The sequence below is a fragment of the Nilaparvata lugens genome, chromosome 11 (genome assembly GCF_014356525.2).
Source record: "Nilaparvata lugens isolate BPH chromosome 11, ASM1435652v1, whole genome shotgun sequence".
In the NCBI taxonomy this organism is placed as follows: domain Eukaryota; kingdom Metazoa; phylum Arthropoda; class Insecta; order Hemiptera; family Delphacidae; genus Nilaparvata; species Nilaparvata lugens.
Genome location: NC_052514.1, coordinates 24838341 through 24949395, shown reverse-complemented (window position 1 = coordinate 24949395; position 111055 = coordinate 24838341). Strand labels below are relative to the sequence as shown.

Below are 111055 nucleotides of genomic sequence, written 5' to 3'. Positions count from 1 at the left end.
AAATCAAATGTTTTTATAAATTATTATCTTTATTATTTTAATAATTCATGAATCTTAAGACAAGATACTACTTACTTACTCTAGTTCTAGCTCTAAAGGTTGGATTCTATATTTGTAGCTTAAAACATAATTCTTGACTTGAATTGTAGAATTCAATCGAGAACAAGTTCTATTTTTTTAACTAAGCTATGTAATTCACTCATAAAAGATGTACGTTCACATTAGAGTTTAATGCTTGGGATTAAGGGAGAAGGGGGCTGGAGAAAGGTAGTACGATTTTGGAAGAGGGGCCCGGATTTTTTTTTGCGGGGGGGCCCGGTTTGGAAACGTTACGCCACTGATTCTCAGCCTCAGCAGCTATAAATAGTAATAAATTTGAATATTCCAAGCACATTAATTTATGGTTTGGAAAGTTATTTCAATTAGTGAGTAATCATTAGAATCTAAGTATAACTATTATGATTTTATTATACTAATACTACACTACCATGAAGTCCACTACTACAATACTAAGTAAATATTTTACTAAGTAATAATCAGTGGCGGCGTGTCCATGAGAGCACAAGAGCACGTGAACCCCCTATGAAATTGCTACAATAAATTAAAGTTCAAATCAATAGAAAATTGATTGAAGTAATAGTAATACTCAAATTTCTTGTAATATTAAAACAATAAGGAGCGCACCAAGCAAGGTACACGCATTGAAATAACCTTTTGAATTACGCGCTACAGCAAGCAGGATCACTGCTCCAAGCGTTAGTATGGGCTCAAATGGTAGCTGGGCGAGTTCAATTCCCTCCCCGTGGGGGGTGGGAGACTATTTACATTAGCTTTACGGTGAGCTGCCTTTTAAGCAGCTCATAGCTGTGATAGTGTGACTTTGCATTGGCGCCATTGCCTTCTAGAGCCGTTTCCACTTATGAACTGTTCTAGCTGGCACTGGCTACTATTTGTGTTTGTTTGCAGTTTCGCGTTCGCGCTACATGTGTTGTCGATTTGAGGTTAATTCTTGTTTCTTCTTTCTTGTGTTTTGAAAAGTGAGAATGGAGGGTTCAAGAAGGTTTCAGTTAGCTATTTAAAAGAGATAGTGTTCCATTTATCAATCGAGGAAAAAATATATCGATTAAGGAAAGTGGTAGGCCTACACCGACAATTGATATACATCAGACTTCTACATCGAAATCCAGGACATACAAGAGAGATTTCAAAGACCAACAATATGAAAAGACATCTTGGCTGTGTGGTTGTGAAGAAACTAACAAACTTTATTGTTTTCTGTGCTTGTTGTTGCTCGCGAAAAAGGCGATCCAGCATGGATTAAGAACGGTGTGTGTGATTTAGCTCATTTGACTCAAAAAATTAAAAAGCATGGTGATCGATGTTTTCGCAGCAAGGAAGGAGAGGAGGATGGATTTTATTTTCAAAAAATGCTCTGTAAATGCCAACTAGAAGGAGGGTGAGTGTTAACAAAGTCTCTAAAAGCATGTTAATCCTTATTTCTTTGATTGGAAATTATCTTACATCGAGGAAAAATTATTGCTGTTTTCTGTATAATTTATGATTTGTACATGAATATTCAATGGGAGTATGGGAGTACATCTTCTAGGTTGAGAATCCTGAGTATATCTAAATACTTATTATTATTAAACGAAAATCCAATTATTATTATAGGTACTTAATATAATACAACCCATTAGAATATTTTGTTACCTACGTAATAATATGATAGGCCTAGTACTCTTCTAGGAATAAAAATTACATTCTACTACGTGAAACGAACAAAATTCACTTGAAACATGGGGTTTAACAAATTATTACAGAAAGCCAGTTGCATTGTCAATTAAACTGGATAATTAGCTATGCTATTGCACATGCGCACTTGCTTTTAATGCTAACTGACGACCTACCACACGCAATATGGTTGAGTAGAATTGACATTAATTTGGAGAGGAAAAATTGCTGAATACTGTTTACTTGTATCTTTATAGTCCCACTTTCATAGGCCAGTAGGTTGTTTATAATTGTAGCTTGTACTCACATTTCGTATCTGTTGATTAATTCTTAGTGTTTATTATCACTGCATGTTCTTTAAACAGTGATTGATCACTTTTGAGATTGGTGGAAATGAATAGTAGGTACTTCAAATAATTGTAAGTAGGGCCATGAGTTGGGCCATTTATAGTAGATATCTCTCTCCAATTTATAAGACTCCTGGCTGACATTTGGATTTTAAGCTGAGTTGGATTTTAAGCTGAAGAACCTCTATTTAATTGGCTGTAACTCATTATTGAAAATTTCTGATTTTTCTTCGGGTAGCTAGTGAATGGTTGAATTTTCATTTGCAAGACTCCTATTGAATGACATTCATGACTAAAAGTTTCAGTTTTCTCATTGGCTAGCTAGCCATTGGTCGAGCTATCTCTTTTTTACGGACTCTGATTGGTCAGCATCAATACCAAGAATTTTTCAACTCATCATTAACTTTCAGTTTGAAAACGCAATATGTTGTAGTATTATATACTTGAACGATTTTATGTTTTGTGTTAACACAAAATTATTGTGTTCTTATTTCATCACGGAAAAATTCTAAAAGAAAATCTGAATAGAGTTCAATTTTGAAGTTTACAAGAAATACAAAAGTTGATAGGAATAATAATTAGATTTTACGGGAATTTCTCTATATATAACATAATTTAGCTATAAATAATCTGTTATAGATATTCGCATATGCAGGAGTCTTCAAAATAAACGTTAGATCTGATATTATATCAATTTAAACTTCTAAGAAATTTTATTTTAAATTTAGCTGGCAGCCTGTATCACATTTGAATACTGAGATCTCACACGAAACAACTATTTCATGCAATTCAAGTAATATAGAAAATTCAAAAATATCAACCAGTACCGAGCTACCAAAATTTAGATGTATGAAATAGTGGGAGTACTATCGTCTTTCGAGCTTTTAGAAAATACTACTGTAGTATCCTCTTTTCCTATCCTTTCTTCTTTCTCTTTCCGCCCATTACCACCTACTCACTATTCTTTTTCATGGTTTTTTTTGCAGATCAAGCCTCAAAAACTTTAATTGATAGATCGAACACCCCTAAGATGTTTATTTGCTCTCAATAATAACTATTTCATCAGTCATTTTTGCAATGAGTCAACTATTTTTGTCATATCTCAACTCTGTTTTTCAATTGTTGACTACCCTCAATAGACACGTTCTTCCCCAAATCTGGCAGTCTACCAAGAATTCTCTACTACTATTCTACTGTCATCTTGTTTACTGTCGGTGAAATGTTACCTACAACCTTCCTCTTACATCCTCTCTTTCTTTATCTCATACTATCTCACTCACTCTATCTTTCTCATTCCTTTCTCTTCCATTGGTCCTATCACGTTCTTCAAACTAAATAGCGCAAAGAATTTCAACTATGTCTCTGAACCGTGTTACTAATAAATTTTGTAACTCAATTATTTATTTCAAATGAACGCTTTCAATGTATTAATGTGTGGGTAGGGCGAGAAAAAATAACATTTAACAATTTGTTGTAGCATCACTAAACGATTCGTGTAATTGTAGGTTTCCGCCTAGATTACTCGGTGGCAATTACTATTTTCAGTTTAATAAAGCAATGCCATGATGGACAAAAATGGAGTTATTCAAAGAGATAACGTTGGAAGAAAAACGAAAAGATAACAATGATGGAAATAATGAGAATTAGAAAGAAAATATGACGGAATAAATTTACTAGTAGAAAATTTTGAATTGAGATTCATATTTCTGATACATATTTATGGCTCCATGTACAGTTCAGAAAAAAAACGTATTGTTCTTGTACACTTTGCTGTTGGATATTCATTAGGAAAAAAATTCAAGTTAGCTGTTGAGTGATTTATTAGATTTATGCGACATGTAATATTGGGATGTTTCACAGAGACAAGTTCTCACAGAGACAAGTAGTGATTTTGAACGATATTAGTGTCACAGAGACAAGTTTCACAGGAGCAAGTATTTCTATAAATGGCAGTCTCACAGGAACAAGTTCCCACAGAGACAAGCAGTTTCATAGAGACAAGGTCTCCGTCCAAAGTAGTAGCGCTATAAATGGCAGTCTCACAGAAGCAAGTTCCCACTGGAACAAGGTGTTTCACAGAAGCAATGTCAGTGTCATAGAGACAAGGTAGCGAATGTAGGAAGAAGTTAGGCGTGTTGCCTACATCTGAACTTGAAGGCACTCCATTATTTGTTCTAGTAAATTGAATGTCTGCTGTTTTTTAATCATGCAGGTATATGATTATGATTGAAGGTTTATCATATAAGATAGGGATGGGTTGGTAACCTATTAGAATCAGATAGAAGATAACTTAAATAAATAAATAAATTGAGTTCTATGCAAATGTAATATATTTCTACCAAACTCCAAGATAACTATTCCAATATATCTAATACGTATACATATAACCTTCAACCCGAAAGAATAATCAATATGAATATGAAATGGAATATATAAAAGCCAAATAGCCTACCACTGACCTATTCATCACCGCTTCTTAAAAACCACATGGCCAAAATGGTTTTTCATTATAATTCCTTCTTTCGTAATAAATTGTTTATGCTTTTGTACTCCTGAGCGAAGCTCGGTCCCCAATATTATGAGCTAATCATCTCTTCTTTTTCCGAGCTGCGGTCTCGAATTGTAAATTCAAATTGATATAATATTAACTCCAGACAGTCACAGAGTAAAGCTGCGTCAGCACCAATAGATTCTATAGATTCTATTAGATTGAAAATAACTTATCATACACATGATTAACATATGTGTTTTTCATGTGCCGTTCAATCTATAATAATCTGTGAGGATTAAGTTATTAACATTTCGTTAATAACTTTGGTGTAAACGCAGCTTTAGATGCCAAGATTTATCATGGCGTTCCGAGTTACGGATGATAATGTCAATGAAAAACTTCATTTTCCTCATAAAATCTTTCCCATAAAAAATTTAACAGATTGTTGTTCTACAAGCGTCTCTACATGTTACAAAATGAAAATCCCAGTGAAAAACAAAAGTGCCACTTGATAATTCCCAAATCATCTTTTTAATCGTAGCTCTGATTCAACTGAGCAATAACTTTCTGAACTTACTGAGTTAATAAAGTAACATTTAAAATTATCATAAGCGCAATGGGACTTGGGATTCCATCAATTCAGAATAAGTATTATACCGGTATTCATTTTTACAGGATTGAAGTAGTGCAACATTTAGATTAGCACACCAATAGATTTTATTTGTAGCGGAGTGAGTTCATTACTTTCATATCAAAGTTCTACTTTTTCCATTATGATATAGTACGACTACTGCAAAACAATGTCTGGTAGCCCTGGTAATGTAATGTAATGTAATGTAATGTATGGTTGATTGGAAGTCTCCAACCAGCCTGATCAGATTTCTTAGTGGGGCCATTGGCAAACATTTTATAAAAGCGCTGATATTATTACAATGACTTTATTCCTAGTAGATAGCATTTCTAGTAGATGGCTGAATATTCTCGTTACCACATTGCAAAGGATGTTCAGTGAGGTCTACTGTTATCTGGACTACTAGAGTATTGTAACTCCTAATGTCAGATTGAGTAAGAGCTTGAAATTTATTCCTATCTAGTGTACTCCATGTTCAATAATCTGCCTTTATCTTATATTAGAAGAAACTTGCCTCTGAATAAATTAAAAAACGCACTAAATGTAATTCTGAATGAAAATGCTTATTGTTCCGTAAATTAATTTTCAAATTGTTGAAAATATGATATTCAGTGCTGTGAGTTTATAAATAGTTTATGTCTTTTTTCAATGTATGACTTAATTTATTCAATTGTACTGGGTGATGATAATTATGACTTGATAAGACTGATTTGATGAATGATAACACTATTCATAAGATGACTACTAGATGTTATGAATTGAATTGCTCATTTATTGTATAACAGACTATAAGATGAATCCTTTAGACAAGGCCAATTCGCCTAATCTACATCCAAATTGTTTGTATTTATCGGTCAATATATTTCTTATTCCTAGACGCCAGCTAAGAAAGGGGTTTCAATTTTCGTAGAATAAGCACGTAATTCAAAACTGTATGTTTTTCAAAAATTGTTGTGATTTCAAATTCAAATTTCGTTTATCACACACATAGGCTATACGAGAATTAAGAATTAATGAGAAAGTGTCCCGGAATAAGGTTTATGATTTTTGTTCTTCTGTATTTATACTAAGTGACATATTTATCAGTGATGGCTCTTAAACTGTAGGTTTATTATTAAATAACGAGTTTGGAGCACCAGAAAAATGGGATTATATTTTATTATAATAAATATTCAAAATTACGTTTCCAACCCACAATTATTGTCTTATTGTCATGTCCTTAAAGTTACTGTAAACCATATCGGTTGGGACTAATCAAGGTTTATTTAGGGTGGTTTTAATTATTAGTTTATGTGTTACAAATAGTTCACCTAGATTTAGATGGCAATTGAAACATTATTGATCTAACTAAAGCATGATATTAGTGTCAAAGACAGAAATCTGCGTTTTAATTCATTATCATGTGAGAGAGAGAGAGAGAGAGAGAGAGAGAGAGAGAGAGTGAGAGAGAGTGAGCCCGAAGGAAAGGGTATGTGTAAGAGAGTGATGTGGTTGAGTGGGAGTGACAGAGTTCGATATATTAGATGCTATATGGTGGGTGAGGAATAATAGTGTGTCCCTTACGCTACACTCACATATATATATATATATATATATATATATCTATATATATATATCTGTGAGTATATATATATATATATATATATATATATATATATAGTACATAAACCATATCCATAGATTTTGGAAGCGGCATGCTATCTTTTCAATCTTTTGAAACAGCATTTATTGTCTAAGGTTGGTGAAAGAAGTTTTCTGCATTCCATAACAACAATCTGCAGACTGACGTCTCGGGTATTAGAACCAAAAGTCTTGCTTTATAGAACTATAAATACTCATTCAGTATTACAATGCCTTGCTTCCATGAAACAAAGCAAATGTTTCCCGTTAGGTACTTCTGGAAAGCCCGGTCAATTTGTCATCGGTGGTGTCCAGGTAGAACTACCCTGCTCATAGACTATGTTCACTGAAGCGTAAAACCAAAGTTAACCAAATGCTTCTATTTCTAAAAATTCTATTGCCAGGTATAAAGTACTGCACTTTGGCGGCAGGAAGAAGATGAACAATAATAAGGAGAAAAAATATAGATAGGAGAAGATTATAACCGTTGAGTACACTATTTTATCTATAACCACTCTTTTGACGAATTGAAAACTTATAAATTACTGGTGGTACTCCCATACAGTAACAGTCAGGGGTGTATTCAAATACCGTTGGATAACATCTTTCCAATATTGTTACATTCATCTAGAAGTATATAATCTGTTCTTTCTTACATTGATATCACTTATGTATAAGTTACTGCAGAATCAAAATTATTTTATATTGACTGAACAATTAAAAGTCACATTGAAATAGTTATTTTGGAGTTTGGTGGAAATAATACATTTACATGGAACTCAATTTATTCATTAAAGGCAATCTACATAATTCTAATAGGTTCTGGTAACACATAATGATAAAATAGGTGTTCAATGAATTAATGAAGCCTAACAACTTTAAATATATTTCAAATTATTTAAAATTAAATTGATTCTACCTCGGTGCAAGTCAGCTTCACATTTGTACATGTATCATTGTATCGAATTATTAAATATTTGATGATTTTGGTAAAACAACATTTTAATCCTGGACTAGTAGTTCTATGAACAGTAGACCTCGCGCAGTTATAAAACACAGCCTCGTCTCATACTGTCCATAAGAGTAAATCCTGTTTGTATGTTGTGTCGGCAAGATGTCGGTGTGAAAACGGCTAATGGCTGTTGGGGTTAGTGTATCAAAAATATGCTAACATCAAAATCTAATCTCCTTCAACAGGTCAGACCGAGTTGAAAGCAGATAAAGGTCGAGAGAAAATACTATGTTTTCTTTCCGTTATTAATTGCATGCGTCATTGCATGCAATGAATAGTCAACACGACAGCTGATTTTTTACTAAGTTACATTGATATATTAATTGCATGCGTTATTGCATGCAATTAAAAATCCACTCAACAGCTGAATTATTATGGATGATTCTATTCTGATTTTTACTGTAATATTGGCGTTCGAAGGAGACTTTACCTATTGTATTAACCTTAAAATGCAAAATTTTCAAAAAACCTTGTATATACGTCGAGGCACAATTTAAAAAGAAATATACCTGTCAAATTTCATGGTAATCTATTGCTGCGTTTCGCCGTAATTGCGGAACATATAAACATAAAGAGAAATGCAAAGCCGTCGACTTGAATCTTAGAACTCATTTCGCTCGGTCAATAAATCGAAATTTTAAGAAACCACAAATATCCTGGATGAAAAGGGGAATCAATTGTTATGTATAGATTTGAATCTGAATGTCTAGGATCCACTAAAAAGTCTACTAAATTCATCATTTTTTCTCCACAGGAGAAACGTTTAAAGCTGGCTTCAAATGATGTCACCACATTATTAACATATGTAAATTATATATTTATATATGTATGTCACGTGGATTGAAGGAGCGTTGTTTGTGACGTTGTTTGTTGTTTGAAGGAAGATTCTATTTTACTATTTAAATAAATCATAATGTAATATTTACTTATCCACTTCGAGATTTACATAGTGATAATAAGTAGGAAATGAAATGTATAGCAAACACTTCAGTTGCTATGTAGGCCTACTGTATTGTATTCTGTAGTGTCTTATTTTTTACTAAAGTGATGAAGTATCAGAAAATACTATCATTCAGAATTGTTATGTATTATTTTCAATGTCATTTTTTTCTCTTTCTTTTCAATAATTTAAAATTTGTTATTATTTTAAATAAGTAGATAACTTAACTATTGTTTGTTTTTAATCATATTATTTGTATTTATTTTTTTCGTATTGTTATAATACTTGATAGAGAGTTGAGTGTAAGAGAGGGTCGACTGCGCCCTAACTTCGCTTTCTAAGAAAAATAAAGGCAGTCATTCTATTCTATTCATGTCACCATAATATATATGTATATATATTAAAAAACAGATGACATCCCATTTATTAGAGCAAATGGAATACCTTCATCTTCATGTGTAGGCAACACACCACACCAACCTTGTTCCTGTGAGACTGACCTTGTCTCTGTGACACTACACTTGTTCGAATGGGACTCTACCCCTCTTCTTGTTCCACTGACACTACTTGTTCCAGTGAAACAGACCTTGTCTCTGTGAGACTCACCTTGTCTCTGTGAGACTCACCTTGTCTCTGTGAGACTCAACTTGTCTCTGTGGGAACTTGTTCCTGTGAGACTGCCATTTATAAAACTACTTGTTCCTATGAAACTTGTCTCTGTGACACTAATATCGTTCAAAAACACTACTTGTCTCTGTGAGAACTTGTCTCTGTGATACGGACCCGTAATATTGTGAGTTTTTTAATCAAAGATGAAACAGAACGGGTGATATATTTCTTCTTACAAACAAGGATTGGGCTATCGGTGTCACCAATGATTCACTACCGTAGAGGAGCGATCATTACCTTATAAAATTTCATAATTATGTTTGTTCTAGCTTTTGAAACGTCCTACTGATATTTCCACATATCATTTAGAACTTTCCTATTTTCTTCTCAAAATCTAATTCATCTTTGTAACTAATATCACTCCCTTGATATGTATATTGAGATACTTGTTCCATCACAGTATCCTATACTATTGAGCGAGCAATTTCTATTTATCCTGTACTATTACAATTTTTCATTTCATTTCATTTATTGTATAAAATACTATAATCATAATACAATTATGACATTGGAGGAAAAACTAGGCTGAGCCTGTACTATTTCTCTCCAAAAAATTTTGATAAAATGTTAATGTTGTCCAAAAGATAAGGTTATGTTATCACCCACTGCTTCGTTACTTGATTTTCGGTCCAGGAATGATGATTTAAAATTTTGAATTTTGAAGGTTGATTTTATACTCTAAATTAATCACAGAATGTATTACAATAAATTAAAAACTTTAGGAATATTGCACTCATTTAACAAATTTTAATACAAAATCAAAAACCTACTCACTTTTTGTTATTCACAGCTGAAAAACAAACGAGCTACTTCTGTTTATATGTTTATATGGTCATACGTTTATATGTTTATATGTCTATATGTCTATATGTTTATATGCTTATACGTTTATATATTTATATGTTTATATGTTGTGAAGTTGTGCTCCTTGGAGGGTTATCTCTTATGATAGAGTCCCACGTTATGAAGCTATTATGTAAAGTGGTAAACTTTTGCCAATCCTTTACAGATGATACGATGTTATTGGTATTTATAAGAGCAGTCGCTAAATTCCCTCTTTTGCGAATAAATTCACAAAAAATTAAGGCCGTCCGGCTCGCAAAATTACTAGGTTCAAACCTCAGCTCTAGCTCAGTGGTAGATACATGAATTTTACAAATACAAGTAATCACCATAAGGTTCAATGACCGGTGATTAGTAATTCTTACCGCTGCTTCTATGAAGTTCTTGAAGAATACCAGTGAGGAAATTAAAAGAATATTTGATGACTGATTAACAGTAACCATGCACCCACTAGAGAATAATAAAGACCAACTATAGTTGTTTCTAGTTGATTCTTAAAACGCTCGTCGCGAATACAGGTATTCACCAATTTATCCTTCCAAAATTCCTTAGAACTTACAACGCCAGTTCTTGAAGCTCTCTGGATCCTTATATGATATAACTGGAACCTTATTAATATAATTTTTCAATATACTTGTTCTGGCAGACTAAAATGATTATCATCAAAGGATGATAAATACTGAGTGCTCTTAATAAGATCAATATTATTTGATTCAATAATTTTATATGCTGCTGAATATTTGTTGGTATTAAAACAACCCAAACTGTATATCACGAGATGAACTAGGATAAAATAAATTTCTACGATTTGTATGCTGACATAAAACACAAAATATATTCCCATAAAAATGTGTATATAAAATATTCTATATCTATAATTTTTCTTAAATAAATTCTTTCTTAAATTTGTTCAATTAACAAAATTAATAATTAATAAATTATTATTCAAACATGAGATCTCAGGGATTTATATGAATTCGGGCCGTGCGTGGAAGTAAGCCTCCTACATATATCAAATAAATTTATAAAATGTTCTTATGAACTATGTGATATTATTCAACACGTGGTGACTTTTTATTTAATTTAAGTCAATTTGAATAGCGCTTTTAATTAATTTCCCCACTATTTTTAGAAAGGCCTTGTAACGAGCTCGTTTGACTTATCACTCACATAAATGAAGTTCTTGACGGTCTCGTGGGTTGAATTAATTATTTTCAATAATTAATTAGGTAGGCTCCTTTCGTCTCTGCTGGGCTAGCGCGTGATCCAGATTCTTATAAGTTTCTTTCCGAATTAAATATATTTTTATAGGGAATAGTTACAAATTATGAACTCTTTGACAGCACTGAGTTCACAGATAATTTAACATTTAATACAAATATTTCACATTTAAAAAAGGGTTTGGCTTAATAGTTTTAAAATTTTAACAAGGAAGAAAGAACCCTAAACTCCATGTGCATCCTCTCAGGTCGAGATCTTGAGCCAGAAGAAGGAGGTTTTCAGAAAAATTTGTCTCTTCCAAGAATAATTCTGTAAGCTACTCTCTGATTGGCCTTCAATTTAATAAACTCAATACAATTGGTCGCCTTGGGAATCAGGGCTTCCTCGACTTTATAATAGAAAAAATTAAATAAAAAAAGTTTTTATACAAATATATGGAGTGTTTATCTTGAATTGATTTCATAAATAAATCTTAACATACGATTTTAATAGATAATACATTTAGTTTTTTATATGAGTTTTGTATACTCTTGATTTTTCGTGCTTTTTTAGATTATAATAAATATTTATACAGAAATAATAGTTGTTCGTATTTCTACACATCAACTCCCTTTAGTATACATAATATATCCTTTGTGAGTAAATTTTATATAGTTCAACCTGTTATACTGGCTGACCGAATGATCAGCTGATTCGCTCAGCATTGATTCTAATAATTATCGATTTATTCAAGATCGACTAATTCTTTTCAAAATGTAAACAAATAATTCTAACCTCAATGTTCATGCACACTTTTATTTTTTATAATCCGCCAATAATAAGTAAGCCGCTTTATAATTTTTTGATCTTGCCAATGGGTTCTCATAGTTATTGAATCATAATTATACATGTTTTCTTATCGTTTTAGATAATACTATTACTCCTAATCGCTAATAATATTCGATTTAAGTTGATTGATCCTTTGACTAGGTCTAACCTTCTTTCCATTTTATAATTCTATTAAAATTCATTGGTTCATTTTAAAATATTTGATGGCACTAAAGTACCACGTGACAATGTTTATATGTTTATATGTTTATATGTTTATATGTTTATATGTTTATATGTTTATATGTTTAGATGTTTAGATGTTTAGATGTTTAGATGTTTAGATGTTTAGATGTTTAGATGTTTAGATGTTAAGATGTTTAGATGTTTGGATGTTTGAATATTTAGATATTTACATGTTCAGATGTTTATATGTTTGTATTTCACCTGATCTCGAAAACGGCTCTAACGATTCTCACGAAATTCAGAACATAGTAGGTTCGATTGCACTAGGTCTCATCCCTGGGAAAACTCTCTGAAGGACATTAAAAGGATAATTATTATCCATCCTTGGAAAAACAGCTGATAATAATCATTTCGTCGTCTGTTGGTGATGGAAGTGAGTGAGCGAGTTCATGACTGTGGGACTGTGTCAAAATTATGACTCAGATGTTGAAGTTTTGTAATCATTTAATCAGGTACTTAGTGCCGGTTGCAAAAAAGCCGGGTTATTTTCAATCCTGATTAATTCCAGTAGATCCATCTTTTTGAAATGGTCTTCTCTGATTTGGTTCACATGAAATCAATCAGGATAAAAATTTAACCGGCTTTTGTGCAATCGGGCCTTTGTGAGGGAAATTTTTGCATTCCTCTGGGAATTAATCTCAATTTACTGTGATTAGATAGAACATTTCTGTATGAACTATGAATGTTACTATAATTTCTTCTTTCGTAATAAGTTTTTTATGCTTTTGTACTCCAGTGCGAAGCTCGGTCCCCGATATTTGTTATTAACAATTCTCGATCTGACCGGATATTACTGATATCTGATATACTATACTAATATATTATTTGTATTTTTTTAGTGGAATTTCAAATGCATGTGAAAATGGGAAAGGTATAGAAATTGATAAAAAGATGGAATTACAGAGGCATATTCAGATTGATGATTGAGGCAATTGGTGAAGATGATTAATCCAGAATTGATTAATTTCTGTTGAGAACTGCACAATCAAGTAAGTGATAGTACTGTAATTTCATATTCAGTGTATCGAACACGGTAATTGTCATGATTATTCAGTTGTTATAGTAATTTGCATATAAAGTGTTTTAGATGAATTGATAATAAAATATTTTAATTTGACAATGTCTTTTCCAAAAAAAATTAACATAACGAATTTCTCAAATCACTTCCACAGAATTATGATTCCCAGTGTTAAAACTTTGAATTGTTGTATCGAGTGATTGTAATACGACTCATCCTTCAAATTGTCAGTTGTGGTTGGACTGATGGAATCCTCTGATGAATAATGCAAAAATCAAACAGGATTGGAGAACACCACATTCTACAATGTTTTCCTGTCAGCTGCCAACTTGGCTCAAAAGCGAGATCTGGATACCAACTCATGTCTTATTGAAGAGGAATACACTTCAAATTGACAAAATCGCGTTCAAATTCGAGTGAATTGATACTTTTAAATTATTTATAAGGAATTCTGACTGTTTAAAGTGAATCTCACTAGAAGGATGGAGGCTGTATCTAAATCAACAGAGTCTTTACGTTCTCATTATAATATTAATTTGTTGCTTGGAGTCAATTATTTTCGAATCTGTAAGAAAGCAATTTATTTAGAACACATTAAGAATGAATAGATAAAAATACTATTTTCAATAAAACTAGAAGAGAGTTGTCTGTTATAATAGAGAAAAGATACCAGTGATAATGGGATAGGCTACTATCTTGCTCTATTCGTTTCTGCTGAAATTATATCGTTGTTAGTCTACCATGTTATTTCTGTTGATTATGAACAATTTTTTTTTAAGAATAATATTGCGTTTTGACGTATGTTGAGGATTCTGCTGATTCCGCTGTCGACGCTTACAAGATTTTCAGACACGGTTGACCGTTCAAAAGTCCAGACAAACTTGCAAGTACAGGTAATTTATTCTTTACAGTACTATCTATAATCCGGTCGTGTGTTGATGGAAAGGATATTACTTTATATTCTTTTCAGAGGGTCAACAAAATTATCTATTGGAACACGGCCGATTAATGTAGTTACATCACCATATTATAATATTATAGCTATTAAAATGTCATCCAATCTTCATTCTAATTACCTACTTATTCTTACTTTTTAAAATTCTTTGAATAATTAGCTATATTGTAATTTATTTTATGAATTAATGTATGAGCCATATTATATTGTAAATTACATGAACATAGAACTCAAGATAGAACTCTTATCTAATCTAATAAATGTCTATTGATTTTCTTGATTCTTGACGCCTGTAAGTACTCCTTTTCTATGCTCTCTATCTTGGAGTAAACTATGAAAGACTTTCTTGAGGCATCTGAGGACTCTGTGGACGTTTTTTCAAGTTTTGAAGATGTAGAGTCTTACACCTTTGAAGTTCTCTTCAGCACAGTCAACCCACATTATCTTTATTAATACAACATTTTCACCCTCTCATTCCAAGTGCAAGTAGGCTTGAAGGGCTCAACCTGATATTGCTTGAATATTATCGAATTCATATGAGATGATTGGGTATTTTTATGAACTTTGCATCAGACAATAGGCAGCTTTAAACCTTTGTTATTAGTGTTTGTTGAAATTTCTATAGCAAGATTTGTGTTTGATTTCATCATTAATTCGACATGTGTCAAGAGAATCTTTCAAATCGAAAGCTATGAAACAAAACCTCAACGCTCTAACATTTTATCTAACTCTATCTAACATTTCATCTAACATATCTATCATCTAACTTTATCTAACATTTTACCAACTCTAATATTATAAAGAAGTATTATTAGTTATGACTTGAACATTTTTGAAGAGTAAAACTACTTTATCAGTGATTTAAGAGATTGAAACTACACTTCCTATAGTTTGATACATCCTATGACATAGTACTCTGTAGGTCTAGAATGCTTCACTTTGATTGGTCGGCTGCTGACACCCATTTTTAACACGGCTAGGAACCGACCAATAGCATTTCATTGTGGGAGAGGCTCATGAATGTGGATTCAAAATCTATATAAACGGAATCGGTGTGAAAATCGCTAATAGATGTGATTCTTACATGATTGATATTCCACGTCACTGAGACTAATTAATGGAGGCTAAAATATTACTCAAAATTATCAGTGGGCTACAGTAGCTCCCTCCAACTCGTTATGATTTTAAGCTTAATATAGGAAAGATTGCTTTAGGATTGGAGCATTGGATTGACTATTGAGTACTACTTTTAACATCCGTACTAGGTGAAAAACTTCGAGCAATTCGTGTTTGAAATTAAACCAGAAATATGGAGGTCATCAACATATTAACATATTTTTAGAACCAATGAAAAGCTTGAAATAAAATCAGTAAACAATGAGCCAGAACTATCCTATCTGTCAACATAACATTTGAGACTTATTTTCATAATGTTATTACATTTAATACGACCAATAGGAAATGACAGCTGAGATGTAGAATACTCCAGTTTTATCTGAAATGAACAATTGAAATACAGTTCAATTATTTATTCATTGAATTACCAATAAAATATAATAGTAGGATGGTACCGGTACACGTACAGTGAGCTATGAAATCAATTGTTGAAGCCTTTTTTCGGTAATTCTTGAGTACCAAATTACTTAATTATTGTTCACAATTGGTTAATCAATTAATACAGTCCTAGATTGAATTGAATGTTGCAATGTTGGCAAGCTTTCTTTCTCTAAGCGTCTAAGCAACTAAGATCCTATTTAACTTTCAACTCCAATATCTTATTCTGACTTCTCACTTAGATAACCCCAAGCTTACAAATGGGGACACACCACCCCCAGACCTCTTAGAAACAACCCCAAGCCCCTCCAACGATCCAAATGCAATTAAAATAATTGTCAACTGCCTTTAGTGTGAACCCTCCAACCCACTCAACAGAACCGCTTTGCGATTCCGCTTACTTATCGTCTTTTTCCTTCGTCGCTCATTCGTCACAACTTCTGATCCAATTCAATATAATCTACCCATGAATTCTCACCATGACCTCAATCTTTCTTCTCACATTTTATCTCACAATTCAAATTTCGACTTCTCTCAATGTTGTATCCTCCCTCAATTTCCAGTCTTTGTTTCTCGGTCCCATTTCCAATTCAAACTTTCCCTAGTTCCTCTTCTCCCCCTTTTACTAATGAATTGCACCTCCCTCCTCATCTTTGCTTCTAATTTGAACTTCTTGGGTGCTTCATTAAGTTTCTCTGTGTTTGTTCCATCTTAATTAATTCGGCTTCATGTGGTTTCGACTTTGCGAGTTTCATGATTTGTGAACTACTGTATTCACTAATTTCTTCATATATAATATGAATTCATTAATTATCGTCATTGATGAAGTGTAAAACTCAATTTCTCTTCAAAATCATTATTTGTGAGAGAATCAGTGTATTTATTTGAATTGTTTTCGATACTGAGATCAACGTTTTCCAGCAATCTTTGATGGTTCACTATTGACGATTAATAAGTTCTATTCTCATAAGTAAGAGACAATCGATTGACAATAATTTAAACTTTTCTCAAATGGTGAGTTCTTCTGAGATTGAATTAAATTGATATTACAAATCACATTGAACCTTTATTAATTTGGTTAATTTCTTGCTTAGTAGCCTACCATTAAGAAAAGTTTAACTTTGAGTAATGGGATACCAATATATGGAAATGATCAATATCTGATAACTGATAATCTGATAATTCATCAGTTGGGATTGACCTCTTTTTTCATGAAAATTGCTAATGTCATATAGGAGGAGAAATCTCCAAGGAACAAGATCATCATTCCAAGAAGCAAGGTCATGATATGTGTGGGCCTACCACAGTACGTTGATAGGTTCGTTCTACATGTATATTAATTAAAGCTTATACAATTCATTAATTATATCAATCAATTCTTATGAAGCATGTAGTGAAAATAAGCTAAAAGTATACATTCTTTTGAGTTCTGATCAGGTTATTGTGAGTTTACTTCAGGATCTGTCAAGGTTGCATCAATAACCGCCTTTCTCGTAGCTAAAGAGAATAGAGACCAGAGGGTGGATGCAAAATAAATCACTTGGAACACAAGTCAAAGTAGAGTTTGAACCAACCCAATATATATAATAGTACAACATTTAAATAGGTATACTCGTGTAATAGTACAGTGGTGAGCAGAGTATGTTCCCCTACTTTGGAGTTTCTCAAAATAATAGAGAAAACCCGTGAGAAAATAGTAAATCTTTGTCATTGAACCTATGCCCCTGACCTTACCACGCTTTCCTTATTTTGTCTTTCTTTCATCCTCCTTCCTCTCATTTCTACATTCGCTATTGATTCCTTCTTCTGAAAGCTGCACGATATAGTCGATGTTTTTTCACTCTAGAAATCCTTTCTTCGATGCTCTAGTTTTCCAATTTCTCTCTATCTCATTTTCATGACTTTTTTCTTGTCAGAAAAAAAAGAGAAAGAACCTCTTCATATACTTCTCCCTTCATCTCTCTTTCCCACTTTTGATTTATTTTTTTTATCTATGCGTTCTCATTCTCTATCTACCTGTTTCGCCTTCGATGTCTCTTCTTATCTCCTCTTACCTACTCTCTTCTGTTTTCTTTTTGTTCACTGTTTCTCCAGTTACATCCATTTCTCCTTCTTTTCCAGATTTTTCTTCTTGCTTCCTCTCGCTCTCTTATTCTATCTCTCTTTTACCGCTTTACTTTCATTTTCTTTGCTCTTTTTCAATTTACCCATACCACATTCACTCCAGTTCCTTGTTCGTTCTACGATACAATTTTCTCTTGTCTTCTCTCATCAATTCCTCTTCCTACTTCCTCTTTTTCGACTCTTCTTTTTTCTCACTCACTCTCTCTTCCATGCTTTTCCTCTTTCTGTCCCACTCTCCTAAAGCTATTCCTATCTTTATGTGTTTGCGAGCATATTCGCTTGTAAGCACGGAATGCCTAACTGAGCTTCATTTCTCCCCCAGGTGACATGATATATGAGGGCTAAATTCAACCTGGGAAACGTGTAGCCCCTCACACACATGTGCCTTTTCTCCCCTCTGAGTTGTCAAAGTTTTACAATGTGTTCAGTACCCTTTTGAATTTGAAATTCTTATCGAAACGTCGTAGAGGTAGCTAGGAGGGTATTTATTATTGGAACGATTCCCAAATTGAAATATAATTTTGAAGAGAACTCAGTCAATAATTTTCAACACATATTGAAAATGAAAATGTTTCATAGAGAGTTGAATAAATTTCAAAATTCCATGGTTTAAATAATTTTTTTTTCTTTGAATATTATTCCAAATTAATGCAGGCTCAGTCCTTCTTGGAAGGCCCCGAGTTGGAGCCCCAGAGCTGGGAGATCATGTGGTCCCTAATAATTGATTGCCTCGAAATGATTCATGGATATTGCAGCGATCACCATATTGATATAATACACTGATACACAAATATGTGATTCGACTCAACTTATCAAAATGTCAGAACATTGATTCTATAGGAAAGACATCGATGTTTGAAAAGTTGTTTCTCAGTAAGCGTGTGCACTTCGTCAGTACTTTGTATTTCGGTCATTTATCTAAGTCTCTTAGTGAATTACAATCATACACTATTCTATTATGTTTTCATTTTCTCTTTACTCTTTATTCATTTTTATATAATAAGTACATTATCGAAATGATAGGGAGAGGAAAAATAAGGTAACCTTGTGCTACTCCTCTCCCAAATTTAGGTAACGTAACACATAGTCCGAAATAGGTTAATTCGTGTAGTTCTACAATACTTACTTGAAGACGTCACTGTTTTAATAGAAATTCGCGCAATGAGTGGTTATAAACACAAGTCAGTGCACAATAAAAGAAGCAAGCGATATTGAGGCTTCAATTGGCCAAACGTCTCTGAGCATGGGAAAAGTTTTGGTGTTTCTCAAAATATTAGTTATTCAAATCAACTAAATAAAGAATCAAAAAGGTAAAAAAGGAAAAGGATGATAGATATATTTACATCGAGAGTTGGAAAAGTGAAGGAAGCCTAACCTACTTTTAATTGTGTCATCACCTATAAATTTGGAAAAAACTCAAGGATTATCTTAGCAATTTATCTAACAAAGTTTCTACATCAGTGTCGTTTGTTACATAAATAAATAAGAATATAGATAAAGGCAACAATAAAGGTCTCAAAACAAAGACACAAGAGACGAGATTCAAAATAGATATTTACAATGTAATTTTGAACGAAGTAATAGCTAGTGAGATTCGAGTCATTGGATACAATATTGAAAACTTGTACTCTATTCTCTGGAAATTTAACACCAAGGAAAAGAAAGAAAATACAAACCAAAGCTTTGAATCTTGTTGAAAGATACAAAACTGATTTACAAGAAGATTTAGTCGATGAACTTACACTAAAAATTATTCACTCTTTGGAAATGAAAAATTAACCCTTAAGAGCTGTTAAATCAGCTTCATGCCACGCAACTTCCCAAAATCAAATCAATCTTTAACTATTACTACAGCTGTCATATCTCACGCCGTTCAATCTTGACAAATGGGGTGTCAATCGGTTTGAAACTAAAACAAGTTATTCTTGTAAATTTTTTGTAGAATCAACTGTTTCTTGGTTATTCGGGAAGTTCAATTTCAAACGGCCGCCATTTTGTTCCGTGAATTTGAAAAATTGTCATAATTTTCTTGTAGCTCTGTATTGTTTTCATAAATGATTGAGCACTCAGGAAGAATGCCCTAGAACCAAGAATATTGGAAGGGAGTTCGGAAACACTCTGTATACCAGATCAGACGAACGAAGGTTGGAGAGAATGATTTTTCTTCAACTACTTCTTTACATTCCCGCATAATACTATTGTACCTACCACCCACCGCGTTATTGCGTTATTTCTATCAAAATACAAAAATCATATCACTGTAACCGACCGACAAAAACAATAAAACAATTTTATTACAAAGAATAGTTACCATGGTCGTAAAAATAGTACGGAATGATAATAAATGAATAATATTAGTTTTATGATCATGCCGGACACTCCTTGCCCCACTCACTCCTTCTCCCTCACTCACACTCTCTCTTTCTCTATCTCTGTCTCTTTTCTCTCTCTCTCTCTCTCTCTCTCTCTCGTTTGGTGGCTTCCAGTGTAGGTTAGTATTCAGCTACTGAATAGTGTTCTTGAATTGAAAATGGATTTGGAGCTATGAATTATAGCAGTCTGAAACAACTTAATTAGTCAAGGCTAGCCTTCCGTGTCTGGGATTTAATAGTCACGTAATAATGGAGGTCTTAGTGTTATATTTTTGGACAATCGATGGAAATTATGCGCCGTCTGAACGGATTTGAATTGGAATCCACTTACTTTCTTCAGATCCAACAATGAGTTTTAGTAGTTCTGATGGAAGGTTGGAATGCTTCTAACCATACTCGCAAAGTAATGAAAATTTTAAGGACCAGCAGCCGAAGAAGACCTCTGAAGTGTGATTTCGTTCTAAGAAGTGTCTTCGAGATTATTGGTAGGTTGAATTTCTTTTAACTATACTAGCATTGATGAAAATTCTTCAGTTGAAAAAAAAAATATATATATATATATATATATATATATATATATATATATATATATATAAAAGCGAAATGGCACTCACTGACTGACTGACTGACTCACTCACTCACACGCAAAACTAAACATCTACCGGACCAAAAACGTTCAAATTTGGTAGGTATTCAGTTGGCCCTTCAGAGGCGCACTAAGAAATCTTTTGACAATATTTTAACTCTAAGGGTCGTTTTTAAGAGTTTAAAGTTCGTCTTTTAGCATTTCTTCTTATTTTCTTAATTATAATTGAAAATGTCCATACCATATGTTAATATAGAACTATAATCTAGAGAGAGTACCTCTTCGAAACAGTTGTTAACTGGTAACTAAATTAATAATTTTGTCAGGTTGGCATTAAGTTTGAGTTGACTTTGTTAGGTTGGCACCAAGTTGAAGATTGAAATGCATTTATAAAATTGATTGGGCACTGCTACTTCAATCACAGCTATTCCTGGGAATACTATATTACTAGCCGTCAGGCTCGCTTCGCTCGATATATCCGTTTAGCCAGACGTTTAGTCTGGACCCCCGACTGGATCGTCCTAACATATGATGAAAATGCTGATCTCATTCTTGAACGACCCAGTCGGGGGTCCAGGGGGCGGAGCCCCCTGGCTAGGCGGATATGGCGAGCGAAGCGAGCCTGACGGCTTTTATATAATATAATCTTAGGCCTGTATGCAGATGCACGGCTGAAACTGCTTCTAGCCCATCAATGGTTTAAACTCAACTTTTAACTGTGGATACGTATGCTGATTCCATCTTTAGCCAGTAAACGACGAAAAGAGACAAGACAAAATGATTCCTTAATGTATTTGAAGGCTTCATATAAGTATGAAGACCCTATATTTAAACTGTCATAGCATTCTACGTCATAAATAACATCAATGCTTCTCTTTCAATCAATGCTGACAGTTTACAATGAACGTGAAAAAAGATTTTTTTGAAATATTGATCAGGTGCATGACGTCATTCTAAGGCGGTTGAATCTTATTTAATCTTGTAATATTTATATAATCCAGTGAATCACTATTTTCATTTCGTCAATAGTACAATTAAATCAGTAATTAACATTTGCAACACAGTAGCCAACAGCCAACACAACACAACAGCCAGTCAGTAGGTTATATACAGTACATATACGATTATTGATTAACCGTTCAAGTAGGGATTGAAACCTCAGAAGAAATTTGATATTTTGTGTTGAGAAGACGCCTTATCACATTCACTATCATAATTACCGCTGGTAAACTCTCAATATTGATTCATATATTGAGAAACTTGATTGGTCTTTCTTTGATATCGTACACTTTCATTAGAACAGTCACATTGCATTGCAACGTTTTGACAATTGTTCGGTACGACCAACCATAAATTATCACATTACCACAACAAACATTACTCATTACATTCGGGGCGTCTATTGTGCCGACGCCCCTTTCTTGATACAGTGTTGCTAATTAAGGCAAGCTGCGAATTTGCGGTGGTGCCAAGTGGTGCAGCCCTTTGTTACACGAAGCACACCCAATTGCTGCTGTTCATCATTAATGCTAAGTTCCACTCAGCTAAGACCAAGTCCTACTTGAGAAGATCACCACTTCAAAGGTGGCGCAGCCATTGTATTATTCTCAAGGAAGGGAGAGGCGTCTTGGGCTGTGCAGATGATTGCACGCTTTTCGAGAGGGGTTGTAGGAGAAGGAGTGAAGAAGGAGTAATAAGAAGAGATGGAGAAGTCTTGGAGAGAGAAGAGGAGAAGAATGATGATGCAGGAGTAGATGAAAAAGGAAGAAGAGAGAAAATGGGAGAGGGAAAGATTTTTGAAGATGTAAAAAAGATAAGTTGGAAAGGGAAAATGAGAAGGAGGAGGGGGAAACAAAAAGAAAGTGTAGAAGGAGAAGAAAAACAGAGGAAACTGATTGATCAAAGTGTAAAAAATAGGGTGCGAAGAATGATGAAGCACAAATAAAAAATGGCAGAAACCGAGAACTAGAAGGAGGAAATGCAATGGGAAGAAGAGTACCGTAATAAGAGAAAAGGGAGGGATAATAGAAAGGAAAAAAGAAGAAGAAAAATAAGAACAAGTGGAGAGGAGAGAGAGAAAAAAGCGAGAAGCGGGAGAAGTGGAGGATGAGGAAGGAAAGGAAGTAGAGAAAATTATGAATATCTGAATCAGAAGAGAATGGAGAAGCAGAAGAATGAAGAGACGAAGATGATAAAAGAGATAGAGAGGTAACGGTAATGAAGAGGATGAATGAAGGAGATGGAAGGGAATGAGGAGAAGGGAGAGAAGTGGGTTGATGAGGTGGAAAGTAATGATAAGAATATGTACAAGAGAAAATAATTGGTATGTCAAAGGAAAAAGAGTAGTAGAAGAAGATTAATTGGAGAAAATCACAAGTGATAAAAGAAATAGAAAAAAATCTAGTGGGTGAAAAGAAGACAAATAATAAAGAAGAAGAAGGAGAAGTAGACGAACGAAAAGGAGGAGATGGAAGAGATGATGGCAATGGAATAGTAATGTGAGGAGAAGGGGGAGTAAAGGAGCATGAGGTGGATGAGAAGTAAGATGAGTAGAAGTCGGATGAAGGTGGAGGAAGATGAGAGAAAAGGAGAGAAGAAGATAAAGAAGAAGAAATTTATGTTAATATAGACTGTATAAATTCATATTCACTTGGTTGCGTCGCCTTTATTCCCACTTAACTTTGTCTCACACCAAAACTTCATTACCAAACTTTGAATGGAGATGTTTGAACGCGAACTTCGCTGAATAATATATTTCTCAGCTCAGTATTATATATTTAATATTATAATAGCGTAATGATAATTGTTCATTGAGATTAACTTATTAACTATCTGAATTCGGGAGAGAATTATGGATTAATTATGTTGTTTATCTCCCAATCATTGTTTTTATTTTGTACATGAGTAAATAACATAAATAAATAAATTATCATAGTAATCATAATAAATTATTAACAGTTTATTTAATCATTTCTTTACATTATTGGAGCAGCATCTGTACTCTTTCATTCACTGAATTCTCTTAGTTCTCTGGGCTCTGTATTCAAGCTTGCCATTTACTAGTTAGTGATTGATAAAGAAATCCCTCAATTTTCCAAGAAATGAGTGGGTGGAACAGACTCCTTTAATTTAAGTCTTATTCATGTCTGTGATTGGCTGGGACAATCTCAAATTATTGTTTTATTCAATATGCATGTCTACCACATCACCTTATCTTCAACACAGAAATTATTCTTAAACTGTGATTTCAGTTGTACATGACATCGCCTTTATGTTGATCTGTATTGCAAATAAATATGCAATCAGTATTATGTGTCAACTTCCTTTGAAATCGAAGGTTATAAAATGAATAGTCATACACAGAGTGAATTCGATGTTGTTTTTAATAACTGGATAGATATAAGTGTTTTTACAAGTACACAATATTGTCTTTTTTCTATAGAAACATCTTTGTGATCAAGAGATCCATGAAGCAATGCATTAGAATGAAAAATATACAGTTTCTGCGTTCTTTTGTTGATTTGAGGTTTGAAGTTTTATTTCCTTGCTTTGGTGATAATACTGAATTATATCGATCTAGGTTTCCAGGTTTTTTCATTATTTAGTAGCTTGAGTTATATACAATTTTCCCATGATTAAAATGTAGTCATCACTAGTTGATAGCATACTAATGCATTACTTTATGGATGAGGTGAACATTTTGTCTTTTCAAGAGAATGTCATCTAACTGAAGCGTGAGTGTCCTTCATACAATTTACAATAGTGTTTTTGATACTTGTTCAGCTATTCACAAGACAGCTAAATTTTCTAATTGAACACAATAATTTGAATATTTATGACTAATTAAATTCATTGAACGAGTTGAGAACACGTATTCTTGAAAGAATCATGAAAATGTGTTTGTTAATTCATCACAAACGCTTTCTGATTCTGTTAACATATTATATAGGTGTATTATAATAATATATACTATATATACGTTTCTCATTATTTGAAGTCACAGAAATTTAATGTTAATAACTATAAAATAGAATAATAATAACTAATACGGATGATTCTCCAATAACGGAATTTTAGTCAATACTGTAGTCAATTTATTTGAGGAATTGGACCGAGAGAACAAAAATATATTTCTTACAATTTATTCAATATGCTTGATCTATTTTTCAATGCACAGTAATCGTTTATTTACTCGATAATACTACTTTTCACGAAGCTTTAGAATTTTGTTAAAAGTATTACAAACTTTATAAATACTAATCCATGTTACAGCGTGAAATTTCAATCGTATATTATACATTAATTTACATTAACAATAGAAAGCGTCTTCGAGTCTTTTTACATACATTTACATACAGGATAATACAGACTTTTTACACTAAACACTAGAACATACAATTGCAACATTCCGGTTAATTGCTATCAAAACTGCAATATTATAGGTAAGCTTAATCTAATCAACACTAGCGAATCACAATAGCTCACACAAGTATTATTTTACACTATACTAAATTTGTCATATTTAATTAGAAGGGATGTGTGATGATAAACTTAATGAGACGGGTATTTTGCAACATTCTGTCAAACTGCATGCTATAAATATGATGTTTATCAAGAAGCAAACAATAGTTTGCAGTATTAGTGTTACTTTTTTCTTGTAAATGGAAAAGTACGCAATCCAGGTAGAGTAAATTAAATGGTAAAAGATTTACTGAATTTGATAAGATCAAATTCAATAAAAGGTGGCGTATACTGAATAATTGATAAGAAAATATGGTAGAGGAACTCTACTATGAGTACCGGTACTGTGATCAAGAAATACTTTTTTTCCATGTTACAACTTTGAGTTCAAGTTAATTTCTTATAAATCGATTTCTTTAGCTTTCCCACCTGAGAAGTAATTTCTCATCTAAGGAACTTCATTATATGAGGAGGATGTATTTAAAGATTATTTGAAATGCTGATTTACATCAACTAAAAATTATTTGAGACCGAACAACTAGTGAAGATTGTAATAAAGCAATCTATACTTAGAAGATTCAATTTATTTGAATATTTTGCTACATTATGCAGTAAAAAAATTCATGAAGATACAGGATAACCTGAAAACCAGAAGTGTTGATTTCTTGATAATGGGTTTCGCTCTTTCGTTTTTAAGGATATATTCTGCAATGTTTTCATACTTTACAATAATTAGTTATCTATAATCTGTAATAGGAATTCGGCTCTATTCACATTTTTTCACTCTAAATTATAAATTAATATTAAGTGACTGGTTTATTTAAGTCCACAGTTTTCTACTAAACTTTTAGTTCGTCTTCATTTCATGGAGTAGGTTTCTCACATTTGTAGCAAAGCTCATAAATCATATCACTCAATCACCGTGATTGTTCATTACTAAATTTTGTAGAATTTGTACACCAAATTTTCGTATTTTTTTCACAAGTTTAGCGTATTTTCTCGTGTTTGTCGTGGCGATTTGTAATCGAATACCGCGACTTTGGCCGCTTTTCAAAACCAGTATAGATCTTTTGAGTCAGCCTGCACCTGGGCTTCCAAACCTGGAACATTGAATGAAGACAAATTCATTAAAATTTCTGTAAATCATTAATTCAAGTATCAAATGAAAAAATAGAATGTTTCCAATGCGCGTGAACCAACAAAACATGAAACATGTCCTTGAAATGAAAACTATAAGCCTAATATAAATGAATGGTTGACAACTTTTGGACTTTTACTTTTCACATTTTCGTGATTTCCAAAGTTCCTATCAAAGAGACGCCTCAGATGTCATTCAAATCTGCTACTAATGACAGAGATATTTGAGATAGATCATGAGATGGGATTAAATTGTCAAGCTATCATTAGTTATTTATGACTGAGTTATCGAAAATGTTTAAATATGAATAATCATTTAAATATAAACTATATTATCATTATCGGAAAGACGCGATCAATCTTGTCCAAAGCCTACACCGAAAAATGTTCTAATAAGAAAATGAAGAGATAGTATGGATTAAAATGGTCGAAAACATAACATCATGCTTGTTATGTTACAACTTTTGAGTGGAATTTCTAAGAGTGAAGAAATAGATTATAAATCGTGCTTGAACAGAAAATTAAAGGGGAAGATTGACATAAGAATGAAGGCACTCGTAAATTTAGTCGCAAATTTGAGTGGAAAATTGAATTTTCAGTGATAAGAGAACCACCTTCAAACAACGGATAAGAGCAATATTGATGAACGCAATAAATTCCCTCTAAAAAAATGGGCCAAACTTTGAATCTGTCCATGATAATAACATAAGAAATGAGATTAATCAGGATTTGATCTTGGTCAGGATCACTCAGCTTGCGTCTCCTTGTCAAAGTAATTGTTTTTTGATAAGATTAAACTGAAAAAATGTCACGAAGTCTACCCAAATTAGCATCCGGCGAATTAATTGATTGAGACGTCTGGGAACCTTACAGCTGTTTTCTGGGTTTTTGAATGTCCTCCCAAAAACAAGAGAATTAAAACAAGATCTGAAGCTAGATATATTTGAGGAAACTAATTTGAATATCCGAGCACCTGTGTGAACGACAATACTTGAAAGGATTTCGTGGGCATGCGTCATTAATTCAAACTTGTATCTGCTTACAACAATAATTGATTGGCTGATAAAAATGAGCGATTTTATCGGTGAAGATTGATTTGATGATGGAGTATCCTTTGATATACAAGTGAAAACACCTTTTCAGCTGGATTGACCTGAATTGTTACAGATACTATAGATTTATTGAAATACAGTGTAGTATTTAGATATTATGCAAATTGACAAATAGTATTCATTCCATAAGACTGTATTGTATGATTCCCAAATCATCATGAAAAGATTACTATATTATTTGAGATTTCACAGATCTTTGAAAATCAATTTATGGTCGTCAAGATTCAACTGGAAAAGAGATTGATGGCATAATGATAACAATGTAACAATTAATGATGTGTAATTTCACCAATATGAGATTGATGGCATGGTATTATAATCAATAATTGGTGTAATTTTTCCAATATGAGAGAGCCATATCGAATAATTAAATTCACACTAGTTGAAATGATGACTCCTTGAGGGAGTTTCACTAACTAACTAAGGGAGTTAAGTAACTAATATCATTATGAGCTTTAAGATCACTTCAAAATCGTTTGAAAGCCTGTAGTTCCACTCATCTGTAATGATTATTCCTGTATCTAGGCACAGAATGTAGCCAAATAAAAAGCAGTCTCTTTAAGGCTCATATGAAGTACATTTTTCTCAGAAAAATATAATACAGTACAGAAGTTTAATATTGAACGAGTATATAAGCTCTCTTCAGAACATTATTACTAATTCAAATTACTTTTTGCGATATTAGTTCTATCTTTCTCTATTTCATGCTACAATCATGATCCGCTGCTTATTTTCTCATTTGCTCCTTGAACACATGCCTTTCTCCCAGGCTTTCTTTTCAGTGCGTCATTCTCTCTTCTTTGCACTTGAATTCTTGTATACTGGCACTGGCGCCACCGAAGTCATGCCGTCAGCTTCCGACCAGAACACATCAGACTGTCTTCTGATCTTCTCTTTTTTCTTCATCACCTCTCTGATGATTCTTCTTCTCCTTTTTCTTCTACTTCTCCTTTCACTTCTCGTTATTCTCCTTCTTTTTCATCTTCCTATTAATTTTCCTTGTTTCCCTCTTTTTCTTCTTCTCCTCTCAACTCGGAAGCCGACAATCACCTGTCGCCCAAGACATTCCACTCAACAAAAAAACCTCCCTGTTTCTGATTCTTGGTGACTATTCTTCCATCCTCATCGTCCTTTCTTACTCTCTCCTATCTCCGTCTCACTATCATTCTCAATAATAATTCCAAAATTTGGCCTGTGACTTACACAAAGTGTATTTACTCAAACTAATAGACAAAACCCAACAAAAACAACTCAAATCAAACCACCACATTCGAATAACTGAGCACAATACAACAACTTGAGATGATATAACGTTTTCAATAATTATTATCCTGCTTATAACATTAATTGTGTAGGAATGTATCGGACTAGAGCTAAGAAAACAAACAGAGATGCGATAATAAGATATAACCTGTCTTATCGATCTATTCCAGGAATTATTGATCAGCGCAGGCGATCTCTGCATCATGTTGTGTTGTCTAGTCTCGACTAGTTTCAGTTCTCTAGTTCACAAACCAGTTGTGGATTTTATAGCAATATTCACTTTAATCTGTCAGCATTGGCTGAATGGGGAGCGTTGGTGTTGTTTATGAGGAATGCTGACAATTCAATGTAAATTCAATAGTGATTGACTCTAGTGAGATTTGATTGAAATCTGTCAGCATTGGTTCAATGAGAAGCTTTGGTGTTGTTTATGTGGAATTCTGCCAGTTCTAAGTGAGTCTCACTATAAAAACTTTACTTGATTTCTTGACCAAAACGATTGGTTTTTTGATCTGATAATCGTTCCTGAGTTGTAATTTTTCTTACTCAGTAAATTGTGCACGTTTGTTTCTAATGGGGATAATGTATATTGAGAGGGGATCAGGCTTACCAGCTGGTTATGGGACTATGTTGAGTCATGGATACATTTAATTGGAAATATTTCGGATGTTTTATCTTCACCCAATGCTTTGCGAGCTTAATTGTTCGACCATTATTAATAATATTCATGTTTTACTCTTGTTGTTGATGAAAATTCATTCCATAATCTACATATACTGTATCATATTAAAATAATTTTATATTATTCTACAACTAATGGAAATTATGTGTCTTTGTATCGACTTTATTCAAAATAGATTTTCATAATCTACAATACATTGGATGGACAACATCTATTTTTTGCAGCAGTTCAAATCAAAGTTAGGTTTACATTTCAGTTTCATGAATATCATCGCATTCAATTGATGTCCTATCAACTGATTCTTGTTCCAATAATCAATAAGCAGGAAACATGTTTTTGTTTTTTATTGCATTAATCTCGCATTTGAAAATCTATTGGTGATAAACATGTCACGATTAGACTCATTATCGTTTCATAAAGCTCATACATGATCAGTTAATCAAGTTTCCGTGGAAATAATTCAGTTCACAAGTAAAACTGAACGTTGTTTAGGAAACTGAAAGAAAACGAGCAGCTCTGCTTTCATGGAATAGCTTTGCATCGGAACCCTCTTTGGGCTTAACTCACGCACGCTATAGACACTAACACAAAGTAAACGTATGGTGAGAGAGAGAGAGAGAAATAAAGCGGAAAAGAGAGAGCGAGTGATAAAGCACAAGAGAGAGTTAGTGAGGGTGAATGAGAGGGAATGGAAGAGCGAGTATGTGGTTGCTATGACAACCAGGCAGTAAAGCGTAGGACGTGTGTACCGAGAGTAATGTATATACATACATTATGTACAATAAACAAACATATATATATACTTGGTGCAGACCCTCACTTATTGCAGAGGGCATGGAATGCAGAGTTGTAAAGGGGTGTGGTCATGGTCAGTGGAAGACCAATCAAAGCACGTCTTATATAAACATAGAGTGAGAGAGAGGGGATGAAAGACAGGGAATGAGTTGGACAAAGATCTATGAGGAAAAGGGGAGAGTGTAGAAGAGTAAAAGAAAAAGGAGGGAGAAGGACTAGCTGGAAGAAGATGAAATACATTTGTGGACAGTGAGGAAGGAGTAAGAGTAGAAAAGAGTGAGAGGTTATGAGTGAGTAGGAGAGAGCTATGTGATTGCTGGGAGAATTGCTCTTTCTTTCCTTGCCAAAACAATAAGAGCGATCACAATGAAATTACTTGGAGAGGTAGAGTTTATCAAGAACGTACTCCAGTGGGGATGGTCTTACTCATTTCATTTTCAATTCCAAGGATTGGGCTGTAGTTCTCTCACTACACATTATTATCAGAATCATGATTTTTCTTCAATTGATCCGTCATTTGATGATACTTGTTTTAAATTTAATGCAGTAAAAAATTCTCCTATGAATAATTTGGGAAACAGCTATTATTTTCATGACCTTTTGAAAATATGCATGAACATCATAGAATTTCGAAGCTATTTCACAAGATATTTTGGGTTTTTGTTAATTCTCAATACATTTTTTTATTCATGGCAAATATCTTGGAAATAGTGTTGAATTCAAACTTAAATCTTATAAGTCTCATAATAAGAGATGTCTGTTATCTCTGACAAGCTCAGCCCAAAACAGTACATCTCCCAATGAAGATATTATTATATCCAATAAAGAAGAATATTTATGATAATAAATGATAGGCTCATTCCTATTTTTCTCAATAGGCTAGCTCATAAGCAAAAATATAATGATGAAATGTGATCCTGTTTTAAAACATTATCAAAGATATCAACTCAATTCAATGTGTGGATTAAGTTGATATCTTTCATCTTTTATCTCCCAGCAAGACGATAGAACTTCTAACACACTACATCAATAAAATTGAAATCGTTCAATCGTGATTTAGCTAGTTTTAATCCTGGATAATTAATCGTGTTGTAATTGACCCCAAACAGTAGAACAATGTATATTTTCACGTAAAATATAGCTACATATTACTGCATACATTTGAATACATGCACAATTCGAGAAGATTCCTAGGAATCTTAAAATAGGATAAAGAAAGAAATTAGAAGGAGAGAAGAACAACAACAACAAGGAGAATGAGACATCACGAAGAATTTTTTAAGAAGATAAATAAGTGAAGTCGGAAGAATAAGACATGAGTATGCAATCGACTGTAGGTACAATTAGACACAATTAGAAACAAATTAATGACCGTAATTATAATTAAATGCTTGCCTCTTGATTGATCCAGTAGTGTTTACGTACTTTTCAACAATCTTGAATCAGGTAATAAAAGAGAAATCGGCTTTAAAATTTGAAATTCCCTCGTGAATAGATTTTTTTGTGATCATAAATAGCAGATAGTGTGAATGTGAATTGTGGAGAACTAAGAAATATTTCAAAATCAGAATGTTTAAAGGAATGTGTTCCTGATTTTTAAATCTTGTGGTCATCAAAATATTCTATGGGAATAGTGATTATTGTATCATAGACAAAGTGCACAGGACTTTTCATACTTTGGACAGGGACTGTTGTGGTTGAAGTTGAGAATGCATTGACATCTGAAGAAAAATTAATCTAGCCAAGTAATTATTGCCAATCCTCAATCTTATAAATTACCATGTAATGGTGATCATAATGATAATAGTGATATCGAAAATTGAGTGTCGATACAAAGTAAGAACAATATTCAAATCAGCGTTGAAAATTTTAAATTTACATTTTACAGTGGAAATATTACAAGAGACTCGAGAGTCTGTTTTGTCATATTTAAACAATTCAATTCAAATGTATTCAGCTACTACAATTTCAGAAGATGATGTAATGATAAAAATGAGATGTTGTTCATTTGTGGGCAAGAGTTAAGCTAAAGCGGAAAATACCTCAGTGACATCTTCAAGAAACGAGAGCAATATTGTTGTTTAATAATGCGCATGTAACAATGTTTATTAAGATATTTCGCTCCCCTCATAACGAAACATCTCATCTCATTTTGTCCTCCATTTCAAACCTCTTCATCTCATCATTCCAAGTTTTCTCCTTCTTTTTCATTTCCATCTCCATCTCCTTCTCTTTCCTCTTCATTTTCTTTTTCATATTCTCTCGGTTTTTCCTCCGTATCACCCTTTCAATTCCCCTCATTATTCAATTTTATTGTCTCCTGAAATCCACTGCTTTGTCACCTGGAAGATACAAAAGTTTCCGAATTCTTTCATTTTTTTCTTGCAGTTGAACATTTTATTGAGGTAGGTAGTGAATTTGATGACTAAAGGTAGGCGCACACAGATCGTCATCGGACCATATAGGTATGCGCACTCCAATTGAAAACAATGCATCCACCGATCCGTCCGATGCGTGCTGTCCGTCTGATGACGATCTGTGTGCGCCTACCTTTATCAGTGCATTTATCTATTGGAATTCTATGCGGGAAAATAGTACCAAAACATGGAGCGTAATTTTCCAGTAGTTTGAAAACGGCTCAGAAGTTCGAATTTGTCCATATTTATATTACATTATACTAAGATATGATTCAATTCAATCATGATTTTCCTCATACAATAGAGGAACAATAACAAAGAAAATAATATCTCATAGAATAGGGTGTTTATATTCCAAACTTCACTCTTTGTCCACGTATTTTTTTGTGTAACTATGTGATTACAGAGGAATCAGCCTTTTGAATGTTGGCTATAAGACCTATTCTAAAATAATCAACTGCCGCATAAAAACAATTGCTGAAGCGATTCTGAATGAAGAACAAAATGGATTCAGAAGAGGAAGGTCATGCTCAGACAATATTTTTGCAGTGAAGAGGATAATTGAAAAAAGGCGAAAATACAATTTAGAAACCCATATGGCCTTTATTGATTTCGAAAAAGCTTTTGATAGAGTTGATCGAAATCGACTCTGGGAGATTCTGTGGAAGAGAGGTTATCCAAGACATCTGATTGATGCTGTCAAAACCTTATACCGCGAAACAAAAATCATTATAAATACAGGTAATTAAAGACTAGAAGAGATTACTATTAATCAAGGAGTAAGACAAGGGTGTAGTCTATCATCCACTTTATTTAACATTTACATTGACCACATTTTCAGAGAATGGAAATGTAAAGTAGATTTGGGAATTAAATTATATGATGACGTTTACCTCAATGCACTTTTGTTCGCGGATGACCTGTGGATAATACAGAAAAATGAAGACAGTCTACAAAAGTCAGTTCATATCCTGAATGAAATATGCAAAGCTTGTAATTTCAGAATTTCTCAGGGGAAGACAAAAATTATGGCTTACACCGGTAAATATCCGACAAGATCAAAAATAGTTGTTGACAACATAGTATTGAAGCAAGTGTCACAATATTGCTACATTAGTTGTGATATCAGTTTCAAGGACGAATTGGATATTGATAAGAAAATAAGTAAATTCCAATCAATATGTGGCAACATCAGCAGAACCCTGAACAAGACAGCGAGGTAAGAAACACTCATGAAGTTCTACAGAGTGTTGGTTGCCCCTGTTCTTCTATACGGAAGTGAATCATGGGTCACAACAAAACGTCTAGAGAGCAGGGTGCAGGCAGCAGAAATGAGATTCCGCCGGGACCACCGCCGGGACTACATAAGAAACGAGGATATACGACAAGAACTGGGTGCTTTCAACATGAACGAGAAGGTAATATCATATCGCAACCAATGGAGGAGCATGTCAACAGAATGCCAGCAGAAAGGCTTCCCTTGATGATTCTGAACTACCACCCGAAAGGGAAAAGAGATATAGGTAGACCTAGGAAAATATGGCAATAGAATACATAATACGTAATAGCTGCAAAAAATTTTCAGTTTCATTATAAATCTACTATAAAAAAAGAACAACTTTAATTTTAGATTTACTGTGTGCTGTAATAGATTCGATCTATACTGTTGTGAGTTGGAACAGGCAAGAGCCTAATCCTTGATGAAAAGGAGAAGAAGAAGACTATATGATGCTGATAGTCTCTCGTTCTGTGCAGTTCATACACTCTCAACCGGCCAAGATAGTAGAGGACGACAATAGTCGACAGTAATCGTCAATAATTGGCTTGGAAGTTGGAACATAAACGCCCTTTAGTATGATCCATTGATCAATCTTCTGATGCTATCTTTTCTCTATGCTCATATTTTTTCTATGTACCTACAAACATGCCTTTGGCTTATGTGAGCATAACCCTAGATAAAATAAATAATTGTTTGGGCATCGAACGTTTTTGGATTCCAAATTCTTGTTTTCACTCTCTGAAAACATTTAAGTCTGCTCTGTGAACCAAGCAGACAACGATTGTAAAACGATTTGATATCCATTTCCTTATACATTTAGCCGATTGATACCCAAAATTTATTCGAAAAATATAATTGGTCTTTGTGTGAATTTTCCACAACGGAAAGGTTGTGGGAAAATTAAAAAACCTTAACATTTTCTGTGATGATTTAAATCCATGAATATTTTTTAAAATCATATAAAAACCGAAATGAAGGTACTGTCTTTGGTATTCTTTTAAACAATTTCAAACTGTTTACCTGTTCAATGTAATCAAAGGTCTATAGAAAGGTCTTCCATTCGTATACTTTCCTATCGAAACCTATTTCGATATTTACTCTTTTGCATTGCTTTGGAGAATCGAAAGCTATGCCTCTTAAGAATCCTATTCCAACTGATTTATACATGAATGAATGGATAGATGATGATTTTGTACAACTAGAAATGAATAGCACATAATTAAGAATATTCGAATGAACGCTTCTATCCACATCAAAGTAAGCAAAACACTGTAAACACTTCAACAGAATATTAGTGGAACGGAAAGTGAATGGAACGCCAATAACAGTGGTGGATAATGATTATAAAGAGTGGGCGTGAATGCGCGTTGGGGAGATATATTAGGCGCCGAGACGCTCCCTCAAAAGGCGACGTCGCTGACTCAAGGAGAAAGTGGAAGAGGAAAAGAAAATGAGGTGAAGAAGAAAAAAGGGAATGAGATGTTGGTAAGGGTAGAGGAGGGAGGGAATGATAAAGTGCGTTATTAAGAAAGGCGAATGAGGGTGAAGAGTACTACTGTGATGAGCGCTATTACTTTAGTAAGAAAATGATGTAGTAGAGGAAGAAGGAAGGGACAAAAGATGAAACCAAGGAAGGAATCACGATATAAGATGAATACATTAAAAAAAGATAAAAATAATAAAAAAGGTGGTGTCGAAAAATTAGCTGAAGGTAAAGGAAAAGATAGGCTAAGTTGGTGAAGGAAACAAACTAGAGAAAAAGGAGGGGGAGATAAGATACAAAGAAGTAAGAAGATAGGGAAGGGAACATAATGATAGAATACTACTAAGAGAAGGAGGATAAACATCATTAATGAAAATACAAGAAGAACTATGATACTAGAACAATACAAGAATGAATTGAAGTCAATGCAGCAAAGAGAGAAAAAAAAGGAAAAGAAGAAAGGTGCAAAATGGAGAAGACTATTGAAAATGGAGAGCTAACAAGGAGAACAAGTACATAATCAAGAATAAAAAAATAGGAGGAAATTATGAAATAGGTGAGAAGGAATATCAACAAATAGGAGAGGAATATTAGCAGGTGAGGTAATATTTATTGAAAAAGATTATGTAGAAGAGAAGGAGCGATAAAAATGATGAAAAGGAGAGAATGAAGAGTAGGAGAAGGAGAGATGAAGAGAAGATAAGATGGATGAGGAGTAATCGACTACGGAATCAGCAGCAAAGCAAGAGATTGCTTGGTTTTCCCTCATCAGTTATCATTCATCATCCTCTCTCCCATTTATTGTCTCTTCTCTTCTTCTTCCTTCCCTTTTTCCTCTCCTCCTTTCCTGACCCGATCCGCCCTTCGCATCATAATGGCATTCCATATAAAGCACCATGAAATTACGCGTCATGCCTCTACCCTCCTATAATTTTCATTCTCGTCGCCATCAAATTGGTGGTGCGTACTCTCTCCCTCTTTTCACTTTCTCTCTCTCCCTTCATTCTCTTTATCTCTTACTCCCTCTTCTCTCTTTCACTCTCTCTCCCTCTTCTCTCATTCTCTCTTTTCCATTCATTTTCTCTCTCCCTTACCCCTCTCTCTCTCTTCTCTACCCTCTATTCCCCTCTTTTCTCTCTCAAGTGCTTCCCCAGACACGGGGTCCACAACAGTGTTTTCACGCAACCACATTGTGCTCAGAGTACAAATTTATTGGAAAATTGAATTATAGGCAGCGATAATTTTCGGGAGTTGACGTGGAATTTCACCAGCCGTTTGTCCATGATTTTGTTCTGCTGTATATTACGCCAACAGTCATATAATCAACGTCATTGTTGATTAATTCATGAACATGTGAGATACTGGTCATGTTGGAATTTCTTTGTCATGTTATTCATGTTTTTCTAATGGATTTACAGCATACAGTGAATCTAGATGTATTGTCTATGAAGAGAATGGTAGGTTATTCAACCTATTTATGAACTTCAATTTTTTATTGATATCATTGGCGGAATAAATCTGATATCAACTAATCATCCAAATATTGATGAGCCCTCAGTATGTTCAAAAGTTATTTTTAAAATTTAATTTGATTTTAATCAGATGTCATGTTCAACCTGATCCAATTGTATCACTTAGGCCCGGTTGCACAAAAGTATGTTAAATTTCAACCGTGATTTAATGTCTCTTGGAACAATCACAGAAACCTCCTTTTCAAAAATATTTGTCTGATTGGTTCTCGTGACATTTAATCATGATTAAAATCAACAGGCCATCCAGGGCATTATGATGATCACAACTCCATAGTGAGGTCCGCGTTATTATGGCAGTATTTGATTGCAATGGTGTTGCTATCCTTGCCTATTATTTGGCAAAGAAGATAGAGCAATCCTTCTCTAGCTCCGCAACTTTGCCAGATTGTTTTTCAAAAATGTAGAAATATAATTAATTAACATAAATATTTCATCTCAATTATGAAAAAGTATTATTCAATCATTAAATATTATATTTCTTCGATGAACAAAATACGATTAATTTCAACACGAATGGACATCTAATACTACATCAGATGTATCGGTATCAGCTATCATCTATATAAGGTAGTGGCAAGACAGAGAGTCGGCAACGCTTTTCTCCTATCTTTCTCAATTGTCATTATAACGTGAACCTCACTATAGCTTGACTTAATCATGGAATACGTCGTATTGTAGTGTTGCTATTGTCAATACAGGCCTTGCCCAACAAATATACGATGGCCATTTTTCCTCAACCTCCGATTGAGAAATAATTTTTCCACTACAAGTTACTTACACTTATGCTTATTCTTCAACATAATTGCCGTATAATTTGAGGCATTTGTCATACCAGTGGGCCAGTCCACCAGAATCCTCTTCATAAAATGCTGCCGCCAAATGAGATCATGTCTCGAGTTTTGCGGGAAGGTATGAGTTACTACTAATCAAGTCAAGATTGTATGGTTGGTGATCGAAATCATCCCATTTGCTTTGCTGGAGAAGCCATTTGGTTGCATCAGCACTATGAGACGAGTTGTCATGGATCACGTCGATTCCAGAAGTCACTCACGGACAAAATCATCACTCATTATGATTCCTGTATGAATTTGAATCATTCTTCGTTAGATTTATGCTTGATAATTGCATGTTGCTTGCAAGAAGGAATAACGCTACGCAACTAGCACTTAGCGGTAGGCTTAAGTGAGACGTCCATGTTTCTGGGTCCATAACTCGATAACAATATGGACGATCCAGTCACACCCATCCCCCACGGGCCATTAAAATCTACACCCCCCTACTGTTTTTCTGTGTCTTAAGATATGTGATTGGAGTTTGAAAAATAACCCTCGTATAAATGGGTATTTAAAATAAAATTTTGAATTTTAATCATGTCTTGTTGTTTAAAAATGGCATATTTAAAAAAAAGGATCAAACTTTGAGATTTTAGTAGAATTTTGATCGAATAAAATCAGATTGTCATAAAATAGTTACTGACCAGACATAGTAGGATAAGCAGGTGGATAGGAGGTTGATGCGGGGTCAAGGGCGTGTGGCTGCTGAGGCGTGCGGTGGTTGGGAGGCCACTCAGGTGGCTTAGTGGCGGCGTGGTGGTGGTAGGGCCCCGTGGCGTGCGGGTGCCCAGGGTGGCCCAAACGGGCGGGTGGCGGATGCCCCAGCAACAGGCTGCCATACTGCGCCGCCATGTTGTGGTGGTGATGGTGGTGGTGGTACTCGTGGACGGCTCTAGAAACAAAATTCAGGAAAAATTGCAAATTAAAATAGTCTGAAGAATGGTGATAAGATGCATTTTCAAAAATAGACAGTAATCTTTACACACTCATCAAAGGATACAAAATAGCAACTTGTTTAACTCATAGGAACTTTGCAGAAAAAAAATTGAAGAAAATTCAAATGTCAGTTTGATAATTGAGGATTGTGCAGATACGTTGGACGGCCTAGGGGCTTGTTCCATAAGAGTTTGAAAGAGCCTAGCCACCTCTAATACAGTATTAGCCACCTCTGTATTAGAGGTAGCTATGATGAGAGCAAACACTAGTACGACATGTATGCAACAAAAATGTGCTTGTCTTAGGTCGGGGACCCCGGCAATTAGAATTAATCAAGCACCAGATCGAATGTTTTTTCCTGAAATAGAAATGGTGACAGGCCTTCACTGCCCAATATATGTCAATAAAATAATACAGTCTTTATCGGATAGATGATTAGCCTACGTCTATTTAGTAGTTTGTTTGTCAAATAAGGCGGTATGCACACCGGAGAAACGCATTTCGTGAAGCCCTCTTTCATGAAAATTGTTTCATGCAATCCGTTTCACTCGCGCATGCATACAAAAGAAACGTTCCCTGCCTAATCTTATCAGTCGATTGCGAGCAACTTTCGTTTCACGTTTCCTGAAACTTTTTTCACGAAACGCGTTTCTCCGATGTGCATCCCGCCTGAAAGTCGGAATCAATCATTGTAATAGGCATCTGTAAAGCAATCAATTTCGTCATTCACGAGAGTAAGTAAGGAGTAAGCTTCCGATTCCTTCCAATATTTCACTTTTGACTCTTCCTCTCCAATACACATGTACTGAACTTCTTTGATAAATTTCACTTGACCTTTTCACTTTCCACAAGATGTTCTATTTCTTAGCTGTAGCTTAGTCGCTAAACTGTAGCTGTAGCTTAGTCGCTTGACTCTAGCTGTAGGTTTGTCGCTTAACTGTAGCTGCAGCTTAGTCGCTTAACTGTAGCTGTAGCTTAGTCGCTTAACTGTAGCTGCAGATTAGTCGCTTAACTGTAGCTGTAGCTTAGTCGCTTAACTGTAGCTGCAGCTTAGTCGCTTAACTGTAGCTGTAGCTTAGTCGCTTAACTGTAGCTGCAGATTAGTCGCTTAACTGTAGCTGTAGCTTAGTCGCTTAACTGTAGCTGCAGCTTAGTCGCTTAACTGTAGCTGTAGCTTAGTCGCTTAACTGTAGCTGCAGCTTAGTCGCTTAACTGTAGCTGCAGATTTGTCGCTTAACTGTAGCTGTAGCTTAGTTTGCAGCACAAAGGAGGAAGAATTCTTACTTTGTAGTCGCACGTCGCAGACATCGTTCAATCAGTGTGGTTATTACCCGTTACCAATGCACTTTCGAATAAGGACCCTGGATCCGGTGAAGCTATCGTAATATGATATTTTTTATATTTGAAACATGATGCTGGTAGGCTAATTTTGATCGTGAATTGTAACTTTTTAAGTATTTGTGTGCTGTGCCAAATATAAACAGGGTCACTTTCATAGTATACTGTACGTATTAATAGAAATATTATTGATTTTCAATAGTTAAGCTCATGTCAAGAATAAAAGTCTATCAATTAATGTATATTGTCAATTCATTACTTGAACTCATGAGAGGTGAATCGAAAATACTAGTAGTTCTATGAACAGTAGACCTCGCGCAGTTATAACCACAGTCTCCTCTAATACTGTCCATCAGAGTAAATTCTATCCTGGCGGCGAGATATCAAATCAAATCAAATCAAATTCATTTATTTCCAAGAAGAAAACAAACAATAATTTACTCATACACATACATACACGAGCAAAAATAAAAATACATTTTCATACTACAATCATACATACATGCATTTACATGAGGGAAGAAAACTAATTATAAAATTTCTAGGCATCACCAGCAAAAAAATAACTCTTTGCCCGCTGGTGAGATTTGCTTGGAAAAAATCCTTAAAATAACTAGAAAATGAAATGAAAAGGCTTTGTAACAAAAGTAGAGACACAAAATATAATTTAAATCCATATATTTTAAAAATGTGGTCCAAAGTAGAATAATTCACACCTATATTGATAATTTATAAAAGGTCAGAATTCAGAGAAATACCAAACTGAACACTGGGACACAAAAAAAAAACAAATCACAGTGCTAGGTTCAAAGTGAAGCTACTTTAAGTTATCAATTGCATGCCTCACTGCATGCAATTAACAGTCCACACAACAGCTGTTTTTTCACTAAGTTACATGGAGATATTGAATTGCATGCGTCATTGCATGCAATTTATAATCCACTCGACAGCTGATTTATGATATATAACTCTAAAGTCTGATTTTTACGGTAATATTGGCGTTCGAAGGAAACTCCTTTTCCTTTTGTATTATCCTTGAAATGCAAAATTTCAAATGCCTTATGTATATGTCGATGCGAAATTCAAAAAGGAACATATATCTGTCAAATTTCATAAAAATCTATTGCTGCGTTTCGCTGTAAATGCGGAACATAAAAACGAAAATATAAACATAAAGAGAAATGCAAACCGTCGACTTGAATCGAAGACCTCACTTCGCTCGGTCAATAAGATCGGAAATGTATTTGACATGTTTGGCATGACGACCGCCGACATATTTGCGGGGGTCCTTAGTGGTGGGGGGTTGGTTTTAATGGAACCCCTTGATAGAATCCTAAAAGCGCGTCATACACACAAGCTATTCACACACAAACTTCATAATAAAATAATTGTGTAATGTTTCATATTAAAAGGTTAGAAATTCTTACTTTTCATTCAAATTTGATCTTCCTATGCAGAATTACCAGTTAAATTCATTCGCAATCTGCAAGTGATAATTATTCATTCATTGATTCAAACCAGTTTCACACCCATCAGATTTTTTGCTCATAACTCATCATTGCTTCCAAAACCTGATACATTGAGGAAATATATGCGATTAAACAGCTTTATATTTTGACAAGAATTCACCAGGCTTTCAATACGAATGATATCAAAATTTAACGTTTGTGATTAAAAAACGTTAGAGAAATACAAAAAACCCAGGACGAGATCGATGTTAGTCTACTAAACGAAAAATCACACGAATATAATCTATATAGAGTGGCATTGGGACTTCTCCTATAGACACACCACTATAACATTATACCTGAGAATGTAATAGGGCTTATGTATATTATCAAGAATTTATAGATAGATATAGACTACGAGTACGGTGCTATTCTAACATTCAATATGAATAGATATACATTAAGGGCTGCAACAGATATACAGCAATAACTATTTAGAAATATGGAATGGAGTCGGATAGATAGCTATTCCCATAGTCGTAGGTTATAAGGACATCTATTCCTACGGATCAACACTGAAAGATACCGACTTTTAACATGTGAAAGAACTGGTCCGAGTCGCTTCCTTATAAGCTTTTTTCTCTCAAAAATCTAAAAAAACCGAGGCGGCACGTCGACTTGTGCTTATAATTCTTCTTTCTCCTTCTACTTAAGTTGACAAAAAACTAATATTGGTCTCTCGCTTCGATAGGGAACTGGTTACTGATGAGCGGTTGGTTTTATTTTTCTTTCAAATTAAAATTTGGACGAATGCTTGCGTTTACATGGTCTTTAGTCGTCAATAGCGGTTGACAAATCAAAATATTTTCACCTCTTAGCACATTCTTGTGTTTGATATCGGTTATCCAGCACATTCTTGTGTTTGATATCGGTTATTTAATTAATTTTCATCCCATTGGGTTGAGGTTGGGGTGGCGTTAACATTTTTCAGAGGATTATTTCAAGTTGACAATTTCATTCAGTCTAGTGATTTCGGATATTTTAGGATTAAATTCACTAGAAGAGTATTACTTGCAAGCAGAAGAAGATGCTGAGATAGTCAAAAACACGTACGTTTGTCATATTATTGAAATCAATTGTGATTAACCGCTGATTCAAGACGTCTTTCGTCATATTAATGAGTTATCCCGCCATTATCTACTGTCATTTGTTATTCAAAGCCATTGAATTCAATTTCAATACTGTATTTCATCCTTAAAGGTTTTTTATGAATTTTTCTTGTTTATCCGATAGTTTTTGACAAAACCTTTGAAATCTAAAATACTCAACTACTTTGCACTGATTGTTGTGTCAGCTTTTCTGTTTAATAGCTCACCTGTGATGTGAATACTGGTAATGAGGATGATGCCAGGGGTCAGTGCTAGCTCCGGCCACATTATGGTACACGGAATCACCATAGAGGTCGCTAGCTGAGCTCTGATTGGTGCTCTGGTAGTTGCTGTTCCAAAACGACGGCGGGAAGTTACGTGACGTCATCGGTGATGATTCTGCAACAAAAATTGAAAACAAACTATTCACACACAAACTTCATAATAAAATAATTGTGTAATGTTTCATATTAAAAGGTTAGAAATTCTTACTTTTCATTCAAATTTGATCTTCCTATGCAGAATTACCAGTTAAATTCATTCGCAATCTGCAAGTGATAATTATTCATTCATTGATTCAAACCAGTTTCACACCCATCAGATTTTTTGCTCATAACTCATCATTGCTTCCAAAACCTGATACATTGAGGAAATATATGCGATTAAACAGCTTTATATTTTGACAAGAATTCACCAGGCTTTCAATACGAATGATATCAAAATTTAACGTTTGTGATTAAAAAACGTTAGAGAAATACAAAAAACCCAGGACGAGATCGATGTTAGTCTACTAAACGAAAAATCACACGAATATAATCTATATAGAGTGGCATTGGGACTTCTCCTATAGACACACCACTATAACATTATACCTGAGAATGTAATAGGGCTTATGTATATTATCAAGAATTTATAGATAGATATAGACTACGAGTACGGTGCTATTCTAACATTCAATATGAATAGATATACATTAAGGGCTGCAACAGATATACAGCAATAACTATTTAGAAATATGGAATGGAGTCGGATAGATAGCTATTCCCATAGTCGTAGGTTATAAGGACATCTATTCCTACGGATCAACACTGAAAGATACCGACTTTTAACATGTGAAAGAACTGGTCCGAGTCGCTTCCTTATAAGCTTTTTTCTCTCAAAAATCTAAAAAAACCGAGGCGGCACGTCGACTTGTGCTTATAATTCTTCTTTCTCCTTCTACTTAAGTTGACAAAAAACTAATATTGGTCTCTCGCTTCGATAGGGAACTGGTTACTGATGAGCGGTTGGTTTTATTTTTCTTTCAAATTAAAATTTGGACGAATGCTTGCGTTTACATGGTCTTTAGTCGTCAATAGCGGTTGACAAATCAAAATATTTTCACCTCTTAGCACATTCTTGTGTTTGATATCGGTTATCCAGCACATTCTTGTGTTTGAATCGGTTATTTAATTAATTTTCATCCCATTGGGTTGAGGTTGGGGTGGCGTTAACATTTCTCAGAGGATTATTTCAAGTTGACAATTTCATTCAGTCTAGTGATTTCGGATATTTTAGGATTAAATTCACTAAGAATATTACTTGCAAGCAGAAGAAGATGCTGAGATAGTCAAAAACACGTACGTTTGTCAATATTATTGAAATCAATTGTGATTAACCACTGATTCAAGACGTCTTTCGTCATATTAATGAGTTATCCCGCCAATATCTACTGTCATTTGTTATTCAAAGCCATTGAATTCAATTTCAATATTTCATCCTTAAAAGTTTTTTATGAATTGTTTCTTGTTTATCCGATAGTTTTTGACAAAACCTTTGAAATCTAAAATACTCAACTACTTTGCACTGATTGTTGTGTCAGCTTTTCTGTTTAATAGCTCACCTGTGATGTGAATACTGGTAATGAGGATGATGCCAGGGGTCAGTGCTAGCTCCGGCCACATTATGGTACACGGAATCACCATAGAGGTCGCTAGCTGAGCTCTGATTGGTGCTCTGGTAGTTGCTGTTCCAAAACGACGGCGGGAAGTTACGTGACGTCATCGGTGATGATTCTGCAACAAAAATTGAAAACAAACTCATTAGAAACTCTACTTTTTGTCACAAGTGGAAAATAATATTGTGAAGAGTTCGAACAATATTTGAGAAAAAATAACAAGTTTAACAGAGATTCATAGATTTGACATAAGCATGTCAACAGAATGCCAACAGACAGGATACCCTTGAAAATTCTTGACTACCACCCTATAGGAAAAAGAGATATAGGTAGACCTAGGAAAAGATGGCTATAAAATATAAAAGATGAATAACTGATTTAATAATTATTTTAGTTTTAGATTACCGTACTGTAATAGATAGATATACAATTATACTGTTGTGAGTCGGAACAGGCAAGAGCCTAAAATGAAGGAAGAAGAAGAAGACATGAGCAAAGAAATCATTGTAAAGGAAGTATAACTTTCAATATTTTTGCAATTGTGAAGGAAGAGTTTTGTTCAGATTTGTATTTGGAAATTGATCAATCTGATAAATTCAAAATTGTAGTAGATAAATTTTTTGGACTCAGAATTGTGTACGAATAATATTATCATTTAAGTTACGTAAGTAGCATAACCTTTAGACTGTGTATTCTAAATTAAGGTTTGAAACAGTTTTGGGCAAATGCCTGTTGTTTTTACCTGAATTGTATTTGCATATGAATAAATAAATAAATAACAATATATTTTTCAACAAACATCTAACAACCAATAACCGTAGATTTGATGATGCTACTAAGGGGCGAATATAATCTAAAACATTAACTTTTTCAACAATAGCCTAATCCTTGAACATTGATTGAGCAATAATTCAACAAGATTGAACATTCTGTATGCAATGATTCTAGTTGAATCCTAACCCTGAGAAACCAATAAGTTTTACATCGATAGAGTTATCAATGACACTGGCGTTTAGACCATTTTGGTATGAATCTGATTAATGAGCAAATCGATTGCTATTTTGCATCTGAGAGAATTGAGCCGAAATAACGTTCAACATTTGGTGATCAATCCGATCATTGTTTCCGCATTTTTGAGAAATGAGACGATATACTGCTTAACTAATGAGAATTGAAAAATCCATCATGAACCATATCTGTGAACCATTTATAGCATATTCGAATGGTTTATTATAAACCGTTGTTTAGCATGCCTGTGAAGCTTCCATGAAAGACAATGTAACTTCAACTAGCTTTTGTGTAACTTATAACTAGTCGATAGGCTTATTGGAAGTTTCAGTATTGATCAGCTACTTATCCAATTGATCATTTTTATTTACTTGTTGAACAAGTTTCTTGATTCTTATTGCTATCCTCATAACTTCCTACTCGGTGAGTTGCTGGCTTCTGTTCAGTATGCCTATCATTATTTCACATTGCTATTTTTATTGTACAATCCTATCCATTGATATCCTTGTACAATGAAGTTTCAACACTCCTTTCTTTGATCGACCACCTGATGGAAATTGAACGATGCATTATAGAAAGCAAGGTTTGAAATTATTTATTCCTGCAGATTTATTACGGTATTCACTAATTATAATTACATTAATCCTTTTACAACCAATCAACTGAAATTTTGATTTAAATAGTTTTTCGTCAGTAGAAGGGGATCCTTTAACTATTATTATGGTCGCTGGTAGCCGTTGATAATAATTCCATCCAATCTCAAATTTTCAATTTCCACTACCACCAACACCCATATCCAGAGCCTCGTATTATCAAGATCAAAGACCAAGCTGCGTAGGAATTCGATTTGTGTCATTTTTCCAGTCATTTTTCTAGAAACACCAGGTCATTCAATTCATCTGGAACATGTGTTTTAAGCTCTCAGCCACAAATTGCACATTTTCTTAAAAAAATAGAGCTAGAAGGATTATGATAGACCAACTCAGCATTATAAGTGAAAATTTGAGTCATAAAATTAATTGAAAATGTTCATGTTTCCAACTACCTGATTAACTCGTGTCTTTTAACTTGAGGTGGGTTTACATTCCCTATGTGTAATGATTCGACGTCTATGACAACGGAAGAATATTATGGGCTCTTATGGGAATTTTTACACTTTTGTGGGCTGCGAACGTTGTGAACACTCCCATAAGTATTCTTCCGTAGTCGTCGAATGATAACACATGAACGAAAACTCAGAGAAAAACACTTTTCTCCGTGATGAAAAGGACTTCAATCTTGTACCTAACAGATATCACTGGAAATTTGGCAGAAATGTGTCCTTCCCACAAAAATTACCTCAAAATTCTCTCAAAACAATGTAGATGGCGATTTTTATAGCAGCGATACAATCACCCCACAAGAGACACTAACCGTGAGAAAAATTGTGGATTTTTTGTCCGTCGTTTTAAGATCTAGTAACAACCCTTTCCACTGACATCCACAAATCTAGTGAAGCTTTATAGCCGGCCTGTTTCTATAAATTTATAAACAAGATTAGTGACTGATAAGACGCGGAGTGAAACTTTTTAAATTTATTTATGATCTGATGACAGACCAATAGGATGAGGGAAGAAGAAGATTATCTCACTTTGATAATATATATCACAGTATGTACTATATATCACAATGTATATAGTGAATTACACTTGGGTGTGAGTGTGTGTGTGTGTGTAAGGATGAGTCTCCCAACTAAAGGTTAAAAATTAGTGTTGAATCTTGTGTTGTTGGTTTGATCACCGACGTCTGATAAGATCGTAGTCGTTGTTTTATTTGCTTTTCCCGAGTTTGGTTTTGGCTTTATTTTGTAGTTCTGTTGAACGACGGTTATATTGTCGGCTGTTTTGGAGTGGGGACGATTTTTGAATCGGAAGAAGTAGAAAAAGAAAGAGGAAGGATGTCCAAGATCCAAGAGAACTGTAAAGGTTAAAGATTGGAAGAAAAGGATAGAAATAAGAGAAAGAAGAACAGTAGTACGATGAAAAAGAGTAGGATTTGTGATAGTGAGTGAACGGTGACGACTGATGAGAGAATTTTCTATTCTGTAATCAGGGTGATCAAAACCAATATTTTGATTAAATAGTAATGTAATTTGGAGAGAAGTTTGATAATTTATTGGATTCATGTGATAAAGCTTATGAATTGATTATGAAATTATCGTTTGTGCAGTGTTTCATTTCTATCACATACCAAAGAGGAAATGCCTCAATACTGCGAGATTTCAATTTGTCTAGTGCATGAACATAACCTAGAAGGTATTTCCAATAAAATTTTAAAGGTAGAAGGAATGGTTAGGGAGGTTAGGTTACGGATTTTGAATGGTGATATGTTAATTTTATTTAAAATGTGTTGATGATTTTATAAAATGAAGAAAAATAGCAAAAAGGTTGAGATATCGCACTTACAAAATGACACCTAACGAAGATCCATGTTTGTTCTGAGGATGATGCCCACATTAGCTTGTGCATTCAGATTCCTTTGTTCAGGAGTTTAACCGAACACAAATCAACTCACATTCTAGCGTTGAAAATAATAAAATTGAGAGTAAAAATAGAATACCATGATGAATCATATTAATCTACAGACTGGAGAACTGGAGAGCTCTACAATAATATGGAGCAAAGATGGGTGATGAAGTATGCGAAAATTGAGGCATAACAGTAATGTTTTTACATGAAACGGTGAAGTTTGGACCTTCGGTTGTTCATTCTTAGAAATAGGGATTAACTTTTAATACTGTTCAAATCTTGCATGGAAGCTAATGTGTGCTTGACATTGAATTGAAATGAATTTCTACTGATAAAATACCTTCAGTAGAAATGATGAAAAGTAGATTAACATAGAGTTCTGGATTGATTTTCAACAACAAACAAGTAATAAATAATAACTGTCCGTGATTTTGGAGATAATAGGATCTTACTGCTAGGATTGATTAATCTGCAACTTGAATTTTGAAAATCTGGAACTTGAAGATTCTTCAATCTCCAGAAATACTGAGATTCAACTCAAATCTCCTCAGGTGGAAATTACACCCTCAAAAAATAGCATCATAAGTCTGAGAAAGTGAAAAACGAATTGTCCACTAATTGTACCAATAAAGTAGCATCAAGTGGAGAAAATTGAAAAAAATGACTAAATGGAAAAAAGAAGAGAAAGCAAAGGGAGGAAGAGAAGAAGTGAGATTGGGAGAAGAACAGGAATATGAAAAAGAAGAAGAAGAAGAGGAGGAGGAAGAAAAATAAAAAGGAAAAGAGAAACTAGAAGAAAGACAGGAGCAGAGCAGACCAGGATAAGCAAGTGTAATCATTTTAAAGGACCTGTGGGAAACTGGCCTGTTAAGAAATTTATCACTCCAGATCTCGACTCGCAGATAAAGGTGGTGGTGGAGAAAGAATAAGAAAAAGAAGACAAAAACAGTTTGCCGAAAGGGTGGAGAACGAGTGAGAAGGAAGGATAGAGTAGGTGGCAAAAGGCAAAAGACAGAGACCGAAGAAGTAAAAGATCGATTAGGATGATTCTGTACTCTCCTATGCTGCACTTTATATACATCGTTTTGTATTCACATCACATATCTATATATGAACGTATCTGAAACTGTCGTATCGTATCTATATGTATATGTTACACTCACACACTCACACATGAGCTGGACGAACAATATAATCGACTGAATGTGACGACAAGATTCGTGGACTTGCAACCTTGCAACAGTTCAGGGAGTCGGTGTCGCATGCTTTGAACTTGAAAAGGCTAAGCCGCCTCAAGTCCTCCAACTTAGCTCGGTGCTTCATTTTCACCGGACTTGCCCAATCTGTTTTTATTTGTATTATTCTTATTCATCTGTATTTCTTTCTGTTCTGATTATTTGTTGCTCTAATCTTGTTTTTTGACTATGATAATAGTGGGAGATGTACGTTTTAAAACTCATCTCCAGTATATGGTTTGAATGTAACAAGTTGGAACTAACCCGTCAAAATTATGCTTCGCCACATGGCTTGAAATAATGACTTTGAAATTTGATATATTTAAACTCAGTTGTGTATTCAGGATATCATCTCCAATAGGATTCAGCTCAACTGAAACATTTGAAATAATGAGAACAATGAACATTTGGAAGTACGACAAATAATCACTCACTTTTCACCTGCAGGCTCCAGACAGCGTCACCGATTACAAGTAAAAGTGAAGTTTCCTTTCTTTGTGCCGATTCCAAAGAGGGGAGGGGTGAGTCTTCCCCTCCACACCAACAATATTGGTTCAATCCTATCGAATAAAAACTATTCTAGTTTCCATCTATACACAGGTCTAGCAGCAATTCAAATAGCTCTATACCTCACGTGACTCGCAGTAATAAAGAGTATTTATAGCGAAATATTTATTAAGACAAGGTATTATAGTTGAATGGAGAATTTAATCACATTCTTGATATGACCTGCAACCTGATATTCAAATTTTATGTCTCTATTACTATTGAGCTCCAATCAATGTATGAATTATTTAAGAGAATTATCATAATGAATTTCCAATTCAAGAACAAAACTGATAACACAAAGATAATTTTTGTTCTTTGTGTATGAATTAATAAAGAGAATTTAATTCCCATCTAAGCTCTGTAACTTTCCATTACCATTATAGGCTGAAACTATTATTTAAAGTATTTGATATTATTTCAATAAGTGAATATTTGTAACAGTACATAAGTAATATATCATTATTCATCGCAATATTGACAATTTTTGAGACAAGGAAAATCCAAAGGTAAGAAACTGTGAAGCAGCAGAACGTGAATGAACATTCCAAAAACGACTTTTTCAATTTTTTATTTTATTTTTTTGGCTGAGCGTGATGCCCACATGGCTCTAGCCGTGTGCGTGGGTAAAGGGGCGGATAATAATGAGAAATGAGTGGACCGACAGTTTTAGTTGGGTTCCAAACTACCAGGGAGCAATTTTCCAACTCATGAATCAGAGGAGTAGATTAATTATACTCATTGTTACATACAAACATTGATACATTGATATATAACAATGAGGAATCAGTATCGAAGTAGAATCCCTACAGGTAAAACTGCCTATTCAGCTTTGCTAACAGTTTCAAGTGAATCTCACGATATTATTACATGCAGTACAGTATTATGATGGAACAAAGCATACTCTTACTAAGCCAGTAGCCTAAATAGCAGGTGCATGTATCAGGTTTTTATGGCTTTATTTTGACGGCGTAAATCGGTACACTGTTAGGGGTAGTCTGAATTGGAAATTAGAGATTCAGGAAACAAACAAGAAAAGGTTAGATCTGGTGGCACCTTGCTTTTCATCCCCTAATGAGGGTCGTCTGCCGTTAACAGGTTTGTTTTTTATTTTGGTTGAGTTTTTACAACCACAAACAAGAGGGGTTGATTGAGCTCTGAACAAAGCTAACGGGTGGTCTCGTGTCAATACAGAACTATATAGACACTTTTGACTACCGTATAATTTTGAGTATATTGATGAAAACGCTGAAAACCATGGATTTCAAACATGCCCAGAGGAATAAGTTTTATTATTTTCAATTGTGTCTTCACAAGCACTTCCGAAAAACTAGAATATCTGATTGAAATAGGCTAATATAATCTTATTCATCTAGACTGAAGTAATACATTTTTATAGTGTAGTTCCATAGAGAATCCTTTAACATTTTTAATCTCAAGTTAAACATTTTGTCAATAAAATCTGTTTAGTGAAGTCCGGATGCGTTTCAAGAACTGGCCGTATCTTCAGCTTACATGGATCTTCAAAACACAATGAAAATTATTATCAAGTAATCTTTAATAGCGGGGCACCGAGCTTCCCTCGTTATTTATTTATTGATAAAAAGGACACAATTCTTTAAAATGATTGGGGAAGGACTAACAGGCAAAGCCCAAAATTGTTTCTTCCCAGAATTTCGATTCATACTCTATAAATAGTCAAAAAATTAAGTTATGTTCCATACACTTGAATTCAGGTCCAATTTTCAGTCCAAACATTTGAAAACATAAAAGTTCTGATTTTGATTGTTTACAAACCAAATGAATAACAAAATAACACTCACTAATCACTTAAAACTGTAAAATAATGATTCACTTTGAAAATCATGATATACTCTAATTTAGAATGATATACCATGTCATGTCAACTAATCAGATTATTTTGATAAAGTTGATTAAAATTTCTAGATAATATTTCTCGTGAGATAAGCTGATTGATTACACAGCTGACCATAAATTCTGTCTCTCTCCCACACAGGCACACGCATGTTCTGTTATCGACAGACAACGAAATCATCATCTGTTTCTCCAAGGATGAATAATAATTATTATCCTTTTCATGACCTTCAGCGAGTTTTCCCAGGGATGAGACCTAGTGCAATAGAATTTTTATAATCCTAATATGTTTCAAATTTCGTGAAAATCGTTAAGAGCCGTTTTCGATATCCGTTGGACATATATAACCATATAAATAACCAAATATATGAATATATACATAAATTCCTCGCTTTTTATAATAGGATTTATAAACCTTGTGGTGATCCTATCCCACGTTGAAGTGTCATGTGTGGCGGACCTAGCTCCAGGGAGGGCATGAACCACACAAAAAATAGATAATCTTATGAAAGTGCTCACTTTTACGGGTACATGAATATATGCCCCTCTATGCAATATCAGACCTGAGAATTTATTTAATTGGTTGAGGAATCTGTAGTTTATCCCAGATGTAGGATTGGAGTGTTCCAGTAATATTGAGCTTAAATAAAGCGATCTTAAAATTAAGACCTGGTTGTTGTTCTGATAAAGAGCCAATGCAACCCGAACAAAGATATAGATCACAAATCCATGTATGATTGTGCCTCTTACCGCTATCAGAATTGATGATGAATACTTTATGAAATAAATATAATTTCCGAAAAGAGGTTCGAGTACAGAATCTAATCCTATCAGTGTTGGATTACATTGACTTAAATCCTGCAAAATGCCGCATACACTGTTTAATTTAGTCTGGAAATTATAAGCTAAGCTGCCGACAGTGACCAATGTAAAAGCAAATGTAAGCAGGATTATATTTATTAATCCCACAGTAATCCACTGATACATTAGCAACCATCCACAACCTTCCACTCAATTAATTTCCCGACTTGTTACACTGACCATATGAGGTCTTTCACAATACCAATGGTAACGTGTCAAAGATGATATCAAGGTTTTCAGAAAAGAAACGAACTGGAAGATATGCTCAGTTATTTCAATATATTGACAATTTTCAAGATAAGCAGATAGTAAACAATAATTTTTAAAGTGAATGATGATGATCAGTATAACGTGTTCTGGTTTAATAATACCAGACATGTACAGATTACAATTTAATAATGATTTAAAAATTGAAAGAAGTTGTATGTTAAAATAATAATTTCAGGGTTGTGAGTTCTGCTTTGGAATAGCTTGATCGATAGACAGATTATTATAAATTAATCTAATTTAATGATGATTGTTATAATGTAGATTAACGTTGGATTTCCCCTGATTATAATCTGGTCATGACCATTAATTTTCACTAGAATTTATATCACTCATGAATCGTAGATGGGGCCCCAATATATTTACTAGAACACTCACGCGACTATGTTTTCCTTTTTCCTTGGTTCGCAAATAATTATTCTTCTGCCATGTGCTGGATTTTCTGGCCTCCAAGTAGAACGTGTTGCTGGTATATTACTCTGCGATTCATGTAGATTTAATCGGGTATTTTACGTTAATTATTATCTCCACAAACAAAAAGGAACTTTACAATTAACATTTAAATTCACAAATAAACAGTTAAAAATAATTTACATAAAATTTTTCAACAAGAATGTAAGTTTACTCAAAACGTGTGACTAGGGCAAGGTCAGTGCTACAACACAAAAAGGAACTTTACAATTAACATTTAAATTCACAAATAAACAGTTAAAAATAATTTACATAAAATTTTTCAACAAGAATGTAAGTTTACTCAAAACGTGTGACTAGGGCAAGGTCAGTGCTACAACAGCCTAAATCTTCTCCTCCAATTAAATTCACAATTCTAGGAATCTCTTTGTTTCTAATTTGCATAGGATGATTGCTATTGGTTGCAGCTGAGTGACGTAGTGCTCACGTCATATTTTTATGAAAAATGGTTCCTTTGTTTACATTCAATTCTCTGTCTTACAAGACGAATAAATACATTAAAACATAAATATAATTCAATCATTTCAAAATACAGTTCAATTCCAACAGTGTAGGTGAATTAATAATAATAAATAAAATTACAATAACAGAGATTCTGTGTTGCATCTCAACAATTCAAATTTTGGTATCCTTTTCTTTATCCTCTGATTGGTTGTTCGTGCAAAGAGGAATGAATCTAGCGAGATCGCTTCTATTTAATATTTATTTGTTGATAATTCAAACAATAAATATTAGTCTATTAAATTAAATATTACCGTTTGTCAATGTAGACTTACATACAAAGATTATTTGTAACTTTTTGCTATTATTGTACATCAGAATACTATTTTTTTATAATTTGTTTTTCAAAAATAAACTCATTTATTGTGCTAATAATTTTGATTAGCTTATTATTATAGATTCCTTTTTCCTACACAATAACGAAAAATAATAATTTATCAATAAACATGCCATCACATTATATTATACAATAAGCAGGTCTGAACGATCTCAACTCTATATTGGTGTTCTAAGCGTTCGAACGTTTTAGGTTAGGTTTACCACAACATTCCCTTAACCTATAGATGTGATTTTAATATAATATTTCACAAATTAATAGAATAAATAAATAATATAATAAGCAATAGGTATGAACTCAATTGGTTTACTGGAAGAGACTGATTCAATTTGATATTGTTATCAGTTAGCGGTAATGTTGATAACTATTATATTTCGAGATTGTTTGCTGCCTCTGCCTTGATTTTCATAATATGATTTAAAGAATTAGTTTTTTTTTAAGTAGCCACTGGAACGAGTCGTCACAACCTTTGTTTTATAATAGAATAACGGGTACTTGATAATAATTTGTATTGTGTTTAGTCCTAAAAAGTGTCAGTAGTCCTAAAAAGAGAAGTGTAATATGGATCTGAAAATGGATCTTCAAGTATCACAACATAAAAGAAGAACAAATAATAACTAATCATAACAGATAATATAAAGCATTCTATAATAGTTTGCGTATGTCTATGAATGGTATTAGCATAGAGAAACGAATACTATTATTTTGTCTCTGGTATTGGATTGTGCAATTCGCCCGCATTGACCACTACAGTATTTCTGGTTAGACAACGTCTATGATATTGAATGAAGGTACAGTACTCTGTATGCTGAAGAAAAGCTCAGTGCCTTGAAACGCATCAGGACTCAAGTAAACAGTAGGACCTAGTGTATCTAGTTTGGTATTCATCGACTATTGGAAGGCCACTTCTGAAAAGTGAAAAATGTAGATCAAGAAATGTTCCATACATAAGGAAATAAAACAATGATCCTCATAAAAAATATAGTTTTTGGTTCAGGTGAATTCAGATTCAGACCTTCCTTCCTTGAAGGCACCTCAAATACACATTAAACAGTATGAAGTGCTCATATCAAATTTCATAGAGTGATGAATTCACATGGATTTGATCTGAAGCTCACTCGATATAAGTTCCTTGACCTTTCCTTCAACCACGATAATATGTACATCTGTCACCCCCTCCACGAAATTCCTAATTTTTATAAATTCCTCATAGTTTTATCAAAGTTCTAACAGTAATCCTGCACTACAAACGCCTACATTTCCACATACCTTTATCGTATTATGCTAGATCACATCAGAGAATGTGAGATCACATCCCCTATCCATAATTCATTCATCTACCTTTTTGAATTGCATCTGGTGTGATCTAATTAAATTGGACTAAAACACAATGCATTCCAGATAAAAATTAGATCAACAGACACGATTTAATTGCTCCTACGCACTCAATAATAATTAGTTGAAGCCAATATCAATTATACTTTCCTGTATTTAAATTTAGGAATGTGTTCCTAATTATTATGGACGAGTATCATCTGGAGACTTCAAGGGTAGCTGGTTGCCAGGAATGATATCCAAAAAATGTGTACATATAACAATCGAGGCTACACTGGATACTGAATAAAGGATTTCTAGGGTCTCCAGGTAGCACAATAGGGTTCATTTTCTGAAATGTTAAGTAGGTCGACCTTTTTTGTGTGGACATATATGAGGGTGAGTGGAAATATCGAAAATTATATTGACATTGTTTCAGAATAGATTTAAATATGAAATATCAACGTACGTTCAACGATATGAAATGAACGTTTATTGACATGAGAAGTGTATTGAAATGATTTGGAGATTGTAGTAACAAAAATTCAGCTCATCTCCATGGATTTGAAACAAATACTACCTCTAAGGCTGCGTACAGACTCAAGCGTCACAATCACGCGCAATTGACTTTTAATCAACTGATGCTATGATTATTATCTGAATCTCACTGTCTCTGTACAAATACAGATATAATCAGCTGATGAATTAAACAGCGAAATTTGTGTGTTCGTTGCGGTTAAGTCTGAGTATTCCCAAACCTCACAAGCGTTTAATAGAATAACTTCAGTATGAAATAACTACAATCATCACTATTTAAACTGAGATTGCAATAATAATTTAAGTAGCAGAAATCAACTCAGGCCGCTAATACGTATCTCATAGTATAGAATACAAATGTTTAATTTTTTTTTTTTTTACTTCAAATTCCAAATACAACCACTCTCTCTTCCAAGCAAATTTCAAATTCCATTATCAATGGATACTGTAATACTCTGCACTTCATTTTTCAAATATAACCGAATTTCACTAATATTAGAATCCAATAATTAGGCCTGATAATGAGTAAGTTTAACAGGTAGCAAACTCCATCTCTTTGAGTAAAATATATACGATCTTCCTTCTTAGAGGACCTATTATGCTTTTAGGGATAAGGAGACGTATAGTCTACTTTTCCGCATAAAAACACCCTCCGTTGATTCTCTCGCCGCTGTGTCTTTTTTATAGGCTATAATTCTCTTCTCTAATCTTTACTACTCATCCTGCTTTATTAGAAAAAACGGTTCTTGTAGGAGCACCTTCACTAGGCTATTAGACTTGGAGCATCTTCCTCTCATTAGGCATTACTTTTTTCGGCCATTATATGTTGCAGTTTGAATAATGCTAAGAGGCATTTTCGCTTCAGCTAAGGTATTAGATGAGTTAAAAACAAAACAGCTCAGTCTTTGTTTTTGAATAGCAGAGTTGCTTCAACTTATAAGACACTTCAATAGCTTCGATACGAGCTTTTTCTTCTTGTTTAGTTTGACATTTTTAGTTCAAGTTTCTATCAACTCTACTTCCAAGAGTCCTCGTGCTGAGTCTGTGATGTTGGAATGAAAATAATAAAACGTTTCAAAAGTGAACTATTTTGTACGTTATTTCCAAGTGACACATTAGAAATGATCACATTGGTTCAATGATATTGAAGATTTATCTTTAAATTCTAACAAATTTAGAACATAAATATTACTAGGCTTATTTATAGTCTACTTATAGGCTTACCAAAAACCAAAGTGAGTGATATTCTGTAGTATTTATAGAATTGAATTGAATCTAGCATGAATGAAAATATTTCGGATGGAGTACAATATTCACTTATATAATTCAACTATCAATCGTTAATCCTCTCAATTGCAATAACGAAACTCATTTTCTTTGTTTGCATTCGTATTCTCTGCTTCTTTCTATATGTATCTCAGTCTAGATCACATTCGTGTGAACCTTTCTAGTTTTTCGTGTGTTTGAGTGAGTATTAGTGACTTTGAATGGGCGTTAATCACGCAATCAAAGCTGTGCATTATGTACATTATAAGCGAGAGTTGGGATAATTTTTCGGCTGTTTATCGGAGTTTCCTCAGTCAAACCTTGACCACTGTACAAGGTCTTAGCGATTAGGGTCAAGTCAAATTTGTTGAATACTTAAATTAGGAACGCCCTTAACTTCATTAAAGATCATGCCTTCATTCAATAGTGATAATGTCATGACGAATTGTTCGTCAAATTTTTGTTCTTCTCACGGATATTTGTTGGAAAACAGGGAAACAAATAATCCATGGTGCAATTTTAAAAGGTTATCTAGAGTATATTTATCAATAGCCCTATAAAATCCCTATAAATATTTATATAAGCCCTATCAAAATCCCCATTAACAGACGTATAGTCTCCTTGGGGAATCTATAGACTAGCATTAATGTAACAATATATCATTTTATATAAAACGTAATGTATTATATTAACAATTGAATCTATGAAAGTTTACATAGCTTGTTTGTGAAAATAAATTGATTTGATATAATAGTGTCCCATTTTTATATGTTCCTTTGTGAAGTTTATTTTATTCTTCTTGATGATGAATAATATTATAATATTATATCTTACTTTTCTTTTACCGTTACATATAATATCAAGTGGAGTCAAAATTTTACCGAAATTGGGAGAGTTATTCATAACTAACCCAAACAAAAATGAAACCTTCCAAAAACGTGATTCGTCTACTAAGTTGTGTTGATTCAAATTTATTGAAGACGGCAGTCATCCTTCAATTAACAACCGGACGTATTTCAGCCTTCAAAGCACCGCTATAGATGCTGCTCATAACATTTTGAGAGCTAAATCGTGTACTGAAATGATCCAATTAATCATTCACAATTTACATGCATTTTGTCGCTGTAACATCCGAGATTTGTGTGTGGTATCAACCGACTTATTTACACCTGGATATTATTCACGAAAAGATCAAATCGGTCCACATTCTTGTGTTTAAAACTCGTGAGATTCCCTAAGTTTTTTATACTTTGGCTAATCATGCAGGATAAAAAACAGGTTATTCTCAGTATATTCTGTAATATCAAAGATTATTGAAATCAATCCCGATATTCCTCTCATCAGCAAGTTGTGCACTTATTATTCAAGTTTCTGTGTTTTAGCCTTTCTAATTGAATTAGGCAGCATTAAAATGTTTATCTTATTCTAGTATGATCAATGAATTAGTTGATATGTTCACATTAATTTACTTGTTTGTTATAAGATGTGATGATTAGTAGTGTAATGTCATGACTCTGTACATCATTTTGCCAATCATGTCAAGAGTTGGTTGTCATTATTGAGATGCAGTAAAATCATTTTTATCAATTCAATTTTATTGTAGTATTTGGCGAGAGAATATTTAGTAGTTCGCAGGCGCAAAATTTCTTGGAAAATGCTTAGATGGATACAATCAATTCATTCTTGATTCAATATTTTCTTGCCTATAAATTAGCCTGGAAAGGCACTGTTCCACAGTAATAAGAATTGCACAGAAAGACAGACAGAACTTGAATCGTCAACGATTCTCATGGGACCTGTTTAATTGTTTGTTCCTATGTTACAATCTATATTATTAAAGAGTATATAATGTACTGTACACATTATATTGAGATTGGGATTGTTTTTTATAAATTCAACATTGATATCTACTTATGAATATAACTTTCTAAAAGGATGTAGGGTAAAGATGATAATTTGTAGATGACTTTACAATATTACTGTATTGGAATTTGAATTCCCATCCAAGCGTTCATCCAAAGTTCTTTTAATTTCTCAATTTTATTGATATAACGCAATACAATAAAATTCATCATAACAAAACAACAAAATAAGATCCCCTAATGAAGTTTTCCCACACGCTCATCCACTTTTTCTAATTAACGCAGCTACTCTCAACTGGTCACGTTTCTTTCTTGTATCATAATAGATAACCAAAAGCAAGTTGAATGCAGCTTATCAGCATGGAATTGAGAGCACACTATCCCAAAAAAAGGAATTAAAATTAAAAGTGATGGAAAAATTGTGCAATGGGGTTAGGTTAGGGTGAAAGCTACCCTCTATTCTTGGTATTGCATCGCGTGTTGAAGGCTCACATCCAACTCAGTCGTCACTAGTTATGAATAATCGTTACAAATATAGATATCATATTGTAGCAGGATGATCTATGTATATTAGTGACAAAGGAAGTCTGTATAGTACGGTGCATTGTCCTGTTATGATAATAAAACGTCACATAATAATAATAATCATTTTATTTGTTAACAGCTCAGCTATACAAATTATTATTATTATTATTATAACTAGAATTATGAAGCATAATATAAAGATTTAATTTTTTTTTAACCAGACTTATTAAGAAATTATAATACAACTCTAGAGACTAGAGATATAATAGGCGATCATTATTGAATAAATTCATCTCATTCATTCTCTATTCAAAAAGGACTAATTTCATCCTCAGGTACACAATCCAACTTCTCCAAACTTAAAAGTTTACTTGAAAGTAAATGGCATGATTATTTGATCTCATTATTTTCCTAATAGGTGAAGAGAACTTATCATTTGATGATAAAAAGTTACTGATGTTAATAATAATATTATGTATGTAGTTGGTTGAAAAGTTCGTTTTAGCATAACTATTGATGACGCTGAGTATATTTTCCCAGCTAACTGAACCAGAAAAAGATTCAAAGCTTTATAATAATAGGCTTTTTTAGAAGAATAGGCCAGTAGACAAAATTTATGGAATGCAGGCTTTAGAACGACTGCCGAGTCAACCAAGTTACGTTCCTCAAAAACATTATTCAATAATTAGTAATTTATATAATAGATATGATTGGTGCCAGTCATTCAGGTCAATCAATCGATTGATCAATGCAAAAATATTCAAATTGAAAATCAATTAAGAAGATAGTCATATGATCAATGTAATGATAGAGGAAACAGGGCTCACAACTCTGCTGAGCCCCAGCATCACTACTCCCACCACAAAAGTTTTGAGAGACAATTATGGGTGGCTACTTTTTATTTTTATAGACTCTCACAGTCCATAGCTCATTTCAGCCATTCACCGACAGCCTGAGCTCCTTTATAGCCTGTCATTATGAAGTTATTGGTCGACGTACCCTATAATTTACTACCAACGCCATTTCATGGAGTTCTGAGAAGCACCTCCCTCGCTACAGTGGTTGGATTTCAAACAATCACGCTACCATTGATCGTAAAAACAAGCATTATTACGATGAGAAATCACGTTCATTTGAACTCAGATCACTTGAAATGTCACTCGAATCATTATTACAAAGATTTTCAGGATGAAAACTCGAATTAACGATTCGAAAATTACACATTTTTGGGGAAATAGATAAAAAATCATGATGACAATTTGAATTGAAACCCATTTGTACATTCCAGTTTGCAAAGCTATGTACATTCTCCATCATACCATAATTTTATTCAGGCTAGAATTTAAAAGATTGCTTCATTAAAACATTGCTCAGCAGAGCCATGTACTAGATTTTGAACGATGAAAGATGAAAAAAATATCGATTAATCAGCTTTTTAGAAGTGGTGTCAGAGTTTTTAGGTGACACCTGATCAAATCCAAGACCTCTGACAACCTGCCAGTTGCAACTGATTTTAAGCTGACGGGAACGACGGTTTAACGTGTACTGATTGGTTGTTAGCCAAATACAGCTAAGTTTCAATCCAACAATTCTTCATAAATACATCCTTAATTGATTGAAGTAAAATCACAATCACTGGAAAAAGCATTTTCTTTCATGTTCTCGTAGATAAACGTAATCAGGTTAATGGGTTAATCATAAATATAAACCATCAGACTCCATAAACTGCATGAAACTTCACCGTCCTTGATTGGTGAGCGACAATCACCAATCTCTGAGACAAAATTTACAACCTGGGAACGCGGCCCGCGCCGTTTAGCCATCCATACATCTCCATTTCCATCCATTAATACAGTTCCGAAACAGAGCGACGGTGAGAAATTTATGGATACGCGCTTCCATAAATCCCCGATATTAAAAACAACGACTCGTTCGGATGAAATGTGATGCTATCGTTTGAAAAAGTCGAGATTTATTACGTCTATTTCTGTCGGTTGCACTCTCTCTCCCCTAGTTCTTTGTGGTAGTTGCTGTTATGGAGTGATTAACTAACCAAACTTGGAAGCTGTGCTAGTCTATTATGTCTGACAACACATCTGGAAGGTTTGTTTGTATTGCTGTTTGCACTAGTTGAGAGGGAACCGCCGGCTGTAATAGGATGAACAGTAGGAGTGTTATCGTAATAAAGGTTCAATTGAAATGATTAAATTCTTCTACGATGACGTCGATCATATTCTTCCAACATTATAATCCGGCGATAAATGAAAAAAACTTTGAAAATAATCTTACTTGATAGAAATATTATAATATTATGACATTTTGAAGAATAGATATTTTACAGTTATATGATAAGATATGTTGTTGAAGTAGGGAACTGTAGAATGTGATACTGTATGATTATGGGAATGTTATTTAAGTGAAGTTAAATATTATGTTATACATTGTTGAAGTGTAAAGTACTTCAACTATAAGTATAAAAGTTGAAAAGTTAAAAGTTTTAACAGTAAAGGTTACCAACTTCATCAGTACCAGTGAGATATTCAAATGAGAATATAAATCACAGTTTATAACTCCAGTGAGTTGGGAAATCAAAGGTTTACTCTAAGCTCGAAATCTCCTCTCTTGAAGATTTTTGTAATAAAATTATTCTTTATAAGATAATTTTGTTTTATAAGAAATTGTTTTCTAATAAGAAAATTGATTTTACAAAGACCTACAAAAACACACAATCGATCCCCCATGTTTTAAAACTGATTTGACTGTTCGAACTGCATACGGTTTAAACAAATTCGACTAAATATGATCACTGGAACTGTAAATCCCTAAAAATAGTCTGGAGATCATGTGTACTGAAATGTTCAGAAATTTTTCTGGAATTGCTCAATTTATTCTATGATGAATTTATTTTATTTTTGTGTAGATCATGTGTAAATGTGTAATGAATATTACAAATTTTCTCATTGAGAGTTTAATATCTGTATGATGAGTTGTTTTCATAATTTTGTCATTGTGGGTAGTTGTTGAGCACTTTGTTCATATCAAGCACATTGAAGTTCACATTAAACACATTTAATGTGAATACATTTTTAAAACTCTAGAAATTGTGGTTTGGTCTTACCTTTGGCTGAGTTAGGTGAGGAGGGTGTTTTATAGGAGAGTGCCCTGGTGAAGTGTTCATCGACTACTGATGCAACATCCCCCGTGTAGTGAGTGAATACCACACAGTTGGCAGACACGTACTGGGCTCTACTACTAACTGCATCACCCGGCGATAGGGCTTCTTCGTCTCCTAAAAAATGATTGACAATAATGAAAAGTCACTGAGTAGAGAAACAGCAGAGAAAACTTATACGATTGTTTTATTCAATGGTAACTGTTGAAACTGGTAGAAGTTATCAGTTGTATCAAGTTAATCAACAGTAAAAATTAGAGAAAATGATGATGAGGTTAAGTTTCTCAAAACTCTTGTGCACCCTCGGTTGGAATTTTGAATGAGTGGAGCTACATTTCAGATGAGTTCCGAATCACAAAACAACCTCATTAACAATGGAGGACAATAAAAGACAATAAATGGGAATTGAATATTAATAGATTAATCTTGAAAATGAATAGATAAGATGGATTTAAATAGTTGGATTTTATTTATTGTAGGTAATTTTATGGGACCCTTGTAACCTGTAGGCTACTGCATCGTTCTATGCAATTTTGGCAAAATCACATGATGAAAATCACAATAAAAAGATAATGAAATGACTAAAAACGGCACCAGCTACATGCAACGGAAGATACAGATTCCTTTGAATTCTCGAAAAGTCAACATTTATTTTTATCAGACTGAACTTCGGTTCCTTGTTGATCTGATCACTTCCCTCATCTGATTGTAACTTCTCCTTTTTCTTCTTTTTTTTCTTCTTCTTATCCGATCTGACATTCCGATCTCGCTTTTTTAGTCGCGGCACGTTTTATTTATTTATTCCTTTCTAAAATCTCTCCCAATTTATTCTTTCTCTTCCTTCCAATTTTTACCTATTCATCCTGTCAGCTGTCTTCCTTATTCTACTGAATTACCGAAATAGTTTAGTTGCACACTGTAATTAATTTACTGTTTATTGTTATTCAAATCTGTATTTATGTGCAATCAATCTATCAAATTTAAATTCATTTGTACGAGTGAAAAGTCCCACTATTAAGTAATTTTTTCTGAGAGAGTTGCTCACATAAGCTAGGGATTGTCCCTATAATACCTAATGGTATTTACTTTCTTAATGGATCTAAACTTTTCTATAATGGAAGTAAAGATGAATGGACATACAGCTCCAGGTGGGCTCCAAACTACCAGAAAGCGATCTATGATATTTAGGGGAAGAGGTTTCTTAATACTTATAACTAAGTTGACGAGACCAAGACAGTCTTGTTGGAGAGTGACGAATTATTGACGCTATGCTGTAGGAGGATGTTGAGGAGTAGACGGAGAGGGAGGCTAAATTAATATGGATGGATGGTGCTGAAGAATCCATTCGAATTATGGAATGCCAGTTATTTAATCATAGTTATTATGGATGAAAATGGAAAATAATAATATGGAAATAGTTATAAAATAGTGATTTCAGAGAATATTGACAGATTTTCAACATTTCAAATGAAAACTGCTCAAAATAATTGAGAATTTTTTTAATATTCAATGAACTCAATTTTTCGTTTGTTTTCAAATTTTTGATAGCATGGAATTCAATTCCAGTAGATAACGATCGCAAAACACTGCTCAAAGCTCATATCATACATTCACAATCTGATAAAATAAATTCTTTACGCTGACGCCACGAACGAGACTGGATTGTACTGAATACTATATCAAGAGACAATAATTTTGTCTTGCAGTCTAGGTGATTTTCGGTTGATGACTCATGTCTGGAGAATTAGTTAGCGATAGCTTCAATTATCCTCCCTTTCATGGTGTATGAAAAACTCCAGAATTATTATAGAATATACTAGTAGTTCTGTGAACATTAGACCTCACGCAGTATTCTCATCCACAAGTACCTGATTTAAACTATAGACCTTAAGGTGCGTACAGATATACGCGCCGCGAACATGAGCAATTCACTTTTAATCAGCTGATCATATCTGTATTTTTACAGAAACGGTAAGATACAGATATAAAAAGCTTGGCATCAGCTGATTAAAAGTGAATTGCTAATGTTCGCGGCGCGTAAATCTGTACGCACCTTAATACAGCAATGTGTGGCTTCTCCACACATCTGTGTAATCACTTGACAGCTGATTTATGATGAATAATATTCTATAGTCTGATTTTTACTCTAATATTGGCGTATGAAGGAGGCTCCTTTTTCCTTTTATTATTATACTTGGAATGAAAAATTTCCAAAAACCTTGTATATACGTCGACGCGCAATTAAAAAAGGAACATACCTGTCGAATTTCATGAGAATCTATTACCACGTTTCGCCGTAAATGCGCAACATATAAACATATAAACCGTTAATCATATAATCTACAACATATAATCATTAAGAGAAATGCCAAACCGTCGACTTGAATCTTAGACCTCACATCGCTCGGTCAATAAAAACGAATTATTATAGAAAGTTCTCGCAGACAAAACTACGAATTACAGATATCGAATAAAACCCAATGCTCAATTTTAATACGATTTATCGGGGGGCCGAAATACATTGTTTCACTGCAAATTATAGAGGTTTTTCAAAGGACCAAGTTTCCCAGTACTAATTATTATAGAGGATTACGAATAATAGAGAACAGGTAATCGAGGTTCTACCCTATAAAAAGAGCAAACACGGAGCTAACAGATTCCCTATTATTTCTTATGAAGTATATTAAGAAGTACAGTACCAGTCATTTCTACACATGCATTCTCTTCATCAGCTGAAGTTTTATTAATCTTCAGAAGTACAATATTTTAATGATAGGTCTACGTACGAATGCTACAAGATTGATGTATAACCTACATCATGTTGGAAAACTTTATTCCTTCAATTTGATTTAATCTAATTAATTTCAACGTCATATCAAACTCTGTATTTTTCCTCTGTACTTTTCTTATAAACAAGCTAGGTTCATCTGAAAACATCCTTGAAAAATCAACCTACAATATTATCTAGCATAGATCTTGTTTGAAAAAGTTGGAGCACGGTTTTAATCAGTTAAATCTAGTCAAAGATATCGTCTACTATAAAATAAAACCTAAAAGAACACCAGAGACCCGAAAAAGCGAGAGGACCACCACGGAAGGATTATGTTACCCATCGCATTAGGTTTTAAACAGTTCCTCCTAAACTCTCACACATATGAGAGATGAGAGAGTATACACGAGTAGAAAACTTATCTTAAAGATTTAAAATTCACACACACACACGAGATAATACTCTTTCTCTCTTTTTCATCATCATTTCTCCAACCTTTCCCTTCACTCTCTTTTTGTTTTCTAATTTTCAATTTTGTTTTCTCATTATATTTGTGATTCGATTCTGCAATGTATTTATGTAATTTGCTGATTGCCATAGGTTTCTTCAGATCTAGCAAATAAGAATGAAATCAATCATCACATCAATATTAATCTTATCAATTTCTATGTTTTTTCCTTTCTCTCCCTTTCCTGTTCCACCTCTCCTCCATCCTTTATAGTCACTGTTGTCTGTCGGTTGTCACTTATCGTCCAATACCTTCACTTATTCCCTCGTCCGTGTTTGCTCTCCTAGCCCTCTTCTGTCTCTCCCCTCTTTATCACTAATCTTTTCCACTCTCTATGACTTCCTTTTACTCTCTTTCTAGTTATCTCCTTCTGTTTTTCTAAATATTTTCGATTTTTTCTGTCTGCTTTCTTTCTGTTCAATCTTCTCTCTCTCTATTTCACGTTTGTTGCTCTCCACCTTTCATCTCGCTCCTCTTCCCATTCTTATCATTCCTCTTTTTTTTCTCATCTTGTTTCTACTCGTATTTCCTCCTGTCTTCTCCATCCATCTCAATCATTCCTATTTCCTACACCTTTCCTACGTCAATTTCCTCCTCTTCACTCATTCCTGTATCCTCTTCTCCTCTCTCATGTCCACTCTCTATACAGTCCTTTCTTTATACTATCTACTCCAACACACACTCACTCTCAATATACTCTCTAAGATGATCCGAATCTACGAACATAAAAAGTGTTAGAAGAGCTGACTTCGAGTGTCCCATCCACTCGACTTCCTATCATTTCAAAAAATTACATCTTTATTAGGAAAGGTTGTAGTGTCATTTCATGCTTTCCAGCTTATTATCTCCGTGATTTGTTTGAACGGTTATTAGTCCACCTTTTTAACTTGTCATAATATGATATCTCGTTTTAATTCCATAGTGATATTCACTTTATACTGTCAGTATTAGTCAACCATAACATCAATACCCATTCAACCAATTCCGACTGTGCATCTCTCTATAACTCAAAAAGTGTAGTTGATATTGAAACGAGACACCACGCGTTGGAACCTGTTCTGGGAATATCGGATTATGAGCATCCGTTCAAAACTGATTCCGTTTTTTGGTTAACTGTTACCATTCAACTGTACTATCATTGATTTCAAAGATTGTTGAAATGACTGGAATTTCTTCACAAATATCATTCCAATTATCACAATCTAGAACCAAATTGGCTATTCAGCAATATTTTACTATCCTGAAATTCTAAACTTGTATTGCAAGTTTTGATAGAAACTCACTATCTACGGATTATTGGCTTCATTGAGAAGATTGTTTTCCGACTGGTTTGATTGTATAGTCGATCATAAAAATATTTCTCTAACATGGGAAGGGAGACGAACGATATGATAAAAGGAGTTTCAAGACTCCTAGGAAACTAGAATATGTGGTATAATAATGTGTGGGATTGAAGGGATGAGGCAGTTGAAAGGATATGCTATATCACTGTAGAATAAATGTGGTTGATAAATTTTAATATTAAAGTATTTGACAAAGAGAGAATCTCGATATGGAAAGAGTTGGAAGTAGAGGAAGAGCGAAAATGAGTAAACATGGAGGTTACTAGAGAAACTAACGTTCAAAAATATGATAGAGAGGATGAAGAAGAAGGATTCATAAAAGACATAGATCAAAATAATAAGAAGAAGAGCAGGAAGTGAGGAAGAGGACGACCCGATCATATTTTGTTATAGATGAATAATCATTGAATGCCAATCAAGAGAATGTATTTGATGAATGATGAATTGAATGCAGGATATGATAACTGTGAATAATGATAAAACAACGTGAATTAGAGAAAATCTTCGATCCACTTCTTATTCATACGATAGCTTCTATTAACCGTGCATGTCAACGGCTCTAAATAATTTAAACGCATGATGGGAATTGTAATAAATTGCTCTTTATTAACACACTTGTGTTACTATACTCTCTATCGTATTTTGTCAAGGACTTGATACTTCATACTACTACTTACTATTGATTAGAAGCTCGTTTCTCTGTTTTACTCTGTTTCTTACTAAATCTTACTTCTTTTTCTCCATCTTCAATCTTTTACTTCTACTATCTGCATTGATAAATATTTATTACTCTCCCTCATCCTCATCCATCTTTGTTTTTCCCTTCTTCCATTAGTTAGTATCATCACACTATTGGTTTTCGCTCTGAAAGTTATCTCCATTACTGGACCCTGATTAATAATAATTCTTATTTCATTCTTCGACATTAAATTTATCTATAACTACATTGATCTTCATATATGACATATATGTAGTCCTCTCTCACTATATAGATTTACCTGTCAGCAATCACTTTTCATTATAAATTCACGCATTTCATTAAAACATCACTTTTTAATATATTCAGGTTTCTATTTGTACAATTTTCCTTTTCCCTCCTGTCTTCATTTACCTGAATGCATTCTCTGAATGCAACTTCTTCCCTTTTCTCTTGCCCCCACTATTTTAATTCCTCTACCTCTCTTATTTCCTTCTCTTATCCTATTAATCTTGTCATCAATATGAATTAATATAAGGTGATTGATTCCAATGATTCTATTTCATTGAGTGAAACAAAAACCCTTTCTCTTCATTCCTATACACTCTTATATTCCTGTTATATCCTATATTTTATTGTTACTATTCATTATTCTCCTAATTTCAACTGCTTCAACTTTACTCCAAATCTTGATTATGTTTCAATCTCCCTCTTTATTCCTCATTCCTTTTTTCACCTCGCACATTTCCATCTCAGTCTTTTGCTCCATCAACTTATCTTATTTCTATTCTAGTTGTATCTCTCCATAATATTTTACTCAATTTTACTTCTTATTTCTATACCTCATTTTCTCTCCATTTTATGTTTCCCATTGGTATATCTCCGATAGTCCTACTACAGTATCAGGTATCAAGAACTCTATAGAAAGCCATTGTCACACCATAATATTTCACACTACTCTCCGATTTGCTGTGAATTTTATACGTTCAGAGCAATCGAGAAATGTGGAATCAGGAAAGGAACAAGGAGTAGGATCAAGGAGAGGAGTAAGGAATTCGATTGGTTATATATATTTATATAATACCAATCATTCCATCTATATGCTGCATACAAATATACTGTTTCATTCTACTTGAATATGTGTTGTGTGGGTTTCTATGTAGAGTCGGCTTGAGTTCTTATGATTTCGAGATCTTCTTATCTCTACTTCTAAACCAGTGTGATGCTACTATTTAAAAGTACATTAAGTCTCCTGATATGACTCTAAATTTAGCTATTGGAACGAATAACTATCAGCTATGGTGAGATCACTTTAAAATGTCAGCATTGATTGAATGGGAAGTACTGATGTTATATTATAAGGAATGCTGACTGTATCAAGTGTATCTCACTTTACTAGAATTTTTCTGATTGGTTCATGTTGGTGGGCAACCAAAGTGTGCCTGGCCAAGAACGTTCTAGAGAATCTATCATGAAAACTTCGCTTACACATCAACTGAAGGAGATCTGTTAAGTACCACAAACATAGCTCTACAATAACTTAACGCAAAGTGCAAGAAGCTTTTGAAATAGTTGACAAGCTTATCTGACAGATGGAATGCTTTCCAGTGCAGTGCTGCACTCTGGTGACTGAATGTGAAAGAATGTGAATGACAGTAGCGCATACCAACACATAGAAAAGCAGGTCCTCAGTAATGGTACATTTTATATCATCTCGCGCCAGGAATGTGTTAGCACTAAATCTGATAATAATATGGCTACTGCAACTGCTAGTATCAGAGAAGTCATGTCATGGCGCTAGGAAGGTATATTATATTATAGGAATTATTGAGTTGGAGAAAAAAGTGTTTTTGAATTGACCAAGTGCTGACCAAGCAGTGCAGATCCAGGCTACTAAAAGGCTCGCGAAAGGGCCCGGCCCGATCGATAACTTGTTCCCGGGCCCCGGGCCCGGACAATGTTTTATCTGAAGATGACAATCTGAGCAACTAAAATAACAATAATTAATACACTTTTTTGTGTAGAGATACTGGAATACATTATAAATCATCCATAGATGAGAGAATGAAAGCCTGATTTTTATAGCTTAATTATCAACATTTATTGTGATAACTTCATATAATAATGAGAAGAAGTGTTGAGAAAAAGAAATAGGAGTCTACTCGTTACTTGGTTGACAAACAGCTTTGATATGCCTACTATTATATGCACTACTGCCTCTATTATATAAATATTCCACATTTTTTGTGAAGATGATACATTGTTTTAACAGTCAGTTCCTATTTCAGTGTTTGTTTAAACACTGTTCAAACAAAATTTCGTGAATTTAATTATTATAGTACCTCATTATTGACTTCATTCCTAATAAAGTGTAAATATTGAAGGAAATGAATTATTTTTCGATGGAATTCTTGAATGACATTATCGCCAATGTGATAGTGTAATAGAGGAATGAGATAATAATCTAATTGTCTTTTAATTTATTATCGAGAAAATACTCTTGTTATAGTTGTCAAGAACATTTTTATTCATTCATATTTTTGGCAAATCTAGATGCCTGTCGAATCTTCCAACTTTACAATACATTATGTTCTCAAAATACTTCATAGTATTGAACAATGCAATAGCCTAGTCAATTCCACCAAATACTTTGGTCGATTGCTTTCCAACATTGTAACTTTCTCAAATATTAAATTTTGTTTTAAACCCGCAAAGTTGGAAGCAGAAGGAAGGATAAGAAGAAGTAGAAGAAGAAGAAGAAAAAAAGATGAAGAAACAGGAAAAGAAGAAGATGTGAAAGAGAGTAAAAAAGTGAGCTTTTACTGGTGTGGCAAAGTTGCTAAAGACAGCAGATTAAAGGGACCGCCAGGGAAGCTACGGTACGATTACAATATTAAAAGTATATCCGTGTTCCCATTAAGCTCGTTTTTATTCCTCACTTCCATCTCTCGCGTGATAAGAATAAGAGACAGAGATATATGTTGATAAGAACGAAGCAGGCCAGAAAGAGAACGAGACAAGGACGTTTAGTTAGTGCTGGGAAAAGTGGTGGTCGGTTCTCTAAAGGAAAAATACAGCAGTCTTTGACTGAATTTTAATCTTTCCAGAGAAAATAGTGGCATTTGTTCTAAATGGGAGACGATTAAAACGATCCCCGGTCCGACACTCTTTCACCATTAGACTTGTCCCAACAGCTAACCGCTGGCCTCTTATCAAACTGCAGCCTCTCCTGCACCCTATTAACACTGTACGCTTTTGTATATATTAACATCATCAACGTGGGGAAAAAATATATACGTAACAAAAAACACGAACGCATATTATATACGTAGACGAAGTGTACACATCAGCTAACAAGAATTTAGAAGAGGTTTGGGAATTTTATTGTCCGTGTTCAGTATTACCTCCTCCTCCTCCTCCTCCTCCTCCAACAAGTACTCCTACTCCACATCCTCCTCGTCCTCTTCCTTTTATATTACCTGCCAGAAGCATCATTACAATGAGACCAGCGCGCTTAGGTGTTCTCCAACCCCCCAACCATACCCGATCACACTTTTCTGGTAGCAGGGAAATTTTTTATTAGCATTTTATTAGCGACGGTAATGTTAGTTTCCCACCGTTGGCATTCCTGCACGACCGTAATGCCACTAAATACTGAGCAGCGGCGAACACAAAGGGTTGCTGAGCAAATGTGTACAGTAGCCAGTAGCCCTGATAGAGAGAGAGAGGAGAGAGAAAATAGAGAATGAAAAAGAGAGAATTAGGGAGTGGGAGAGAAAAATAAGGAGAGAAGAGTGGAGAAGGCTTGGGATGACTTTGGTCAAATGTAACTTTTTCGTGTGAGTTCTATTAACAGAGTGGATTTCCCATATTCAGAGTGAATGACTTCCCAGACCCAGAATTTGGGAAGAAGTTTGATTCCTTGGGAAATGTTCGCGCTGATAAGCTATCGTCATAGTGCAAGGATACTTTTTAATACATACCCAATTATTTGTCTCTGCTATCGCTTAGATCACCTGGTACTCCCGTTGGAGGGTGACCACTTAAGCCAACTCCTCTGAATATGATTCGTGATTTGAGAAATCGCTTCTCTGAGTGGACAAATGTCCACTCACCTCCCATCATCATCCGCCTCATTACTCACGCACAAGCCTACAGCTTATTATGAGCTTTCACTCTCAGAAAAAAATAGAGTTTCTTGGCCCTATTCTTTGTTTTTAGCGAACTATGGAAAATCTGAAAATTAGGACTAGAGGCTTCCAAATGTTGACGGTTTTACTATCTCCACCGTATTGGATTTAGGCTAAGTGCGGCCGCGAAAAGCAGGATTGGCCGCGTGTGCTATGCAGGTCTCCCAGTTCCTGTAGCTGTCTGGCCCACTGTGCTATACAGGTCTCCCGGTTCCGATATACCATCTCGACAATACTATCTACAAGTCAATGTATCAACCATATTCAGTCATGAATGCTAGGATTCTATTTACAGTATGAATGATGTATCTTATATAGCCCGCGTCTCGAGCGTTCCTGGAGCACTAGAGGCTGTATTTAGAAAAATCTTGGATTTACTGGGTTTTCACCTCTATTATAACCGATTATAAGCCATAAAATACTAGTACAGATATGTTAAATAATGTCAACTACTATCCTACTACATAATAGAGACAATGAGTTCCTGCAGACAAGAAGCAAGTGGGGAGTTTTTTTAGCCTAGACTATGAAAAAATATGGAAAATGAACTGTGATGGAAATGCACAAGAAAGAATGCATGATATTATAACTTTTGTGATGGTATAGTATCAGGACAGAAATTATATATACAAATAGATAAATATGAGTATCATGATAAAATACTGTATATATTATTCCACATAAAAAATAATAGTGGAGAAGTAATAATAGTCATGGTGGGTTTACCAGTTTGCAATAAAAATTCTTTAATAAACTATGAAGGACTATCAACTAACCAATCAAGTCATTTCAATAGTCTTGAACAAATACAGACACTATTCCACTATTATACTAATAGTAATCATTCAATCAATAAACCATTCTCAGTACAACATTTCTAATCTATTCCTTCACACGTGAGAAAGAAATACTTTTATCTATATAGAGTCTTATAAAAAAATCATAAACACAAAACAAATGAAAAGAATCACTTTGCCTTATCTGTGATTGAATCTAGAACGGAAACAGTTTAAAAAAATATATAGAAAATCAAGTTTATCACTCTTGTGCTATACCGTTCCTTTATAAAGATGATTAAGCTGTTTATCTCTGTAGAAATCGCTCCCTATCGTTTTTCTATGTCTTAATGATATTTGATTGGAGGTTGAAAAAATGACCACTTGGGTTCATACAGACATGAGCGACACCAAGTTGCGCATTCCCCTTCCATCAGCTGATGGATCTGTATCCTACTGCATCAGTACCGATACAGATGTAATCAGCTGATGAAGAGTGCAAAGCACGTTCGTGGCTCATAAGTCTGTACGTAATAGATATTCCTTTATTAATTTTTAAAATAATTTTAGTCTCAACTTACCAGTTGTTTCAGGTGGTGTGGATTCCTCATCCTTGTGATGCAGTGAGGGGGACCCGGGACTCCCCGCCCCTCCCCCCGAGCTCACTGACCCAGAACCTCCTCCCCCACCACCTGCTCCCGCCCCCACAAGGCTGCTACTGCCTCCGTATGCTGCCACATTGAACTGAAACATAAATAAGAATTTTTTTATCAGGTATGTAATTGAAAAATCAGATATGCGAGTACTATTGTTATTTGAAAATTAATAATACATTGTGGTAGAGTGGAAATTTGAAAAGTACATCAGCTGGTCAAGGCAGAGAGAATGTATAAAAACGTAAAGATTGTTCATAATAATGCTAGGAGATCGACAAAGTTGTTTATTTTCTGATCAAGGTTATACGCGCTGTTAACAGGTACAGCTTCCAGTAGTAGCCAACAAAACGCCATCACACGGGTACAATAGTATCCGAAACACTTTTCACAGGTAAAATAGACGGAATTCCAGGAGCTGTCACTGAATCGAGGTTGACGCCAGCATTATCGTTCTGTACAACGTGCTTTACTATGCTCACAGTGGATGCCTTTATGTACGACTATTTGCATAGCCACCTCTAATACAGAGAGGATGAGAGGTGGCTATGCTATTTGTCGTAAAAATGCACACGACAGATTGAACAGATTAGGTATTGAATATTGAATAGGCCTATATAGAATAGATCACAGATTGTATTTTTCAGAAGATGTGAACATGTGTTGGGTTGGAATTTTTTAATTGCTTAATTTAAGATGGATTATTGAACATAATATGTTGAATAGATTGAATAATTCAATTTATTGGGGAAATAATAATTATTGTAGGTTGAAAATAATGAAGTATGTATCCCATTAATCATGATTGATTCAATTTTAATATACGAGCGAGTTTAATTTAATAATATGCCTGTTAATATTGTAGTTTTGGCTTGATGACATCACGGCATCCCCTTTTCGAGATTTGATAGATGTACTCTTATGAGAGATAGACACCATATATTCAAAATAAATCTCATTATAAAATCTTGAATCAGATTTTCTTCTAGAAGAAATATTCTCTATCGTGGAAACAATAATATATTAATAGCCGTTCATAACTTATTTATGCACTTATTCATCAGGAGATAGATTTGCACTTTCGGTTTTTTCATTAGTCATCGAGATCGCTTTTGCAAGTTCAGTTTGCTCCTCAATTATTCCAAAGTACAGTATATCCTTATGGAAGCATACATTAAACTCAATTACGCTCATTAGTCGAGTTCTATACTCAATTATGCTTCTAGGAGGACACTCTTTGAAATAATTGAGGAGAAAACTTATATCCTACTAGAACGAGCAATCTCTTTGGCTAATGAGCGTTATTCATCAGAATAGGTGGTTCAAATAGCTTTGATGGAATATGAAAGGTAGCTTATATTGAAAAGTATTGTATTAAATGACTATGTTCAAACCCTAGTAACCAATGGTACCTAGTGGAATATAAAAATGTGGTAGAATGAGCTCCTTGTTATCTGTTATGAAGTGATATATCTTTAACACGAGACACTCTGAAACTTGAACAAGGCTGGATTAGAGGAATTGGCAGACTAGGAAGTCGCGCCACAAGAAAAATCACTCAAGAGAGAGAAAAATCTTCAAAAATCAAGAGTGTTTTCAATTTCACATTCGCATGAACATCTGTTTACCACTCACAAGTCACAAGCAATGAAATCACATTTCTGACATTGCAGAATCGTTTGATACAGTTTAATGTGACGCGCAAGTCCATTTCCTATTTCAAAATTTATATGGAAGACTTGATTGATTCAAAAAGTACAAAAACTTGGCAACCTTTTCTATATTTTGAACTCATCAGCTCATCTCCCAGCAATAGCTGGATGATGACTAAGTTAACAAGGAGCAATACTATATTGGTGTATGCGCGACATTTTTTATTTGACCTTCTATTTGATTATATCAGGAGTCATATCAGTGGTATTCAGAAATCAGATTTAGATCAGAGTAGTACTATTGGAGAGTCCTCCGGTCTCCCGTGCCTCCAATTGGAATCATCCAATCGCCGTTATCAGGAATACACTAATACAAGACGTTCCTCTCCTGACCACTTGGAATACATTATCAGAGGTTGCAGTGATTTGGAGAATATTAGTGATGCTATGAAATGAGATTTTGATAGAGTAGTCCCATCGGAGAGTCATCCGGAGTCTGCAATTGGAATTTTCCAATCCGTTATCAGGAATACACTGATAAGAGGAGCTTTTCTCTTGATCACTTGGGACACATTATGAGAGGTTGCAGTGATATTGAGTATATTAGTGATGCAATGAAATGAGATTTGATTGAGTAGTCCCATGGAAGAGTCTTCCGTAGTCTGCAATTGGTCGACAGCCTCGGTCGCATTCCAAGATTGAATTTGCCAGTCTATCTTGCGCATGCGCAGTTCCCATTGGATCCCACAGCAGATTTATTGCCGGGTAGCAGTGTAAGGTCTTGCTTGCTATTTCCGAGGAATCTCTTTCAAGTTTAGCCGCCAACGCAAACGCAACTGTCGGGTGTTACTTGTTCCTCTCTCCTTCTCCTCCTGCTTCTTTCTCACCTCCTCCTTCTTCTTCTTCTTCTCTTCTTCTTCTTCTTCTTCTTCTTCTCTTCTTCTTCTTCTTCCTCTTCTTCTCTTGCTTCCTTTTCACCCCTTCTTCGTATCCTCATCTCATTTGTTTTCCTCTTTTCTCATATGCACAACACTGAACAGTTTTTCCTCATTCTCTAATCGTATATTGAGTCCGATCATCCATGATTCAGAGGTGCACAGCTCTTGATCACATGATTTGCTTCCCTGTCTTTCAATCTCCATCGATTCTCCTACTTCATATTTCATTTTTTAAACACTACTCCTACAACTGAACTTCATTCGTTGGAGAATTAAAGGGAGGCGATAATTCGATTTCTCTTGATCAAATTTCCCTATTCATACAAACTACTTTCTATATATATTTTCTCTTATCCATATTTTCTTTTCTATTCTCTTTTTTGTATTCATTTTTCTCTTTTAATGACTTTTCTAATTAATTTTTACCAATCTTATCAGCCCTTTGACATTACCATTATACCTTACATATGCATTTACTCTTCCTATCATCCAATATTCACATGTTTCATACGTTTCATCTACTCTTTTTGCCGTCTCCTGATCTTGAAATTCATTCTCCTTTAATCCATTCCCCTTCCTATTTTGTCCTTTCGTCCTCGTTTACCTTACCTACTCCTAAATAATTTCTGATTTCAATATCTACATTTTATTTTTTTAATCGGTTCCCTATCTTTTTATTTCCTCTTTCTTCATCCTTTTCTTTTTGTTTTTCTTCTTCTCCTGTCTTCTTCTTCTTCTTCTTCTTCTTCCTTTGTTTTTCATCACTCTTCTGCGTTCAGTCTCTCTCCTTCCAACACTTCTCTTCCAACAACCTTCAAAAGAATGTCTGCTGGAGAAGTGCTCCGGAATACAATAATATGGCAGAACTGGCCTCAGAGGCGAAGCAGGGTGGAAGCACTACACTATGAAGAGATTCACGACAAACTGACAGCATTTCTTTTGCGTAACATCATTCTCTCCCATTCAAGCAATGGTGACACTTCGTAGTGGATCTCACTCTACACACTTCCAGAAGCTGTCCTGGGAGTAAACTTGTAGCAAAATACCTTCTACTTTATTTCTAAGAAAAAAAACATACAAACACAAGAAGAATAAGAGAAAACGTTTCGCTTTGGCGCGTCCGTACGTGAGAAGCGAGGGGGAGAGAGAGTGAGAGAACATGAAATAGAGGAGAAGAGGATGAAAAAAGTAAAATAGAAGAGGTTGAAAACAAAAAAGACAAAGAATGAAGCAAGAATACAAAGCCGCCGCTGAAGTAGGTGGAGTTAAGTCCTGGAGGAGTGACTTCTGCCAAACGTGCAGAATAGCAGAGCTCTCTGTTGGCCTAATTGGACTTATTTATTTGATTTTTTATTGGATTCAAAGCGGCCGAGCTTGCAGCAATTTGGATACCGGCATCGATTGTAGTCTACCTGTTTGGCTCAACATTATTTTGTGGTTTTAAACGTTCAAATTATCCGTAGTCAGTAAATTCAGATTGTTTAACTTCTTGCACCCCTTATGAGAACTTCGATTGTAGATGAACAAATACAGCTCCTTGTAGGCCTATTTGTTGAGCTGGACATTATTCTGTGGTTTCAATCGCTTCATTCAGATTTTAGATTCTAGAATTAGGATGTTTCTACTTCTTGCAAACCTCATGAAAACCATCTTAGCTTTGACTGTATTGACATAGAATAAAACAATCTTGAAAAATGTGAAACAATCCTAAAAACGTATAGGTTTTCTCTTATATATTGAATGTAGTGTACTATTTTGTAGTTTTAATCGTTCAAATTCCCGGTATTCTGCGAATTTGGATTGTTCAACTTCTTGCAACCCTCATGAGTCTCATGCAACCTGCGATTATAGTGTAGTTGTTGAGCTACAACATTATTCTGTACTTTTAAGGTTTCAATATCAGTATCTGTGAATTAACAGAGTTCGAACAATTCTTGGTTAAATAGATCCAATTCAACAGATTTTGTTCAAATCAATATTGATGTTCTGCCTCTTTACACTGAGAATACACGGCGTCAATTCTCGCTTGAGAAGTAAGAACATACCGGTACGATATGATACATGCTGAAGCAAATAAAAGTTGTTATATTATGAAGAATTTGTTCTTCTCTTCGTTTTCCTCTAAATAAAATGCGTCTAATTGGCGTATTGTTCCAAAATGATCATTTCATGATGATCAATGATTAATGATGGAATATCTAATGTCAATTCCACTGACATGTAAATATAACCATTCACTCCTAGCCCATGATTCAGTAGAATCTACTGCAACATTGATACCAGTTGACAGATTCTGCCTCTGCAGGAGGTATTGCGATACTAATTCACAAAATATGCTGAAAGCGTGATTTTCCAAATTCAAATATGATGAATTGATACTTCGAGTCATCGGCAAAGATTTAGGAGGATTCATATCTGGAAATAAAATGATCAGTCAGTCTCCCAAAAATTTTGAATGCAAGTTAACTTCTGATAATATCTCAATCAAAATATCACTCTTGAATAACATGTTTTGCAAAAGAACCGTTTCGATTCAAATGTGAGATTTCTGAATTGAATTGAGGGTTCGTTTTCTAATTAATATCAACCGACAGAATTGGCAATATTCAAAATATAAATTACAGAAAAGTATTTTTAATTCATATCCTTCATGTTTAAACTTCTCACGTCCTCACGGCTATCACGAAATAAAAATAAAGTATTTCTTACTTAGATCGTTTGAAATCTAATAGATGTGATCCATAGAAACATGAAACTTCAATAATATGCAATAGTAAGATTCACTTGAAACGGTCAGCATCATTTAAATGAGAACCATTGATGTTATTTATAAGGAATTCTGGCAGTTCAAAGTGTATTTCACTCCAGTCACCACAATACGTCTTGTGATGAACGTGTCTGGGTAAGAAACAGACGAACGGAATAAAAAGTGGTGAAAGAATTCGAAAATATTCATAAAAAGTAAAAGAACAACGATGGAGAATTCGATAAAACCAGTTGGGGCAATTTGTCCAGCCAATAAAGATCATATAAGCAAAGCGCAGGTTTGTATGAATGTTTATTCTAATTATGGAGATAAAATGATCAGTCAGTCTCCCAAAAATTATGAATGCAAGTTAACTTCTGATAATATCTCAATCAAAATATCACTCTTAAATAACATGTTTTGCAAAAGAACCGTTTCGATTCAAATGTGAGATTTCTGAATTGAATTGAGGGTTCGTTTTCTAATTAATATCAACCGACAGAATTGGCAATATTCAAAATATAAATTACAGAAAAGTATTTTTAATTCATATCTCTCATGTTTAAACTTCTCACGTCCTCACGGCTATCACGAAATAAAAATAAAGTATTTCTTACTTAGATCGTTTGAAATCTAATAGATGTGATCCATAGAAACATGAAACTTCAATAATATGCAATAGTAAGATTCACTTGAAACGGTCAGCATTATTTAAATGAGAACCATTGATGTTATTTATAAGGAATTCTGGCAGTTCAAAGTGTATTTCACTCCAGTCTCCACAATACGTCTTGTGATGAACGTGTCTGGGTAAGAAACAGACGAACGGAATAAAAAGTGGTGAAAGAATTCGAAAATATTCATAAAAAGTAGAAGAACAACGATGGAGAATTCGATAAAACCAGTTGGGGCAATTTGTCCAGCCAATAAAGATCATATAAGCAAAGCGCAGGTTTGTATGAATGTTTATTCTAATTATGGAGATAAAATGATTCGGAAAGAGGATAAATGAGAAAAAAAGGGAATAAAATGAGAGGAAAAGAAGTCGCTCTGTTTGAGTCAAACAGGCCGCCTCTGGGTTCGTTAGAAAGATTTGAGCCAATTAAAAGAGTAGACCAGAGGACACAAATTATTATCAAGACGAAGAGTGGGGAAGAGAGAAAGAAAATGTGAGAAGAAGTAGGTTAGGGAGATGAAGAAGTAGAAGAAATTCCGAGTTGAGGGATAAAGAGAAAGAATATGAGAAAAATACTACAGAGAGTCTAAATACTATGTTGGAGAGATAGCTAACACATTGAATATTATCCAGTACTATTCTAAAGAAAGGTGCGTTAGGGTGGTGAAGAGCAAGAAGAATAGAAACTTGAGAGAATTGAGGAAGGAAGAGATAGCAGAGAGAATGGTATGTTGGAGAGATAGCTGACACATTAAATATTATCCAATACTATTCTATAGTGAGGTCCACGTTATAATGACAGTATATGATCAACTTTGGTTTTGCTATGCTTGTCTATCATTCGACAAAGCCGGTGGTACTATCCTTTTCTAGGTCAACAACGATGACAATTATGTTTTTGACAGTGTAGAAATATAATTTATTAATGCAGAGAATCGGCATCGCTATTCTTCTTTCTTTATCCACTGCCATTATAACGTGGACCACACTGTAGGGAAAAGTGGGTGAGGTTGATGAAGAGGAAGAAGAATAGAAACTTGAGGGAAATATGGGAGGAACAGAGAATTCAAGAGAACATGAAAAGTCAAAATACAGTGTTAAAGGATGCGATAACATAATAATAATAATATTATAATAATAATAATTTATTTACCAAAAACAAAATTACATTATAAAACTTACTATAATTTAAATTATACAATACAATTCGAATAATTTAAGTTTTTTACAATAGAACAAAATAAATATTACTTGTTGGCATAGCCGGCAAGGAAGACTTGAGATAACGAAGGGATATTATTCGTTCATCGTTGGGAGAGGATCTCTCTATTGCATCTTAGAATTTTTAAAGAAGAAAAATAATAAAAATTCCAAGCTGAGGAAGGAAGAAAAATAATATGAGAACACATACTGTTTTTGGCGAGATACAGTGATGCAGTGATATCTATACATAATAAAACACTAGAATATTGTCTAAAAATATCACACCATAGGTGTTGAAACATGTTTGTAAATGTTATTTAAATTCCTGATATTTTTAGACATTATTTTAGTGTTCAATAATTAATATGAGGAAAGTCTAAAAATATTACGTTGATTATGTTGTATGATGTACAAAAACGGAGGGAAATATATTATCGTTGGAATCGTTAATATCGTGAATATAATCGTTCATTTTAAGAGAACTACCGTAATCGCTTTTCACATAATATCTGATTGTAATGTTTCATCTTGGAATATTATACTTTGACCATACAATGTGGAATTGTTCCTGATTAAAGCTCTTTGGACAACATACAAACAGTGAAACATCCATTCGTAGATCAATATGAACATGTGAATAGTATTTACATTCAAATTTAGTGGTTTAAAATTAAATACTTCATATTTTCGTAGGACGTATACTCATACTTCCTATTTTTCAGAAATGCTAGTATCACAAAGTACTTGAAGTATACAATTTGAATGCACTTCGAGTCGAAGTTTAGTTTCGATACCTTACGAATTCAAGTTGATATTGATGAGCCATTTTCGAATCACTAGAATCGATAAGAAAATAATAGCTGCCAATTTCCCCTTTTAGAATTGAAAATAGCCTATACCCTCATATATTCTAGATTTTCGAAAATGTTAAACAGATCCAAGAAAGATTGATACACTTTTTCATTACTGGACATCAATAAAAACTATTAGTTATATTAAAGTTTCAAGATTTTTTAATTTCGCTGAAAGTCGCTGGTGTTCATAATCGCCTTTATGAAAAATGCTCAGTTGAACTATCATACGCATTGTCTGTTCACCAGTAAAGGTAAATTAAATAAATTTGGTTCGATCAACCAGAGACAACAGAAGATACAAGTAACTAGATACTTACTGTTACTTACGCTATCTTTTCTCAGTCTTAACTTGCACAATAAATGGTAAAGTAGTATTTATACGGTTCAGTCGGGTAGAAAAGAGTATTAACCTATAGCTTAAATCGAGGCATCTGAAAAATTTTGTCGGAATGAAGAACAGTAGTTGAGAGGAATATTATTGCGTTTGTAGACCTCGGCTAGGTATTCGGAACATGGAATAGAAAAATGCTCGGAATCTAAATGGCTGAATCATTAAAACTACACACAGAAACTGCGTTACAGTTAGCAGAAGCTTGAAGTATAAGAGTTGGATTCAGAAGCTTCCAAAGTTCACTTGATTTGATAGCATTCAGTTACTTTATTGTCGTTTCTTACTTCGTAAAGAAATAGAATAGAATAGAATGACTGCCTTTATTTTTGACCTAGGAGGACGCAGTTAGGCCGCAGTCGGCCCTCTTTTACACTTAACCCTTCAATACAATACTAAATTATAATTTAACAACAATACTCAGTAAAAGAAAAATGAAACAAAACAATATTTTAGATGAAAAAATAGTGAAAATAATAATAATAATAAGTGGATTAGTTGAATAAACTTGAAAGTTGAGCATTCTTAAAACAAAGATCTGTTAGGAAACAGATAACAAGTTTATGACGGAATGATAAGATCGACAAAGCAAAGAAAAAAAGAACAATATGGCTAGTATAAAATAGTACAGTATGAATGCTCAACTGTAATTTATGTGTAAAGATGAATATCGGGGGACCGAGCTTCGCTCAGGAGTACAAAGGCATAGAACATTTCAGACCTATACATAAAGCAGGCGATAAACTAATTATTAGTAATTATAGACCTATTTCACTGATTAGAAATGTATCAAAAATTTTAGAAAACTAGTTAAATCAAGATTAATAAGCTTTTTAGAAATTAATAATATTCTTTCTCCTAACCAATTTGGCTTCCGCAAAGGTATAAGTACAGAATTAGCTGTACTAGAATTATTAAAATTTGTAACTAGCAATTTTGAGGAAAAGAAAAAATGTCTAGCAGTATTTTTAGATTTAGCAAAGGCCTTCGACTCTGTTTCCCATGACTTATTAATAAAAAAGCTTGAGGCAATAGGTATAAGAGGAGTGCCACTTGAATGGTTCAGATCCTACCTCAGCAATCGACAGCAAAAAACAGAGGTTGAGAACCATTTGAGTGCAGAGGGTTCCATGAAGTTTGGAATACCTCAAGGAACAGTTTTAGGACCAATTTTGTATTCGATCTTTGCAAATGAGTTGTGCTCCATTCAAATTCAAGGTTGATTTATAGCCTTTGCTGACAATACAGCACTTCTTTTTCAAGGAAAAAACTGGGAAGAAGTGTTTCAAACAGCAGAGATAGAACTCACAAAAATCACTAGTTAGTTAAGAAATAACTTATTGTCATTAAATTCAGAAAAAACAAAATTTTTAGATTTTTCTTCAACAAATAGCACAAAACCACACATGACAACAATGAAGCTTCATAATTGTGATAGAAATAGTAACAATAATTGTAATTGCCCACTAATAGAACGCTCTGACAATATAAAGTATTTAGGAATAATAGTAGATGATTCATTGAAATGGAATAAGCACATAACATAATTATACAACTGCCAAAAAAAGCCTAAAATTAATTTAATAGGAGGAAGTTTCGTAATCTCTACGGGGTAGCTTGTATAAGGAAGCTTATATACAAATTCTATCAATTAAGGCGTATCATAGACAAAGAAATGTTAAAAACTGTATACTTAATAGTTGAATCTCTTTTAAGGTACGGTCTGTTAGTTTGGGGTGCAGCTAACTTCAGTTTTATAGATCCATTATTTAAAACTCAAAAACGCATTTTGAAAATAATGGGAAACAGGGAAATCCGGTTTCCAACTATAGAACTATTTATAGAAAATAGAGTACTCACCGTTAGGCAATTGTATATATTGTTGTTATTAGGGCATATGAAAAAACATCAAAATAGGAACCATATCATAAATCATAGCCATAATACTAGAATAAGAGAACGTTACAATCAAGAAGTACCAAGAATGAATACAGCATTTGGGCAAAGATCACTAGGATATTTAGGGCCTACAATATCTAATAGAATACCTTTAGAAATCAAAGGAGAGGAAAATTTCAATAGCTTCAAAAGAAAAATTAGACATTGGTTATTCAGTATTGGGAAACAAAGTAGTGAGGAACTAATAGTAAGTAGGATTTTGATTTAAGTAGTATTCTTTTTAAATAAGGTAATTTATAGGTAGAAAATAGTACTTCGGTTCAGTATCTTTGTACTAGGTGATGCTTAGGGTAATAGATATAGTTTTAGATTTTTTGTATTATCTTATTATCTATTATCTATTGTAGCATAAATTAGTATTAATTTGATGATAACCTCGACACATATATTATATAGTGAGGTATCATTTTGTAAACCTTGAATATTGTTATATCATTGAAAATGTATGAAAAAAATATGTAACGTATGAATTTATGAATAAACTCCTCTGGATGTGTCGTCCAACATCCAGAGAAATTATTATTACTATTATTATTATTTATAACGAAAGAGGAAATTATAATATATTATATATAGTTTATTAGAATGATATACTATGTTTGCTACAATATTTGTATGTACTATTCTACACCAATAGAGATGATTATTATTATTCATTAAATTTTATAATAAAAAAACACTTCCAGCGATCATAATGTTGATCATGCCAATTAATTTCTTGCTGGATAATATTTCTCGTGAGAGCAGCGGATTGAATGCAATAATTCAACGGCTGAGGCATAATTTGTCTCACTCCACCACATGCACTCGCTCACTCACTTCCATTATCGACAGACGACGAAATTTCTTCCAAGGATGAATCCTTTGATGTTTTCCTTTGAACCTTTGATCCTTTTAATGTCCTTCAGGGAGTTATCCCTGAGATATTACATCTGTATACATCTGTTTTTTTTTTCCTTCTCTTGTATTTCTATAGTTTTTTTTCTTTTAACAGTATTGAAATTGTAAGTTACTTTGTTCATTGTTTTTTCATTGTATAATAATCTTGTATTGTTGTATTTGTGAAGGAGACACATTAGGGGTAACCTGTTGTCTCCATAAATATATGAATATTTTGATTTTCCACAGATGCACTCGCTATCACTTTTTTACTATCCACAGACGACGAAAGTCTCAGCTGTTTTTCCAAGGATGAATTATCCTTTTGATGTCGTTCAACGAGTTTCCCCAGGGATGGGACCGAGTGCAATCGAAGGTTTATATCATAAACCTACTTTGTTACAAAATTTCGTGAGAATAGTTAGAGCCGTTTCTTAGAGTTCTTAGAGTTAGAGTTTCTTAGAGTTAGAGTCGGATCTTATTATAGTTAGAGCCGTTTTTGAGATTCGTTGAACATACAGACATATAAACAGAAATTGTTTGCTCAATATTATGGGACATTTAAGTAGATTTTAAAGAATACTAAAATTTGCACTGGCCTCACAGCTACTCTTCTAATTAATATAAAATTTTGGGGCACCGAGCTTCGCTCGTTATTTATTTATTGATAAACAGAACACAATTCTTAAAAATGATTGGGAAAGGACTAACAGGCACAGCCCAGAACTGTTTCTTCCCCGAATTTTGATCTATACACAAAAAAATAGTCCAAAAAGTAGGTTATGTTCCATACACTTGAATTCAGGTCCAATTTTCAGTCCTTCTTCTTCTTCTTCTTCTTCTTTATCCTCACCACTTCCCGTTATGCGGGGTCGGCTTTACCAATCCTGAGGCGCCATTCCTTTCGATTATAGGCATCGTTTGTAGAAAGATCCAAATTTTTCATGTCCTTCTGGACATTCGTCATCCAGATAGTTTTTGGCCTACCTCTTTTTCTTGTTTGTGTAGCCATGGAGAGGCACTTTTTCACCACGTGATCGTCGGGTCCTCGCATAACATGACCATACCATCTCAGCCTGGACTCTTTAAGTTTCTCAGCTGGCACCTTTAAGGTGCTACCTTAAAACTGCCACGTACATGTTCATTATGGATTTTATCTTTAAGGGTAACTCCTCCTGACCACCGCAGCATGCGCATTTCCGTAGTATGAAGCTTTTGCTCATGCGTTTTCAATGAAGCCCATGTTTCACCTCCATAAAGTAAAACCGGTCGTATGCATGTTTTGTAGACCCTGCCTTTTGTTCTAATGGGCATTCTTGGATCACAAAGGACACCTGTTAACTCGCGCCATCTGTTCCATGCAGATGTTGTTCTATGTGCTATATCTGCTGTTATTGTGCCATCGACTGAAATAACTGACTCTAGGTATTTGAATTTGCTCACTCTAGGTAGTATGATGCCATCTAGTTTGAGATCTGGATTTGTCCTAACAAATGTGTCTGGGTCGAAGTTGCACATCATATACTCGGTTTTGGTCCTGCTAATGTGCAGCCGATTTGGTTCAAGAGCTCCTCACCACTGCTCCAGAGTATCTTGTATTTCTTTTACGCTGTCTGATATTAATGCTACATCATCTGCATACAACAGGTTCCATGGCAGGGGTCTCTGAATCTTCTCAGTAAGGTAGTTCATTGTAATGTTAAATAAAATTGGGCTGAGAGCACTACCTTGACTAACTCCTACTTTTACACCAAAACTCTTTGATAGACCGGCTGTACTTCTAACACGAGTTTGTACATTGTCATACATGTCCCGGATGAGATTTATATAGACTTCAGGAATGTTTTGATATCGCAAGGCTTGCCATATTTATGTCCTTGGTACACGGTCGAAGGCCTTTTCAAGGTCTATAAACACCATCCAGAGATTTTGATTGTTTTCTCGGGCTTTTTCCATCAACAGCCTTATTGCGTGGATTGCATCAGTCGTTCCTTTTCCTGCAGTGGAGCCAAATTGATTTTCGGTCAGGTTTATTACATTCTGAAGACGTTCGCTTATAATTCGTTCCCATATCTTCAATGTGTGAGAAGTAAGTTTAATACCACGGAAGTTTCCTCATTCTCTCATCACCCTTATTCTTATAAAAAGGGACTAAAGTGCTTTCTCTCCATGCCATTGACATTTCCCCATTTGTCAAGATGTTATTAAATAGCTTCGTAAGCCACACAACTCCATCCGAGCTGAGAAATTTCCAGAGCTCAGCCAGTATATCATCTGGTCCAGTTGCTCTATGATTTTTCATTTTTGAGATAGCTCTCCTTACCTCTGCTTCAGTGATTTCATTTATAGGTCCCTCTGTCCTTGGTTGCTCTACTTCTGGCTCTCTTGGGAATCCCTCATTCAACAAGTTTTGGTAATATTCATACCATCTTGAACAGATGTCTTTGTCTCCAGTAAGTAAAGAACCTTGCTTATCCTTGACGTATTTTGTAGCTCCAAAATCTTTAGTTTCATAACCTTATGTATGTAATTCAGTATTCCAATTTTCAGTCCAAACATTTGAAAACAGAAAAGTTCTAATTTAGATAGTTTACGAATCAAAATTGAATAACAAAATAACACTCACTAATCACTTAAAACTGTAAAATAATGATTAACTTTGAAAATTATGATATACTCTAATTTAGAATGATATACCATGTCATGTCAACAAATCAGATTATTTTGATCAAGTCGATTAAAATTTCTAAATAAAATTTCTCGTGAGAAAAGCTGATTGATTACACAGCTGAACATAATTCTGTCTCTCTCCTACACAGGCACACGCATCTTCTGTTATCGACAGACGACGAAATTATTATCTGTTTTTCCAATGATGGATAATAATTATTATTCTTTCATGACCTTCAGCGAGTTTTCCCAGGGATGAGACCTAGTGCAATCGAATTTTTATATCATGAACCTACTACGTTTCAAATTTCGTGAAAATCTTTAAGAGCCGTTTTCGAGATCCGTTGGACATAAATATATAAGCATATAAATAGCCAAATATATAAATTGCTCGTTTAATATAATATGATAAAATAAGACGGTTGTCGAATGATCAATGATACCATTTTCAGGATCCCTCATCCGCAATGGAGTCTCAATGCTATAAAATTAACTGGGAGCCCATCCAAAATAGAGCCTCAATGGAGTCCATGACATACTGTGTCAAATATTCAAGTTTAACGTAAGGGTAAAAAACGAAATAGAACATAGAAAATAGTTGAAAAAATCGAAATAGAAAATGTTCCATGAAATTTTGCATCTACAGTACTTAGCATGATTTTCCTGATCAGAACCATTAAATTTTCAAAATAAATTGAAAATACGTCATCAAATTTACAATCTATACTTGTGATTTTCCTGGGTAGGATTATGAATATTACAGAATCATTCAAAATTACTAGCTCGTGGATAATATAGACAGTTATCGTCAGACTACATTACAGGTAAAAATGAGTGGTGGTTCAGGCATTCCATATGTAAACTAATTGAATGGAATACTTGTTTGTATTGTGGTTGTGGACTGTGACTGGCTGCACTCTGCACTCACCACTAACTTATTGATTGATGGAGTGGTGGTGACTAACTGATATCTATCGCGCAGGTCAACCCTCTTCAAACCCCCCTTTCTCACTATAAAACCCTTTCCTGCCCCCTCAAGTTATGCCAAACTTTGCAGACAATGTGCATTGATTTTTCAATGTTTTTTGATAACAAACTGTTAATGAAGTATCATAATGTGCAAGCTAATTTATTTCGGGTAACAATCAAAATATCCAAAATCGGGTAAAAATGTTTAATATTCTCATATTGTTCCACAGTTCTAATCATCAAAACTAGCTATTTAGGGATCCGAAGTAACCTATCACATTTTTTTAAACAAGTAAGGTTGAAAATTGGAAATTGTTATCCTTCCACGATCTGTGATGACTTCTATGAAAAGTCTCAAAATAGAGAATTCCGTGGGAACTGAGAAGCCAATTCAATATATTTCAAGAAAATTCTCAGACTTCTTTTTCCTTCAATAGTATTGAACAATTCACGAGAAAGTTATCGCAATATCCAGCTGAATACTGTTACCGGCTAGCTAAAATATTGAGCGAATTAAGATTTTGATTTGATAACTACTTTCAAAGTTTCACAAACTAGGAAAGAAACAAATCTATAGAAGAATAACCAACCAAGAGACCAATCTATGGTAAAGTTTGTTGTGTTCATATTTTCTCACTCAACCATTTGATAAAAGGTTTCTCTCATTAGTTTAATTTCCTCAAGAATTTTGTGAAAAAAAGTGGTAGTGGTAGAACAATTCACAAAGCTCGGAAAACCCATAAACCATCTTCTTAATTCCAATAGTTTGAAAATAGTATAATAGTGTATGAAATCTGAATTTAGTATCTATAATCACTCATGCATCAATAACGAATTTCTGTATTCCTACAAACTTAATTCATGGGCTGATACACTAGTTTAATGTACCTACACACTACTCGCTCATAACTTCAACATGCTGATGATGAAAAGATTTATTGCCTAATGCAAAGCAATGGCCAGTTACCGCGTTGTCAATATGTCCATGAATTGACGAATTTGGGCCGCTTTTGAACGGTGAGCTGACTGCCAAACTGCCAAAGCTGCAGTCGAATTTTGACGAGGACAGACGACTGCCGTCGATTGTTGAATGTCGATACCTATACATTTGAACAGTACGCTTGCCATCTGTCAGTGCAGAGTGCAAGAGATGGATGGATTGATAACTTGGTGGGGACAGCACTGAAATCGATTGATTGAAAGAGATATGAGAGAGTGTATGAGAGTGAGAGAGAAATGTGAAAAGGGTGAGTGTACGAGAGAGAAGAGACGTTAGAGAAAGTGAGAAAGGGTGAGTAAGTGAGATATTGAGAGAAAAGATATGAGAGAGAGAGAAGAAGGAATAATTATAGCAATAGAGAAGGATAGAGAGAAAAAGGAATATAGCAATAAAGAAGAATAGAGTGAAGATGAAGTGGACGGAGGAGAGGGAAGAAGTCTGAAAGAAAAGGCATAGAGAGTGAGAGGAAAGAAAGTGAGTGTAAGTAGATAGATAACAGGATGAGAGAGAGTGAGAAAAGTGGTCAATAGGGAGAAAGACAAAAACAAGTAATAAGTGAGGAAGAAAGGGTAAAAGAATTAGTGATAGATGAGAAAAAGGTAAAATAAGTGATAAGAGAGAAACGTAGAGAGAAGTGATGTGTCCAGAGAGAAAGAGCAGTAGAAAAATGATTTCTCTTAGTAATTTCTAGAAGATGAGAAAAGCTGGGCAGAAAAAGATAGGAAGAGAAGAAGAAGATAGAAGAAAAATTGAGAAGAAGGAGAAGAAGAAAGTCATAGCTGAGACACACGTCTCAGGAGGAAGCAAGAAAGAAGGAAGAAGATGGAAGGAGGATAAGAAGACAAAAGAAGTAAGAGAGAAGACAGAATTGACAAGAGAAGGCAGGAAAATGCAGAAGAATTGAAGAAGATAGGTGCATCAGGGAATTATGATGATTAAGAGAAGAAGAAGAAGGAGGAGGAGGAAAAGGAGGAAGAAGAGAAGAGGTGGTGGAGGTGAAGGAGAAAGAGGAGCAATCACTGGATGAAGAGGAAGGATGAGGTACAGGGGGAGGAAAACATAAGTTGAATAAGAAATGAGAAGAGATAATTTGATGAAAAATACGAAGATCAGTGGCAATAAAAGAGAGGAGAAAATTAGTAAGAAGATATTCGACAGATAATGAGAGGATCAGTAGGGAATTGTGAACAGTAGAAACAGTAGAAAGTTCAATGATTGTAAAGAGTGGAATAAAGATGAGACAAAATCATATATTTGAATAGGCCAGAAAAAAAATTCATTGTATGGGAAACAAAATTTATAGTAGTCAAAGGTTTTAAAAATCAGAGTAATAATAATTCATTGTAGAGGTGAGTTTAGATGATAATCTCCATTTACATGTCAAGACTCAGTCCATGTTTTGTTGAACCTATTGCAGGATGAGATGATGAAAATATCGGGAGAGTCAAAAGTTTTACGAACATTTCAAGGGATTTACAGATACTGTACCTGTCTAAGAAAGAGTATGAAAGAGAAAGAGACGAGAAGAAGGAAAAAGAAAAGAGTAAAAAGTAAGTTGTAAGACCTGAAGACTGAACTGAAGCGATGATGTCAACTGAACTGAATAAGAAAGAAGTCAAGTTCCGTAATAGGAGAGTGATGCGGCTTGTACAGTATTTCATTATTTCGAAGTCGAGAGCTGACCAAGAGTCTGGTCGGTGCAGGAGAGAAAGACTTTGGGATTGAAGGCGACAAGTCCTGCTGCCTCTGATCTCAGAACAGTTTACAATTTATTGTATTCTAATAGATGTGAGACAGAATTGAACATTTCAATCATTGTTTGGAACAATTCCACAGAAATATATCGTCAGATGGAGATTGATTGATGAATATTATTGACAAGAGAATAAATCTTCTATACACCATAATTTATGTTCTTCATAATTTCACAAAATTCAATAGCATTATTTTAGAATGTTAATACAGTTTCTCCAACTTTCTAGTGAGTATATTGTACTCAATGTTACTGTATAAAAGTATTAGTTATTGCATCTATTCAGGGACTAAATGTTTGTCGTATACTTTTTTTAATTTTGTGTATCTTCAACCATTGAGTAACGGAACTAGATTCGTTCAACTCATCACATTATAGAATAACTAATCTGCTTTATGTATAGTTAATTTACTCTTATTGATGTGCTCTTGATAATCCCATTGAAGAGTGACTAATTGTTGCCACCTCTACTAACCGACAGTTATGAGTTTCAGAATAACTTCCTTTTTATCCAGTAGTTTGACTATCAAGAAATGTAGGTACTTTCTCTCTCTCATGATCATTCTCTCATTACTCACGCATAAAAATGGATCTTATGAAAATATGGTGTGACCAGTCTCAGCAAAGGAATTGTTTAGGATTTATAAAATGAATTTGAAATTGTGCTGTAATTATCTCTGTGTTTAGTGATTGCTCCTGGAATACATGAGTTTTGTTATTTGCGAAAAAGAAACAGATTGATATTGAGAGACAACTGAAGATAAAGGAAGAATTAAAAAGCACTTGATAACGAAATCACCATCCTTGGGCTAGAAAAGCACAGCATTAGCCTCAAAAGGAAATACGGACATAACTGCGGAGTCAAAGAGAGTGAACCACCAAACAACAATCGTACTTCCCCACAAAATATGAAAATCGCCATTGTTAGAGATGGGAAGTTTTGTTTGTAAAGTTCCGTTTTGTTTTTGCGGTACAACGTCTGATTCACAGAAATTTAATCCAGAACAAAGCCAGTTTCCCCGTCGTTTATTACAATATTCCTGAGTTGAAATGATAAAAGAGAGCGGGTTTTTGTGGGATGAGAGCAAGAGCGTGTGCTCCGGCAGATACACTATCCTTGTCTCACCACAGGGTTGAACTTAAGCAAAGGTACAGCAATAGGAAGCTCTTTTTGGCATTCCAGACATTGTAGCTAATGGAGAGAGCTGCTACTGGAATTATGTTGGAGACGAGGGTGAAGTTCCACAGGGATATCTCACAGGTCCGCTGTGCTTTGTAGTGGATTTCCCCAGTCAAAGGCGTTGTACAAGTCAACGGAAGCGCAGGTAGAATGCCAAATTCTTCCTTTTTCCTCCTTCTCTGCCCTTGTTAACCTTTCCCTTTTGATCTTTTCATTAAAACTTTACCCACCTTCCCCATCTCTTTCTCTAACCGCCTTTATTTTCTCTTCTCTGTATTTTTGTCTTCGGTGTCTATTTATATATTCTGTCTCTAGACTAATTATCTTCTCACCGTATTGACTAACTGAGTTTCCAACGAAACGGGGAGAGCATATAACTTTACTTGGTTTTGACAGAAAAGATATTGGCCCGGCTGCTCAACAGCCGGTTGAATTTTAACTGTGATTAATTTCACAAGAACCAATCAGAGAAGGCGTTATTGAAAAGACGGCTTCTCTAATTGGTTCTCGTGGAATTGATCACGGTTGAAATTTAACCAGCTGTTGTGCAACCGGTATGTTATGTTTTTTCAACAGTGCTTTTATACTACCATAACAGTGCTTTTATACCATTTTGGAAAACTGCAGGAAAATTCAAACTTCTTAAAAACGATAGACTACTCTTTTAGACATTGAAGTTCACTGTTGACGTTAATTGTTCAGATCTGTGACCAATGTTCATTATTCGAAAACGGGGTTTGGCACGTGACAGCAGACGGCCAATCACAGCACAGTAGGCTACGCCATCTTTGAATATTTCGTCCAATCAATCATAAGCAAACATTTTTACAAACACTCTTGTAATTGGAATGCTATTGGAAATTGGAATTGATCTGAAAAATTGAAGCAGCAAATCTGCAAATAATTCTTCACCATATCATATATCATCACATAGCTTTAAAATATAGCATAATTAACATAATTAAGTTGTGGGAATTATAATTGATGAAAACCTTAAATGGGATGTTCATATTAAATACATATGTAGAAAAATTAGATATTTATCCTTTAAATTTTACCAAGTTAACAGAATTCTTAATAAGAACCACCTGAAAATGATGTATCATGCTCTTGTCAAGTCAATTCTGCAGTATGGCATAGTTGTTTGGGGAGGCTGTTTCAACTGTCATATTGCTGAATTATTTGTAGCACAAAAACTGATAATTAAAACTATATTAAACAAACCCAGGCTCTATCCAACGGATATGGTTTTTAGTGATTTTGAGGTCATGACTATACGTCAATTATACATAAAAACCGTAATTGAGTACTTAATAAAATATAGATCCGATTTTCCTCTCACAATAAACTCTACTCTTAATTATTATAATCTAAGGGCCACTGCTAACAAATATGTAACCTATAACACTAATATTGAATGTATAAGGAGGCAATTAATTTACATAGGTACTAAAATAATAAACCTCATTCCGAATCACTTTCTCATGGACAATAAGGTCAGCGGAAAAATTAAACTGGATATAAAAAACTGGACATACAGTAATTTCTTCTTCCATTTAGATATATGACTCGAGATTTCTGCTCCAGCATTTTTATTTTATTTATTTTTTTTTTTTCATTAGTTTTTTCATTTTTCAGTGGACTCGCTTACCTTTATTTTGAGTACCTATTCCTCTGTTTTCTTCCTTCCCCCCATTTCTCCCTTCCTTTTTTCCTCATTACTTCTCTTCTCTTCTTTGCCTGCCTATTACATGGGAAACCATAGTTGGCTAGGTATCTTCCTCTCTTTTTTCTCTTCTCCAACACACCCAAACACTAAGCCCATGGTTTTTTATATTTGTAACATTTTATTGTGTTTTATTTGTTTCGTAAATCTTTGTAATTTTGTTTTGTCTTGTTTTGTGTGTTTTTAATAAATTGAAATTGAAATTGAAATTGAAGCAATAGGGTATTTAAAAACATGGAAGTATTGAATCTCTTAAATTAAGTAATATACAGTTCTCTTCTGTGAAATTTAAAGTTGATTAATTCATAAAAAAGAGATCTCGGAGGACTTTGTTGAAGAGATGAAGTTATTAGTTGAGTACCTATGAAACACATAATATAATGTGGAACACTGTACGTTAATCTCCTAATTATTTGATTGCCAACCATGAATTCAACTCTATTCCATTATTTATGAAAAAATGTTGTTCTACTTTTATATGGATACTCAACGAAATCATAGTCTTCGAAATTAGACTAAAAAGAACCTTCTTGGGTTTTATCAATTATTGTCAAGTGAATTTGGCCAATCTTATTGCTTAATGGTTAGTGCCAGGCGTTATTTGAAATATTGTTCAAATTGAATAATTCTCATTGAATTTTCATTAAACCTCTAGTTCAAAAATATATTTTTCAAAATATGCTATCTTCAAGAACAATAAACAGAAATAGGCCTATACTAAATAAACAATATACTGAATTAATATTTGAGGTAATTAATTTGTATTTACTCTCATTGTTAATCCTCTATTTCTCAGGTCCTCATTAGCCTATGTTACTACATATTCTCCTCTCCTTCATTTCACACCGTTAATACAATATAATCTATGCTTTTTCTATTATTACTATTATCTCTATAATCATCAAACAATGCCTCTATTTTATGAACACTCATTGAACAATATGGTTGTCAAATCACAGTAATTCTGTCAACAAGTCAATAGTCAACCATAAACCAACAGCAAGAATCCAAGAACACTTTTCATTTACCCTCGGACAGGAAGCAGTTCTCACTTTTTCGTCTCATTGTTTTCCTATTATTTTTGTTCCGTATTCCTAATTTATCTCTCCACCTCCACAACTTAATTTTTATCTTAATCCGAACACTCGAATAAAGTTATCCATTCTTTTTCTTCGCAAATTCCATCTCAACATCAAAACGGAAACGGTCATTTCCGTTCTTTCTATTCTAATATTGCGAATAAGATAAAAGGAATAGAATTGTGCGATGAAAAAAGAAGATGAGATAAGAGAAAAAACGGCAATTCAGACAAGGTGTGGAGAGCGGCTTAGGGTAGCCGAAAAAAGCTGCAATGCTAATGCTAATGTAAGGCTATTACCATTCAGAACCGATTCTTTTCAAATACAATACACAAAGTTGTCACCTGCAAAGCCTTTGTAAGAGGAAAACTTCTTGTTGCTTTACTCCTTCCAAGCTTTGCAAATTCACTGTTTCCTTGGTCTTTAGGAGAGATTATCGAACTAACAAGTTAATCAATATTAAGAATATATGGTAACATATCCCGCTCCAAAAGCGGGAGAATGAGAAAATGAAGGAAATATGGAAACTTTTCCCGCTCCAATTAAATAGTTAATTACTATGTACAGTTATTAAGATTGATGAATACTTACTTACTAGAATACATAACACAACTAAAAAAAATAAAAATTAGTTCCTTCAAGATGATTGAATATTCAGGATGATCTTTATTATGAATGGAATTGATAGAAGTCGATTATGGCAAGTTAAAAAGAAAAAAATGAAATGGATTTATGGATATCTGATGATTAATGACTCAAAATCGGCGTTCAGAATAATAATTACGTAGATCCAAATATTCACAACCTATCTGACTAAAGAGATGAGAGGATGACATTGATCATGATAACTACCATGCTGTTCAGTTACCATGCTTGTGTTGAAGTTACAATGAAAGTGAAACTATTACAATATTGAAGAATTATTGTTGGTCAATTGAGCACTATTGTTTTATAGAATTATCGTTTGAGATGTAGTGAATCAAGTCAAACATCTCATCCAAACATAATTAAGTTAATTTTAAGAGAAAAATAGATCTCGAAAGTTTCTCCAAAACTATTGAGTTTTATAATGACGTATCAAAAACAAAGTCTTTCTAGGGAATAAGTGGCCGTCTATAACATGCTGAAATTGGACCAATCAAAATGTCATCACATTATGTTGAGAGCTAGAGAACTGCAATAACCTTCATAAAATCATACCCTCATGTGGTTTTCTCAAAGCCGGGTTGTAACAAGAGGAATATCTAATGAAGCTCAACAGATGCTCTTCAAATAACCTTTTCAAGAATACGGTGATGAATCTTCATACTTAATAGCTTTCTCAGACTCAAAATAGCTGTAATAGTGTAGTGCATTATAATACGAGTATCTACTATGTCATAGTCTGCGACTGAACTATAGTACTCTAATCTGAGCTTTTCAGGATGAATAAATAATTAAATATCTTGTGGAAAGTAGAAAAGGCAAAGTGAAATATGGAAGAGAAGATTAAGCCAAGTGAAAAGTGTATATGGTGAGGATATTGGTAGCTTACTATACTATTCTAAAAAATATCTGATGAAATTATTAGCTCTACAGCCGCCAATTGCAATTAATTCCGTCTGGACTTTTATTTGACAAAAAATTACTATATATACATTAGACATGGATTATATTATCTATTCTTTTTATAGACTACATAATTTTTTTGAAAAACATCATTCATGGAGGCGGACGCAGGCAGACGGAGAAAAAAATCCTCCCAGGTGTTCGAATGTTGCAACGCACTCAGACGTCCGTCTATTACCATTTGTCTATCCACGTCTGCATTCGAACGAGTCATTTTTTTCTCTCCGTCGTCTGCATACGTCTAATGTCTGCAGCTGAGTACGTTTGGCTATAAGTGTATTTCATTCTGTGTTCGTTTGTAAAACTGATAAGTTCAGTAATTTTGAAACGATAAACGCAATGTTCATTTAGTCTGAATTCAAATGCTTGAGTTTTTAAAATATTGATACATTTTCCAGAGGAACCAAAAATTATCAGTTTTTGGAATTATAGCTTGACTTTGTAAAGGTATATAATTATACAGATGGAATTAAATAGAGAATGCTTTATTCATATGCTAATTGATATATAATTATTATTTAACGAAAATCCTAAATAAATGCTGTAAATCACCCCGAAGACTTCTGCTACTGCAGACATTGACAACCGGGTTAACAGCTAAATGGAAATTCGATGAGAACTACTATCCAAAAATTAGTTGCCAGCCCGGGAATCGAACCCGGTACCTCCCAATTGCTAGTCAGGAATGCTTACCCTTACACCAAACTGACTAAGGGTAAGCATTCCTGACTAGCAATTGGGAGGTACCGGGTTCGATTCCCGGGCTGGCAACTAATTTTTGGATAGTAGTTCTCATCGAAATCCCATTTAGCTGTTAACCCTGTTGTCAATGTCTGCAGTAGCAGAAGTCTTCGGGGTGATTTACAGCATTTATTTAGGAGTTTCGTTAAATAATAATTGTATATTTATTATGAATTGTGTCTCAAGCCTCCATCCAGCCTGTTTAAGCTCATTTATTAACATTGAGCTATTTTAAAATAATTGAAAAATCTTCAAATGCATCCGTTGATTATTCTCACGTTATCAAAATGATCCATTCTCTTGAACATGCTGTCGTTTGTTTCTTTGATCACTTCCTCAAATTAGAGATTGCACGATAGTTCCACCTCATCATTGTAAATGGCCATTTTGTTCTTTGGACTGGACTTGCACACACTGATATTATTCACTCCACCACCATTGTACATATGCTAGGAGCATTAAAATGCTAATAGGTACCAACTTCACAGTAGTGAGGTAATGTTATGGACCAATCATTAACATTGAAAAAGATCTGAGAAAAGATTAATTGTTCTCTCGTCCTATTGTTCCGTTCTGTCTTATCTTCCCCTCCTTTTCCATTATCTTACACCTAACTTCTTAGTTCTCCTCACTGTTTATTATTCTTATCTACTATTCTATTATGACGTCTCCTTTTTATAGGTCTACTCTTCTATTAATCACTACCACACTACTCCGAAACCAAATCTTCTATCATTCAAAGTTATACATGAGTATGATAACAAGCAGTAAAATACAGTATATGGATATTATACAATATGATGTTTAGCACTTGAGATTATTTAGCCGAAGAATGGCAACTCCAAGAGATGAGTTCAATCTATGAGTTAAATCTATCCATGAGTTCTTCATGGATACAGTTCAATGGATACATGATACAAGTATTCATAGGTCACTTCATACTTAAGAATCACATACAGTACTTCATCTCTCATAGGTATTCCATTCTATTTTATGAATATCTTGAAGCTCATCAACTTGGATTAGATTCTCATTTAAGATTTTTCATTAGCATTTTTTCATATTGAATTCAGTTACTGTATTCTTATTATTTAATATACGACTGTATATTTCTTCTATTTTTCGTCTTATATATATTTTTTCATTCTCATAATTTTATAATTAGCTATTTTTATAATTTATTATTTTCTCATATTTTTTATCTTCTTTTTATTGAAAATTGTATTATGTTGGAAATATTGTATACTGTGAAGGAGGCAAAATGGGTCTTTTACTGTTGTCTCCATGAATAAATAAATAAATAAAATGATGTAAGGAACGTCTAAGGATCATAGTACAGTGCTATATGTCAAGATTAGAAAGTAGAGTGGAGATAAGACAAGATATAAAATATTTTCAACTTATTCGTGGAATTTATTGTATGTTGATATTGTGGAACTCCACAATGATGAAAAATTGTTATGTATTGTCAACTCGACTTCTTTTTTGAGCAAAGGATGGCCCGACCAGGTTTTGTGGCTTCGTCATTCACATTTTCAACTCTCGCAACATCATGAATCGCATTAGAATAGGCTATACATGAATAAGAAATGGAATTGACAAGATTCACAGTAGGTAGTGTATCAATTCCACAGCTTAATTTGTGCCGGAACGCACCGGAACGGCGTTCCGGTACCTCCAAGGGCGACCGGAACGTACCGGAACGTAACGTAGTTGCAGCTAAAAATATCAAAATTCGCGTCCACACGCATGTAAATGAGTAAATATGACCGTCCGGGGAGAACTCGTCCATTCTTGAGGAACCTCCCATGTTCAGAAAGCTACTTTCTGTAATAAATAGTATTTCAGTGTCTAGTGCTGAGTGTGAACGAGGCTTCTCAGCAATGAACTTAATTATGACGCCCCTTCGATCTTCCCTTTACATCTTTACATAAACACGGTCTGTGATCTTCTGCGCATCCGCCTCCTGGAACCTCCAGTGGCAAGATACTAACCTGAACGTCACGTCAGGTCTTGGCTAGCAAGAGGACACCACTCTGCTCTCGACACAAATTCGAAAAGTCGAAGTGAGCAAACTTACAATAAAGACAGTATTGTGCTGTGGGAAATATTTGTTTAAAACTGTTACTTCCAAAAACAAACTAGGCCTACTTTTACTATTTCCATTCTCTGTCTTGAATTTTGACAGTTTTGTCAACAACAAGTTTTGTAATAATATCGTAGACATAAATAAAAATATTACAGTTTATCTTTTACGCTAGTTTTCATTCTCATTTCTCTCCCTTCTTAAGGTTCTGGCAATTTAAAGTATTATCCTTTACCATTTAATTTGATCAAATCTGTATTTGTTTCACGTTTGAAACCGGGTTTTAAGGCTAAATTTAGAGAATTTTTCCGGGGGAGGTCCCCCAGACCCCCTTCTCCTGGGGGGTATTCCAAACCCCCTGTCGTCGGGCCAGCCAGAGTTCCGGCACCTCAAAATTTACAAATTAAGCACTGATCAATTATTCTTAGGACAATATTTACTTACAATACGAAGTGAGGTATTTTATTGTTGTTCTTATTATATGGTCGGCTGACGCTATTAACAGACCAAATTCCATTCTGATTCAAGTGACGGTATGATCATGTCACGGTATTGAATTTGCTTGTTAATCATTTACTTCTTAAATCATTAGTGCTTAATTCTCGATTAGCAGAAGTCGATAGAACTTTATAAGAAGATGCTTGCTTCATCTATCACCTTGACAAAATTTCGGAAATAAAATCAGTAAATTGGAAAAATCATCATCTTATACAGCCAAGGCATAGACAAAATTCAAGTTGGGTATTGAAAATGTATATCAATAACCAAGTTCGATTTAGAGTACATTATACTTGAATTACATAGTAACTTGTGAGTTACTATAATCATAAGTACCCTATAGTAGGCAACCATCAATTATGAGTAAATAGAGTGAGTGAAAGAGTAGGCTGCACATTAGAAAAAAATAAAAGGATTATAATGAGAGTGCTGATTACATTCAATTGACTGCTATGCTACGTGTGAATATACCACGTTCCTAAATAGTTTTTATGCATTGGTTTCGGTTGATCAAACTCTCTTCATCTGCTATAGCTGATTTCTAGGCAATTTCCGTTCTAGATTCAATCACAGATAACAGATAAGGCGCGAATTGGCTTTGTTTATTTGATTTGCGTTTATTTGCTTTTTCTGTGGTTCAATATTGATAAAGTCTACCTTTCTCAGGAGTAGATGGTGAATGTTATATTGTGATGAGAATGGTTTTGATGATTGATAGTTTAGTAGATAGTTTCTCAAAATCAAGCTGCTAGATAGTGTCTGTATTTGTTCAAGAATAATGAATAGGCATAATTAACTAGATAATAGCCACCCATGGCCTGCTCAAGGAATTTTTATTGCCATGTGGCAAATACATCATTTTCTGTTATTACTTCTCCATTTATTTTTCAAATGACGTATATTTCAATAGAGTATGTATATTTATATATTTGTATATATTATAATTTCATCCTGGCTACTTCTCCAGTACTAACATCAGCTGCATTCTTTCTTTATTTTTTCTTCATTCCCGACATCTCCACCTCTACAACTCGCAACTCTTATAATATATTTCTCGTCTGTAGAAACGTATTGTTTATATTATTGTAGTAGCAGTATTTCGTTTTTACATATCTGTACTGTAATAAATTATGGCTTCTAATGACTCATAATGAAGGTGGAAGAACGTAAATTTCAATATTTCCCCAAGCCTCCAGTGCTTCAAAAACGCTGGAGAGCGGGCTATGAAGAATTTGAGTGGATACATTCTTACTGTAAATGGTCCTAGCGTTCTTGACTCGAAATTATTGATATTCACTATAGTGAGGTCCACGTTATAATGGCAGTGGAAAACGATAGAACAGCGTTACCAATTCTCTGTCTTACCACTGCTTTTTATAGCCTAGACGATAGCTGGTGCCGGAATATATGTTAATAACATTATTTCTGCAATAATAATAGTTTAGTAACTGTTGGATACTGTTTAGTAATAGTTAAGATAACAGAAGTAACTGTAGTTTTTCAAGCACACCACTGGATCCGCATCTGAGTGAATGCTTGGTGACAAGTTGTTAGACCTCTCAAAGACAACATAGTAAATACAACATGATAGATTTAAGATTATAAAGATACTTAACCTTTCATTAATGAGAATCACTACTGATCAAATTCATTTATCCACTGTGAGAAGAACCCTTATTTTGTTTAAAAGGAAAAGGATGAACTTCTAGAAACTAAAGTGAAAAAATTGTTCTATTACAGAGAAGAGCACACTACTACTTCTTCTTCTTCTTCTTCATTTTAGGTTATTGCCTGTTCGGACTCACACCATCTGTCTAATAAAATTCGAATGAACCTACAATATTGCAAAGTTTTTTATTATTGCCACCCATTGCATGGTCTTCCAACATATATTTTGCCTACAGGCAATTATACATTTTTTATGGAATTCTCTCAGCTGACATTCTTCGCACATGTTCCCTCCATTGATGTCGATTCTCCGCAACTCTTTCATTCATGCTGTAGATATTCAATTCTTTTCTATAATATCTTCATTCCTGAAATGATCTCTCCTGACACACCCCTTAGAGTTCTTCGAAGAGATCTCATCTTGGCTGCCTGAACTCTACTTTCAAGTGGATCTCAAGACGAGCACACAACTCCGAAGACTCTCAAGAAGAGCACACAATTCAATACCGTACGGTAAACGACGAATTGATTTTTGGAAATTCACAGAAAATACACAGAACGTAAGAAGAAGTAAAATCGAACTCAACTCTCGACACATTGCATCACAGAACACGCTACTATATATTCAGGTAACTTACACATTATAATGGCAGTGCAGAAAGATAGGAGAACAGCATTGTCGATCCTCTGCCTTATTGCCACTGCCTTCTATAGAGGATAGCTGATACCGGTAGGCTATATCTGATAAAATATTAACTGTTCATTCTTGTTTAAAATTATTTTTATTGACATTCTTGTCAATTATTTTGCTACCTATTTATTAATTTTACTTCTGTGTTGTTAAAATACGATTTACATTGTAGAGCTAGAAAAGGATAGCGCTATCGGCTTAGTCGAATGATAGACAAGGATAACAACACCTATGTTCATCAAATTCTGCCAATAAAGCGTGGAAATCACTATAGACACTAAAAGATGACAATATTGTCAAGGGACCTAAACGGAAAGTGTAACCTAGTGGGACAGACAGCTACGGAGACTAAAGTACTGTAAAGCACAAGCGGTCAAGCTTGAAATTCGCAGCCGTACTCGACGTGTTAAATTGGTAAGAAATAGTAATTTGTCTCATCCTAATTGCTAATTGACCCTGGTAATTGAGATTCCACTCACCCTGTCATAGTTGTGAGGAAATGCAGGAAAGTGAGCAGCTGCAGCGGCTCTGCTCTGAGCTGCTGCACTTGCAGCTGATGTGGAAGGTCTCTGGTAGAGGTAGGGGTAGTAGGCCTGGTACACCACCTCCGAGCAACTCATGTCTCTCACAGGCAACAATTTTGATGACTCAGGTGATTTTTCTATTGTAGAAACACTAGCGGACACCGCGGCTGATGGCTGACAATCCGCTGACTGGAATCATTGGTCTGAACAGTTTAGTTCTGGTTTAAAATGCGGTTTCCACTCACGACAATCACTGGTTCAGTCTACTATCATCGGAATCACTACAGATCAACTATAGGGACTAAGAACAGAAGATTTGCTAAGCACTTGGCAGAATTCACTAGTTTCTATTGAATCAATGAATTTAAATAGACTGTAGCCTATTCATTAGACTTATTAATGAACTGGATAGGAACAATACTATTCAATGTCAGTCAATGTTCCTCTTTGTTTCTGCTGTAAAGGTTTTTCTAACACTTCTTGGTGAAAATATTCTCTTTCCTATATAACAACGTATTTTATAAATAATTGTTGATTATCAGATCATTGCTTGTCCTTTCCCAATCATTTCAATGAATTGAGTTCTGTTTATCAATGAATGAATAACGAGCAAAGCTCGGTGCCCCGATTTTTGTTATTAATAGATAGAATTTACAAAATGTATTTGTTCAGATGATATCTTCATTCCAAACACCAAACCATTTAAAGATACATTTTGTTCGACTTGTGTTATTTACTCCTGTAATGTTAAAAAGTAAATACTACCAACAACACAACATCAGTGACAACCTGTTCCAATTTATGATAAATATCGGGGCACCTAGCTCCGCTCTGGAGTACCTACAAAACTACAAAAGCATATAAAAATTATTACGAACGAATTATAATAAATATTCATAGTTCATACAGAAAGGTTCTATCTAATCACAGTGCATTGAAATTAATTTGCAGAGGAATGCAAAAATTTCTCTCACAAAAGAATGATAAATTTTAATCCTGATTAATTTCACGTGAACCAAATCACAGAAGACCATCTCAAAAAGATAGCTTATCTGATTGGTTCTACTGGAATTAATCAGGATTAAAATTTAACCGGCTTTTGTACAACTGCCACTAAGTACCGATTGAATTAGGTACAAAAGTTTAACAGCTGAGTCATAATTTTGTTTCAGTCCCAAACACATGCACTCGCTCACTCACTTCCATCATCAACAGACGACGAAATTATCAGCTGTTTTTCCAAGGATGAATAAATTCTTTCAATGTCCTTCAGCGAGTTTCCCCAGGGGTGAGAACTAGTGCAATCGAATTTTTATATTATAAACCTACTATTTTCTGATTTTCGTGAGAATCGTTAGAGCCGTTTTCGAGATCCGGTGAAATACAAACATATAAACATTTAAACATCTAAACAGAAATTGCTCGTTTAATAATATAGGATTTAGAATACCTAAACTTGCCGACATTATATATTGTATGAATAAAATCATTCCAAATTTGTATGAATGTTCACCAAATTGCTATGCAATATTCTTTCGCAATAAAGAATATCAATGATATTATTATTCAACTTTTTATAAGTAACCTTTACATTAAATGTACTAATATTTTAAATTTTAAAAAGCAAAGCCTCCCTTACTTATCTTTTAATATCCTATTAAATATTTGTCATGTAGTTTTTCCTGATGTATGTAGTACTTTTTAGTCCTCCCGAACAAGAACGGGTATACTGCTAGTCTCAAATAATATCAAAAAGATACTTTATTTCCATTTTAAATTTTATTATTCTGTTCTATTTCTATTTTAAAGAGATGAGAAACAATGGTATATTTTTATATATTATGAAAACAGGAAGAGTTCCCCACAAAAACAAAGGTGAATAATGTCCTTTGGAAGATTAGAATGTAAGATGTGAATTTTATTGTCTTACACTGAGCACTGACTAATGTTAAAAACTAAAGGGTTGGGAATTGGGATACTCTGGGGGGGGCATTTCACTTGGATTGGGGGGGGCATTACACTTGGATTGGGGGGGGGCATGCGCCATTGCCCTTGCTGGGGGGGGGGGGGCTGGGCACCCCTGTAGCCACCCATGGACCGTTCAAGATTTTATTGCCATGTGGCAAATAAATACATATACATGATGTTCTGTTATTACTTCTCCATTTATTTTCCATATTATTATGAATATATTTCAATAAAGTATGCATATTTATATCTTTAAAAGTTAACAATTATATATTTGTATACAGGCCTATTATAATTTCATCCTGGCTACTTCTCCAGTACTAACATCAGCTGCATTCTTTCCTTATTTTTTCTTTTGGTCATTTCCACCTCTACAACTCACAACTTTATAATAATATTTCTCGTCTGTAGATACTTATTGCTTCTATTATTGTAGTAGCAGTAAATCGTTTTTACATATCTGTACTGATCAAATTCATTTATCCACTGTGAGAAGAACCCTTATTTTGTTTAAAAGGAAAAGGATGAACTTCTAGAAACTAAAGTGGAAAAATTGTTCCATTACAGAGAAGAGCACACTACTACTACTACTACTACTACTACTACTACTACTTCTCCTTCTTCTTCTTCTTCTTCTTCTTCTTCTTCGTCTTCTTCTTCATTTTAGGCTATTGCCTGTTCCGACTCACATCTTCTAATAAAATTTGAATGAACCTACAATATTGCAAAGTTTTCTATTATTGCCACCCATTGCGTGGTCTTCCAACATATATTTTGCCTACAGGCTAATAATTATAAATTTTTAATGGAATTCTCTCAGCTTGACATTCTTCGCACATGTTCCCTCCATTTATGTCGATTCTCCGCAACTCTTTCATTCATGCTGTAGATATTCAATTCTTTTTTATAATATCTTCATTCCTGAAATGATCTCTCCTGGCACAACCCCTAGTTCTTCGAAGAGATCTCATCTTGGCTGCCTGCACTCTACTTTCAAGTGGATCTCAAGACGAGCACACAATTCAATACCGTACGGTAAACGACGAATTGATTTTTGGAAATTCACAGAAAATAAACAGAACGTAAGAAGAAGTAAAATCGAACTCAACTCTCGACACATTGCATCACAGAACACGCTACTATATATTGAGGTAACTTACACGTTATAATAGCAGTGGAGAAAGATAGGAGAACAGCATTGTCGATCCTCTGCCTTATTGCCACTGCCTTCTATAGAGGATAGCTGATACCGGTAGGCTATATCTGATAAAATATTAACTGTTTATTCTTGTTTAAAATAATCAATTCTGTTTTATTCATCAAGTGAGAATATTTTTCAATGATTGAATGATAATTCTCATTATTGAGATCAATTATTTTGCTATTTATTAATCTTACTTCTGTGTTGTTAAAATACGATTTACATTGTGGAGCTAGAAAAGGATAGCGCTATCTGCTTAGTCGAATGATAGACAAGGATAACAACACCTATGGGACAGACAGCTACGGAGACTAAAGTACTGTAAAGCACAAGCGGTCAAGCTTGAAATTCGCAGCCGTACTCGACGTGTTAAATTGGTAAGAAATAGTAATTTGTGTCATCCTAATTGCTAAATGACTCTGGTAATTGAGATTCTACTCACCCTGTCATAGTTGTGAGGAAATGCAGGAAAGTGAGCAGCTGCAGCGGCTCTGCTCTGAGCTGCTGCACTTGCAGCTGATGTGGAAGGTCTCTGGTAGAGGTAGGGGTAGTAGGCCTGGTACACCACCTCCGAGCAACTCATGTCTCTCACAGGCAACAATTTTGATGACTCAGTTGATTTATCTATTGTAGAAACACTAGCGGACACCGCGACTGATGGCTGACAATCCGCTGACTGGAATCATTGGTCTGAACAGTTTAGTTCTGGTTTGAAATGCGGATTCCACTCACGACAATCACTGGTTCAGTCTACTATCATCGGAATCACTACAGATCAACTATTGGGACTAAGAACAGAAGATTTGCTAAGCACTAGGTAGAATTCACTAGTTTCTATTGAATCAATGAATTAAAATAGACTGTAGCCTATTCATTAGACTTATTAATGAACTTGATAGGAACGATACTATTCGATGTCAGTCAATGTTCCTCTTCGTTTCTGCTGTAAAGGTTTTGTAACAATTCTTAGTGAGAATATTCTCTGTCCTATATAACAACGTGTTTATAAATAATTGTTGATTATCAGATCATTGCCTTTCATCAATCAGATTCTACCTCCAGGAATCTCTTCAATATCAAGTTGCAATGCGTTTCAATCACTTTCAACAGCTGTTTTAAACTATCTGTCTCACAAGATAATCCTAATTCCTCATCCTTGAGTGATAATGACCCTTGACTATCTGTAAGACAACAATGATCTTACTCTTGATCTCTAATAAGCTGTTAGAAATATATTCTATGTTATTGAACTATAATTATTGTAGGTTGCTTGAAACCAACAAAGCAGCGTCATACACACGAGCTTCAGTAAAGTGATAGATGCTCAAGGCAAGATGCTATCCTTGATAATAATCCACTTCACTATCAATAGCTCCTATCATCAAGCTCTTTTGTAAAGTCAAATGATTCTGGAAAGATCCTGTTCTTGTTGGACAACTCTTTTCCTTGATAGGCTACAAGGCTATTGTATAAATTCACTCCATAAGCAGTAAGCCCTCATTCCGCAGACATCCCCAAAGGTATCTTTGACGAGGATTTCACATCATTCGATTTTTGAAGCAGCTTGATGCGCATGTTGTTTTAGATTGAAACAATAAATTTCGGTTTATAGTTTCTAAAGAACAAAAATGGCGTTGAATGAACCTAATTGGTCGTTCCTGGGCTATAAATATAGAGCGTCAATGTGCACATCAATTGCAGAAACAAACCATCTACCTTCTTAACGTTTTCAAACACAAAAACCTCTTAATTTGTTGTATTTTTTTCACCGACACTGCCTAAGAACTGGATTGAATGTGATGTAGTTTCTGGGCTGCAAGAAAACGCAGATAGAGGTGTACACAGTGCTCCCGATTGAACAGTCTTATCAACGAACAATACGAGTGAATCAGATGTTTCAATAGTTCCCAAACCACAGAAAAAAAACCGCCGAATTTTTCGAATTCTTTCAATACACACACCGCTATTCACGAACTGTTAACAGCACGACAATCTCGCAGAGACTGGAGTGCTTGGAGGAGGTGAATTCCGAGAATGAGTCGAATGGGCTGGGAGGGGTGGGTTTAGTGGTGGGGGTACACCTCCTCCCCCTCCAAACATGATTCGATACTGCGCCGTGTGAAGGCGTCGCCCCCTCCCCTTCTATCATAATATGATTGCTATTGGAGCAGCGGCCCAGTCAATGCTAATAATCCCCACCTATTTCTACAAGATGGAGGAGGTCCTTCGAATAAGGATCCCTTCGGGAAGGTTTCCTTTGGCGCTTATGAGTGAGGGGCCAGTACATTGTACAGTACAACTGCCCCTATTCTTAATAAATCACCATTTTTCCGCTGGCGTTTCATCGGCCTTGTTGGCTGTCCGAGTTGAAGGGTGCTGACTGCTGACAACTAGTGCTGGTGCTGGGCTTCTACTTCTCCTTATTCACCAATCCCTCCCTTCCTTTCTTTTGTGATTTTCACGATAGACCTATTAATATCCTACACGTTTCCCGTTCTATTTCTTATCCTGCTCTGCTCGTTTCTATTACTCTATCCACTTCTCATTTTATTCCTTTTTCATTTTAGTTCTCTGATCCGTTTGGTAGATCCGATCTTTTGGTAGAGAGTTAGTGGGGAGGATATTTTAATATTCTTCCCAAAGAATGGACATTGATATGTCCAAAGCTCCGCCAATTTATGTAGATGCATAACAATATCATTATCATCTATAGTTATTATATTACAAATTGCTTTTTCATATCATATACAGTTCAATAGTTATTTTCTTAGTCTATATTATGTAAATTCATCTATAACTTTGCTGTATTGTAACTATTGTATATAAGTGTATAAGCCAGTATATATTGTAATCTACATAAATAAAGTACTCAATCAATCAATCAATCAATCCGTCACTTTTCTCTTCCTCTCTTCTCCTCTTTTCCTCTTCTTGTCTTCTTCTCATCTTCTCTATCTATAGTTATTATATTACAAATTACTTTTTCATACCATATACAGTTCAATAATTATTTTCTTAGTCTAGCTATATTATGTAAATTCATCTTTAATTTTGCTGTGTTGTGAGCTATTGTATATAAGTGTATAAGCCAGTATATATTGTAATCTACATAAATAAAGTACTCAATCAATCAACATCTTCTTCTCTTCTTCTCTTCTCTTCTTCTCTTCTTCTCTTCTTCTCTTCTTCTCTTCTTCTCTTCTTCTCTTCTTCTCTTCTTCTCTTCTTCTCTTCTTCTCTCTCTTCTTCTCTTCTTCTCTTCTTCTCTTCTTCTCTTCTTCTCTTCTTCTCTTCTTCTCTTCTTCTCTTCTCTCTTCTTCTCTTCTTCTTCTTCTCTTCTTCTCTTCTTCTCTTCTTCTCTTCTTCTCTTCTTCTCTTCTTCTCTTCTTTTCTTCTCTTCTTCTCTTCTTCTCTTCTCCTCTTCTCCTCTTCCCTCTCTTCTTCAACTTCTCCCTCTTTCTTCTTTTTCCCAGTTCACCTATAGGCCTATCCTCTTTACTCTTCCACACCTCTTCATGATCTCGTATTCGTCATCTCTTTCTACTCGTATTTCACTTTTCCCATGCACATGCGCCCCTCTTCCGTTTCCTCCTCACCACTTCTACAGCTCCTCCTCCTTCTTTTCCATCTGCTTCTCATCCGACTTCTCTTCCTACTTCTTCCCCATCTCTTTCCTTTCTTATCATTCCTCTTCTTCTAACCCCAATCATCGCGTTCATTTCCTCTTTTCACTATTATTATTTCAATAAATAACTCAATTTACTCCTATTTAAATAAATTTAAATAATTGTAGCCTAATTTCCTACTCTTTTGCCCTTCTCTTTGCTCTTCATTCCCTTTAGATACATAATCTCACCTCTATCTAAGATTCAGTTTTTCTCTCATTTCTCTCCTTTTGCCGCATAATCTATTATCGGTAAACCTCTTTTCTAGTTTCCGTACTTCTATGTATAATTTTCTCTGATCCTTCTGACTACTACTTTCAAGCTGAGTATCTTGTTTTCTACCATTTGCTCCGATTAGGCTTACCGATATCCTAGAATATGGAAGAATTATTTGTCTGGATAAAAGAAACTCAATTGTATTGTATTGTAACTCAATATCATTCACAGATAATATCGTCACAGATAAGACGGTCTCAAAGTCAAAATAGTGAAGAGAATTTGGTTTGTGTAAGCCTATACTTAAAAAGAGACAAGATACAAAATAT

The 111055-nt window shown here is 34.3% G+C and overlaps 1 protein-coding gene across 1 annotated transcript; it reads right to left on the bottom strand.

Annotated features, from left to right (window-relative positions):
• Positions 1-26627: 26627 nt before the first annotated feature.
• LOC111051775 (protein vestigial) lies at positions 26628-104235 on the bottom strand. Its single transcript, XM_039437965.1, has 6 exons — positions 103632-104235; positions 74117-74279; positions 63198-63368; positions 44914-45085; positions 38806-39053; positions 26628-26728 (listed from the first exon to the last, which is right to left on the bottom strand). The coding sequence occupies exons 1-6, from the start codon at positions 103770-103772 to the stop codon at positions 26679-26681; spliced, it is 945 nt and encodes a 314-aa protein (XP_039293899.1). The 5' UTR covers positions 103773-104235; the 3' UTR covers positions 26628-26678.
• Between the last annotated feature and the right edge of the window lie 6820 nt (positions 104236-111055).

Excerpts from the sequence above, each read along its gene's own strand:
- LOC111051775 (XM_039437965.1), bottom strand. The coding sequence starts at position 103,772 with ATGAGTTGCTCGGAGGTGGTGTACCAGGCCTACTACCCCTACCTCTAC. Across the intron at positions 74,280-103,631 it reads TTCCTCACAACTATGACAGG|TTCAATGTGGCAGCATACGG; the intron begins GTGAGTGGAATC and ends TTTATGTTTCAG. Across the intron at positions 26,729-38,805 it reads TGCTTATCCTACTATGTCTG|GTTTGGAAGCCCAGGTGCAG; the intron begins GTCAGTAACTAT and ends TCAATGTTCCAG.